Here is a 144179-nt window from a genome sequence, read left to right as displayed (position 1 = left end):
CCTGGGAAGCTGCAACAGCAACTGGAGGGAAGCAAGGCAGAAGAGATGCCCCATCTAGTGTAGGATATCATAGATTGAGCTAGATAGGCATGGTGGGGCAATTGCATCTTGCATGTAAGGTTTCAGGTCACTGTGTTTGCCCTGAGCATCCTGCAGCTTTGAGGTACTGGGGTGGACAGCGTCCTCTGCATGGCTCTTGCCAGGGAGCTTCTGTGGAAGGAGGAGCAGCAAAGCTAAGTTTTGCTGTCTCTTATTCTAGAGTAAAACATAGTAATGAAGAAAAGGGGGGGATTTGCACTTGTAAAACAAAGGCTTGTAGCTGGGATATGGAAACAGAGGGGCTAAGACTCAGAATTGTAATGGGGAGACAGGACAGAGTAGGGAGGAGATACTGCGCATGAAATTACAGTGGCGAAAGAATGGAGATGGAATCCATGGCTGGGACAAGAAGGCAGCTGAGATAAGGAGCTGGAAGGAGGATTTATAGCATCTGATTTGTTCAAAGCACAGTTAGATTAACTCGTGTCTGTGTACTTGGTCTTTCTGGACATCAACCCTCAGGGATCTCAAGTTCCTCATGCAGTAGTTCACTTCCGGGGAGTAGTTTGGTTTAAGTATCCAGTGCCCTTAGGCACTCCTTGGCCGAGGTATGGATGCAGTTTGCTGTTGGACTCACCAGCTCATGATCTCTTGCAGCTCCCAGACTTTTTTCCCTACTATTTTCAGCATGTGAAGCACTGACCTTATATTTGCCGCCTTTGAAGCACATCTCTGCTTTCTTTGTTTTGTTTTCAAGGTGGCTATGAGCTTGCTTTAAAAATAACAGGGTATCACTTTCTTGAGCTGTACCAAAATGCATCATCAGGAGGCTGAGTTCAGACTGTACAGAAAGCAATAATTTTGACATTACGTATAAGTCCTTACCACATGAAAATGTCTGGAAAGTCCTCATGTAGTAAGCAGCAAACACAGTAAGGACTGCTTCCATGCTGTACTTGTTCTCCCCATACATTGTACCCTCAGTTACTAGCATTTTTCATTCTGGGTATAAAGTCTTTCTCCTTATCCTCCTTTTATCTTACTTATCTGCATGTACCTTGAATAAAACAATATTTTAACTGCAAAATCTGTACTTCCTTTTACATTGTGGTGTTGTTTTGGTGATGTGTTGTGAGATGTGAAGCTGATAAGCTGTTGCTGCTGCTGGATCACATGGCAGCACTTTGTGGATGGGGGCACCAGGAGTTGTGTGCCATTGTCCTGTGTTCTGGTCAGATCTGCAAGACTTTTTTGCAGTTTTAGGATTATGACCTCTGTTTGTGCCACATTCCCTGTTTGTGCAATGGGAATAATGTCACTTTCCTCACAGGTACATGATATAACCACATTCAGGAACATTTACTTTATGTCAAGTTCAAGGTACATATAGAAAAAACAGTGACTGGAGTTCTCTGATGTTTCATGAACAAGATGAAATCTTACTCTGTATCGGACTCGTGTTCTGTGGAGCAAGTGAGATTCGTACGTCCTGTCTCGTGTTAAAGGAAAAATTACACGCATATATACCTCTGTAAGTTGATGAAAGAATCAGAGTTTGCTATGGACCCAACCATTCCTTTTTTAAAGTAGCAGCTGGGTTTTTAACCATCCATAGGGTTTTCTTCAAGAGGATCTCCGTTCCTGGGTAGCCACCAGGTGTCTCCACTGCAGCGTGCTCTGGATACTGCAGTTGCATCCCGGAACTTTTCGCCCTTTGCTGGGATGAATTTGAAGCTGAATTAGCATTGCTCAGCACGACAGCACACTCACTCCTCATCGGGCATTAGCGGAAAAGTGAGACTGTGGCACTGCTTGATGAGAAGATGTAAGATGGAGGTTCATCAACATGCTGATGACTCACTGTAAATTGTGAAGGCAAAGCATGAATTTAATAACCCTAAACCTGATTACATGGCAGGTGACAGAAAGTAAAGAAGACTGAAAGTTTGGCATAGATCCTGTTTATTAATAGCAGAAGAAACTTATTCTGCAAGATTAAAAATGCAAAATGGAGAAGTTAGAGAAGGCCTTTAACTGGGAGGTGGGCAGGCTGGATGATGACAGGATGACAAGTGTGACTGGCCTTAGCAGCTTGCTTTTGAACTGACCGAAAAGAGTTAGTATGGTGTAAATATGAAGTAAGTGACAGAGAGGAGTAGTAATCAATATAGGAAGCCATGGAACAGATTTTGATATAGGTGGAAGAGAAAATTGTTAATCTTCATTATATGATCAAATCCATGGGCTAAGGTATGAACATGTCGCTTACTGCCTTCTGTGTCTCAAGTTAGGGAGACGGAGACATCCATGGTGGTGTGCAGCTAAGGGCTGGAGGATGGGAAAGGCTGGTGGAGCATTTGCAGGGAGGGATGGATAGCACAGATAACACATGGATGTCCTCAGCTCCTCATGATAACATGGTGTCAGGAGGGTGCTTCCTTGGCATGGAGCATCTCCTTGGCTCTCTTTACCTGCATCTCTTACTTTTGCAGCAGCCTTGCTTTCTCAGATTTGCCTGAGGAGGGACTCTGCACACTCCCCTGGCCAGCTGTTGTTTTGGCCCAAAATGGCTCATTTTCAGGGGTTTCAGAGCTGGCCCAGTGCAGGCCATATCTTCTGATGCAGGGTACCTGCAGACCCTGGCTGCTCAAACCAGGTCCCATTGGGCCTCCTGCTTCTGAGGCAAGACAGCTTTACACTCCCTATGGTGCAGAAAGAATGGGGATCTCAAGAATTTTGATTTCTGGAGGTTCGTGTTATACATTAAATGATTAAATGCAGAAGGAACTACTCATTTCAGTGGACTGGATCTCACTGGGGAGGTCTTTGTTTGTGTGTCCCTAAACTGACATCAGAAGGAGCTTTGGTGCTCACCAGGAAGTGGTCCTTTTGCTTTATCTTAGTATGTAAGGCGTGCCTTGCTTAATACAGTCTGGTGCACTGGTCCTAGTTCAGATCCTGGACTGGGTTACTGTTCTTGTCTTAACCACTGATTCAACCCACCAGACATCCACTACTGTAACTCCATCCATTCCCAGTCGCACTGACAGGCACTGGGTCCTGAGCAGCAGTTCAGGATTCACATTCCAAAAATGCATCTTCATGTCAGTCATAAATTATGTTTTGCTCCAAGCAAAAGGCTACTTCACAGAGAAGAGCTGGACTCTCTTGTGGATTACCCCTTGACTAAGCCTTTGGACATGGGTTTTTCCCTTCTTTCCTGAGAACTGTATTTTGTTGTTGCAGGCATGGATATGTTGCCCTCTAGGGCAGGGTATTTTAGAGTCATAGAATTACAGAATCAACCAGGTTGGAAAAGACCTTTAAGATTGTCAAGTGCAACCATTACCCCAGGACTGCCAAGACCAGTGGAGGTAGTAGTTGGCACGAGCTGGAGGAAACAAACCCAGAGACAAAAATACCACTCCTCACTGCACTGTGCTGCAAACAGTCTGATTCCTGTTTGTTTATGGGACTGTTGATGTTTAAGTAGATTTCTATCTGTATAGGTATGTATCTAATCACATATGGGCATAGCAAATATATTCATTATTTATATCAAAATGTATTTTTTATATAAACAATCTAGTATTTATATCATAGTTGTTTATTCATTATTCATTCATAATTTGGTAGGTGCTGGTTATGGAGGACTGCTCAGGTTCTGAGGAGCTGCCGTGAGAGAGATGCCAGCGAAAGAGTAACAGAGCATGGTGTGATCTTGTGTGGCTTTTCTGCTGCAGAGGGAATCTCCTGTAAGAAACATTATTGCCCTGGGGGCTAGGAATAGTCCTGTAGAGTTCAGTCACTCATTTTGAGATCTTGTGTTTGGTGACAGTCAATCACATGTATTTCCTCACTTGCACCTGAGTGAGGCTGAAATGGAGTGACCTGCCTTGAAAGCCTCTGATGATACATTTTGAATGTCTGCTGTGTCCCTTACCCTCTGTCAGAGTCCTGGAAAACACTGGAGAATGTCAATGTATTCAGGAGCCTAGATACACAATCTGTAGAGCTGGGAAAGAGGGCATTTTCCTTTCTTTTTACTTGAAATCTCTACTGAGACACTTAAATCATGATCACAGCCTACACTGCATGGGCAAGCGCACTGACCCCCTGGGTTGCCATCTAGAGGTGCCGAGCTCTCCCCACAGACTGGGGCCATAGCAGTAGTAATCCCACTGAACCTAACCCAAGACTAGCAGTGTTTGTGTTGATACAGCTAAATATAAAGAAGGAAAAGGAACAGAGTCCCAGAGAGTGAGAGGCAGGCAAGCTGCCATCGAGGTCTACATGGGTCTGAGCAGCAGCATTGGCGTGATGCATTCTTCTTACTGTGAGTACAGCAGGAAGGGAGCTGTACAATTCACAGTATCCATAAAAGAGTTGGTGGCTGGAGGGGATATCCGGGAGAACAGGAAGGAGGAACTGGTTTCTGCAAGATGTATGGACAGTCAAAGAGGAGAAGGAACAAGGTTTCACAGAATCCCTGGTGGAAGGAAAGGGAGAGAAAAGGACAGAGCAGATGGGAGGAGCAGATGGATCCCAGCTGGGAAGCGGCTTATTGTGTACTACCGAAATCGAAGGTGCTGATGGCAGGAGGAGGCATGAGGAGAGGGTGGCAAAATTCAGTTCTTGTTGCAGGAGGGAAGGACAAAGTGGACAAATGCTTTGCTGAGCATCGTACACAGATTGTGTGTAGGGCCTATGGATGGACAGGGGAGCTCAGCTGCGTAGAGTAGCACGTGGGACAAGCACTGGTTCCTTGGCCTGTGTCACCCATGAAATTCCAGTAATGGAGGTGTATGGTCATGGTCTTGAACTCTTTGAGGAGCTGTGGGAGGAAAGTGATGGATACCACACTGGAAAAACGTGTCCTGTTTGGAGCTGCAGGCCGATTTAGCTTTCATATAGGCTCAGCTTTTTGGCAGTGTTTGCCAAATGCTGGTTACCGTGAAAGCAATGACAAAGTTCTGCATTTGAAGGACACAAAGTATTTTCTTTAGGCAAAATGTACCATTTATCGTGTAATTCTACCCTCTGCTGGCAGATGGTGCTGCAATACATGCAGCAGCTGGGAGCCAGCTTCACCTCAGAGAGGATGTGAGCCAGCAGCATCTACTTTGTGTTTTCATTCTGGTTGGTTCCTATATTTGTTTTACTATGAAATAATTTATTCTCCTCTTTTTTTTTTTTTTTGTTCTGCTTCCAACTTCGACTGTCTAAGCAGGTCAGCCAGTTTTATTTTTGTCTCTTTGGATTAGCACAGAGCTGGCAGGCAGAACTCAATTCCAAACCCAAATCTTTCCTTTGGAAGAAAAGCTATGCATGGCATTATTGCCCTCAATGTAGCATTTTCTTGTGCTCACAAAACCTGCCTTTTGGGCCCATCCTGGTCTTGCAGCCTCCCTTTAATAGTAATATGGAGTTTCTATAAATAGATAAACCAGAGACACAACCTAAACAACGTCTGAGAGTCACTTCTGACCCAGTTTTTAATGTTTCTTCTTATCTCACTTGATATTGTGGACCATTTCTGATTGTTTTTCTTGCAAAGTACAGTGTAATTAAAAGTTTCTCTCAGTAGTTTCTTTCTGGCAAAAAAACCCACCAACACAAGCCATTTTCTATTGAAAAGAAACCCCCAAAAAATATATTTGGAGGAAGGAGTGAAGGTGGGATCAACCTATTTAATCTGCAAATTTAAAGGTCTAAAAAGATGTTGAAAAATCAGTAATAAATCTCATCTGCTTTCTAGAACTGCTGTCCAAGAGGTGCTTAAACTCTTCAGACATCTCCTTGCTTTGCTTGAAGGGACCCTGCACCCTTGTTCTTGTAGAGTAGGTGAAAATGCTATAGCTGAAGACCAGGATCACCAAGCAGAAGAAAGATCCTATTCCAGCAGCCAGCACACATGGAGCCACACAAGGATTTCTGTCACTAGCCTCAGGTTCCTCCAGTAAGGGTAAAAGCGCTGCACACTCCAGGGAGTTGGGTGTGAGACCCCCTTTTTGTCCTCTCCACATGAGCATCAGGATTCTTACTCCAGGCTTGTTGTCAGGCTCTGTGTGAGAAGGGAGGGAGCAGATTCTCCTGCCTTTGGCTCCCATGCAAAGAGAAGTGAGCCCTGGTGCTCCTCTCAAGCTCTTCCCTTTCCATAAGTAAACAGTCCATTAGGAACATGTCCTGAGGTGATGGCCAATGGATGGGTCCTTTTAGAATGCAGGTGTTTAGCATTTCATTGTGGATGCCTCAAACTCAAGAAGAGACAGAGACTAGTTTAGGCAGACAAAATCATCCTCCTGAAATCTCCAGGGGCACTTTTCTGTCTCCTCCAATATCTAAAGAAACATTTGCATTTACATCAGAAGCACCATGGAGAGGCCTCTAATATTTAGGTGTATGTGGGCCTCAGGTAGTAGTTTTCAAACTCAGCACTTAATAACTAACATGAGTAATGTCAGTCCAGTCCTGCATGACCGAGTTCTCCAGGTACATTCATCTTGCTAATTGCAATTCCACCTGAAGTCACAAAGAATCAGGAGCCTCAGTGCAAGTAAGTACCCAAGGGCCAGTGCCCAGTCTCAGTGGTGCTCATGTCCCTTATCTTGGGCTCTCTCCTGTTCAGAGCAAGGCTTAGACATGCAGAGTGGATTTCTATGCCTATACGCTGATACACTGATGTCAGGGAGACTAAGCGCAAGTGCAAGAAGTTGTTCTTCTGGAAATTCATTGCAGGGTAGGACTTGAAACCCGACCCACACCTGGTCTAGTTTTTTACTATCACAGATGTGGAAAAACTGGTGAGCAATCAAATCTTCAGGAGCAATTGAAGCAGTAAATGACATTTGGCAGCTTACATGACAGTGGCCAGGATAACACTATCCATTTCCAAATGTGACAGAGTTTCTGGACCTTGAACAGGCCTCTGTTTCCATGTGAATTAGCAGAAATATGTTTCATATTCTAATCTGATTTTCTAAGCTAGAGAAGAAGTGACTAAATGAGGTGGTAATTCTACCTGGCAGCTGTCAGACGACTTTTTACCATCTAGAAAGAAAATGGAAGAACATAGGTTCTGAACTCCTGGTACTCAAGTTAGAGGATGAAAGAAATAGAAGGGGTTTAAGTTGGAAATGAGATCATGCGTTATGCCCTTTGGACAGCGTGTAATCTGGCTAATGGCATCACAGAGCTATATAAATAACTTCATTAAAGTGAACTTGTTTCAAATGAGCTAAATAAATCAGACTCATTTGTCAAAGAGCTGGGATGAAATAATCAGGTTAATTTAAAGCTACTCACTGGGGGGACAGTCCCTGAATGTGTTCCGCCAGGGAAACTGCCATCAGCAGCTTCAGACACCAATGGAAGTCCTGAGTTCAGCATTTAAATGCAGACTTGGTCTTCCACATCTGCACTTTCAGAAGCCCCTTTCTTGTGTCTGTAGCACAGATTCCAGAATTCCATGGCTGAAGGTATGTGTTCCAGGGCATTTAAAGGATTGTTCAAGACCCACCAGATCTAAATGCTTTGCTGGTGGTTGTGAGCTGTCCACACTCTGGCTCTGAATGAAAGGTGAAATGAATTTCCTGGAAATTTACTTGCTTTTGGTACCTATCCCTGCCTTGGTGGGAGGACTACATGATGCAACAGGTCTATACTCCACACTTAATTCAATGCTCTGCCTAAATTTTCCCTTACTTCATTAAGCCCTTTGCTTTAGCAATTTCTGCAGAAGTCAGTAGGACAAATCCAGTTCTTCCATCTACAGATGTGCTGCTCAGTGGTTCCAACAGCTCTTCCTTCCTAGGGATGAATAATTTCCTGCTGTAAACCCACTCCACTGCACAGTTGAGCTGTGCAGATTGAGACTGCAAACCTCAGTTTTCAGGCTGTGCTCCAATGTAACAAGAACTGCCCGTGTGTCATGATCATGCATTGTACGTCCCGTCTTTACGATATGACCAGTTTTGCTCTTTGTTGTATGTTGGATACTGTTTTTTTCTGTAGTGAAGGGGAAGGATGAGAACATGGATCTCATGGAAAATGAGTTTACAGTCAGCATTTACAGACAGCTACATTTCAAACAAAAGAGTGAGAAACTGATTCTTTGGGTTTGTGTCTTCCAAGATCAGAGTTTGGGGTATGGCACGCTGTGCTTTTACCCAAAGAATCTGTCCTGAAGTGTCCGTAGTTGACAGCTATGGATTTATCAAGCCTTGGGTTTATCAAATGAGAAACTGCACTGTGAATTTAACTTTCAGCAATAAAAAGCCTTTCAGCTGTTTAATAAATCTTAATCCTGCCCTTTGGTTGCACTCCAGCAATGATCCCCCAGCTCAGGTAAAGGCTTGTGCAAATGACTTCAGGCTGCAAGAGAAATTCCTTGTTCCCAGAGCGCTGATTTATCCAGCTTGGTTACTGATAGCAACATGTGGGCTATTCTAGCCATGTAAGATGAAAACAACTTTAGGGAGACCTTAGAGCAGCCTTCCGGTACCTCTGGGGGGCTTACAGGAAAGCTGGAGAGGGACTTTTTACAAGGGCATGTAGTGATAGCCCAAGGGGGTATGGCTTTAAACTGAAAGAGGAGAGATTCAGATTAGATTTTAGGCAGAAGTTCTTCCCTGTGAGGGTGCTGAGGGTGCCCAGAGAAGCTGTGGCTGCCCCATCCCTGGCAGTGTTCAAGGCCAGGTTGGACACAGGGGCTTGGAGCAACCTGCTCTAGTGGAAGGTGTCCCTGCCCGTGGCAGGGGGAATGGAACTGGATGAGCTTTAAACTCCCTTCCAACACAAACCAGTCTGGGATTCTGTGATTCTATGATCTGTTCATCAAAGGCATGAGGGGTACTGCAGTCTCATGCTGTCCTTCTATCTCTATCAGCTGGGTGACACACTGATCGAGAACTGTCCTAATCACAGCTTCTCCTCTAGTTTCCAGCCTGGTCTCTAGCTGTAGATGGGGACATAGCTGTGTTTTCTTATGCTTCCTTCTGGTCCTGTAGGGTTTGGGTTGATGTTTTTTAAACAGTGATGCATGGTTTTAGTATTTGGGAACTTGTGGTTATGATGAAAGCTGTGCAGTCACCACAGACCTCTCAATGGAGTCAGATCAGGAGCAAGTGCTGGGCAGAAGTTAAAATGCCTTCCCAGAGTCTGTGGTACATGGGAGCACTGCAGAAATCCTCAGCTAAGAGCTGCAGGATTCAGCTAACAGACATCTCAAGCTAATAAATCCTAGCCTTTATTATCCAGATTTTTCCATTGGCTGAGATTTCCTTTTCCCCCTCAGGTCCAAGTTACAGGGAAGCTTTCTCCTCTGATAGGCATTAACAAGCATACCAGCTCACTGAGGAACAGCTACAGTGTTCATGCGAATCACATTGATACCATATAGCTACCATATGTGTGAGGCCATAGGTTCTGCTGCTGCGGTACATGTGATGTGATGCAGAATGATGTGCTAATCCGTTAGTAAATGTCAGCATGCTGTCTGCAGTGGAGATCACATCCAAGCAGGAAACGTTGCTTCAAGTATGAGAACGATTTGTGTTGTTAGAGTTTCTTCATTACGATAATTTTGATAGTGACATTTTCTTTCCATTTGACTAAACCACATGATTCTCTTACTTTGATGAGCAGAAAGAAGTGATCCTCTTTGGGGCTTGAATGCATCTGGAAGATCTTGTCATTACGTGGGGGTTCTTTATTTATGCCAGGTGGGTCATATCCTGCTGTAAATCTGGATTTATCCCACCTGGCTGAGATTTGTTAGGTGCTGTCCAATGTTTTATAACAGATTTTCAGTTTAAACTGGTGCAGTTGGCCTGGAGGCTCACTCTTCCTACTGAAGTGAGCAAGATTTATGTTTCAGATATCAGTCTTATTCCTTCACCTCATTTATAGAAGCTTTCTAACCATCTTGAGCCAACCAGAATTAAATCACCAAATATTACACTTGTGAACATATGGCTGCTTTCCTGTCTTGCAGCAGGGACTGCTATAGTGCAGCCTGCATCCTGGTTCCTATTATGATTTTTCATCTGCTCACCTCCATTTAAGAGGAATTTGTTCTCAAATTAAATCAGCACAAATCTTTAGCTGGGGTTGCTGGCAGGGCACCTTTCAGTGCAACTCGTTATCTAGGACACAGGAGAAGGAGGTGCTGGTGAAGGCAGGGGTCACTCAGTGCTGATAAGGAATTTGGAATGGACATTTCAGCTAGAAGCAGAATCTGTGTTTCCTCTCTTACTAAATCCAAAATGTGTCTGAAACTCCAATCCACAACTTCTCAAACACTGATAACAAGGCAAAGTTACTGGCAGAAAATGAGGCATTATATCATAAAACCCCCAGCTTTAGCCATCAATCTGACAAACAGTGAAAGGATAGCTGGCCTGCCTCTAACAGGTGATTATGAGTTATCTGTATAGGAGATGCTTTTTTATCTGTGCAGCTGATGAAGGATGTCACCAGTGATAGAAAAATCAGGGGAAAAAAGGCATCTCTGCTTACAGGGCTGACAGGAAGAAGAAGGAATTCCAAAATCACTTTTCCCTCCCCTCAAATGAATGATATGCCAATTAAAATATCCTTCCATCCGTCAGCTAGTTTGGTTAGAGAGTCTAAAGTCCTCAATGTTAAGATTGTAGTCTTGAGATCCACTTCTCACATGTTGTCCCCTTTTAGACAACGTGAGCATTTGGATGAGCAGGAGGAAATGTGTGTTCAGCATCTGCAGGATCTTCACCTTTATCAGGGTGCCTGCTGGCAAAAATACCAGCCCTCGGGATTCCAAGCATGTAAATACTTAAGTATATCCTTGATTTCAGTCATGACTGGTTCTATGAATTTACATCAGGAACATACATGTTGGGAGCCAGTGCTGTGTAGTGTTTTTAACCATTATTTGGGTATTTAGGTCCTTTTTTCAGCATGGCTGAAATCCAGGGAGTCACAGGGTTTATAAAGCCTGAATTTGAACTCCTTGTGCAAGTATTGCAGATCCCTTTTAGACCTTACTTTGCAAATACCCTGCTGAGAAGCATTGCCAGCTATGGCAAACAGAAACACTTGCATATATGTAATATCAGAAATGGTGACAGCTGTGGCAAACAAACAGCACTAGGATCTGAAACCCTAGCAACTCCTAATTCTTTTTTGGAAAAAAAAACACACCAGTTCTGGTTACATATATGAAAAAATCTTGATAAATAACCTAATAGAATGCATGGTTGAAACAATAGCAGTTGTAACATCAGCCCTGCCAGGTATTTCACAGCATCTCAGCCCTCTTGAAGAGAGCTTTTAATAATTCAGTTATCCCTGTAGTGTGTATTAGGCATCGCATGCAGTTGTGAGGAGTAAATGGAAAAATACAGAAAAAAAGCCCCACAGAGGTACACTTCAATTGACAGCAAATATTGAAGTTTTAAATTCATTAAAAGAACATGTAAATACCACTGATAAATATGCAGTGATGAGGCTGAAACCGGTGATTTAATGTTTGAGGGGGTTTGGTTTTGGGTTTCTTTGCATCTTTGCTTTTCGATGCTGTGTCTTTCATCTCAGCGCTGTTTGCTGCCCCCTGCGGCAGCAGCTGTGCGTCAGGTCAGCTCTCTTTCAGGTCTGATGCAGGATGCTGCACACCGAGTCCTAGCTTTTTCCTTTGTCTTTCCCTTTCTAATGATTTGACCATAGAATCCCTTCTAATTGACACTAGAGAGGATCTAGCCTTTTATATCCTGCTCTCTCAGGCTGCTGGAATTGTCTGTGTCATCTGTTCATTGACACAGTTCATTGCTAAGAGCAAGACTCCAGCATTAAAAAGTAGGTTTCAGTGCAGTTTTCCAGTGTGCTTCAAACTCATCTCTGAATATTTCCTAAATGTGAAGCTGGTTGTACCTGAAGCCAAGGCAGAAGGACAGCAAAGGCCACTTGTAGTGATTATATCTACATCCAGCCTTCTCCCAGTTTTTGTAGCATTCAGATGAAGGGACTTAGATGTGCCCCCCCCCCCGAATTCAGTAGGATAAGGTATTTTCCCTGAGTGCCATGTGAAATTGTGTGAAGTCCCTCTTGCTCTGTGACCTTTGTGGAGTCTGCCTGCCAAGTTCAGTCTCTTCTGTGTAGCTGTCTTTTAACCTCACAGTGTGTGAGGTTACGATGTGCGTTATGTGCATGAAGAGCTGAGATGTGCATATAGCACTGAAGAAGTGACAAAAGCATGGTATACTTTCCCTGAAATTATTTCTGTGCATCTTCATTACATTGGTTAGTCTCAAAAAATTGAAAAGGGAATTAACTTCTCAGTAAATTAACATAAATATCCATTTTGTGCTTTGGCAATAGCAGAAAGATGAACCAAGCTTAGCCCAAAAGGAAAAAAACCCTGAAAGAGCATTTCACCAACAGCCCAGCAGCATATATGAGAGTCAGACATATTAATTTAGGAGTTTCTTTCATTTCTGTTTGCTCATTTCAGGTGATCATTACCTTTTGATTTGAACAGCTCTCTACAAAGTCATTTTATTCTGCATCTGTATATAGGAAATCATGACTACTGCAAATCAATGGAAAGGAGTGTGGTATAGACAAAGAGCCACACACAGAGCAGGGAGCCAGGGGTTCTGTCTCTTCACTTTACTTCTGCATTGATGCTTTAAACCCTAAACAAAAATATCCTTTTGTAGAAAATGTATTAGTGTTTTCCTTTCTCTAAGAAGGAAAAGTCTGAGCTGTCCTTTTAAAATGCATTACCCTCTGGGCCATCATCTGTAACACAGCCTTCCCATGGTGTGACATATCTCAGTTTGGGCTGCTATACAGGTATTCACAGTTCCATAACATGATTATAGCACAGTTTAGTTCCACTCAAAGGTTCAAGACCAGTTTTAAATGCCAGCCCAAGCACTGTCGTATTCTAGTGTGGTTTAGCACCTCTTTCCCTCTCTCTCATCATTGTGAGCCTGACAGGTTTTCCATTTTTGAGATCAGGAGAACATAATTTAATCATTCAAAATGCTATGAAGTCTGATTAACATTAATGCAGTACATAATTAGCAAACATTTTTAACTATTTCTTTCTTGAATTTGAAATTGTCCCCTTAATTTTGCCTTCTAACATGGCCATTTAGATAGCCATTGCCAGTTTAATTTTCAGAACTGCATGATACATACACCTCAGCGCAGCCTTCCATTATCTGAAGGGGGCCTACAAGTATGCTGGAGACTGACTCTTCATCAGGGACTGTAGTGATAGGACAAGGGATAACAGATTTAAACTTAAACAGGGGAATTTCAGTTTAGATATAAGGAAGAATTTCTTTACTGTGATTGTGGTGAGGCACTGGAACGGGTTGCCCAAGGAGGTTGTGAATGCTCCATCCCTAGCAGTGTTCAAGGCCAAGTCGGACAGAGCCTTGGGTGACATGGTCTAGTGTGAGGTGTCCCTGCGCGTGGCAGGGGAGTTGGAACTGGATGATCTTAAGGTCCTTTCCAACCCAAACCATTCTGTGATTCTATGATATGTGGATTACTCTGTGGAGGATGTATGGCTGTTCCACCATTTTGCCATCACGATTTGGGAACCACAATCCTCATTAGAGCATGGGAAGCTGGAGGAGAGCTTTTCTGTACCTGCCTCTGTCTTTGCCTCTGAGTTCCAGAAGTAAAATTTCTCTGTGGCAGAAACAGGACAAAACTGATAGATTAAGGACTCAGTGTGTGACAGCATCAGGCTTGAATCCTGACCCAGACCCCAGCTTCCCTCCTGAATACCTCAGGAACTGCTTCCTGGAGTGGATTTTAGTTTCTCCTGTGAGGTTTTACACTTTGTCTAACCAATTAAATAACCTTTGGGTCAGTCAGAGATTGCTCTACTTGTTTCACAACTGAGCTTGCTCTGTGGTGTAGAAAGGAAGCTGACAATAGACCCCAAATGTCAAATGATGGAAAAAATATTTCCTGGCCATCTGTGTTGAGGTTACAGCATTGGCAAACAAAGAAATAAATAATGGGATAACTTGTTTATAGAGCTATTAGGACAATTATGAGATTTTTCTTGTGATAAGCATGAAATGGGATTATTTTTACTTATCTGAGAGCTAATGCTTCTCATAGGAGCCAAGAGTCTGGATCAGCATTGACATCCATGTGGCTCAGCATCCTGCCCCCTGTGTGTTTGCCTGCACAGCTGCATTCGAAACTTCACATGAGCAGACAGGGGAGAAACCAGCTCCAGCAATGACCTCACCAACCCTGACCTTCTCTGGCCTTTGACCTGCTATGAATGAACATCCTCCCTGTCTGCTGAATCTCTTCCCTAAACATCAGTGCTTGTATACCAGTGTGAGTTCTGTGTGTTTCCAGGAGCTCTGCGCATGTTAGTGATTAAAGGTGAAATATTATTCATTATTGTTACAACTGTGTCCATAGATCCAAAGTGTCACAGCCAAGACCAGAACCCGTTTGTGTGACCCACCACACAAAGAAAGAATAGAAAGATGGTTTTGCTTCTAACAGTTTACAGTCTGTGTACCAGAGGAGAGATGGCACACAGATGCAAATCAACAGTCTGAGGAATGCTATGAAACAGGGAGTTTGGTCAGCAGGATCAGCAGCACTTTTAGTCTACCAGCTGCCTTTTCACTGCTGGTTTGTTTGGGGCACCACTCCTGTACATGCTGGGAATTGAGGGACTGCTGGGGTGAGGAAGACCTGTCTGCATTACTCACAGAATCAAATGTTTTTTTTTTACAAGCTTTCAGTTTTTTTTTGTTGTTTTGAACCAAACTGTGTTGTTAAAAAGCTCCATTTGACCTTTGCTCTCACTTTATTAGCATCCACAGTTCCAGCCCGTTGTTTATGACCCTTACCTGAAATTCATAATTGTTGAGCCAGCTGCTGTTTGTTTTGGCTCTTGTTTGATCTTTTTCTGTTATAACTGCAATGGAGGTTTTAGTGACTTCCCTTTTCCATAATGCTTGGAAAGAGGGTCAGAGAGAAAGAGTTTCTTGACTTACAATATAGATGTAGGCAAATGGTCACTATAGCATACAGTATCCAGTGTGCTGAAAACAACCTTTGCTGGCAGGTTTCTTGTTCTCCCCATCAAACCATTTGTTCCCAAGGGGTGAATACTGTGCTGAGTATCATCTCCTGCTCAATGGAGTTTATGAATCAGATTTTGAAGCCTCATGTGCTTGTTGTTAGCAGTATCATTCTGCATCCACACTGACTTTAAGCAGTGCCACAAAGTCAGGTTTTAGCTACAGGCATCTGTTGTTGCCTCTAACTCGTCTCTTCCACAGCACAAACCTCTGAATCCCACTTAGTAATTTCTGCAAGGAGTGGAAAATTCTGTTTCAGCTGTAGCAGACCCTTCAGAATAATACCTGGCCATGATTTAAAGATTACTGGTAATATACAACCCACACATGTTGTTCCATGATTCATCTTTCCTGTCACCTTGCTATGCCTTATTTTTAATGTGGAATTATTTAGCATCAGCTTCCAGCTGGAGCTGATTCTCATGATGTTTGTTTTCTTTTTGTAGTAATGAACCACCTAGAATCCAAAATATGTTTCTCATAGAGGCTGTGAACAAGGTACCTATGAACAAAGCACCTTTTAACCTTCTTTGAATGAATGGAGGAAAAGGAGTCTCTTTTCCCCCTTTCTGCGAGCCAAGTTTTCCAGACTTAGATTAATTATGTCTGATGATTTTCAGTTGCAGATAGGATTGGGTGTTTTAGGTGTCTTCATTTTTGTTCCACTATTTCACAACCTCAGAAAATACCTGTCTACGGCTGACCTGACAGTCACACCCTATAAATATACTGTGGAAAGGTACAGACCATTACATGTACATCTTCTATAGCCATGAAGAATCAGGGCACCCAGCGCTGCAGCTCCCATGCATTGAATGAAATGTTTATTATCTTGATTAAGGGAGTAATCTCCATGTTGAATGAGAATTAACTTGGAAGAGCTGTGATTTCAGGAGCTGCAGAAAGCCACTCCTTTTTTCATTAGAGCTCTGTTAATTGTATATGGAGAAATCAATTTCAACAAGAATAACCTTTCTGGAATGTAATTGCATGTTTCCATTTTCTTTGACAAATCCAAAGAGACCTGCAGGATCTCTTTTTTGCTCCAAGCAGCCCAAGGTTTGAATTAGGACATGTTAAGTCAATACATTTGTCAAGTGAACAAATAGTTAACAGCTAAATAGTTCAATGTGCTGTCAGTGTAGGCTTTCAGGAAAGTATTAAATAGTCAAGAAGAAAAAAAAAAAAGGGTGAAACAAGCAGCCACAAAGCCTCTTTAGTGCTTTGTCTATACCCTGCTAATTTCTGCCCTGACAATCCTTCATGCACAGTTGCCTCTGTTTGCTTTACCAGTCATAGGCAATCCTGACCCAACCTAGTCCTGCCTGCAGGCTGAAAGACAGGGGTTCAGTTTCCATTTCCAGGGTACATGTCCAGCAAGAGAATTCTATTGAAAATGCTGTCTTTTCCTGTGAATTTGAAGCAAAGATGGTCATGAGCTCATGCAGCCACCTTTGTGGTAATGCATCATCTTCCTTCAACTTTCAAGCTTCTAGGCACTAAAAACCTTTCTCCTAGCCAACAACACCTCTGCGTGCTGATGAGAACTAATGACATGATGCCCCCTTCCCTTCCCTTCCCTTCCCTTCCCTTCCCTTCCCTTCCCTTCCCTTCCCTTCCCTTCCCTTCCCTTCCCTTCCCTTCCCTTCCCTTCCCTTCCCTTCCCTTCCCCCTTCCCTTCCCTTCCCTTCCCTTCCCTTCCCTTCCCTTCCCTTCCCTTCCCCATACAGAAAGCAGCGGTCTACTGGTGCTGCTACAGAACAAGCTAATTTCTCTTTTAGGGAGTTAATTACATATTAACTGCATCTTCAGCCTCTGGGACTGGTACTTACACAAACCAGCTCTGCAGAGACAATAAGAGGCATCATAACAGTATGGAGCTTGGGGAAACTCTCCTGCTCAATTAGTGTTGATGTGACCCAGGCTTAATTTGTGTGAGCTGTGCTGTGGCTGCAGGCTGGGTCAGGCAGGCTATAAGAGCAGCAGAGCTGGGCTCAGAGGTAGAGAAATTGGGTCAGTCCACTGCAGATGTGCAAATCTTTTTGGGAAAATGGCTGCATTGCCACTCTATTGCTGGGGCACAGAATAGCTTCATTCTCTGGCAAGCCCTGAAGTGAATACTCACTTGTAGTTCAGGTGTTTATGTCTTATTTACAGTAGAATCATAGAATCACAGAATTAGCTCAGTTGGAAAAGACCTTTAAGATCAAGTCCAACCATTATTAGCAGCTTGGAAGGAAATAAAGAGAGGAAGGAGGGGGAGGGAAATAAAGGCAAAGAAAAAAAGCAGGTTTATATTTGAACCTGGTCTTTAAGTACGACCCATCTGGGCACTGAAAAAACCCTGACATACCTGAAGGGACAGTACTGGCTAAGTGGAATAAGTCTTGCTCACTACTTGTGTTTAAGTTTCATGGATGTTTTAATGCCATTGGTGTTGTTTTCTGGGGTCCAAACAGTAATAAAATCTCTGTATCTAGCCTCCGGGAAATTGCTGACAGGAAAAAACTCTGTGATACTTAAGCTCTGTAAAAGGAGATCTAATCTTTAAAAATTAGACCCAAATAGAAGTGCATGTGCTTGTTTTACCATTGCATTATCTTTATGAGGAGCTTTCCAATATACTAGATGCAATTACACTTAAGTAAGACTACACAGGAATGGGTGATGGTTCTTTGGGATGGTTGCACCAGAGGGTCATTTTCAGTGTTGTGCATCTCCACTAACTTCAGCAGGACTGCAGCGGAGCTGGCATTGAGGAAACTGTAGAATACCTATGGAGCCAGAATCCCATTGGAGACCTCATCTGCAAAGGACTGAATCACACAACTCACATCGAGTAGAGATAGGCAGAATCACTTTCGGAACAGATGCTCCCTCTACACAAATCAGCTTTCATACTGAAGAGAGATTTCATGTCTGGTGTGCAGCTATTTCAAGCCTGGTGTTCAGCTTTGTACTTTATTCCCAAAGGAGAAAATGGCTCAGGCTTTATTTTGCCAAATGGGAGAACACTTGCACAGCCAGGAGTATCAGGATGACACATGAAAAAGCCAGAGATGAGAATTCAGCTCTGCCTGTTTCCAGACTTCTCTTGCCTGTATTTCGGTGGACATCCAAAAGGAAAGATGAAATGAGGAACTGAAGAGGGAGTTCCCCTATAACCTTTTCTGTCTCTCCTATTGAAGCTTTCACCTCCGTCTTAGCAATATGCTTTGCATACTTGTGTTGCTGTACTTGGCGGTTTCAACAAGTGCCTTAAAGATGTGTGACCATTAAAATGAAAAAGGAACTGGTTATTTCTGTGCAAACTTTGCCAGAAGTTTAGCATCCTGCAAATTGTAATTGCAAACCATCACCATGAATATTCATCTATGAAAAAAACAAGGTGATGTGAATGATTTATTAGATTCTAGGCAGACTTGGAAGTGATTTTGCAGCCAGCACAAATGAAAAGAGTGAGTTTGTCTTCATGAGGCTACAGTCTTTTCCAGACTGCAATAACCTCAGCATTTTCTATTTGTTCCCTGAGGCTGTGTATTGGGAAACCCAAAGGTATATTTCACAGGAATTAAAGATGGCATTCTTAAAAATCTTCTCGTGATTACATCTGATCAGCTTATTTGTCTTAGCAAAGGAAAGAGGCTTTTTCCAGCCTTGGTTCACTGATACTCACATCTCATGCAATTTTTCCTGTATAGACTAGCTGCAAAGTGGGCAATACTGAGAGAATGGCAAATGTACAAACTGAACGGGAAAGACAGAAATAATTGGAATAAACCCAGTCTGGTCTGATCTGCAATAGTTTGGTTTCTGAGTATTAAATGTTGCAGCAGCTGGATGGTTCAGAGAGGGTTTTGGCAAGCTTGTGAGTGTCACATTAACAACTATGACTGAAAATACATGTATTTGGGGTGGAAAATGGTACTGGATATGAGATTTGAAGGTGGGAGCTGGACATCTAGTTTCCATTGTAATCTAAAGGAGTTGCCATTGCATCCTCATCATGCCCATCTGTGATAGGCAAAAGAGTGGGTTTACTAATACCGTCAAAGATTTAAAATGTAGTCACATCCACGTGCTTTTAAAATAACAGCCTGACTAATCTAAAAGTCATCTGGTTTCAATTGTCACTTAATATAGGTTAAAAAATCCCAGGGAAAACCATACGGCATCTGCTTTTCACTGCAACTCATCTGGAAAATTAATTGAATTTAGTTTTTCCTTAGCTGGGTAAGGGAATAAAATGTCTAAACTGCTCTTTTCCTTTAAAGGGTTTGTTTGTCCCAGAGTCGAGTAGGGCACAAATGGTTGATTTTAACCTCTTGTTTTCCAGACAACTGCAGGAAAACATATGAATTTTGAATATTAACATTTTGGGAAGCTGGGATTTTAGTAATTGAGAACGTGTTTTCTGAAGTATTTTTGAATTTCAGAGAATAAAGACTGGTGTAGACAGAATTTGCATAGTTTACTGAAGAAAAAAGCCCTGTTTTCAACAATAATATAGGGGAATTCATTGTTTTTACTGAAAGAGACAGGGACATTGCCAGCTTCTAGTTACACTACAGCTTTGGCTATGTTTATATGTATAATGGGAAACACAGGAACAGATAGAAATCTTTCATTCTTTAATGGGTGTTTTTAAGGGCACATATGTATCTTGCCAGTAGATCTGAGATAAACAGGGTTACGAGGAATGTGTGCCATGACTTGTTCTGGAGCTTTTTGGTATTTTTCAGCTTTGTTAGCTTTTTGGTCCATTGCTCTCTTCTTTTTGGAGTACAGGTAATGGAGTTTGTCACAGTTCTATCATTTCCTCATAAATCCTAGGGAACAGCAAACATTGCTACCTTAATGCAGACCCTGAGTCAAATCCAGCCATCCTATCAGGAAAAATCTAGAGAAATCAACAGTCCCAAATGCAGTGCCCCCTTCAGGATCCAGTGGGGAGTAGCAGTTTTAAACTGGAAGAGGGTGGATTTAGATTAGATAATTAGGAAGAAATTCTTCCCTGTGAGGGTGCTGAGGCACTGGCACAGGGTGCCCAGAGAAGCTGTGGCTGCCCCATCCCTGGCAGTGTTCAAGGCCAGGTTGGACACAGGGGCTTGGAGCAACCTGCTCTAGTGGAAGGTGTCCCTGCCCGTGGCAGGGGGAATGGAACTGGATGAGCTTTAAGGTCCCTTCCAACCCAACCCGGTCTGGGATTCTATATGACTTCCCACACTCTATAGAGACTTCCCATCTGTAGAAGCTGGAACACCTCCGGTAAGGTGTTTCAGTAGGGCAAGGTTGGGCCATAACACCAGCCCAAGGGCAGCAGCATGTGCTGGTGATGCCCAAGGTCTTCAGCCAGAAAAAGGTCCTGCTGAGTCCTTGCCCAAGGACAATGTCTGCTTACGATGGTTCCTCTTCCGTGCCTTTGCCACTGCCACTGGCAGTGTCAACCCTGCCAGTGTGACCTTGCCTTTGTCCCTTGTTGCAGCTTTCTCAGCCTGTTGCTTCCTGAAGCTACTTCATTCCTAATTCAGCTACTTCATGGCATCCTGCCTCTGACTGAGTGCTGTTTCAGCTTTCTGAGTTAATCCTGAGCATGTGTCCTGACCCAGCCTACAGCAGTACCAGTTCTTATTCTCCATTCCCCTGGCCATGTCCTACCATGGTTGAAGAAATCCCTGCAAGGTCACAGTGATGCTTTTGCAGTCAGGCATAGCCATTTACTTTAAAATGCATGAAATTGTGCCTGAGTTTCCTGATCTTTTTGGGGGGGAGTAACGAGGTATCTTAACCCAATCTCTTCATTTTGCAGGCTGTTCATTTTGCAGTCTTACTACATTGGGCTATTAAATTTCCACTTTCAGTCTATAGAAAGAGACTCTTCAATGCTCCTTTAAGTGGGTGATTCAGCGTAAGAGCCATTTCGTTCAGTCTGACCCAAATCTGTACAGTCTGAGTACATGTCAGGGGTTTCTTCTGTGCTTGTAATACTCATCAAATATCTGGGGAAGTCTTTTATATTGTTCTTAGAGAATGAAACATTGGGTTTTCTTTCCTCGCTGAGAAGCAGTTTTGGAGCTGACAACTTTTTGTGAGGCTGATCTGGAATACTAATTCAAACCTCTTCAAGTTGCATTAAACAACTGATCAAGGTGTTTTGGGTTCCATTATCACAGGTTTCTTAAATATAAGCAGATGGTATTTGACTGTGTGAACACACTGAGATTTCCTTCCTTTCAATTTTATAGAGGGGGAGTACTATCCTTATGAATTCTTGTGTAATTCCTAAAAAAACCCTACCCCCCCAAAAAAAAAACCCAAAACCAAAAACAAACCCACCAAACCCCCCCAAAACCCCTGGAAGAAATAAAAAAATAGCTTGATTCACAGAATTCTTGCTAATGAGGTAACTCGTCCATCTCTGCATCACTCTTTATTCCACTTCCGAAATAGAACTTGGAAGCCCCTGATTCCCCCATGCTCCATCGCTGGCAGTGTTCAAGGCCAGGTTGGACAGAGCCTTGGGTGGCATGGTTTAGTGTGAGGTGTGCCTGCCGATGGCAGGGGGGTTGGAACTGGATGATCTTAAGGTCCTTTCCAACCCTCATTATTCTGTGATTCTATGATTAAAATTCTAGCACGTAAACAGGTTTCATGTGATTTAGATCTTTTGGCTCATCCCTGTTCCCCTTGAGCAGGAAATCATGACTGTCCATAAGCATCACTATAGACAGGGCTTAGCTAGGAAGCAAATCCTGGTTAGCATGATCACACTGAAGAATTATAATTTTAATAATAACCTGAAATAATTTTAATAATAATTAATTTTAATCATAACCTGAAATTACATGTAAGCTGAATTGTCCCATAAAAATGATGGTGGGGCTCCAGCCAAATGTAAAGCTCTGCCCATGTAATCAGCTGGGAAGGGGGCCTAAGATCAGTGTTTCTGCATTTTATTCCTGAAAAACACTGTCTTTTATCAAATACACACAAGCAGGACATTGCTCCTTCCCCATAGGCTTTGCTTCCGCTTAGTTATTCTTTGGCCCACAATTAGAACTCAGTAACTTTGAAACTGGGTGGGTTTGCCTCTGTTTTTTGATGAAATATCATTGTTATCCTTCAGGTTTACAGTGAAGACTCAGCAGTTCATGCTATTTTCTGTCCAAAGCTGCTCTCTGAGGCAATCCAAGGCAGCTCTGCATTACTGCAGATCTCAGAGGTGATTCTTATAATGATGTGATTAAAGGCAGAGCTTCTATGGGTGATAAAAGTGGATTCTCAGGGGATGATTTTATGAATTAAGCAGGCAGGGCTGGTTCTGTAAGCCAGGGTTTGTCTGGTCTAAATCAAAATGAAAACTGAATATATATAGATATATTTCTTTGCCATTTGGAATAATAAGGACCTCAGGAGTGTCAGACTATTGCCATGACTGACATAAAATGAATCCTGCTCTCAGCACTCACCATTGCAATGAATTTTGCATAGAGGTTAAGAAAGATAATGATCTTCATAAAAGCAGCTCCCAGGATTGCTGCACGAGGCTGGGCGTTTCAGTGCCTGGAATGTGGATAAAGTATCCAGTGCCCTGGAGATTGCTTCCAGACCTGCATTTCTAAGATGAGCAAAGGCTCTGCTTTCGGTTATCCTGCATAATGGTATCATGTCAATGGGGTGTGTTAGTTTAATATAAATTGCACGTGATAGCTTTGCCTGTCTGCTTAAAAAAATGGACCCTTTTTCTTGGCCAGAAATCAAAGCACTGTTAAAATTTGTAAAGCGTTTGTTTTATTGTGTGGAAAGCTGCAGAGTTTTACAGTTTTCGAGAGGAGGAATTCAGCCCAGAGGCAGAGCTGGACCTCAGCTTCTCCAGCATTACCCTGCTGTGATTTGTGGAGCCTGGCTTGGAAAAATAACCTTAGGTTTGGACACAATCTCAATGAAACCAACAGCCTGTATGTGGGCTAAGACCCTACATAAAAATTGTGGGGTCACATTTAATGCTTATTGTAGCAAGTGGAAATATTCTTAGCAATATCAGTGATTTTTAGTTATTCTCTGAAATCAGCACTAGTTTGGGATGCCCCTGAGAAGTGTGTATCTATGGCACATACACCTGTACCTCGACAAGCCGCTTAGACCATTCTAGCCAGTGGAGAGAAATAGGTATTTGTTGGACATCATTCCTTCTATTTTAGTGCAGATGTCTGAAACAAGCCATGTGAATCGAAATGTGCAGCAGATGGCTCTGAAATGTCTGATATTCTGGCTGCTCCACCTTAAATTCAGAGACAGATTTAGCCTATTTTTAGCAAATCAGTGTAACGGGACAAAATCCTTCGATAGCTCCATACATAACAATCATCCCTCAATCTTTTTCAATCAAAACCCTGCTTGGTACAAAACACTCTTATTTTAGCTCACTTACTGAATATGTGTTATAAACTCAATGCTACAATTGCACAGAGACCCCATGATCTCTTCTTCTCACATCCTTGTTGAATATTACAGCAGCTTTGGTTAACACTTGCTGGTGAGAGTCCCTTCTCCAGGAACTTGGTTGCCAGCTTTGCAGCAGCTCTGCAGTTGCCAGCTTTGGGGATGTTTGGCACAGCGAGCTGACTTTGTTTTAATATTGCCAAGGATTTTTTGAGTCTCTGGAATGATTAAGGAAGCTTTAAGGTATGAGTAAAATGAGCATTACCTAATAAAATGTAAAATAAGAAATCAGCTATTAGATTTAGAGTGGTATATCAAAAGATAAATGATAGTATAACTTATAGTTTCCTCTGCACTGGCAATGAGATGTCTGAAAACTCGATGGTGGACGTATTACAGGCAGAGAAAGTCCTGGTCAGTAGGTCTGATCCAGGTTACAGTCCATTAGCACAAACCCGCAAGTGTATTGGGTGGCAAAAAGTGGAATCAGACTTCACAGAAGCTGGGCTGCTTTTAAACCTTCAGGATTTGGGGGATTCTTGACCTTGTTGTATTTCCACTACCTCTGGATAACTCCATTATGGTTGATACTTTGTGTGTGAAATCCCATTCTTCGTTTGCTGAAGACACCCAGAGGAGCACCCACAGGGAGTAGCCTTTTGGGATCCTGGGTCTTCATGTAGGTGCCCATGTAGAGAGGACAACGGCAACTGGAGCAGGATGAAGTACCTCACTCATAGAATCATGGAGTCATAGAATCAGCTAGGTTGGAAAAGACCTTTAAGATCATCAAGTCCAACCATTATCCCAGCACTGCCAAGGCCACCGCTAACCCATGTCAGTAAGGGCCTCATCTACATGGTTTTTAAACGCTTCCAGGGATGCTGACTCCACCACTTTCCTAGGAAACCTGTTCCAATGCCTTACCACCCTTTTGGTGAAGAAATTTTCCCTAATATCCAGTCTAAACGTCCCCTGGCCCAGCTTGAGGCTGTTTCTTCTTGTCTTGTCACTTTTACTTGGGAGATGAGACCAGCCACCTCCCAGTCTTACACAAATGCCAAGAAAATGTCTGTATTTTGCCTCAGTACCAGGGACACAAGCATATGGTTGGTTATCCTTGCTTTCTTCAAATGGGTGCTGCATGTTTTCCTGTGATTTCCCAGGGAAAGGAAAAGGAAAGTACTTGGCAGTATAAGCCAGCTGCATTGATTTGACAGGGATGTGTGGTATTTGGAAGGAAATTACAGTTTACTCATCTGATATTTCTGATGTAGGACTTTGCAGTTTGGTTTCACAAGTTTTGCCTTGTTTTGTATTTAGCAAATTAAAGGCGTATTGTCATCAGCCTCAGGCATTAATGGATTACCTATGTAACAGCAGCCTGCACATTACAACCCAGCCAGCTCATTGCTGGTGCCCCTATGTGCAGAGGTGATGTCTGTCTCTGTTCAGCTAGTTGTGGCACAGCAGGAGGAGGGCAGAGTCACTTCTGTCATCCCTGCTGCTTAAAGCATCTTTACCTGATAGGTCGTCTGGAGCATCTGGGGATCAGCTGGGCTACCTCTGTTTGGCCACTTCAGTCACCAGAAATATATATATATATATATATATATGTATGTTATCTATTACAGGTATAGATGTTAATTAAATATAAATCTAAAATAAATATATGTGGATTTAATTAACACCTAGGTATATGTATATTTAGTTAACATAAAAGAGATATGCTGGGAAATAATAATCTGCAGGATTAGCCTCTGCATGTGGGAAAGTGATAGATAAGTGAGTTGTCCAGCTGTGGCAAAAACACCTCGTCATTATGATGGGTGAGCTGAGTGCAACCTCTCATCAGCTTTTGAAAAGGCCTGTTGTGTTTTCATTACCTTGATAAATATCAAGGGTCACTTTGAGTCTTAAAACAGAGATTGCTTCCACCAAGCTTTTAACTTCGGGCTGACATTTTAGCTTACCTCCACAGTAAAGCACGTTTTTAGAGATTAATTCAAACACACTGTTCACTTTGCAAGGTTAATTTCGAATTTGCTCAGTCTGATCTCTTGCAGGTCTGTGGGTTTCTAATGACGTTAATGTTTGTAGTTTTCAAAGCCAGAAGTACTAAAGATTCACCTTTCCCTCACCTTCACTACTTCCTGGTAATATGTAGGGATGAATTACTATAAACCCTCACAAGGGGTTTAAAGAAATCTTACCCATGGGTATTGAAATGCAGATAAAACAGAGGCACAGCTCTGCTGTCTCTTTGGTGTGGGGTGGTGATGTGTCGGCTGTTTCTGTCTCATCCTGAGATGTCTGGTCCACCTCATGGTCATGAAGACTTGGGCCCTGTGGAGCTTTAGCTCTCCCATCCTGTATCTCTCCTTGGGCAGGTCTAAGCTGGAATGAGCATCCATGTACCAGGGGCAAGCAGAAAACTGTGCCAGCATGAGCATCTGTGGTTCTATCGAAGCTTGGGTCAAGGAGATTTGCACTTCAGCTTCATTGATAAATACCACACCGTTTGGGACATAGTCAGCTGGCAGACAAACCCCTCCTGTCCTACCTCAAGTCTTCATCCAAATATCTCAAAGGCTGAGTAAGTACTAATTTACAGAGAAAGAAATTGAAATAAAGAAATACAAAGTGGCTTCCCTCAGAGAGCAGAAGTCACAGTTCAGTTTGGGGAGGAAGACCCATGAAAGCATCATTCATCTATCAAGCCTATTGAAACCCCACCTTGAGCCTTTAACAAAGGTGTCAGCTTTGGTCTGATGTTCTGCAAAATAATAACTTTTACCTGGAATGAGTCAGTGGCAGTGATGCAAGTGCAAAACATGTCCCTGGAGTGATCATTTTACCCACCAGTCACAGCTCTCTTTCAGGCACTTGTCCTTGCCGTGCCTCTCTACATCTTCATAACCAGTGGCGCTGGCACATGAGCTGAATCCTTATTCAGAAAGCAAGGTTTAGAATGAACCTAACTTAATTCAAAGTATTTTCTTTCAAGTGAATTAGCAGGGAAAAGGGGCATTGGGAAAGACACTGGGGAAAATGCATCTTTGGGTTAAGGCAGTAAGCTGAGCAGTGGGTTAAAGAGGAGGAAAAGTCAGAAAAGTAGTAAAGAGGAAAACAAATCCATGAGGGAACAATTAATAAAGCATCAAAATTACATTTACAAGTATTCTACTTATCTTAGTGCCACTTGAGCACTAATATGTTAATGCGGAAGGCTATTTATAGTGCAATAGATCACCCCTTAAACCGGAAATTTACCTTTGTGTATTTTGAAGGCTGTGGTGTGTTCCCAAATTTAAAGTTGCTGACAGAGCAATTAATTAGTATTTTGTGGAGCAAATCAAACTGAGCCTTTGTGTCAAAACAACATCATCCTGAGGGAGCTGGAGAAGTAAACATGTTGCAGCTGAAGATACTCCCCATTCAAGTAGTGCCATATTCCCTGTGAAGGAAACAGCTTATGCTCCTAAAGACACTATAATACACTTTATAGGACTCAGAGCATCACCCGAAAACCATATGTGGAGCAACCAAGGCTGACTCTCTGAGGCATCTCCTGAAGGTGGGGACAGGGCTGCTGTGGTACATACACATCTGCTCCCTCTTCCTGGAGTAAACCAGGCAAAGCCCAGCCATCCTCCAGGTCTGTGCATCCTTTCCTCTGAACAAGTGGTCCTCCCTCTTGGAAAGGGGTGAAAACTCCCAAGCTGAAGAACTGCTCCTCTGTAGGGTTTGGCCCCAAACCTTTCCCCAGTGATCAACAGAGAGAGCTGGGTTTAATGAGTTTCAGGAGAGGAAGGCTGGCAACTCAGCAAGACAAAAAAGAGTTCATGCAGTCTGAGCATGGCATCTGCAGAAATTGTTTTAAACGTAACTAAGCCCAGTGTTCTGGGTAGATACTGTGTGACTCACACAGAGCTGAACTACAGGAAACCTGCGCGGAGACTGTCGCAGTGGTAGGACAAAATAACTTCTCAAACAGATGATGCATGTGACAGCTAGATGTGCTCATCTAATTGCAACACCCGACAGAGAAGAGGTCTTTATGAAGGTTTTACATTAGCACACAAGTTTGATGGTATTTATTGCTTCCAGGACTGGTGATGATGGAGGTGAAAGCCTCCCAGGTGCTGAGATTGCTGCTAACAGTGCTGTGCACTTTAAGGTTTCCCTGTCATGGCTGCAAAACCTCTAACACTACATGTTCTGCTTTAACTTATGTACATCCTTACCCACACAATTACACTGTCACAGAATTAGTCATGGCTATAACCTCCTTATAGCTGAAGCCCCATGAGTATAGGCACGACTTTACATTTACTTGTAGGTCAGCTTATCAGGATAAATCCGGCTGCTTGGTCACAGCATCACCCTGGAGACACCTTGAAAAGACCTATTTCAACCATGTGCTCGCATAGGGTCATTGCAATTTCACGCCCCTATACGTGAACTCAGGCAGTCTTCTCACATGATGAATTACATTTCTGCCTTCTACTAAAATGACTTTGTTGCAATCCCTGACATTTAGTTAGTTGGGTGCTCTTTTTTTTGGCAAAACTGGGGTTTAAAAGTTTACAAAGGCTCTCCTGAGCTCAGAAAATCAATACTGTTGTTAATACAGAGTTACAGTCGTTTGCTGCCACTGCGTGTGTCAACACTATCGGCAGTGGCAGCTCACTTAATTCTGCTGCCAGCCGTAGCAACAGTATGGTAATAAAATATGTCATATCTGCAAAAGTTCCTGTTTGTCAACCAGGTGGGACTTTCAAAGCATTTTAATATTGGCTCAATATGGCTCCCACCTATTTCCCTGGGAGAGCCAGGCATTGCTTTCTTCGAAGCTTTTGAAGAGTGAGGAGATGTTGTCATTGATTCCAGGGAAGCAGAAAGAACTTTGAGAAGACCCTTGAAAATGCAGCTTTTTAATTGCAAAAGTCTTCATCAAGCTCAAGCTGGTCAATAGAAAATATGAGCCCATTTTCTTCCCAAGGGGTACCACCATAGAATCCCAGACTGGTTTGGGTTAGAAGGGACCTTAAAGCTCATCCAGTTCCAACCCCTGCCACGGGCAGGGACACCTTCCACTAGAGCAGGTTGCTTCAAGCCCCTGTGTCCAACCTGGCCTTGAGCACTGCCAGGGGTGGGGCAGCCACAGCTTCTCTGGGTACCCTGTGCCAGCGCCTCAGCACCCTCACAGGGAAGAACTTCTTCCTACTATCTAATTTAGATGTGCACTTGCAGAGCCTTGCTAACCTGCAGTGAAGATGATCGGCCTCAGTGTGCCCAGCATCACTGTAGAAATGAAAACAGCATTAGCCCAAATAACCTTTCTTTACTGCAGAAAGCTGTTTATTCAGTGTCATTCATCCTAACCTAGTTCACACAGCGAATCAACACAGACAGAGCGTATAGATCTTAGCTTTCTAATAGCTGCACTTAGCACTCCATAAGTACAGCTACATATCTTTCCAGATTGCTCACCCAAGCCCGGCCTCCACCCCCCCCCCCCCCCTCCCAGATTGTGTGTCCTCTTTGGACATAACCATGTCACAACGGGTCCCTCAGAGCTCAGTTTTGCACACAAAGTCAGGAGAATCCTCATTACTCAAGACACTTTAGCTACCCGATAGCAGATAAATAGGTCTGCTGGGAAAAGGCATCTGCGGATGAATGGCTAGGAAACTCTAATAGCAACAGTAAAAGACTTTGGATGACAATCCTGCTGTCTGTCATCAGCTATCTTGGAAATATTTACCACTGCTTTCCTCTTTACTCAAAACAAACATGTTAACTGGTTTTAATGCAGTGATAACAGCTTTTTATTCTATATGCACTGGGGGGTTGAAAATCAGATGGTCTGTACATCTTAAAGCTGAAAATGGGGATTTTTCCCTTAAAAAGCAACGAAGGAGCTGCCAGATCATGTCAGCTGTCAGATGTGGCTAACTCAAAAGCAGATAGATTCTTCTCTTACAGCTGAATTTCTTGTGATTCAAGCAGGCAGCTTACCTCTCTAACCTCTCTTCTCCAGGTCTGTGGATTAAAATGGTGCAGGAGTGCTTTGCGTCTTTTCTATCCAACTTTTGCAAAGCTAACATTGCATAGTATGTATTCAAGGAGCTCTTCTAGTGCCAGGCCATGAGCAAGATTTACAGGGAAATTCAACTGAAGTCCCAATGAGAGAAAGAATGAACAAAGAAATCACGTCTGGGAGGCTCCCAGAGGTTTAAAGGGGATCCATAAGGTGAAGTTTGCTAGACAACCAGAATACAGGCACTGCAAACATCTCCTGGGAGAAGAAGTGAAAATACAGCTTTGAGGAACAAGGGTATTAAGAAAGAAGGAGAAGGGATAAATGCTGAGTGTTACACATGGGACTGAGAATTGCAGAAAGGAAGCACAAGCTGATCCTGGCTTTTCTTTAAACAGAACGCCTTTCTTCCAGGGTTTTGAGATTTCCAGAGTTTTTTGCATCAGGATGCTACAGCTGCGTGATGAAGCCTGCACAACCATATCAGGCAGCCTGATAAAAAAGGCTACCTGATAAAGAAGATAAAGAAGGGGGGGAGTGAGTGAACGAGTTACCTGACTGGGTTTAAACCACGACACCCATCAACCACTGTTCCAGGTCCTTCTCACTGTGCTGTTCTCTGGTTTGGGTGCAAGTGGAGCTGTAGAGTGTGTTGCAGAGACCAGTCAGACATGTACCACTTAATACACACATAAAGGTGGAGGACATGAACTTTGTTTGAAGAGGATGCCAGGCAGCAGAAAATTACCTAGGGTGGTCTTCATTTGACCATGTGTCCATATCTGAGCTACCTATGCAGTTAATGGAGAGAAAAGACATTCAGCTCCTCCTAAAATAGGCGATTAAAACATGTCTGATGAGTGCTATCATCACTTCCAGCTCTGGACAGTACAGGTACCCTTTAAAAAAGATATCTCACATGTTTATAACTTCTTTTTTAGGTCAGGGTGAAAGCACCCCAAGCTGTGAGTGATAAAGTGAGATGAATCCCAGCATCAGGCTCTTCCATGGGCTACAGGATCCCACAGCAAATATTACCCATTTTTATAGTGGCTGCTTAGCCTCCATCCTGCTGCATCAGCTTTCTCACGATGACTCTTTGACTCTCCTAGGATGGACTCATGATGGTCCTTGAATGACTTGAAAGTAAAATTGATATCTAAGTAGGTCAGAGATGGACCAAAGACACAGGTATGAAACATGCTTTTACTGTATGTATATTGAATTTCCAAAGAGCTTGAAGGGTTTGGGAATCTAAACCTAAGAATGTGGGCATGAGCAAGAGCGTATTAAGGCTATCTTTAACTGCACTTAGCAAAGCACAAGCATGACATGATATCTTTAAAGAGCGTTAATTTTTATCTCAGATGAAGTATACCCCCATGCACAGATGACCAGGTTATATGGGAAAATGTATAGTCCATAGAAAAAGGAGATGCCTTCCAGGATCTGAAGGGGTCCTACAAGGATTCTGGCAAAGGACCCTTCATTAGGGACAGTAGTGATAGGAGAAGGGGTAACAGGTTAAAACTTAAACAGGGGAAGTTCAGTAAGGAAGAAGTTCTTTACTGTAAGGGTGGTGAGGCACTGGCACAGACTGCCCAAGGTAGTAGTGAATGCTCCATCCCTGGCAGTGTTCAAGGCTGGGCTGGACAGAGCCTTGGGTGACATGGTCTAGTGTGAGGTGTCCCTGCCCATTGCAGGGGATTGGAACTGGATGATCTTAAGGACCTTTCCAACCCAAACCATTCTATGATTCTATGATTTTATGCCTGAGGAAAACATACTATGGTAAAGCCCGCAGACAGATGTGTAAGCAAATTAAAGGAACACGTTACCTTCTGTGGGAAAATTAGTTACCCTTGTACATAATGACATCATTTAACCACATGAAGAGTCACCAACATTGGAGAATGAGTTCCAGTGAAGAAACTCCATGAAACTGCTTTATACTGATTATTTTTCCCAAAAGCTGCAGTGAAAGGTGAATGCAGGCAAAAGTCTTTAAGGAGCTGTCATTAGAAGCCGGCAGAGGGAACAAGGGTTAATAGTTTCACTTACCCTGTGATGTATTCCCCCACAAGCCAATGTCAGCCCACAGGCCTGACTAATCCCAAGTGCAGTCACTAATTGCTGTCATCCAAACAGTAGCTGGCAACCATTTAATTTTCCCTTTCACTTGGTGTCATTAACATTAGCAACATATGGCTGCTTTGGTGCCATGGAAAAACCTAGGGCTTGAGCTGTGCAAACATGAATGTCCATCGTTAATTTTCAGCATCTCACTGATGTCAGAAAGAACTGTTTACAGACATGGACCCTAAATGCTTGAGAGCTGTTGTGTTTTTCTGGGCACAGCTTACAACAACAGTACAAAGGTTCACTTTTAAATGCATCTTTAACTTACACCGGACTAATAGAGAGGTGCAATAAAACACAGGCAGTTCTGGAGATGTAGCTTGAAACACATTTCATGGTTGTTACAATATAAATTATCACTTACGACTTAACTTTCTCCTTTCCTTTTCTTTTGTGTTTTAATGGAGTAGAGCAGGGCAATGGTTTGTAACTCGGATTGCATGAGTCTTCTGAATTACTTTTGTATCCTCCAATTTGACTCACAATATTAGGTCCAGATTTCAGGTACAGGCATTGAAAATCCCGGTTTAACTGCCTGCTATCTGCTTTTACTAGATCTTGAAATCCTTTAACTCTGCTGTCTTATATATAGATGTTATGTATAGGTGTTACTTGTTCTTTGGTGTTAAAGTTACATGAGGCTTCCCAAATCCCACACTACTTTCCTCTACCTCATCTGTTCATGTCTATCTAAGGTCATTAACTTTTAAAACAGCATACTTGTTCTTTTTCTGCTGTCCTCATGCTTACTTTGCACTGCAGGATTTTTGCCATGCTGCCTTCAGGTGAGATTTGCAGGATTTAATATCAGAGGCATTTCGGAGCCTGTTCAAACAGAGCAGCACCCGAAGTGGCAGCCTTGCTTTTAAAGCTCAAGAAATTTCTGGACCTTCTGTCATTTGGAAACATAAAGCAAGAAAAAAAAAATGAAGTAATCTCAGATCTTAGTGATTTTTCTTGCTAGGAAGACAGCAAATCCCACAGAGAAGAGTAAATAGCTCCTGGAAACATACAGCGAGCATTGAGGATGAGTATTTACCCTTTTAGTTGTAAACTGGGTTCTTCCTATTCTGAAGTTTAAGTATAATTTAGTGCAACAAAAGGGGGACAGAGCAGCGGAAAAGCACCCACTGGTACCCCCTTTCCTCACCCGTCCCCATGCCATACAGGATACCTGCTTGCTTGAACTGACTCCTGCCATTGTTGTATTAGTGGCTCTGTTGCCTCCTTGGGTCCCTGGGTTGTAGGTTGAGAACAGCCACCCTTGCACTGCAAGCAGTTCTACCAACAGCCCCTGCCAGGTCTGCTTCCCACCCCGAATTCTTATTCAAAGCCAACAACTGCAGCAAGAAGTGCACTTTTCTAGAAGCTGACCTCCATACCTGTTTTCCTTGTATGAAAGACATGCTGAATCCAACCAATAATTGTATTCCATGTATTTTCCGTGTGAGTCTCTTGATGCATGTCTAGGAGTGCCTGCAGCTTTGTGTTCTATTTTAGCAGATGCAAACAGAAGCGCTGCTCCAGTTATAATCAGTGCTCCTCAGATACTGGATTTCATCCCAGTTAAGGTGAGCAGTGAGTCCTTGGGACTGATTTACCTGATCCAGGAGCACAAAACATAGAGCAGTATCATAGTTTATATATCATTTTCTCCACTCTTTCTGGAAATATGACTTTTTTTTTGTGCAATGGTTTTCAGTAGCTGCTTCATTTGGCACCCTGGGGATGGATGGGGACCACTGGTGGAAGAACCGATAACCCATTTTCCTTCCTCCAGCTAGAGCTGAAAGCGGAGCAAGGCTCAGTATGAGGACAAAGGGAGATTTCAGATTAGCCTCTGTTAGCAGTGTCACAGAGCTCCCTTCCTGACTGCTCAAGCAAGGTCTTCAAATGATATAAAATGAGCAAATGAAACCATTTTTGTGTTAGCACACAGCCACAGTGATGACACCAGTCAGGGATAGAGAGAGGGGTTACATGACGCAGGCAAAGAGATGACTCTCCCCTTATAGGGCTCATCTCTTTTCAAGAGGTGAATAAAGGCTGAGTCAAACCTGGATCACGGTGAGCTGGCATTGCAGTAAAACTGCAAAAAGAAAGGTCACTCAATCAATTAGAAGTATAAAATAAAGGGGTGGGTATTGGGGTACGAAAAGGTAGCTCAACAGGGACAGCTACACACTGTGCTGGGTTCTGCTGGTTAGATAAGAAGAGGCAGAAAGGAGGGAAGAGGCAGGAGGGAGCAGGGATGTGAGCCGGTCTGTCAGAGATGGCAGGGAGGCAGAGGCAGTAAAACACCTCATTAGGAATAAGTAGCTGGATGTTGCTGGGGAACGGGAGGTAAAATCCGGGCTGAAAGGCAGCCACGGAGAAGGAAGCCTGCATAATTCTGGGATAATAATAACTTGGATCAGGCCATGAACAAGCTGCTCTCTCATCCCTCAGAGGAGGGTCGCTGTCATGCTCTGGTGAGAAGGTGAGCGATCCTTACATCCCACACCTCACACCTACCATACATCCCAGATGGCAGCATCCTTACAGGGGAGACAGGGGCATCCTTGGCAGGGAGATAGGTCCAAGCACCCCGCATCACCGGGGCTGCCATGCACAAGGATGGGGCACCCCACAGGAGGGCCAGGACTGGGGGACTTATCCCAGTAGAGCCTTTCGGGGCCGGGGAAGAGCTGCGGGATTTCACCCCTCGCTCTCGCTCCTGCCCCACAACCTTTGGGGCTGGGGCCATGCGACCTGGGAGTGCTACCGCGCTCCCCCTTGCCATGCCGGGGCTGGACGAGCCTCGGCAGCATGCGCCTGCGCTACCTTCCTCCTCCTCCCGGCCCCTCCTCCCGGCTTTGGCGGTGCCGGCTGCCGGGAGCGGGCGGCCGCCGGGGCCACTGCCGTCGGTGCCAGCCCCGGGGTTATGCCCGGGTGCAGGCGGGGCACAGGGCCAGGGGCAGCTCGACCCTCCGGCCGCGGCCGGGGCAGGAGCAGGGGACGGTGATACCCGCCCGGGCCGGCCGAGGGTGCGCGCGGACGGTGAGGATGAGGATGAAGATGAAGATAATGAGGATGCGGCGGGCCGGAGCGGAGCGGGGGTACCCGGGCAGCGCCTGGGTGTGCTGCTGCTGGCTGCTGGGCTGGCAAGCGGCCGCCCTGCAGCTGCCGCCCTGCGAAGAGGTGAGATTTGCCTCCTCCTCCGGGGTTTTCCCTTTCCGTAGGGGGTGTGTGTGGGATGCGCTGGCTCGGATGGGGGGTGGCACGTCAGGAAGGGGTTATTGCTGGTTGTTGTTCTCCTCTGCCCCTTTCCGGGCTGTTTGTGGGACGACATTAGGGTGAAGGAACCTCCGCCGTGGTGCTATCGGGGCTCTGAGGGACGGCCGAGACCCTGCATCACGCATTTACTGGCCCCTTTATAGCCGTCGGTGCCGAATTCCTCCCTCCCCCGTTGTCGCTGCTCTCTCCGGTGCGTGGAAACGGCAGAGCCGCCTCCAAACAAGCGGTACTCGGCGAGCCTCGCTGCTTCCCTAAATACCGTGTTAAATCAGTGCGAAGAACAGGGATGGTGGAGGAGGTGAAGCTGTGTCGTCCCACCCCATGTTAGCCCGGAGTGTCCCCGTGTGCGTGACATGGGCAGAGAAACTTTCTGCCTCTCCTCCTGCAAAGACCTGTTACTATAGAGAGCAGGGACCACTTTGCCCAGCGGGACAGGGATGCCCGGCTCCGGGTGGCCCAAAAGGAGCCCTGATGGAGGGGACCAGGGCTGAAGCTGTGCTCCAGGGTTTCCATCCTCACTCCTACATGCAGAGAGAGCCTCTCTGCTACTTTAAACGAGTGAGTGAATCTTTCTTGTGTTTTAAATCTGGGTGTAGAGGTGTGGAAGCTGGGTACCCCCTTTCCAGACAGGTCTTGGTGTTCAGGGTGCTGCTCTAGCAAGCAGAAACCTGTAAGCGGGTTGTCAGCGTTCAACCCTCTTTCTCCCACCACTGTGAGGATGCTCCAGGAGCAGAGCTTCCTCACCTCTCCTACTGCAGTTGCACTGGTTAGCAAGGAATAAGTTGTATATTCTCAGCCTGGGTTAGGGTGGGTGACTGCAGCCAGATTGGCTGGCACAAGGTCCTGATCTATGCTTGTGTGCTATTGCAGTGTGGGACTTCTTCGGCTGGGGGTGCAGGAGCCCATAGTGAAAGAAGATATCCCTGACCCAGGGAATATTCCCTTTTGGCTATTGAATCTACTTTCTGTCTTCCAAGTAGCAGAGCCTCAGTGGGAGAGCTCAGTGCCTGTCTCACATGGGAAATCTTGCAGTGGGGGGAGCATGCAGGATATGTTTGGGCATGTTTCTCCTAAGCATCAGTCATCCTCAGGGGGATTTATGTAGCCACTGCTTTAAATTACATATCTCCCTTTTCAGCCAGTGAAGGAAACAGGCCCTTCACAGCTGATCTCATCCTGAAGGCTTTGCTTAAAAGAAATGAACCTCTTCAGATAATTAAAGGTGATAGAAGAATCTCAGCAGAGGTATTTTGAGCATCATGAATCAGGCTTTAGGTGTGCAAATTCCCTCCTGAGCCCCACTTCTGTGCCCCTTTGGACCCAAGTGCTTTTGCTTTCTGTTCAGAAGGATGGACAATGTTGTTTTGATTTAGTTTCACTTGAATACTCCTTGAGAGAGAACCATCCCTCAGTCACATGGCTAAAAAGCTGTACTGTACTCATGCTGGTGTGTGTGTGCAGCCATGCAACTGTATGTCCCAGGGAATATAATTACAAACGCGGCTGGAGGGAGAAGAGACAAAATGCTTGCAAACCCTCAGTGTATCTCATCAGCTGGTCTGCAAAAGGGAAGAGCAGGAGCCATTAGAACATGGCTAATATCTGGCTATTATGTGTTGGTCTCAAAGACTTTGCCATTTGACCTAATTCAGCTTAATTCGAGTCATCTGGGTGTATTGCCATTAAAATCATGACAGCTCCCACAGTGACTGACTCTGGTTTGGGCAGAATCAGACAGGGATGGACTCACGCAATGAGAAACAACAGCCTGTTAGAGGATACTGCAGTCCTTGGGAGGCTTGTAAAGGTCTTACTGTTTTGTACCCGAAAGGCTTGAGAAGCCCAAGGCTTAATGGACTGGCAGAGAGTTCATTTTGAACCTATAGGGGATCTGTCCTTTAGCTGCACTTCTTTCCCCTCCCTTACTTGACAGCTTGTTTTGCTGTTTCCTCGCTGTTTGGAGAACTACGGATGGCTGCCAGTTTGTGAGCTCTCTGTGCTGGTACAGCAGTTGGAGCAGTGGGATCTCTGGCTATGCCTGAGGCTCCATGGTGCTCTGATTACATACATAGTAAAAATAATAATGTATAGCAAAGTCACTTCCCAGAAACCTTTTTGTCACTGGCTCCTTTCATCAGGGACTGTAGTAGTTCAGCACGTTGGGTTTAGGAAAGCTGGGTTTGTGCCGCAGAACAAATGTACAAGCAGCTTGAATGAATGTTCCTGTGAGGTTTGGAGGAAATTGATATAGCCATAAGCTTCTGGAATAACAGTGTTCCATGCAGGCTGTGATGACCATGCATATCACGAGCTTTCTCTGAGCTCTCTGATGCCAGCAGCCTGTGTGGAGGGGAGTTAAGTACATCCTCAAGAGATGGAGGTTGGATGCCCAGGGTACCTCTGGGGTGCAGAATCTGGGGAGACCCACTGCTGTATCCTATATTTCTGGTGACTTGATAACTCAGATTAGGACAGTGGTAGAATAGTAACTTCTTGGTGAACTCCTTCTGCTTATGCCAATGATGGATGAGATACTAATGCACAAGTTTCATGTGTTGCATAAAATATGACTTGAAGTGGAGTTGACGACACCCATGGTTTTCACTGGCATTAAATACAAATTCAGCTATTATGTTGGAACTGATATTTATTGCCATTCCCCCTGGCACTTTGGGGATGTTACATCTTATTTTCCAGTGTTTGGTGCTTTTTCTTAACTTTCCAACTAAATTCATCTTCTTTGGTTCCCCCTTAGAGACTTGCCCAAATCTGAACAGGTTTTGCTTTTAGGACATTTTAACTGATACCCAGCCTAAATGGATCTTTTCTTCATTTCATCATTCCTTCCCTCTGTTGTTTTTGCAATCATAGAAAAGCCAACAATGCTGAATGACTCGTGACTCTTCTCTTGCTTCCCATTCAGCCAAATTGTCTGCAAAGAGAGATATGGAGTATCTGAGCTGCTGGCAAAAGTGTTTTCTTTCATATATCCTGAGTCTCAGTTACTGTGCAGATTGAGGGCAAACACATATGGTTTTGATACAGATAATAAATGTTTTTCTGCTACGCTGGGTGGTTTACCTGTTGTTTCAGTAGGCAAAGAACCAAATATGGAATTATAGAGTGAATAGGAAAGGTAATGCTAAATGCCTTCTGTAAGGGAAAGTATTTTTGTACTAGTGTGCTGAAATACTTCTGGAAATGATAATGACACTAGGAGAAATTTAGTTGAACAGATCACTTGCAAGACAAAGCCAACAAAGTCTTAAGGAGGAAGGGGAAGCATGAAATTGAAACTAGGTAAGTGTAGTGGACTAAGCGTGTTGAAATAATGTCAGATTTCATGATAAGGAAAGGTTAAAATGGGGTGTATCTAAGTCAAATGTGAAGTATTTTAAGTATATTAGTATCATAATTCAAGATACTAGGTACTAAGCGAAGCAGCCTGGGAAATGAGGTGAAGTTCTGTCATTGCATGTGAAGGATGGAGAGGAGATACGTGTCAGTCTTGGAAGGATGTTATCTAAGTCAGCATTCTTGGCACCAAATGTGCATGGCAGGAGTAGCAGGGATATCTGCTGGAAGGAATCTGAGTATCTAAAACCCTCTTCTGTTGTAAGCGAATTGTACCTGCTAGGGAGAAGGGATTTGGATGGCTCTGTGGAGACAGCTTGTGTGCTCCTGGTGAAATGAGTTGGACAGATAATGAAAAACATCACTAGGATTCAGAAACTGTGAATGTTTAACTGGTTAATTCACTTGCAAGGGTCTCAGGGTGGTGCTGCCTAGGTAAGAAGGGAATAACTTGAGGGAGGAAGAGAAAGAAGAAGGTGCATTAATGCAGGGGGTAGGGAAAATCATTGAGATGCAAATCTTTAGGATAGGGTAGAAAGAAAAAGGCTTTCTGTGCACTTGGCTCAATGTTACTACTTTTAAAAGCTAATACTTTTTTATTTTCATGTAACTGTGACTTCTTGATCTCTGGGATTCATTTGGTCTCTGTTGGCCTTACAATCTCTGAAGGGATTAGCCATTGCTAAACAGGAATTCTCCTGAGTCAGTTCTCTTGCTGTCCCTTGTTGGTATCCTTGTCCTGTTCTTTGAAACATCTGCACTGGCTATTTTGGCAGCAGAGCAGGAGCTATCTACACCAGCTGCTGGGGTGATCCACTGTTGTATTCCCTGGTTCCTAAACACCCTGAAACATCTTAGACTCTTAATTTACGAACAGTTCATAGCAGAAGAGGCACTGAAAAGATTCCTAGATAGCTGTATTATTTTTATCACCTCTTGCTACACGGAGTTGTGCCTTTGAGGCAAAAAGAGAAATTGTACAGCTTCCATTTGTGGTGATGGAAGCTTGTAAAGATAAGGAAAGTGCAGCCAAAACCATGCCATAAAACTACTGACAAGTCAATGGAGTGGAAACAGGTACAGAAAAGGTGAGAAGACAGACGCTGGAGCACAGAAAGCATCGCCACCACAGCACATAATGGGGAAGCACAGGAGAAATCGGTGAGGTGTCAGAACTTGAAACTGGAGAAGGAAGACAGATGCTGGTATAAAAAATGGAAAGTGAGCCATGGTTGTAATGATTAAGGAATAACAAAACTGGGCACGGCAGAAACTGCTGTAACAGACCATAAACTCAAAAGAGTAGTAGACATTAAACCAACGCAGGATTGCATTTCTTCCACCATCAAACACTGCTTGATCACTCGGGATGAGGATCTATCATCTGTAAAGAAGCCCATGATTTTCTCTTCTTTTTTTACCTCTTTGTTCCTCAAAGCTTTAGTAGATTTAGAGAGGTTGAGCAGGGACAGGAGCTCTGCTGGGTTTCCTGATATCCACACATGGTGCCAACAGGGACCATCAGCGAGCTGTGTGTCAGGATGAGTGAATGCAGTGGTTGGGGGGGCTGGCTGAGAAAGCTTCAGCGGTGCTCTGCATTGCTTTATGCCAGCTTGACAGGGACCCCTTGCCCTGTGAGTCTTGTCCTTGTGAAGGCATTGGCAGGGCTCCCACAGACTGGAACAGCCTTGGGGCAGAGCCAGGGGTTATTGGGACTTGCTCTGTGGGCAATGGGGAGATGCCATCAGAGCAGGCTTCCCTTATGCCATATGTGTCTGTTGCTGTCAGTGCCTGCTGAAGGAAGTGGTAAGCACCAGTTAAGTTGGGAAACAATTTAAAAAGTGGAGAACAGATGAAGGCTGGTAATGAGAAAAGCAGCCTTGAACCCCTCATGCTTGAGATAGATGGGAAAGAAGCAGTGTTTGGGAACAGGTCCCACATGTCTCCCAGACTTTGCCAAGATTTATCAGTGGCCTTTGCTGTGAAGGTCTTGTGCTGGTATCTGGCATGTCTATGTCTTTCCTAACACTTACACTTCCTTGGAAAAGAGTGTCCTTCCCCTGTTTTAGTTCATATCTTGGACCTGAAAATCTGTTTAGGTTTTGGTTGCTGGTTTTCAGTCGTTTGAAAGAGAAAATCTCTGGTTTTGAAGAAGAGGAAAATTTAAAGACCCCTTTTTTTTTCAACAGCTGCCTTTTAAAAAACCCAAACAACCCCCTTTCAATTACAAAGCATTAGCTTAATCTAATAATGACCTTGTTTCACCAGCATTGTGATCCTCACCTTGATCAATAGCGCCAGACAGTAATCGCTGCATGCTTGGGATGCGGGCTCACAGCTGATTTGAGATGATCTAAGATGACATGTGCAGCTAAGCTGCTGGCTCCTCTGTTTTGGTCCTGATGATCCTGTTACTGTGCTGAGTCAGAGCAAACACTGATTCATCTGAAAACTAACCTGCCAGGGTTAAAAGGGAAAAGGAACAGAAAGAGGAGAACGGTGAGTGTTCAGCTGGGTGAGTGGCAAAGAACACTCAGTGTTTAGTCTCTGGGGGGCTAGAATTAGTGCAGGAGTCTGGTACCTGTTAGTTTATTCCTAGAACATAACATCTTGATTGGATAGAGCTAGCCTGGATTTACACTGAGATAATAGCAAAGGGCTTGCATTTCCTGATGTAGGGAGAAGGAAAACAGATGTGTGTGCTGAAGGTGTGAAAGAACTGCTGCTCTGTTGTGGAGGTATGTGCTCTGGCTTTAGAGATGCAAGCACTGTCTCCGCACGGAAAGGTGTTTGCTGGTGGTAAGATATCTTTTCAATGGAAAAAATATCATCCCAGATGATGGGCTATTCCCAACTAGAAAATTCCTTTAACAGAGAGTTTTTACAGCTACAAAGAGAGGGCAAATCACTCATTCTGTTTTCCCTTGCTGGTGTGGCATTACCTCTCTTATCTGTTAGTGTTTTATGGTCAAAAAATACAACACATAACACAGATGGTTTGTGGTGATACTTGAAGATTACAGGAAAGTACCTGCAGAAAATGATAGGAGCTGTATTGTTTGGTGGTGAAAATGCTGGGAAGCTTGATTTTCAGTTGTTTAGATTTTGTTCCACCTTAGAGGTTTATATATTTTACAATGATGATCCACAGGAAAGTGGCTGTGGGTGTTTGGTTAAAAGGTTATGCCCATCCTACCGAGTACAGGAGCATCAGGAGAAGAGATTCACCAAAACAGGGTAAGCTGGTCCATGACACTGGGCAGATCCCTAGCCCTCTTCTAGTTACTAGGGAGACACAGCCAAAAGAGCTATTTTCTATGTAATAGTCACCAATGTGTGTTACTAATGCTAATCTTATAATCCAATTTGATGAAAAAGCCCTGCTCTGGGGAAAGGGTGACCTTTCCCTCTGAGGTTAGAACTGACCTGAACGTGCTTAGAGGTATTTCTGATGTGATGAATACGGTCAGGAAATCGAAATGCATCAGATAACCAAGCTAGAGGAAGAAGGGATGGGGAGTGCAAAACCTGAAGAGGCTATTAGCATAATTGCTGCTGTCTTGATAAAGTACAGTGTGCATTTAACAGTAGAGAAATCAGTGTCTAAATTGCAGAAAACTACAATGCACTGAAGTGGAGGTTTCCAACAGCAAACTGAAGAGTAAAGGTGATTCAGACTTCAACTGTTGACTCTTAAAGTGTTAATTTCCCATAGCGTATCTTGTGGCATGTGAAATCCTTCTGGTTTTGTCCTTACTCTCTGAAGTTTCTCAAAGCAAGGTCTCCGCACAGGCCAGCCATGTGTTATACACACGTAGGGGAGGTGCCGTGTCTTGTGGGAGAAGCACGTCAGAAATGGATGGTTCCTGATTTTTTTACAAGGCTTTTATATCCATGGCTCCCTCCTGCTGGCGGGTCAACAGCACTGATCAAATGCTGCTTGTTTCTGCTTAGCTGCTTTTCATCTCCAGCTCTGTGGTTCCTTAAAGCAAACGAAGAAAAGGAAAGATTTCCCAAGGCGGTTCTTTTCTTCTCTCTTTTGTTTGGTCTTATTTCATCCAAAAAATTCAGACTTCTCTTGAAAGGAAGGAAACAGGGCCCCTAACCAGACTCCTAACAGCAAGATTTATGCTTGCATGGAGGGAATGTGAGCTGATGTGCATGTCTGGGATGCTGTGGGGAGGCTGCTCAGTAGAACTGGAGTGGAGAAGCGATTCATCTCTTCACACCACACCTTTCTTGGCAAGCACCTGCCTGAGGAGCAGCCTGTTCTACCTTGCGATGCATGTCAAGTGTCTGGGTTAGTAAAGTAATAACTGTCTTCCCTAGAGCTGCTCAAGTAACCACTGAACCCAGGCCAACTGTCTCCTCTTCTAGAAGACCAGACAGGGTGACTCTGATTAATGCCTGGTTTTGATGCTGAATATAGGACTCAGCAGGGCTCTGAATTCTTCTTCTTTTGGCTGGAAGCCCACGGTGCTCTGTGTTAGTGGGAGGCAGGGGATCCAGAGGCATTGCTCAACCCTGCAGCAAAGCAACACGTCCTGTTAGTGTCACAGCATCCTGTTAGGGGTGCACAGACCAGGTATCACAAATAGCTCAGCACTGAGCTCTGTGCTGCTACCGAAATAGCTGTGATCGATGCTTAGATTCCCATTCACACTACCTAAAAGGAACCATAATGTAAAAAAGAATCAATTCCCCTATCTCTTTGCTTTGCAGTGTTTTTAACTGCACTTAAAGCTAATCCTACTTAAATGTTTGCTGGCTTCTTGGAGGTATCATTGCTTTTTTAGTTCCAGCCTTTAAATAAGAAAAGAAAAAGAAGTTGGTTTGCAGCATTGCCCATTGCAATACTGACCTGCTAATCTCTTGAACTGCTTCGCTAAACAAGGGAAAAGATTTCCTTAAAGCCTCATAGGGTGGTTATGCAGGAATCACAGCTTTCATTGGAAAAGGGATGGGGGAAATATTGCAGAGAAGAGGTGAAAAATGTAAACACCGTAAAGTGAAAATCTGGGAAGTTAAATGAAGTTGCAGAGTGTTTTAAAGTCCTGTGGTACTTAAATAAATCATATGAATTTGATGGGGTAGAAGCAATGATGCCTGACTCAAAGTTTGGGGAGGCTTTTCGTGGCTGTTACTGGAAATACAATTTGATTAACAAACTTTGCTATTCTTCAGGTCTCACATTTACGCTGTAAATAGGCTGATGAGGAGCCCAAGTGGCACCTCGTTGTGCACACACGTTTGGAAATCAAAGTAAATTGTTAGGATGATATCCTGCTGTCATAGGCAGCCTCTAGCCTGATAAACATGACAGGCCCAAGGAGCTGTGGTCCTCAAACTGTCCAAACACCCCAAGGTTTGTTAGTGTGCTCCCTGGCATGGATTTGTCCAGCACAGGATGGGACATTGCAATAGATGTTATGGATGAACTCCCCCAGTAGTCCTGCACCTCCACGATAGAGATGAGTGGAGGCAGCTTTGACATGTGGTGACTATAACTGGACACAGTTACTTGAATACCATGTTAGGAGGGCAGGTAGCACTCTCGTAGCTCTTCAGGACAGTAGAAAACCGGTGTGAACAGAAAACTTGCTCCAGTGATCCACACATAGTCCAAGCATGAGATCCTGGTGTTGTGGAACTAGCTGAGCACTGGACAGAACCAGCATTTCACACCATGAAAAGGGCTTATCTCACTCTTAACTGTACAAACCAGGGATCTAGTCTGACCTAAATGTCTAGTTGTCGAGACAGAGACAATTACCCTAATTTTTTCTCACCCAGAAAGGATGGTGTGATTTTTCTTCCCCTTTTCCATCACTGACTACAGAGGTACCATGGCTTATGTCCTGTAGATGCTCAACTTGTAGTTATCTAAAGTAAAATAGAACTAATCTGGCCCCATCCGTGGAATTAATCTCTGCTGTAACTGAATTACATTAGCTGTTACACAAGCTACCAGGTTGTTTTGCAGCGGTCTGTAAGCTGCAGGGGTGAAGGTGTTTTGATAAGGCTGGGACATTGCAGTGGTGGAGCTAGGGCTCCGCAATGACCCAGTTACACTGGAGAAGGGACCTAAATCTTTGCCTCTGAACTGCTGAATTAAAATGGAAGTGCAGCAGGAGCACAGCCTTGGTCCTTAGTTCTGGAGAGCTATTTGCGAGTAAAGAGTTTTATTGTTTTGCCTTGTAACAGCTTCCTACCAAAGGCGTGTTATCACACAGCAGAGTCCCTTCCTATCCAGGGAGTAATTAACATCAAGTTCATGCCAGTGTATATTTCTGTCTGTGATACATGCAGGATTAAACCTAACATGTAAGCTTGCATATAATGATCAGTTTGTAATTTATGGCAACTGTTTGTCAAATGGGCTAGACCTCGTATTTGGATTTAATTTCCCAGTGCAAGAAGGCGGGTTTTCAATTTATGATTACTTACAATGTGCATGATTACAGGCTGGCTGCATTACCCAAGCAGGAAAACCAGCAAGGAATGCAGTTCTTTCTTCATGTTGTACACTGGATCATATCTCATGGGTGCAACAAATAGCAAGGGACATCTTGGGAGCTGTGCGTGCTTTTCCTTGTCCTGATTTTTCTCCCAGCCTATGGGCTAATGGGTCAGTGCTGATTTGACTGATACAGCCATTGCAATAACGTGTTACCTTGCCCCTTGAAGTGGGTTTAATGGTGCTGCAGCCAAAGCTCTGCCTATTGCTGTCACCCCCCATCTCATACCTCAACCCAGCCTTGGCTCTATGGGAAGCTTGTAGCTCTATCTGGCTGCTAAAAATGGTAACACATTTGGATTTGTATCTGCCTCAAAAGCAGCCTTAGCGCTATGGGTAAATCTGGGCTTCAGGAGTGTGCACTGAGCAGGGTTGGGTTTGACCCTGCTACTGGAGATCATTTTGATTAGAGTTAATAGCGTGAATACATGGAAGAGTCTAGAAGCTGAATGCAGCTGCTGGGTGAGTTAAATCTGAGATGTGTTTTCTCTATCATTTGCTTAGCTCAGGCCGCCTTGGGCTGCTAGCTTGTCCTTGATTTTATTTATGTGTTATTCTTGCAGTTGAAACAGACTCTGTGGGCTTGGAGGCAACCCAAGAGGGCAATATGGGATGAGGCTTCCTCATAAGAATATACAGTTACATATTTTTCTTGTCAGGCTGTGATTTAAGATCTTGCTTCACTCAATGAACAGGGTTATTTCAGACACATAATGCAGTTAAACACTCACAGAGGACATGGTCCTATCCTGGGGCAAGTGAGTGCAAGTCAGGCAGAAGTTCCTGAGCTAAACCTTCTGTACGTGACCTCCCTCTGATGTTACAGGTGTCACCGGTCTCTCTTTTATTTTCCCCTAGAATGGAATATTCATAAAACCATGTGGCATTCCCAAAGTTGAGTATCAATTAAGATTCAGCTAAAAATTGCATATATATAAAAAAAAGGTTATACTTGCTATGGGGTGCTTTTTTTTCCCTGTTTGAAAATATTCAGCCATCTGGTCAGCAAACAAATAAAATGCTTGATATTGGCAGCAAAGCATACACTGAAACCCAGCTAAGGGGGAAAGGAAAGAGTTCACAGTCTTTCTGCAGTCTGGTGGGTTCTGGGTTTGCACTCTGCCTCACACAAGAAAACTCCTGAGTTAAATTTGTGTTTGTTAGGAGCAGAGTCTGGTCATGATCTTCATAAAGTAAATACAGCTTTGGCAAAGCCGAAAGTCAATAAAAACACTCCTATTTTTACCTCCCCCCAAGGATTAATTAGGCTCAGGGAAAGAAACACACCTGCTCTTCATTATGAGAGTCCTTACTTTGTAATCGTATATGTAATGTAACAGTTAATGTTCTGACTATAAAAACATTTACTGTCAATGTGAACACTTTGGTTAAAATCCTGTCTCAAGGAAATTACGTGAGTTCAAGTTTGAGTGCAAATCACTTGTGATACAAGTGGTGGTGATGTGTGATAGGCATGCAGAAGTGACTAATAACTGTAGCACTTAGCCCTCTTTTTTTGGGGACTATATATATTGGTAGAGAAGATTTTGTATTCCCTTCCATGTTGAAGGTTTATTTCACTGTATCTCTCCATGGCTGCACTTAAAACTCAGCCTCCAAAGAAGTCAAAGTCTGAAAGGGAAAAGCTGAGCTCAGACTCATCCATCCCCATAGCTTGAGTGAGGAACACACCAAGAGCACACAGAGCTGGGTCAATCATGATGAGGGAATGAGGGATGGGCTTTTTACATCTGTACCCTGCAAGCCTTTGCAAGCCAAATCACTCAGTAACATCTTCAAAGGAGAAAAGGAAATGTGGAGAAAATGCATTTGGTAGGAAGGTAGAGGAGGTGACAAGCCAGAAAAATGATACAAGATCAGATGAGCCCAGACTTCCCTATAATAACAGTGTTTTCGTGCTGCATGAAAAACTCACACACCTAATGGAAATGATAACCAACAGCATAGGGGCAGGAGCAGGAGCTCTGCAAAACGCTTGTGCATGTACCTGGTTTTAAGCACATGAATAATTCCACTGAAGTTGGAAAACTAATGCCTTATTTAAGATGAAGTTCATGCTTAAATACCTTGCTGGATTAAAGTTAGGGAATTCTGTGAATTGCAGAGTCAATGCTCTGATATAACTGAGATATATTATTGAATTTAAACCTTTTATTTCCAGTAAACTGAAGATTTTCCTTTATGTGAAGTGTTTTAATAAATGCATTGACTGGTGTTCTTTATAAATATTTAAATGTAAAGTCAGGTTGGTGTTCATTTCATGCTGCTTTTTGTGGGTTTTTGTAAAAATGCTTCTTTTGTTCTGTATTCATTCAGCAGACTTTTAAAGATGAACTGATGATGTCCTTTTATATGCCTCTGAAAATGTTATTGGTGTAGCAGATTGGACAGGATGCTGCCGTGGGACTATGCTACTGTAGAGGAAATGCAATGAAATGGGCCATATTGATTCCTCTAATGATTTAATCTGGCATAGTCCTGGTCCTCACTGGATTAAAATGGACAGCTTCTACAACTGTATTACCTTTATACTGCTCCACGTAGAATCGTAGGGTTGGGATGGAAGGGACCTTAAAGCTCCTCCAGTTCCAGCCCCCTGCCACGGGCAGGGACACCTTCCACTAGAGCAGGTTGCTCCAAGCCCCTGTGTCCAACCTGGCCTTGAACACTGCCAGGGATGGGGCAGCCACAGCTTCTCTGGGCACCCTGTGCCAGTGCCTCAGCACCCTCACAGGGAAGAGTTTGTGCCTAATATTTAATCTGTATCTCCCCTCTTTTCATTTAAAGCCATTCCCACTTGTCCTGTCCCTACATGCCCTTGTAAAAAGTCCCTCTCCCTCTTAACTGCAGTCCCACTTTAGCTACTCTAAAGTCTCCCCAGAGCCTTACAGATGAATGCGCTGGGATCCCTGTGAGGATGAGGGCAGTTTGGTGATAATTTGTGAACTGAATCCTTGAAGATGTATTTTCCCTTTGGATACTGTAACTGCAGGAGTTAAACTTGATTCAGAGTGATAGCTCAGTGACTGTAGTGGGCATATGGAAGAAGATGCACAGGCTCTAGGATGTATTTGCAGATTCCCCAAAATGTTTATGTTGCACTAAATGGTTCACTCAGATTGGAGGAGCCTCATAGATAAATGTGCTATAATACTTACCTTAACATTTGCTCCGTCTCATTTTTCTCAAGTACATCGATATGGTTTTTTTCCCACTGAAGTTATCAGCTCAGGTCTTCATCTGAGGTAAATTATTTTACCATACTCTGCTGTTTTATGTCTAATGTAGTTCTACTTTGTTGACTCTACACACCTCAGGAGTACCCAAAGGGAGGTTTTTCCTGTGTCCTGTCCTTTGAGAATATAAAAAGGACCCAAATTTATCATCTTGCCTTGCATCTGATAAAGAGAGGATGTGACAAGAAGTGGGTTCACATGGCTGGTTCTTGAGGAACTACTGAAATTTGGTACAGCTTTGGTGTAGGGCTTCAGAAAGAGGGCAAAGAGCAGAAATAAAGATGGAGAAGTTATCTTAGGGGATGGAAAGCTGAATGCTCACGGAAAGCCTGGGGACAGCTTGTACATCTGTTGAGCAGAGGCCGCCTGGGGCCAAGGTCTGCTCACTTGCCTTGAGGCAGTTGATTCATCTGGTTGTTGTCCATCTGATGTCTGGAACCTCCTGATGGCCTTGATTCCTTCATGAACCAAAGCACAGCAATTTTCCCTGTGGCTTTAAAACTTCTGTTGGGATGCTGCAGGTATGGTAGGTAATTGCCTTCTTGGGATTTGGTTCTGGGCTATTAAATAGTTGCACCCTGACCTCTCTTTGTGCAGATTGCCTTCTGAATAGGCAACGTACTCAAAAAAAAAAAAAAAAAAATAGAAGGTTCTCTTTTCATTTACGAGCCTTAAGTCTTGAATAGCTGGGAATAAAACATCAAGGTTGAAAAAGAGGAGGAATGAATAAAATCCAGCATATTAAAAGTTATAATTAGAACTGTGATAAATTTTGATACTGTTAGGCCTTCTCAACTGTAATGACTGGGTAGCTCTGAATAAAAAGCTTGAGTGTATTTGTAGTGAAGCCTGGGTCTTGCCCTTGGAGAACATTTTGGCTTATTACAGTGCCAGCATGTGTGAATTAGAGTATGCTGTACTGAGATTCCGTGGGTGGCTTCATCTAGTGTCCATATGCACACAAAGTTTGCATAAGATGTATCGTATAGTTGATGTTTGTGAATAATAGGCACTGAAATTTACTATTTCTGAAAACAAAAGCTAGTTTGTGAGTATGGAAGTGACCTTGTGTAGACAATTCTCTGCTGATGTGTCTGGATGCTGCTCTGTTACTGGGGTAGAGAGTAGGTGAGAGCCACCCAGCTAGGTGGAAGTTTGGGTTGGAAGTGACTGTCGAAGGTCACCCTCTCATAGAATCAAAGACTGGTTTGGGTTGGAAAGGACCTTAAGATCATCCAATTCCAGCCCCTCTGCCATGGGCAGGGATGCCTCACTCTAGACCATGTCACCCAAGCCCCATCCAACCTGGCCTTTAACACTGTCAGGGACAGAGCATTTACCACCTCTCTGGGTAACCTGTGCCAGCGCCTCAGCACCCTCACAGTAAAGAACTTCTTCCTTATATCTAACCTGAACTTCCCCTATTCCAACCCCCCTGCTATGAGCAGGAACATATTCTGATGCCACAATGGTACATGGACTGTGCCGAGCATTCGGCATCTTTGAACACTTTGGGAAACATCTTCCATCAGTACCAAAAGCTTTCCTTGTGATAGGGAAGGCAGATGAGAGTCATCATGTGGGTGGTCTTGGAAGACCCTTCAGTAGTCAGCATTGCCATCACCTGCAGCTCTTGGCTAAAGCAGGATTTAGAAACTCCTTCCAAATGTGTCATGTGGAGCCAATTTGCCACTGTTCTCTCTGCAAGGTTGCTTATTTGCTTTGTGCTTTGACTGTTGAATACTGAACAACAGAACATGAGGCTTTAGTGAGTTTTCTCCTTTATAGTTTTGTATGCAGAAATTCAGGACTATAGTCGTAAGTGGGGGTAGGGAAAATACTATCAAATCATAAGTGAGAGGCACTACGCCTCTTTTTACCTTTTTTATTGATATGAAAGAGTGGATAAGGGCTATATTCCCAGTAGTTAACAAAACAAGTACTCAGGCTTTGTGTAGGATACTGAAATATTGATGGTTAAAAAGCTGTAGCCCATTAATTCTACTTTTGATGGGAGTATATGGGATTGTGAATATTGGCATTAAACTGACATTTTTTCCTTAAGCTTGACATCTCTGTTAATGCTTCATATTTCAAGCTATTTGGCTTCAATACTGCAGGTTTAAGCCTTGAGAGCCTGCTTCAGCAAGGCATTTAAGGGATTGGTCTTTTTTGGGTTGAGGTGAAGATGTGCCCAATACCACTGTGATCCTGTTCTCCCCTGCAGTCTTGCACATGCAGTGACCTGAAAACGTCTTGTCACAAAAAAGAACAAGTTAAAGAAGTTATTTTTAAATGCTTTTATTGAATATTGAAATGGAGTTTCCTGCTTTGGAAGGGAGAACCTCAGGAAAAGGCATTATCATTGACAACGGTGAAAACAGTGGCATCTCGTAACTCCTGCAAAAGCTGATTCATGTTGTGCGGAAGTGAAGTGATATGAGGCAGTGGGGTGAATACTGGTAGGGTAGTGTAAAATAATCACAGATGTGCTGTCACAGATAGCGAAAGAAGTTCAGTCACATAGCATGTTGTGTGTGTGTTTATTACACTTAAAATACTATTACATGTGCATTTATTGTAGTGAGTGAGACTCCTAGAGAAAGAAAAAAAGCACAAAAAACAACCCTTCATGGATGACTCTTAAGCTGTAAGATTTTTGTGTCACGAATAGTGAAGAAGAGTTGTCGTGTAGATTGGTAGTAATAAAAGTCATTCTCAGTTTGACAAATTATATTTATTTGGCTGTAAATATGAGGAAAATTATAAAACCTCATAGAAAGCTCATTGCAGTTAATGGAAAAATATTCATTTTATGAAAGTGGATTAAACCTGTCCAGATATTACTGTTGGGCAACTACAAGACTGGATGACTCAGTAACATCAAGACACTGTAGTTAATGCTAATACCAATACCAATACCTTTACAAACATCCTTTACCACCATGTTCTTCAATTTTCTCTTTAATCTGGTGGGGATTTTTCAGAAGATTTAGGAGCTCACTGGAAAACAAGAAAGAAAAGATTTCCTGATAATTCTTGTCTAAAATCTGTTTGAGAAACAGTAGAGATTTGCAGGTGAATTTGTTAGGATTTGAAACTGAAGGGTTAAAAACTCCAAACCCCAGATTTCTGGGTTCATCAGAAATGTCCTTCTGATTGCTGGGAGACCCTGGCAGTTTGGAAGGATGCCTGGGTGAAAGCGGGGTTCTCCATCTTTTTGTTAGGGGCTAAACCCTTTCTGATACTTGCCTAGATTTAAATCTTAATTCCTGTATTACACTTTTAAGTCTCTGCTACAGGGCTGTGTAGGAAACTCAGGTGTCATAGGAGGGACATGCTAAGGAGAAGAGAAGTCTTGAGTCCTCCTTCCAAGCTGCGGAGCCCAACTGGGTGGATGTGCCTCACCGCTCCATAGGCTGGAGCTAGGTGTGAATATGATTCACATATTCATGTGAATGTAATGTCAAGTTCAAACTTGCCCAGTTTCTGGGCTGTGTTTTAACTTGCTGGGGGAATTGTGACGCTTTATACAGCCTTGAGGACAGTCTTTGTTTCATTACGTTTTTTTCAGCAGTCTCGCATACCTCCTGCTCTGTGAGAAAGGGGTGCTATGGCCATGGTGAAGAAAAGGGAGTGATGCAGTAATAGGAATCTTTAGGGGTTTTATTTTGCTTGTGGAGTTAACTTCAGCCTGCATAAACAGCACTAAAGAACTCCCTGAGAAGAAAGACTTGTTGATTGAGATGAAACTACAATGTTAAGGGGTAATTAAGGTGTGAAGCCAGCTTTCGAAGCAGTGTTTAAAAGGGTCAACTACTTCTGCCTGTTCAGAATGTAATGGTCAGGTTAAAGAAAACCCTGGTCTGAATTAAAATGAGCAAACAGGATGGGTTTTTAGAATCTGAGCTGTTGGGCTTCTTTCAGCATGTGAAACGGCATGGAATTCATCTCTCTGAGCCATGCTTCTCTAGTGGCCAACACTGCCATCTCCAACCTGCTTTCTATCATATCCCATACCGAGTCCACCCTCTGCATGTGCTTGTTGACCACACAAGAAGTCCCACCATGTAGATGGCTGAAATTGGATGAGATGGATCCATCCCACTTCTGTTTGTCAGCAATGGTGATAGACAGTGGCAGAGTTAGGGAGCTGGGGAAGTTTTGTCTTGGAAGTGTATGAAGGGTGTGATGTATGAACACTGTGTGAATGCATTCAAGAGCATGTTTAACTACTGGAGAGCCAAACCCAAAACTTGATGAGGTGTAAATGGACGCGAGACTTGCCCTTTGGCTCTCTCCTCTCACTGGGTGGTGAAGTGCCTTCCTGTGTTGAAGGATTTAATGTTTGCTTTCCGAGAGCCCTAGTGCCAGGCACTTCCACTGACACACTCCTCAGAAGAGAATGGAGAAGTGAGAGGGGCTTAGCCACAGTAAATTAATTTTCATGGAGGTTAATTTTAAGGAGGGAAGGCTCTGAACTCTCCTTTGGGCTCTTAATATTTGTAAAGCTTTGTGAGGATGAAAGGCTGTGTAAGTGCTCGGTGTTACAGTTCAGAACAGCAGATTACATGCCACTACCCTACAGTAAGCCAATGTACTGCTGACAAGTCTATTACAAGTAAGGTCTGGCTGCTTATTGCATTCATCATCTTTTTACAAAGGGTAAAGTGTTGTAAAGAATTTTGTGGGAGAGCTGTGACAAAATGATTGCACCAATTTCTTTGTTCTGCACCAAAGACAATGCTCGTGTCAAAGTAGCTGACCTTCTCCTAAGAAGTTGTTGTTTAAGGCCAGAAATGGTAAAATCTGGCCTTATAGTCAAATCCAGTGAGACATTTAGACTGTAAAACCCTTTGAAAAAGGGCCTTTGGTTCAAGAAGAGTAAGACCCCAGGTGGTTTAAGCATTATAACTGGATGAGTGTGTATGAGGAGTGCATAGGGTTGGTGCTGGGAATCCTGAATGGCAAATTGACACATCTCAGGTTAACAAAGGCTAGCAGGAGCTGGAAAGAACAATAATTAAACGTGTGGCAAAACACTTGACAGGGGAGAACTGGGTACATCATGTCCTGGCAGGAGCAGGGACTGTAGAGGAGGAGGAGGTGGGGATGGGTGATGCAGCCCATTGCAGCATTTGAATGGCTCCCTCATCCTGGAGACTGTCTGGCTGGAGGTTGGCTGGGCTGGATTTTGCACCAGAATTATATAAATTGATATTACGAGCTAAGTTATATTATGTAATACTATATCATCTCCTAACTAGGCAGCTTATCTTTTCCTGCTCATAAAGTTTCTCTATAGTAATCCAGCAAATGCTGCTTGGATTTCAAGGCATTAGTTATTGTAGAAAGGGTTGTGACAAACTTGAGGCTTACTGGCTGGAGAGGTCATCTCCATCTCTCTCCCGCCCCCTCCCCAGTCCAAGTTTGAGAATGAGAGTAGGCTAAGTTCTAGTGATGCAGCTGAGGAGGGGTTACATGAGTTGGTCATCCTGTGGGTGGGAGAGGGAAGGAAAGGGGGTGAGCTGGGGTGTGTAGCATGTGTAACCCATTTATCACAGCGGCATCCAAAACACAGTCTATGATCACATTGTGTTTAGGGGCAGCAATTCTTTGTCATTTATGCAAAAGGAGAATCCATATTATTGCTGCTGACTAATATTCATTGAGTTGCAATCAAAATTCATTAAAATAATGAATGAATTTTGGTGCTAGTAGAGAAAAACTTTAAGTGATTCTAGACTATGTGGGAAGTTCTTGACTCTCTGCCATACAGACATGAGGACCCCATCCTGCAATATTCCAATGCCTAACAGTAAGCTGTACGTATTCTCTGCCCTGTAGCAGAGTTGGTATCTTCTAGCCTTATTTTAAAGATAAAAAATAATGGCAGATGTGACTGGTTTATGTGTATCCAATTGCAGTTCAGGGAGGATTGTTCCCATTTGTTTCTGAAAAATGGCCTTTTGATCCCTCTGCATAATGATATTCCCATGTTCCTGGGCTGAGCTGGTGATCCGTGTTACTACAGGGTTCCTGCTCACAGGTGAAGTCCCTGCCCCATGCGATGGAAAGCACTATCAGCTTGGTCCCCTCTTCTGTTTCAGCCTGCGAAGCTACATCTTCCCAGCACATTATCGGGGCACAGTTCAGAGTTTCTTCAGGACCTTTTATTTGGCTTGAATAGGGTGGATTTCTTAATGATAGAAAAAAAATGACATCTTGAGTACTAAAGAGACGAAAGGGGAAAGGGTTTTACAAAGGATTTGATGTTGGTCTGGTTTAGTTTCCATTGAAATGGGTGGAACTTCTGCTACTCATTGAAATGGCAGTGGACTTAGATTGGTCTCTATCACAATCTGTTGTGGTGCATCCTTGAGGTTTCCAAAATTGTAGCGTGGAGGCTTGCACCCAGGTGAAAGCTTGAAAGAGGGCTCTAGAGGTGAGGTTTTCTGGTGGCGATTTGACTGGGCACTGTGTTTTCCAGTGCGTTGGAGCTGCCTGCAGTCAATGCGGAGGTGTGAGAGAAGAGGTACAGGCAAAGATGGTCCATTTTTAGCTTGTAGGTCTAAGCCAAGCATCTTACACTGTCTTGCTCCTATCCTGATCCTGACTGTTTCTAGGACAAATTCTGAATTGTTTCAGATTTCATCTATTTTTAATTTAAATAGATTTTCATTTTTGCCTTCGGAGCGAGGAAAATAACCCTAACTGGAGTTCCTAGGGAAATCCTGAGCAACCAAAGCTTCTTCAAAGCTGTGATTTTGGTTACATTTCCCTGTATAGGTGCTTTTTAGCTTCAGCCATGCAAATTTCTCCATGATTAACATTAACCTCTGTGCTGGGTCCTAATGGATGGGTTGGATGGGAAGATATTTGGGTTATCTACCATAAAATAACCCTAGTATTCCCTGAGCCTGCCAGCTAAGGGAGGAGATACCTTGCACCTCCTCATTAGGGGATTAAGTAGCTGTGCTTCTATAGATACGTTGATAGGCTTGAGGTCTTTGTATAAACCTCACTGTTTTATCTCAAATGTTTCACCTCTAGAACTGGGCAGCATTTTCCCGCTGTGGACCATTTCAGTGTCAAAAGCTGTTATTTTCACTTAGCGTTATGGGCCTGATGTAATTTCTTCCTCTGATTCTACGAAAGAGGAAAATTGACATCTCAGTTTCTCAGCCTCCTACTCAAGGCAGCACAGTATTTGCCTTTTTCTCCTAGAGTAGCAGAGCGAGTTAGCAGTGGTAAAATCTGGTCCTGTTCTCTGTTACAGGGGAAGTAATAAAAATATAATGATGGAGGAAATTGTTTTCTCGTGTTGTTATTTTGCCTTCTGGGTTAAGTAATGTGTGACTGAAACTGGAGACTTGATGATGGCTCATTCTTTCTCTGTTATTGGATGTTGGCTTTTGAATCAATCTCTAGGTCTTTGAGCTAATTGTTTTGAAGAGATAAGATGATGCATAAGTGTTCTCTCCCTTCCTCCTATGAGGAGGGAATGGATTTACACAAAATCCAATATAAATCCTGATCCTGTCTGAGTATGTTAAGGAGCTGGAACTACTGATAGGAGTGTTGGACTCCATAATTTGAACAAGAATGAAAATTCAGGTAAGAAGTGCTTTAGATACTTAGGCGAATCCACAGTGAAATTTTAATTATGCCCTTTTGTGACTAAGCCTAAATTGCTGCCTTAACAACTTTCCAATCAGTAAGGCTGGATGAAATGGTGTTAAATAATGTCAACTTTTTATCACTGATGTTTCTTAGAAGTAAGGCTGTTTGCTGTTAATTTTCCATGAGAAGCACACTGTGCTGCTCTCTGCTTTGCTCCAGCTCCCTCTGATGCCATTGGGAAGGTGCTTGCCCACTGGGGCAGGAGCTGACCTTATCAGTATGTGAGATGCTGTCGTGATCTTGAGAGCAGCAGGGTCGATGCAGACCAATGGGTGTCCAGCGGAACCCAGGGCAATAGGAAAGATTGGGAATAGGAAAGATGCATCTCAATGTACTTATTATAGGTGCATGGCTTAGGTTTTGCAGCTATTTGACTGTAGAGGGTAATGGATGGGGATGAAACCTGCATTAACTTCCTGGAAGTTCAACAGCCTGTAAATAGTTGTGCCTTGGTTCCGAGTTTTCCATGTTTCCAACAGTGAGTCATAACACAATGTGCTGCAGACCTTAACCACTGGCATATTGGGACATTAACAAACCTATGTGTGCACATATATCTTGTAATCCCTGTGTCCCGTGGAAAAGGGCTTTAATGAGTATGCTTTTAAGGTATTAAAGATGCAGAGATTTAAGTGGGAGGCCCAGTGGTTCTCTTAAGCCACACAACAGCTCAGGCTGTTGGCAGAAGGAGGATCAGGAGCTATAAGCCCTATTCCCAGTGCTTGCTCTAAACACTAATGAACATGCCTTTTCCTAATGCAAAGTCAAAGCCTACAGTCTGTGTTGTGAAGTATCCAAGGAAGTAAAATCCATGTTTATATGTTTATAAGCCAGTTATCTTCAACCCTCCCAGACATCTAATAGAGAGTCACAGTCCTGACTCACTCTTCTATACCATTATGAGTAACCAAGCTGGTGAAATGATTGCTTATAGCTGTTTCTTGTGTTCAGAGAACAATATGCAACTTAAGATGACAACCAAAGCTACCTACAGCTCAAAGAGCAACAGCGTTCATTCTTAGATACACTCTTTCATTGTACTTACTCATCACAGGACTGCTCGGGCAGAAAAAGAAAGCCTTAGAGTTGATTTAATGGGATATTGGAGAAGAGTGGGTGGAAAATAAGTGAGTCAGTGACTCTGTAGTTGTTATGGTACCCAGATGTGCATGTTGTGGACGGGTCTAGTAGTTTCATTTTGATACATACTCATGAGTAATTCCCTATTCCCTTCTGCCATGCAGAAAAGAGCATCTGCACTATCATTTATTATTTATCTATGAGTAATGTTTTTCATTTAATTAGAAATGTCAAGGTAAAATGATCTTTTCTGGGAACAGAAATGGCTCTTGTACGTAAAGGGTAATGTGTACTTGGAAAACGTTAATACATTTAATGAGTGAATGCCATATTAAAACTAGTATATACTCTACCAAACTTTGCAGAAATAATCTTTTGGAGCAGATGATAAAATTTGACACAAAACCTCTTTATTTTTGGTTAAAATAAGCTGTTATTTACTGGAAATTATTTTGGTGCATTCTTTTTATGGGGTATAATATCATCCTTGTATGTTGTAGAGCTCTTTGATTGTGGATGCATATGAAGTGTAGTGCTATATCATGCCTAGGCTTTGCAGTTACCTATTTCATATTCGGTCACTTCTCATCTTGGTGCATTCATTGCTCAGCAGCAAGTTCAATTTCTGAATGGGTGTAGGGTTGAATGTGTTCCTCCTGCATTTTCTTGGATGGTATTGCAGAGACGAAAAAGGTAGCATGCAAAAAATGTGAAGTGTGTAGTATATGGAGTCGAGTAGGGAAGTGCAGAGTGTGTAGGGATTAGTCCTGTCAGTCCTACAGACCTTAAGAAAACCACTCCTAAATTAGCGGAAAAGGCATCTGCCTTTTTGGGATATGATCTCCATTCCTTTTTTTTCTAGGCAGCATAGTTCTGGAGGGTGAATGCTGCAGATGCTGAATCTTTAGTTCCATGACAGAAGTATGGGAACAGGGCACTAGCAAAAGGGATGCTATTTTTATTGTTAAATGTCATCTGTGGACTGCATCACTTAAGGAATGATCTGCCCATTCATATTAACCTGGGGATTCTCAGACCCACTTGTGCTATAGACAGACCTTACCACATGGCTTTCCATTCTTTTACATGGCCAAAGAGGAGTCCACAGCCTTTAGGTTGTCAATCTGTGCTAGATAACCCAGTTCTACCCTCAGTAAATCTTTTAACAATTTTTAAAAAGGAGCAGCGTAGTAAGATTAATATGTTTGAAAGCATCAGTTGATGAGAAATTGTGTTTTTCAGCAACTCTGGCTCACATGGGTAATTTCTGTGAAGTCAGTGGGATGACTTGCTTGAGTAGAGGCCATTAGTCATTGTGTCTGCCTCTCTATGTCCTTAATGAAGCATGTGTCGCATAAGGAAGATTGTAGCTTCTGAGAGGAAGGCAGAGATTCAGACTTACTGATGGTGGTGTGAGCAATCAGTGCTGCTTAGAAGATTAATCATTCTAGGAAATGTGACTCAAGAAATTGTTTCCATGAAAAATACCCATTATATTTTCTTTTGGGTTGGGTTAGGTTCTATTGGCTCAGCGGGAAGAGAGTCTCCATTAGCCTAGAAGCTATGTATGCTCCTACCATGAGTAACAACCTCTGCCATATTCGTTTGTCAGACAGTGACCACATCTTTGATGGATTTGATAGCCTAACTCCAATGATTTCAGTAGTCATAATTTCCTCATCAGGTTAAAATAATGCCAAAAGACTGGGATATAGTGGAGCTGCTTATATTTGGGTATCTAAAAGAAAAAACAGGGCTGAGAAAGCCACCCAGTTCAAGTAATATTAACATTTCAAAATTTCCCCAGACAGCTGCATATAGATTTTCTTGAAGTTGCAATGCATTTTTCATGGTGAGGTATAGGATGGGTATGGCTGGAAAAGGGTCTGCAGCCTGCATTGTACTGCTGTTATCATTTAGTGCTTTTTCTCTGGTGATCTAATTCAGTGGACTTTTTGCTATGGCATGTTGCAACATGCAGTTGCTAGCACCAAAAGGATGCTTTCCTATGATCTGTGTATGCACCAAGACTTGGAAATTCTTCTTAAAAAGGTTCTTAATAAATATTTTAATAAATAATTTAAATAAAATTGACCACTGCAAAACTGGACTGCAGAACCCGAGCCACTGATGATCCTGGTCATGATCTTGGTGGTACCTGAGTATGGCTTTACCAGTCCTCTGATGAGCTGGTAACAGCTCTCTGCAGGCTGTGGTGCTGAAAGCAGAGCATCAGGGATTTTTACAGCCTGCCCGTGCTTTTACTGGGACTGGGACTACCAGGGATTAGCTGAAAAAAGCAGTGGCAGTAAAGGACATAGGGTTTATCTTGACATATTATGGACCAGCTAACCAGAGCTCTTCATAAAATGAAATAAAAGCAATGGTATTATCAAAACAGTGGGGATAAAAATATCTGCTCTGAGAAAGGTAAACAACCAGATGAAGATATAAAGAGGCATCTCTGACTAACGTGGGAAAACAACAGACAAAAACGAGGAATTATATGTATTATATAAAATAGGTGATGCTAGCCAAAATACATGAAAGAAATGGAGAGAACTTTTAGGCTCCTAGAGAAGAGAGAATAATGTTTGCACTAACTCCATTACTGATAATGTCTCAAGTATTTTATGATGAAGGTATACTCACCTGTGAAATATCTTTATGGGAAATAATTAGAAAATGATGAAGAGCTTGTACAGTAACTGGAGGGAGGTTTTGAATGTGGAAAACACAAATTCAGTTCATGTATATTTTGGTATAATTATGAGTAATGGAAAATTTTGAGAAATGAAAAAAAATAATGCTGTATTGCTTTTCAAAAAGAAAGAAAAAGGCAGTCTAGGCTATCACTAGCTCATAAACCTGACTAAAACAGTGTAACAAATAATGGAGGAGAGAAAATCGTTTTCTAGCAAATAGCAAAATCACAGATTTCACACGAACAAATGATGTCAGACAAATTTCATTGCTTTTTCTGATAGAGACAAATCAGTAGATGCGGGTGACTATAGCTCATGTTGTCCTGTGATAAAGCACTTGCTATCGTGTTGCATTGAAGCCCACTCATAAAGCAAACTCGGCTTGTGCTTTGAATCCTATCGCATGGATTGATAAGTGGCTGAGGAGCCATAAACAAAGCAGTGACATCTCCAGACAGAGATTCATAGCGGGGTAACTAGTTCACAGAGCAAAAAGCATTTCTATTTAACACTTCCTTTGATAAGGGTAACTTACAGGAAACACTGAGGAAGAAAGAATAATTCATGGCATGTAGATATTTGATTGCTAGAGGTGTAACTCAGTGACAGAGCATCCAATAAACTGTTTTTACACCCCTAGTGTTTTCTTTGTTTTTTGTTTAAGATTTTAGGTTTGCGTGAATTAAAAGGACATGAAACTCATCTTTTTTTCTGCACAAGAGAAAGAGTTGGGCATGTGCAGTGAATCAGCTGGATGTGTCTTAACAGCAGAATTGCATTGCTTTACCCAGAAGGGGACTGAGCCAATGTTGGCCAAATTTGCAGTGAAATCCAATTATTTCTTACATCCCTTTTAAAGGTTGTTCCTGGATACTTAAGCAGCTTTTTATCCACACTTCTCCTGTAAAAGTTCTGATACAATATGTACCAGGGCATGCAACTGTAAGAGAGCAGAGAGAACCTAGACCCTGATCCATCAGCCATTACGGAACATTGAGGTTGGGCTGGATACTAGAGGAATAGTCTATATTTTGGTTTAAATGGAGGATATGGAAATGTCGACATGTGCTGGAGTGCTCCACCATGTAACTGCAAGTGTGAATACTCTGCCAATGACTCGGCTCCTGCACACTGTCTGTTATCTACCACTAATAAAAAAAATGAATTTCTAATGACCTCTAAGGGAAGGAACGATTATATTAACCAGTAAAAGTGACTTCCAGTGAATAATTTAAGTATCTGTAGTAAAAATAATCTAAAAGACATGTCCAGTACAAAGCAGAAACCTGGAAACAAGGACTGTCTAAAAAGATCCACGAATACAGGGTGACAGCATAAGAAGCTAAATTTGTCAAGCAGCCCAGGGAAAAAGATCAGTTTGGTGACAGAAAATGCCAGTCTGTCTTTTGGGGGCTTTTCCTGAAGGAATAATAAGAGATACCACTAATGAAGGGTGTAAATAAATAGCGTAGGAAAAAAAATCCATTCAAATTCAAATTTGATTCAAACTCAATTCAAAAATTCCATTCAAATTTAAATAGATTTCAAGTGGTTGTAATGGAGAGGGAGAATGCGACATCAGTTTTGTTCTGCTGTTTATGCTCCCCGGAGTGGCGAGTTGAACCTGAACTGCCTGAAATACAAAGAGCATGAGATGAGGGCATCTCAGTTCTAATGGGGTGACCAATTTGAGGTGAACAGGGTAACCGGGACTGGTTCCTGGACTCTGGGTTCATCTCTGCATCATGTGGTGGCAATGGTGGAGGCTTTTCAAAAGTCATCTTTCCCCTTTTGTGGCATTAAAATATTTTCCTGGAAAGCTGGGGTGGATTTAGGCTGTTCAAGTCATAGAATCATAGAATGGCTTGGGTTGGAAGGGACCTTAAAGACCATCTAGTCAAATACAAGTGTCCTGAGGGACACTGCTGAGGGAACTGCTCTCTTTCAGAAACCCTTGCAAGTGCAGGTAAGACAGTTACCAAAACAATCTTGACACAACTTTTATCTCTTTTTCATGTTGCTTTATCAAAGCATGTGTATGTGCTGTGGTGGATCCAGAGACAGGGGCAGCCAGTTGTGGCATCCGCGTAAGTGCAGCTCTCATGGCACCCCATGTTGTTAAAGCTGCTCAGGGGCTGAAAGCTTTGTCCCCTCCTGACACAACAGCTCTCGCCTGTGTCTGAAGCCAGGAAGACTTTAATGAGTCTGCCTCTCAGTATAGTGGAGATGAAGGGCCAATTATAGGCAGTGTTTCAGTTTCAGGATCATTAAGTTAATGAGGAAAATGCATCCTCGTTCCCATGAGGATGTTGTGTTTTGCAGCCGAAGCGATTGTTCTACCTGCTGCCTTTGTGTGCTACCCAGAAACACTGAGAAAAACTGAAAAAAACCCCATAATTCCTGTTGGAGGAAGCCCAGCTTAGTGTAAAACTCAGTATTGTAAGATAAGCTGGCCATGAATGTGGTCTGTTCTGTTGGCTTTGTATAACCATGCTGCAATATTACCTGCTTGTGCCTAGTTTACTCTAGTGAATATATAATGGTAGCTAATATAATACATTTCTCCCTAAGATATTCCTTATAGTTAAAACAATTCCTCTACCTTCTCTTTGGCAGCAATGACCTTGCTGTCTGCCTCCATTCTTAGTTCTTATTCTCCCTTCTCCTTATAATCCTTTCATTTATCTCCTTTCTGTACTAGGCTCATGCTTCCTCCCTTTCTATAGCAGCTGGGTTTAGAAATGATTTTATGAACTGAACTTTACAGAGATAAAGAGCCAGCTCCTGCAAGTCATCTGTACATAAAAGACCAATTAACCTTGAGAATCAATCCTGAAGAAAGCTGGGGAAGATTTCTGCTATTCATAAGCCTCTGGGTTCCCCCCTCCCCCCGCCTCTTTTCTTTGTCATGTGCTGTTGGATCAAGCTGTAAGGAAACTCCATTGCCTTCAGTGGTGCAAATGAAATTGCATTTTGATACTGAGTTTGACTCTGTAGTTTCATTTGAAGAATGCATGCTCTAGGAAAAAAGCACTGTGACAAGTTTTAGCTTTGGCGAAGAAGTAGCAGAGTGGCTTTGGATTGAAGAAATTTATTTTAATCAAGAGAGTTGCAGAAATCTTTGTGATTTATCATTTTTCACTGCTTGGTCTTCGGAGCAGAAATTTAGTTGTGTTAAATTGGATGCAAATGCACCAGGGGTCATTTTACAGACCGTTCCTGCAGATAGCAGCTATCAAAATAGAGCAAGTAATTTGTTTAAAGAACAAGAACAGAGGCAACAAAGATAAAGACAAATATTAGCAACCAGATTCTGTTCTGTTGAAGGATAACTTGGTGATGATACCAAAGTGGTTTCTAGCTGTGGGGTGAAACCTTCGTATCTATGCTTAAGCTATGAAGTACATTGGAAGCTCTCATCACTTTCTTAGAACATTGCATTTACCAACCATTTACATTTTTGTTATGTACAAGAGTGCTATATATAGATACCCTTGATTTCAGTAAATAATTGACTCTTGGTTTAGAGAACACTTTCACCAGTCTAAACAAGATCTCGTGTCTGATGTGCAACAAGTTGGGAATTGTACTGAATTTATAACCTTCTCTCTCTTTAAGTTTCACAAGACTTTATTAAAGTGACGCTAAAGGAACAGAGTTATCATTTGCTTATTGAATCATACTGTGGAGTTAAAAGAAAATCACATTAGGGAAATCCAAGGAAGGAAACACTACTAACAGGAAACTGATAACAAACTTCAAGTGAAGCCAAGTTGGGCTAGGAGCCTGGAAATTCATAGATACTTGCAAATTGCAGTGTGGCAGTCCTGAAAAGCATTAAAGCTGTCCTTGACGTCGATAAGAAATGAGAAAGCTGCTCTCCTTAGTTGAACTCTAAGACAGTTTTGAGCTCTGAAGCAAATGTTTTTAGGTTTTATTTTAACAAAGTCTGAAATGCAAATTGTCCTCAAGTTACACTGAAGGAGGATGGGTTCAAAGTGTACTGAAGGCAGGGGAAGCTTTTCCACTGAGTTCAGAGGTTTCTTGAACTGCTCTTCTGTCCTTCCCTCCGTCCATCTCTCACAGCCCCTGCTCTTATTTCTGTGGCTGTGTTGAGCATCCTCATGATGAAAAGGTAGAGCTGCTCTTATTATAGCTGGCTTTGCAACAGTGGCATAAGATGCTGTAAGACTAAAATACATTAAAATTATGAGGATATATGAGTGGTTCCAGCTATAATAAACCTTGTCTTCAGTCTGTTCTTACATGTCTAGTCATGCTGTGTATTCCCAGCTCGACAAAGGAGTGAGGGTGGGTGATAGACCTGAAGTCTTATAGTTTGGGTAGTGTAAAAATATCATGAAATCAGTGAAGATCATGTAGCTATTAAACGTTGTCACCAGGGCATTTCAGGAGTGGCGACGGGGCATGGAGCTTTTCTTCTCTTCAACCCTTTCGGATCAGCTGTGTGATTCCCTATGGAGTTGGTTCCTGCCCCAGAGGGGTTTCTTCTTGTGGAGTGAGATGGGGGAAAATGGGTACCATTGGTCCATTTTCCCTTGATCTCTGGGAGCGTGGACATCCCTGCCCCAGACACTGTAATGATAATCTCCTGGAGTTCATATTCCTCTTGTCCCTTGGTAATGTCACATGTGGATATAAGGGAGAAGTTCTTTACTGTGAGGGTGGTGAGGCACTGCACAGGTTGCCCAAAGAAGTGGTAAATGCTCCATCCCTGGCAGCATTCAAGGCCAGGTTGGACAGAGCCTTGGGCACATGATCTAGTGTGAGGCATCCCTGCCCATGGCAGGGGGTTGGAACTGGATGATCTTAAGGTCCTTTCCAACCCTAACTATTCTATGATTCTGTGTTTCTATTCTATGATTCTATGATCCAGCCCTTTTCCTTTTGCACCAGAAGACTGTTCTATGTGGATGCTAGTGCTGGGGACTTGCTATAAATGTTTGGACAACCTTTCCTATACTTGTCACTTTGCAGCTGATGATTGTAGCAGCTGCATCTTGGTCCCTATAAGTTCCCATAAACTTCAGTTAACGTTAATAGCAGTCTATGCCTCGTAAAGAATGACACCCTCATGGTGTGTGAGTGGGCACAGTAGGTACAAGCCCTTCCGATAGTGGGATGCTGTAACCTTCATCTCCACTCTGGGTTGCTGGGATACAGAGCACCAAAGTGACAGATACAGGCGGCTATTAATCACTGATTTCCCTGTCAGAAGACAACGTCTGCCACTTTTCAGGGCAATCTGCTCTGCTTTCCTTTGGGGCTCCAGCACAGCTGAAATCTGGCGGGGGTGGTTTGTCCATTTCACATCTACTTTAGGAGCATTTTTCCTGTGTGGAGAACTTTTCCTCTAAAACACGTTTTCCCTTCTCATTTAATTTCTCTGTCCACACTAGATTTATAGGTTCACAGAGCGGGGTACGTGCTGTCAGCTTCACTTTGCTCAGTGTGGCTTACTTAGGACTCCAGAAATGTGGCAAACGCAGTCAGACAGAAAATACCAAAGCATGAGCTGTTTCTCCAGCAAAGCAGAGGATTTTTCCAGCCACTTGAGAAATAAATAACACATGTTTTATCAAACACTGGTTTTCTATTCAGGGATCATATTACATTTTTTCTTACTAATTGATAGGAATGCCAAATCCCCACTGGCAGGATGACCTGCGGATCAAATCCCAGGCATTCTGGGGGAGCTTCATCCTTTAAAGGGTACAGCTTTCTAACACTGTGGAAGTGGAGAGTGTTTGGTGTATTGTATGATTTGGTCACAAGTGAGACCTTTCTTTTTTTGGTTGGCCTGCTTGAAATTGGTTGCAAGATAGTTACTGACTTAGTGGATTTGGATGGCGGCCCTTTCCTGAGTCAGTTAAAAGCAGAACTTCTCTGGATCCAGCTGTTTCCCTGCTCAGCAAAAGCATGGGAAGCTCAGAAGCAGCACATTCTGGTTCATTATGGAAGTCAAGCTTCATTTTTTAACTAAAGAGTGAAAAAGAAATCTGGAAAAGGCAAAACTAGATGTTAAGAGTTTCCCTACTTGGAGGTTAAAGTGTTCTGTACTGTAGTGATAGGACAAGGGGTAATGGGTTTAAACTGAAACAAGGGAAGTTTACGTTAGATATAAGACAGAAGTTCTTTACTGTGAGGGTGGTGAGGCACTGGAATGGGTTGACCAAAGAAGCTGTGAATGCTCCATCCCTGGCAGTGTTCAAGGCCATTTTGGACAGGGCTTGGAGCAACCTGGTCTAGTGTGGGGTGTCCCTGCCCATGGCAGGGGGTTGGAACTGGATGGTCTTAAGGTCCTTTCCATCCTTAACCATTCTATGATTCTGTGATTTGAGTCAAAAAGTGGGTAATCACTATATGAAATGACTCACGAGGACATGTGGACAAATACAGATTTTCATAAATGGTTCAGTCTGAAAAGTTTACAAAAATGTGGTCACTTCCCACGAAACATCTCAGGGAGCAGATGCTTTTCCAAACAGCAATTTTCCAGCTAGAAACTCCCAGCCAGCTCCTTACATAGGTAACGACCTTTATAACCCAGAGCTTCTGCGATATTGTAAGGCCAGTTGAGGTCCTCCGGGATGAGGAACTTACCCTGCTGTGCTCTGGAGCATCTTGGCAGGCAGAGCATCTGCCCAAGACCTGCCATCACTGTTTCTCACAGAACAGGAGAGGGGCTGTGTATCCTGGTTGTATTTACGTAGGATGTTCTTCGCAGGGTGGTCACTGTCTCTGGTGCATACTAAGGAGCTCCTCTCCTAACTTTAAACCCAGTTATTATTCCTATAGTTCTCCCCCTGCTCCTATTCCCAGAACAATTTATTTTCTGCCTTTTCACGTGTAGCCTTTTAGCATGAGCTTACAAATGTGCTGTGTTTGCACTGAATGCAATCTATTTAACAGAAAATGATTGCCTGAGGCTACAGATCTCAACGAAGCGTTAGGCAGACCTCATTCAGCCACCATGCCTATTGGCCTGCAAAAGCCAGTTGTCTTTTTTATTTCCCCTTTCCTGTCTGCATAAATCTTCAGAGGATCCTTAGTCACGTGTTAAAGCTTATTTGACCTGAGGAGTTAATCCTTTCTAAGACAAGTCTTTTCTCTCCTCACATGCATGGGTATTCATGAAAGTGTGGCCTAAATCCAGGAGAGTTTTCTTTACAAACTCATGGCATTCTGCTAAGGAAAGTGTATTATTCACCTAAAGAAGAGACCACCAAAGCAGCTGTCTTTAAAATTGTCCTTAATTTAGACCGACCTCTGTCTTTGCTTTGGAAAATCAAATTGTTTAATTGCTGGAAACTGGATTCTCTCTCTAAGACAAGGAGCACAGACTCCCCTGCCTAATCTTCCTGTATCTACCTCCCAACCCGAGCTCTGGTGTTTAAGAGCTATTATGCATTCCCTGACTTTTAGTAGGGTTTGATATGCCAATAAATCTGTGCCTCCCTCTCTTTCCTGCCTAAATTTCTGCTTATGAAGAATAATTCTTTAGCTGTTTGGGCTCACATTCATTTCCATTAATTCACTCTGGTTCATTAGGGCTTCAGGAGGAGGCTGTGACTGAGTGTGCTTATAAAAGAGCACTGTTTTTTTTTTCCTTGGGATGAAAGGATTATGGTTATGTGAACTGCAATATTGAATAATGAGACCATTTGTAGCAGGAAGAATTATATGTAAGATCCTTCTAGGTAAAAGGACAAATTTTGCTTGCATAAAAGTACCAGAAAACCTTTGTACTTTTATGATTATCCAATTACATCAGAAATTTTGTTTTCTGAACCACCCAGTTTGGGTTGTATTAAATCCATGAGCTCCAGACATAAGTAGTTACATGGCAAACACCCCAACTGCGTGAGAAAATGTGTGAGCACACTTATTTTAGAGAGCCTGTATAGGCCTACAGTCCTCTCCCATGACCCCACATATAGCTCTGTGGGCAACTTCTTTCGTTTCAGCTGAGTTTGATGAAAGAAGCCTCATTATTCACCTTCCTCAGCCCCACATATGTCTGCCTCCAAGCCTTCAAGCCATCCTACCCCTTACACCAAGGCATAGCCCACAATATCAGTTATGTCTGGTTTTACCAAGCGTGTTGTTCACTGCTTGCTGCCAAATGACAGCAGGGATTTAGGTGTTCAGCTGCTAATTCACATTCTGCTCTACATGGTGTGTCTTCAGATGGTTTAACCCTGTGGGAGCTCTGTTACTGCCCAAGACACAGGCAGGTGAAGCATCTGTGAGTGGAAATATCCTATATCAGCTGTGCCTTAAAGGCTGCAGGTTTCTCACCACTATCCCAAAGGTGGGACCTTGCTTTACAATGCGTTTCCCATAGGCAAAGACACCAAAAAGCTGCTTTCTGCTTCTGCTTACCATCATCTAACATGATATAGCTTATGATTTGGGTAACGTGGTTGGAGAAGGAAAAAATAGGTAGAATTTGATTACATGCCTGGTAGAATCATTCACAGCATTTTTCCCTCCTTAAGAACCATGCTGAGTCTGTAAATACAATGGCCCTGTACAAACAGCTGTTAGTCAGCTGTATTATTACTACTTCAAAATACAGAGGCTTGCTATCTGTGCAGGATGCATGAATGGTATTAAATGGCACAGGTACACCCACTTCTGTCTACAGAATTGAGGCCCTATATCTTCATGCAGGACTGAGCCACTGACACTTATACATTGCTTGTTGGCAGGGGATTCTGAGGATGGGAATTGTCTGTCTGCTGTGTGCTGGGTCTCTTTCGCAGCTGTAGTGAATGGGGGAGAAGAGGGGTCAGGATATGCCCCACTGTTCTCCAGTGTGCAGTTACCAGCACACTCAGGCAATGAAGAACATTTTCTGTGTGAGTGGGATGAGGACTTCTCCCAGTCTGTTGCAATGGTAAGGTTTGGTGAGGCACCTCCCAAACCCACAAGAAGGGTGTTTTTGTTGCACCTCCATGATGGGCACTGTCAGGACGTGCCTCTTTATTAGGTACGTTCTGTAAAGTGCTTCCCTACTTTAAACCCAAAGATAATCCTGGGATTACACCTTTTTGTTCCACTCTACCAGGGCATCCATCACCCACCATTGCTGTCACATAGCCCCGTGGTCTCCATGAGGAGGATGTGGATGCAACTGGGCTGTTCTTAGGGGATGCTCATGCCTGAACCCACCTGCTTCCCGCAGCAACTGTGTTTCCTGGCCACAGCTTTCACACTGAACCAATAACTGTGTTCCTCTGCATAGGGAAAAGATCTTAACTTCTCCTCTGTTCTCCACTCGCCTGACTTCTGCACACGCCGCTGCTTGCTGATGGCCCTGCTGTTCCTCATATGTGTTTTTAACTGTAAGGGTCAATTAAATCACTAATGCCATCATCTGTCTTCCTGGGATGACTCACAAGCACCTAACATTGTGCTGCGTAATAACATAGAGGCACTTATTTCTTTGAGGCTGCCTCCGTGAATCACTGTAATGTATTTGTACAGCGAAAGGGATTTGGAATTAATGCAGCCCCGATCATGGCTTTTGATTTAGCCCTCCCTTCTGTTTGACACTGTTTATATTTTCTAACGAGGACACATCAGCCACACAGTTAATATTGTGCTGAATCATTGTTCATAAATCACCAGGTCAGGTTGAGGTTTTATTTTAATCTCCATGTCCAGTGGAGTGGGGATGGTGATGCTCGGAGGGCAGCTCAGCCCCAAAGGAATAGGTCACTTCTGGGTTTAATTTTGTCATGATTTACTGCAGCATCGTATAGCAGAAAATGAAAAAGCAAAGCAAACCCCAAGCTTGGGCAGATGGGCTGTGCTGGTAATCTGTCATCCTAATGACTCCCGACAGAGCAGCTGTGGTTCATTGCTAGTCAGGGTTTGCCATCAGGGACAACGTTTTTCCTGGGATATGAAACCTGGCTGTAGCAGTTTGTTTCGTTTGGTCATCTATCGTATGAAAGAACAAGACAGTAGAGGGAATTACTCTTTGGGAAACAGCCTCATTCCCATTGAGATAATCTGCCAGCACATGACTTTTGCTCTCTGCCTTTGCTTATGTATTTAAACAAAAGATGTCTCAGCCTTTAAACTGAGGTGTTAGAAAATCTTCATAGAGGGTGGAGGTGAAAGCCTACAAAAGCAAAACATCTTCACACAGTCACAGATCTCTTTAAGAGACCAATGTGCAGGCAATGGTGAAGTAGGGACTCAGGGGTTGCTAATGGAGGATTTGATTTAGCACTTTATTCCTTCTGTTTGCAAACCCCAGGGATATAAAGCTATTTCTTCTGCAGGCACCTCCCAGGAGCTTTGCTGACTTTGTCATCTCCTCTATTGGATTTTCCAGTCCTGCCTGAGGTGTAAGGCAGGTAGATTTGAGATTTCCTGCGTTCAGTTCTGTGCCTGCGCCTATGTGTGCAAAATAGTGGTTGAGGGCTCATAATTATTTCTCTATCTATGTGCCTAGCAGTGCATGGTTGTATATTGATTTGATTTAGTCGAGATGAGACTAATTACAGCTTTTCATTACAAACACTAAATTATGGCATTAGGGAGACAGTTGTTCAGAGTGTGACAAATTGTGAATTAATAATATGGGACATTGCACAGGGAAAGGCACGTGTGAGGTCGCAGGTTGGAAAGATGGAGCGGCTTTGGCGGGGCTGCCCCATCTGTGGAGTCTCCCTGAGGGCTGCAGGAGACTCTGAAGTCACTTGAGGTTATCTCTGCATTGGTTGTTACGATGAATTAGAATTGATGGTATTTCCATCTGATACAATAAAGCTTTGGCTGGGTTCTCTCTGGCTCATGTGGAAGGGGAACTGCCATAAGGGTTGTGCTGTTGTTGTATTCTGAGTCTTGACAAAATTGTAAGTCTGCAGTACTTTAAATGAGTGAAATGAGAGAAGAATGTCCACTGGGTTGTTTTTGTGTTGTTTGTTTGTTTGGTTTTCTTGAAGATTTGAAGTCTTCCGTATTAAAAGGAATATTTTTTAATGGATTTTGACAAGCATGCTTTTAGCTGCAAAGCAAGCCATCTCCAGTTTGAATTGATATTTCAGAATGAAATGTCCTTTGATTTTTAACTGCGAAAGCCTCACAACTCACACAGTCCTCCCTCCTTCCAGTCTTCAGAGTGAATGACTTTGACATCCTAAGTGATTTAATCTTAAAAGACCCTTAGGTGGCATCGAGTCTTCTGAGATGATGTGGACCATCCTCTAGAGAGCCTGCCTCTCTCCTTGGACAGTGAAGGGAGACATTTAGGCTCAGTTAAATGGGGAAAACAAACTTCCAGACTCCTGACTTGGGGCACCTTTGATACTATTGAAATAGGTGCAGTTTGTGGAGAAAAATGGGAAAACAACCATGCTATGCCCGTGCGTAATTCTGCTTTTCAGAGCCAATTAAGAATTCATTTGGTTGCCCACTGCAATGTACAAATATGTCATGCCTGTGAGATATCTCTTAATTTCCACTTGTCCCTCCTTATTTCTAGAGCTGCTTAAAGCTTCAGTGCTTGCAATATGCAGTGTGGTCAGTGGTGGGAAGGTGCTGTGGAAACCCATGCCAACGTTAGCCTGAGAAATGCAGAGTCAGCAGTATTTGGAGATCGGCTGCTTTATAGGCTCGTTGCCTCTCAGTGTATTATTTTTTACATCTAGACTACACTAACCTTGTGCTGGCTCCACCACACCGGCTAACATAAGATGGATGATGTTGGCGGCCTGCCATAATGGCCTGCATGCCAAGCGCCTTTGGACATCACCCGCTGTCTTCAAAGGGAAGCCTGTTTGCCCAATAAAACCAGATTTAGCAGCACTATCTGTCTGTCTAATTGGCTGGAGAAGCCCATACCCCCGGTTTTACGTGATGAGCTTTCCTTGGCAAGAAAGCAGATGGATTATCAGGAAAGCTGAATGTTTATATTTTGCTGTGTCTTGGAGCTCTGCTGAAGTGCTGCTTGGGATTCCCATAGTAGGGGCTGCTGTAATGAGATTTTCTCCCAAGCACCTCAATTCCACCAGTCCCTCAGGCAAGACAGACTGGCATTCCAGATTTAGGATGCTCTTAAGGAGGAGATCACTCCAGTCCTTAGACCCTCAGGAGACCTGCATTTGATTTTCTTGTGTGTCATTTTGTCACAGCATGTGAGGCATGACTCTAAGCTAGTCAAGGGCTCAGTTGCTGTAGTAATAGATGCCTGGATAGGAGCAAGGCTCTTCAGTACCTTTTGCAAATATGGGCCTAACTACCCTGGGTCTGAGCTCTTGTGCAAAATTAAATTGAAGATAACAACACTCATTTTCCATAGAAAGGTGCTATGAAGATAAAGACACCAGATTGCCCAAGGTGCGCTTTGCTATTGTGTGTCATGAGGAAGTGGATGTAAGCAAAATACTTAACTGTAAGATTTTTCATAGGCTCTCATTTCAGCCCATGCCACCACTGTCAGAATTTCCCTTTGTCTGGTACAAGTGGGAACACGAACCTGTGCAGACAGATCCTGCTTTGGACATGAATTTGAAGCAAGCTGTGTGAATGTCAATGTGTGTCATGGGTTGTTGGTGAAGAGCTTGTGTGCTGAACTCCCAGCGTCATCAGAAAACTGCTGCTTAATGGAGGCTGACTTAAGCATGCTCTGCGGTCTTTCCTTGTACCCGTGCCTCAGGTGATGCTCCAGTTTTAGGGAGAGGCGTCGGTTGCTCTGTTCTTATATTTCAGACTTGCTTTGAATTTGCCTTTGATACTTTTTTGGATTAATTCCTGTACATTTTTGGTGTCAGCTCCTTCCTCAGCTGCATGGCAAAGACACTTAGCATGACTATCTGCTTGTGGGGACCATGGAGCAGCGCAGTGCGCCTGAGCCTTCGGTTCTATAAATCCCTAACAAGGAGTTTTTTTCTGCATTGGCTCAGAATTAAATAATTAATTATCTAATAATAATGAAATAATATTTATTTCCTCATGCAGGGAAAACACCTGATAAGGGAGTTGTATGCAAACTCTGCAGCCCCAGGAACCAATATTGTGACAGAGTAGGCTTGTTTCTATTCTGAGCCTTGACTGGTTGAACTTTTGTTTTGGCTCCGTTGCTCCATGCTACCTAAAGAGGAACTGAGGGAGCTTTCCTGAGCTATTGTTACTGCCTGGGGCAGATCAGAGGAGGTTGCCCATCCCATGTAGGCGTTAGCTGTGATCCTGTAGAGTGGTTGAGGGGACATGGACAAGACGGGGAGTCTGGCATCTGCTCTTTGCTGGAGGGATGAGGCTGGTGTGGCTTGGTGAGGGCACAAGGCTAGGAAAGTTCTCATGGGCATCTGCAATGCTCATGAGAAGGAACAGGTCAACAGGGAGGGAAAAGGGTTGTAAATTGCATTTACAACCACCTCAGGAAGAGGGTTGGAAATTGCATTTGCTGCTCCACTTGCTGAAGCCTATCTCTGTCCCAGTCTTTTGTGATCTCTTCCCGTGGGAGTTTTATGTAGAAATAGGAAATAGAAGTAATGAGAAGGGGAAAAGCGATTCTGTGGAGCTTGTGGGGAAGTATTACTGCAGCTGCTCTAGCTCGAGCTGTAAGTCACAGTCCTTAAAGGAAAGGGAAGGGCCTTTGGTTGCTCCTGGTTTACCACATGGGTCTGTATGCCTTTCTGCTTTGTCCTGAAAGGAACATCTGTATCCCTTGCAGCTCTCCAAAGACCTGCACTGGTCTCAGGCCAGGTTAAGGTGATCTGTTGCCTGAATTCAGAGCAACATGTGCTCACTTGAAGTGTGATTCTTACCTTACCAGTTTGTCTCCATGTAGCTGAGGCAAAGCACACACTGAAGCACTCAGAGTGTTATGAGTGGGCAGTTGCATTGCCCTGGTGATGTGTTTCCCTTTCAGTATTGATGCGAGGAATGTCCATCAGGATATATTCTATCTGGTTCTACAGACAGTAAGAGCTCAGATAATTGATTCCTTGCTATTGGCAATCCCTTGTCAGGCTGATCCGAATCCCTATGTAGAGTTAATTGGAGGCCAATTTGTGTGTCTGCATATCTGTTGGGATGCCACAGAGAGAGAGGCTGCAGGAGAAAACGCAAGGCTGGAGTAGCACAGAGTGAGTAGAATAGATTTGTAATTGACAGAAAGGAACAGATGGCTTTGGTTGTAATGCCTATATTCGTATTTAATGTTAATATTCCTCCCAAAGCATCAGCACTTCAGTGATATGTAACACAACATAGAAGCATTTGGGGAGAGGAGGGATAATGGAAATGGGTTTGTTGAGTCACAGGATGAAATCCAGCCGTGGACTTTGCTGCAGGATTTCAGTGGGTGTTTGCAAGCAGAGAAGGCTCAAGTTAGCTCCAGCCCTTCTTCAGAGCACTGTGGGCATTGCCTGGACATGCACATGCCATAGATCCTGAGGAACTACAGTTGGACCCTGAAAGGGAACAGCATTTGTGCCCAGTGCCTTGATTGCAGTGAGATGTTGCATTGTGAAAGGAGCACTTTCTCAGAGCAGTTTTCTTATTCCAAGGCAGGGAAGGACATCAAGCTCTGGCTCTGTTGTCCTTGCTGCCCATGTCCTGGTTAATCCCATCCCTGTTTCCTTACAGCATCTCTTCTCACTGGTCCGTGGTGGGATTTACTGGTGTGCTTGGAATTGCTTTCTGATTAGTTGCAATTAGTCACCATGGGTATACAGGTGGAAGATTAAAGTTAATCCTGCGGCACCTAGTTAGCTGTCATTGCTGGAAGGGGTTGGAGGCAGAGACATGAAGTTGGAGTTGTGGCTGCACAACAGGGTGTCTCATGGAGAGCAGTGAGATACCCCAAGTTCTACCTGAGACCTGTGTGTTACCTTTAACAACCTTTTGTAGTGCTGTTAACAGACAAACAAGAAGTTTGGCTCTCTGCAGGTATAAATCAGTGTAGCTCTGCTGCAGGCAGGAGCTGTACCTTTCAGCCAAGGAGAGATGGAGCCTGTGGTTTGAATAATGACAGAATCACCCTTGTGTGAGCGTCTTGTGTGTGCGTATGGAAATGCACCCGCAGGTGTGGATGTGCACACACAATAGTTAGAGGTGGCTGCTTCTTTTGTTTGCATTTGGTGCACCTTGGAGGCCCTACCTAGACAACACTCATATATGAAATGTCATCAGATTGTGAACACATCCCCAGTTTGTTAACAAAATAATAATGATTTGTAGTTTAAAAAGCCAATTGAAAGACTCGCTGAGTAATATTCCTTCCAGTCCCCTGACAAGTGCATATATTAGAAATCCACGTGACACAAAGTGCAGGACAGAAATGATCGATAGCAGGTTACACTGCTCCTTATTACAATGAATTAATTGATCTTGTCTAGCAGATTTTCCTCCCAGCGGAAGCTCTGCGTATTGGATGTGTCGCTCTCATTTCTCTTCTATCCTTGATGCTGGAAGCGCGCCAGACAGTTTCATACCATCATTTAAATTTATTGGTGACCTGAGAAAGTTCTGTCACCCGTGAGACAGTTAACTTTTAGCTGAAAAGTTTGGTGACACTGGAGGAGATACAGGGCTGGGTATTATAAGTTCTCTTGATGAGAACATGGAACTCCCTGATGCAGTCCTAAATCAGCGGGTCCCACCTGAGAGCTGTGTTGAAGTGTTTTTCCTGATCCTTGAACCATTCGTATGTGACTGGCATCCTATTCTAAACCAAACATACTCCAAAGGTATTAACCAGTATTGTTCTTTATAGTCCTGGGCAGTGGAGCCCAAAAGCAAATGATTGCAGGGGGCATCCCTTCAGCCTAGAGAGGAGTCATCTTGTATCAGATGATCACAGGGATGTGTTGATAGAGAAATAGAGTGGGAAACTGCAGCTGGTTTCTGTGCCACACTATTAGACAGCTTATGCCCTCTTTGTGGTAGATGTTTGGCAGCTTTCACATGTGGAATGATGTGTCAGAGAGACAGCAATGGGTTATTAACCTGCGCTATCCTGACAGAAGCATCCTCTTCGAGGCTGCAGTAAATGGCCTATTACAGAGTCTTAAATGTAACGAAAACAAGTGCTCCAAGCCTTTCATTCTTCTTGGAACAAATTCAGACAATGGGAAAAATGCTGTGGAATTACATTAGTTCATTTAGATATGTTTCATGGTTTTGCCCTTTGCTTGTAGGGTAAAAAGGATTATCTCTTTAAGGACTAATTTCTGGGTTCCACTCCTGACTTGCCTCCTAATTTGATGTTAGGTAAGACACTTAAAAAAGGGCTGGCTCCCAAAATAATATGTAGAGAAGTGTCTCATCTTGAGTGTGCAAAAGGAGATTATACTTGTAGGGCGGGTGAGTGAAGACTTCTTCAAGATTCCACAGCAAGCCAGCAGTTGACCAAGGAGGAGGACATGTGTCTCTGGTCCATATTAATCTTCCTATGCTTTATGAAAGAGCCCTAATTGTCCTGCTTGCTAAAGGATTTGTGATCTCCTGCCATTTTAAAAAGGTGCCATTTATTACTTCTATTTAATTTATCTGAGAAGTGTCTCAGCACTCACTCCCACATCTCCAAATTACTCAAATCACGCTATGGGGACAGTGGAGCAGGCTGGGAGGGTTTAATTCTACTTTCTCCTTTAAGAAAACAGTATTTTAGGGCTGAAGATACTATGCAAACATGTATCATCATGTCTGGATTTCTTGCTGATGGCTTCCCTGAGAATTGCTTTATGTAAAGCCGGGTAAGTATTAAACCAAGAGTCAGCGCTTCACCACAGATGCAGTTAAAACACCAAGTTTATTCTTTAACTCTCTATTTCTTTATGGCCTGATTGGCATTAAAAAGTCTCTCTTTGATGTAGATTTGTAAAGGCTTTGTTGCTATGAACCAGAATATGCATTTGGAAATTCTGTTGGCTGGCTGTGGAGATGTGTATCCCTAGAGACTGTTCTCATTTCCATATTCATTAAACTCTTCTGTGGTGCCTAAGAGAGGCCCAAACCCTTGAATAATGCAGCTGTGAAAGCTGGGAGAGGAGACATCAGGATCAAGGTGTATTTTCATCATCAGTTTAACCCAATCTAAGTCTCTATGGCCATTGGATCAGTCCTTTTCCCCGCTTTTCTTCCCCTCTACATCTTCGCACCTTGGTCACCCATTGCTACTTTCTCCTCTGTGAGCACAGCATGTGAGAAACAGGCTTCAAACCAGTGAAAAAAAGACTTTATGATGGATCAAATTCTTCTAATCTGTAGTGCTGACATGAGGGAAGAGGAAAAACGTGGGTTGGGGCATGCAAACTGCCCAGTATCCCTCATTAATTTACTAAGCCGTCACTTAAGCTATCACTTCCTCCACACAACAGTTTGTCTGGCTGAAAATAATCTTTTTAGGGCCATTTTGCACCATCCAGTAGAATTCTGTATTTGGTATCTCCAAACATGAAATTTGATGGGATGATCTTAAAAGATAGAAAGGTCTTTGCTTTTGTTTTACTTGCAAGGATGGCCATGCCCATTGCCTGTTATTTAATACTTACGGTGATCCAACCCTAACCATTCTATGATTCTATGAGAACGTGATCTGGTTGACTGTGGCTCATCTGGTCCTTTGAAGTCAATGTATAGCTTTTATTGACTTAGCTGTGCAACAGATGAGGCCCTGGCTGAACGAATCACTGCTTGTCTCTGTAGGTTGCAAACGTAAATAATCCCAGACTCTTTCAAAGATGGCTGCACATAGCTTGTTTGTGAAGTTGTATTTGAAAGAAAAGAGAATTCCTCACAGTGGGAGGGCTGCTGGCTGACCTGACCTTTTCAGACTGAAAGTGGTCACTGAAAGGATAATAAGATAATGATAATAAAAGCTCTCCTGGTCCTTACCGGGCTGTTGCTGAAAGGGATTTGGCAAAGGCTGAAGAAATGTCACTGTGTGAAAGCTCTGCTAAAAAATGATTGTGTCTGATCCCACCCGGTGCCCAATGAGGCTGGTGAAATCTCCACAGATTTCAGCCAGAGTGAGGGGGGCTGAAGGCCAAGAGAAGTCACTGCTGAGAGCCCAGCCCTGAAGTTTCATGCAGGTGATGTTGTGTTACATGGGAATGCACTGTCCTTAACAAACCGTAAAGTAAATATATATTGGGGGTTGGAACTAGATGGTCTTAAGGTCCTTTCCAACCCTAACCATTCTATGATTTTATAAATGTACATTATAATAAATAGTTTCTTGGAAGGACACAGCCAACCTTGGGTGCCAGCTGTGCTCTGAATCTGTCTATATGTTGAAATGGTATCTTTTAGGCTGTGCTTTTCAACAAATAAACCCTTCCCTCACATGTATTTCTCCTAGCTCTCATGCTCAGCTTCCTGGATGATGATAACTGCTTCATTAGCTGCTTGATGAATGGTCTGTGCACATTAGCATCATTTTATCTGGCTGGTAACTAGGAGCCTTACCCTGTGGAGCTGTGTATTATCTGTCATTGGGGGGGGGGGTCTAAGAAGTTAGGCAAACTTCTGTCGAAAATGGTTTCAGTTTGGGGGCAGTAAGATGGACTAAATGGCTTCTGAAGTGTCCATCTGGCTCTGCTATCTCTCACTTTAAAACTCTGCCATAGTGATAGCATATTATTTATACCACAGGCATCTCTGGGAGGCTCAGTTGGACTAGGAGGCTGCACCAATGCATTTGAAATCGAAAGGGCAGGCCAGCATGTCACAGCTGGGTGAAGAAATACAAAGGAAAATACTTGTCCCACCTAACCTCAGATGCCTGCGTGGAAACATACATGTGCAAGCAAGACCAGCTAGCTCCTCCAGCTCTGGGGGTAGAAATAAATAGAGTTCATGTGCCCTACTTGACATCTGAAATGTGCTGGAAGAACTTCCTGTCTCTGCTGACCTTCATCCCATGCTGCAGGGTGTTGACCAAGGGAAAAGGAAGTCCTTTGACCTGTCTGTGTGAGAGCTCAGTACCTTTTCATTTCCACTGGTACACAGTGTTCATCCACTTTTCTATCAGCTGCTTATTTCTGAACATTGATAAGTGTTGTCTCTATCCTCCTCCTGCTGATGGAGCTGCTCACAGCTCTCTGAACATACCCCATCATTCTGCAGAGATCTGTCTAATGCAGGTCACTCCCCTCACTGGCCTGGGAATAGACATTAATTTTAAAACATTTGGATTAGAATTCTGGGAATAATGTTTAAACATGTTATATAAAAACCTACCTAAAATGTTGTTTATTCTGATTCCTCACAAATATTGATGCTATATTTTTGCTTAATTTTGGCCTTCATTCAGTAAACCACTTCAGTTCATCTTTAATTTGCAGATGGCTTTGGCAGTGTTTCAACCTCATCTTCTGGTGGATGAAACCTGGTGCTTGAATTAGGCTGAAGATGCAAATAACCTGATTTTCAGAAAATCTGAATATATGCAGCTGCCTGGTGGGGTTCTGTGTAATGCAGTTAGGGCTGGGTTTCTCACTGCCAAAAAAGCCACAAATGAATTAGGAGTCCAGAAAGAGAAATGTGACAGAATACACATAAATGTCTTTAGGAATTTGGGGGTTTAGGAATGCGGATGGAAGTAATTAAAAGCCTACCTCAGGTTTGTAGCTGAAAAGCACCAATATGAGTAATTTCAAAGATTAAAGAGAATGTGTTCATGATCAAGAGACATGTAGAACTGGGCATTAAGTCTGAATGAGTGATGTGACAGAGCCCTGCTGGTGGCCATGTTGGCTGCTCCCTCATGGGCTGGGGATGAGAGGAGCACATGGAAGTAGGACTCATGTCAGAGGATATAATTAGAAAGAATGAGTGCAGTAAAAAAGGACGATGGGATAGAAACTAGTCTGAAACGGGAACTTGCGGAGCCTGAATTAGGAGAAGTGACTGATAGGCAGCCCTTGAAAGCACTATAGTAATCTCAGCATGTTGAAAGTGTAGGAAGTGTGCCAGTGCTGCAGAGGCCAGACACAGGGAAACACATCCACACAGAAAGTCTGCTGTGTTTCTGCGTTTGCCATCTTGTGGGATATTGTGTCTTGGGGTACCAGGGAAGTGAAAATGATGTCTCCTTTTCAGTGTGTTTAGTCTGGGGGGGGATCACAAGAGTGCTCAGTGAGGTTGGACCCCCTTCTTATCTCCTATTTTCATTCTTTCCTTAAAAAGGCTTTTACTTGTATATGAGTGTGAGTCTTTATTTATTTATTAAATAAATACAGAGCTAATCCCTGTTGCACATGTAAATATGGATAGCACATGGGTCTGTAAAGATTATGGATGCCCTTTTCGGCAAGCAATATCTTTTAATAGCATTGTGTGCAGTTAATCGTGTTAAGCAAATGGATCAGTAGAACAAGCAGTGCAGGTACAGGGAAAGAATAAGTGCCAGGTGTCTTGGCAGTTGTTGTTTAGTAGTATTGTGCCAGGTTAGGGAGTAGCTTTTTTGCCTTTCTTTTTGGCTCACTGATGTCTGTGGTTGGGAAACAGCAAGGGCAGAACAAGCCATTAAATTGCAAGAGACTCTTGCTATTACATTTCATAGCAGATATGGTAAATGTCTAGTGCTCCTGGGCTTCTCCCACTGATTTCTGCCCAGAAGAAACGTTCAGAGCATTGGGAACTAGTTGTAAGTGGTTGTGCGCTCTTCCATCTCCCATCCAGGTGAAAGGAAGGAGTGAAAAGACTGATGCAGAAAAATAGGAAAGGTATTGAAGTGGGTGTTGCTCTCTGTCATGGAGAAAGCTCAGCTCTGCAGGGATTCATCTGGGAGAAAGATTTCCAGCCGTTGGAGAGGAAACTGATATGCTACAGTTTCCAAAATGCCCTGAAATAAGCATTTGCTTTAAGATGAGAGGAGCTGTGCCATGAAAATGCCTGTGTCTGTCAACAGTTGTGAAGGACCATGAGATGAGCAGCTCAGATGTAGAGATCTGGAGACGTCTAGCACTGCATGCACTGGGTCTGGGGACCTGGTCAAGGAAGAGCACTCCATGCCACTTAAAATCAGGCCAAGGATTGCATGAGAAGTGGGACAGTGGAATTGAAGGACACTCTGGGTGGGATATACCTCGCTGAACTGTTGCTCAGCCAGCTCATGGAGGGCTAGGAACCAGTGGAGGTCTGCTGGGGCTCTGCACAGGATGCGTGTGGTGGTGCCAGGCCCACAGCATTGATCCCATATGGATGCTTTTTAGGATGCTGGGCAAATTCTGTCATTTGTTTCTCCCCCTGGCAGAGCTGTGACCAGTGCATCATCTCTGACATCATGTGCATGCTTTTGTACGCTGTGTCCTTCAGAGAGCGTACATACATCAGAGAGTTTCTTATAACAGCTTTGCCTGGTAGCGCAGATGTGATTTCACTAATTCTCCAAGAACAAGAAAGCAAACTTCAGCCCAAGGTAAACCAAACACACTTGCCTGTTTTTTGTCAGCATTTTTCAGGTTACTATTAACCTTTCATTTGAGATTTAGGTTTGGAATTTGAGCTGAAGAGACTACATGTTGATTCTGTCGTTTTTTTTTCTTGGAAAAATATCAATTTCCCTTTAGAAAATGGATCAATTTTAAGCTTAACTCTATAGGGGGTGTTGTTGATTTTCTTTCCATAGAGACACTTTCCTATGGAAACTGACTCTTTGGGACTGAAATTCAAACCAGTTTTGCCAAAGCCTAAGAATTATGAGCAATAAAATAGTAAATGTTACAGGAAATAACAGCTGAACTGGGGGAGGGACATGTTTAGAACATTAAGGCCAAGCCCAGAAAAGTAATAAAACAGAGTCAGAATTACAGTTAAAATTAAAACAGGCCCATGGCCAAATTTAAAGATACTATATATCTGGATGGCGGTGGGGAAAATACCTTGAAAGCAAACACAGCGCAATAGATGGCAAAGGAAAACATCTGGCAATGGATTTGCCATGAAATGAATTACAGAGAACTGGTGGGTGAAGAACTTTCTCCATCAGGGAGGAGAAAGAATCCCAGCATAATGCAACGGCAATTTGCAGCAAGAGGCTGAGGTGTTGTAAGTGTCCCATGATGCTGAGGAGGATCTTCTGTCAGCCTGCTTTATCTGGAAGTTCAGATTGCTGACACGGATGGAAGCACTGCGCCCCCTAAGCCAGCATTAACTGGCAATTTCCAGTGCCTGCATACATCATGTGTGCTCTGAAAGTGGTGCTGCCAGAGCTCTGTTGCAGTTACATTCACCCACTGTAAGTAGCCAGGCTGGTTAATTTAAAGGTTGCTGATGGTGCAGCTGAAGCTGTGAGCTGCTGTCATGTCTGTGATAAAGCACAGATATATTCTGGTTGTAAAAGAGGGATACAGCTGGGCCCTCAGTGGCTGTTTCTAGGTAAAACTATACTGCAGGGGAAAAGAAGGACAGGACAGGTCAGGATAGGATACGATAGGATGGGATAGGATAGGGCAGGATAGGAGAGGGTAGGATAGGATAGAACAGGGTAGGATAGGAGAGGGTAGGATAGATAGGGCAGGACAGGACAGGGCAGGGCAGGCAGGATAGGACAGGGCAGGATAGGATAGGACAGGGTAAGACAGGACAGGACAGGTCAGAGTAGGAGAGGGTAGGATAGAACAGGGTAGGATAGGAGAGGGTAGGATAGATAGGGCAGGACAGGACAGGACAGGGCAGGCAGGATAGGACAGGGCAGGATAGGATAGGACAGGGTAAGACAGGACAGGACAGGTCAGAGTAGGATAGGGCAGGATAGGATAGGGCAGGATAGGAGATGGCAGGATAGGATAGGATAGGATAGGATAGGATAGGATAGGATAGGATAGGATAGGATAGGATAGGATAGGGCAGGGTAGGACAGGGTAGGATAGGACAGGGTAGGACAGGACAGGGTAGGATAGGACAGGATAGGACAGGGCAGGATAAGACAGGGCAGGACAAGTCAGATAGGATAGGGTAGGGCAGGATAGGGTAGAACAGGGCAGGATAGGATAGGATAGGGCAGGATTGAATAGGATAGGATAGGATAGGATAGGATAGGATAGGATAGGATAGGATAGGATAGGATAGGATAGGGCAGGGTAGGACAGGATAAGACAGGGCAGGACAGGTCAGATAGGATAAGGTAGGGCAGGACAGGATAGGATAGGGTAGGGCAGGATAGAACAAGACAGGATAGGAGAGGGCAGGACTGGATAGGATAGGATAGGATAGGATAGGATAGGATAGGATAGGATAGGATAGGGCAGGGCAGGATAGGAGAGGGCAGGATAGGATAGGATAGGATAGGATAGGATAGGATAGGATAGGATAGGATAGGATAGGATAGGATAGGATAGGAGAGGGCAGGATAGGACAGGGTAGGACAGGATAGGGCAGGATAGGATAGAATAGGACAGGATAGGATAGGATAGGATAGGATAGGGCAGGATAGGACAGGGGAGGACAGCCAAGGCATGACTATAATGATTCTGTGATTCTAAGGTGGTAGCATTGGTAGCTGGCAGAGATTTTTTGGAGCTGTTTGTGTTTAACCAAGGGCCAAAATGAATTTGCACATTAATTTTCAGGTTGTCTTATAGGCAGATTTCATACCAAGATGATTAAGGACCGTTTTTTCCTGTTGTGATTCTATAATGAGATGAAAGGGGACAAATGCATGGTTTAGTTTAGTATTTTTGTGGAGTTGAGAGGAGTGTGGTGTATTGTATTTCATGTGTGGCTCGGGGTTTGGTTGTATCCTTTTATGCCTTGATTTAATTTTGGGTCAAATAGTTTTCATTTCCCTTGTGCTGTTAGTTAGGTTTCTAATCCATAGGTTGACCCGCAAAGACATTTATTAAACCATGAAAATACTAATTCCAGAGAAATCAGAATATTATTTGCACTTGAATGCAAAATAGCATAGGCTTTAATGATGTTTAGGTAGAACTTTATTAACACTTGAGTATCTCTGGAGAGCTATGGTATCAGTAGGAGAAGTATTAAACTCAGTAGTGCTTGTTTTTCCATAAGTAAATGAGGAGAATTGCAAGCCTTCTTGTGAGTCAGCTGCATATTTGCAAGGATTAACTACTGTATGACATAGCCACCACAGACCAGCCCTTATCCACTTGATTCCCCTTCTGCTCTGTCATGTGGGGGGGTGGCACTGCAAGGGGTTATAGAAGGAGCAGGAAAAGATTGTCTCTAAAATAATCCTTGTGTGCGAAGTACCTTCTCCTAGGGTAGCATAGCTTAGGGGCTGATGTTGCAGTCATGGTGGCACAGGTCTTTAGAAAGGCAGGTTTATGATGCCTCAGGTGGGTTTCTTCCGAGTGAGAGGGAGGTTCTGCCAGCTAAGGAGCACTTTTGCTTGTGCCTTGGGCTGCAGGCATGAACACTGTCTTCCCCCTCCTTGGTTCATGGCCAGCTAAATGGAAAGGAACCAGCCAGACTTCATGGATCCATCACACCAGTCTGCCCTAAAGTTGCATAAATCTTGAGCCTGTGGCTAAAGCTCTGATCCCATTTTCCTCAGTCCCATGATTTTGTGTGTTGTTTTAATGAGCCACACAGGGCCGTGCAGACTTGTAGATGGTGTTCCCCTGAGTAAATGGAGAAATACCATCCAAACCAGGGATCTGGTGTTCCTCTGCAGCCAGTGGAGGGAAAGAAGCATCTCTAGGACATGTCTTATCTCCTTGTGCCCTCTGCAGCAGGTGTCTAAAATAGGCATGTTGTCAGTGTTTTCCCTTTTACTGACTGCAAAGGGAACTGGAAGCTGTCTTGGCTAGGTGGGGATATCTCCTGGACCTTGCCAGTATGTGCCTGTTCCCTCTGAAGAAAGTTATGCACCGATTATGCCAAATTCACTCAAACTCTCTCTTGATACCACGCTGGTTCCAGGATGAGATGTTACTGAGGTTTATTTTAATAGCTGGAAACAAAGCTGTAAAGACAAACCTAAAAATGTAATTAGATGTGGGTCTAGGTTGTATGTGGCATCTGAATCAATGTTATGGATAAGAGAAATCTTAGAACTCTTTTCTACCAAATGATAGGAAGTTGCTTCCTGCTTTTCACTTAGACTACTCAGGGGTTATCTCAGTCACAGAGACCATGTGGCTTATCTCCCCTGACACCATCACTCTGCCTTGAGGTGCTCCTCAGAGCTGACCCTGGACAGCATTTTCAGAGGTATTCCAACACTGGGTTCATCTCCCCTAATTTGTCCGGGCTTCCTCTGAAAGCAATGAAGAGGGAAAGGCACTTGCAGAAGGTGGTTCATCCCTTCCACCTTAGACACCCAACATAACATGGCATGACTTGTGCTCTGTGTATGGCTTGCTCTGTTGATCAAAGAGGAAGGTTGGTTGGTTGCTATAGATCAGATTCCATGACAGCCAGAAATTTGGAATCAGTCCTGCTGTAAGATACTAGGAAAAAAAATCTAGTGGAATCTATCCCTTTTCTCAGTGCTTTTGTAAATCCCACCCTCTGCCTTAGCATTTGTGCTGCACAGCAGCCAATGTGCTTTGTGATTGCTCTTTGATGATACATGATGATCATCAAAGCAGTGAGAGTGTTGCACAGTATGTTCCACGCCAGCTACTTCCTCTCTGGTTTAATTATAACTGAGTTGGCTAATCCCAGTCTTGATTAATGAGCTTAATATGCAAATGTTATGATGAAACTGAAGCTCTTTGTAATTGCTTGCAGACAGATTACCACTTTGAGTACACGGAATGCGACAGCAGTGGCTCCAGATGGAGGGTAGCTGTCCCGAATCCATCGGTGGAGTGCTCTGGACTACCTGACCCGGTGAAAGGGAAGGAATGCAGTATGTTGGCACTTTTCATTTTACACACCATTACTACCTGCCTGTGCTATTTACCCTTGTATAGCTTCTTACCTCTGTCGCTCGTGGCCTGAGTGTCCCCAGGTCTGTCCTTCCCCTCCTATCCTTATTGGAGCTGTGGAGCAGGGATTGTCTATGCGGTGTAGTTCTATAGCTTAATGTCCACTACAGGTACCATTGTATGCTAAATCACATACAGGGCATGTCTATTACAACACACTTGAAGAGATGTGGTTGCTTGTCTTGGGCTTCCATACTCTTCAGTGCTGCAGGTCTCCATTTGTAGCTGTATTGGCCAAATTGGCGACCAGGAAGTCAAATTATATGTGCATAGTGCCCACATGCTCATTACCTGCATTATTTAGCTAAGTATTAAGCTGAATGCATAAGTAATGTGTAAATGTCTTATTTGCCTAAGTCATTTCCATGGTGAAGCTTTTGCATTTTATTTATTTATGTGTTTTTTTCTTAACAACTTGGAGTGTGGGGTTCTTTTTAATGTTAAAACACTTCTTTGCATCTGGGGACATACACAAACTGCTTCTCTGCAAACACATTTGAACTGTTCCCTCACAGTTTTGTAGCTGCCCAGGCTCTTTCCCACCACAGCTCCTTGCTCCAGCAATTCTCTCCACAAAAGATCCTAGCAGTGCTTTGCTTTCTCAGTAATTCGTACCAGGGGGTATAAATTATTCTGTCTGACAAACAGGATGAACCATAGCAACATCCTTCCAGTTCTGCTATAGGAGAGACACTTCTGCTATAGGAGAGACACTTCTGACTCTCCTCCCGTAAAGGTTTATTGTTGCTTTCTTTATGACATATGTCCCAGTGTGAGGCACATCATAAATGATTTCCGCAGTAGTGCTGACCATTGAAGGATTTCTAACTGCCTGCAAGCATCATTTGAGAAGTTGCCATGTCATTCCTGGTGTTTAGGTTTAGTTTCTGAGGTTTTAAATGTGGAATCCCTGTATATCCTTAGGATATATTTTTTCAATTACAGCAATATAGAGCTGGGGAGCACCTCAGGTGATCCCATAATTTATCTCCTAGCCCAAATAGCTATAGTAGCAATTACATTGTCATTCATGGCTGATATGTGGTTGGACTTTTTTCAGGGACCTTCTGTGGTGAAGAGCCCACAAGCTCTCCAGATATTTGCTCATCTATTTTGTTCCTTTCATTTTCCCCCATTACAGCTTTTCCTGCTGTTGAATCTCAAATCTTCAAACCTGTTACTTTTTGCTGTCTACGCAATAAAGGAGCAGATAGTGTTATCCCTCCTGCTGCACAACTGCTTTTGGTGTGCTCTGGAGTACATAGGCATAACTCATTGTTTTTTGGTATACTATTTCTTCTCAAATCTTCTGATAAATGGTTGAAGGTCCAGCACCATTACGTTCTTCTTGACTTGCTGCTGCTGCAGATTTCAACAAATGGTGCACTTCCTTCTTCATTTCCTTATTTATGTGTCTTTCTGCTCCTAAATCAGTTCAAGTGAAAATTCAACTGTTTTATAAGAGTAGATGAAATCTCTGGGTTTTCCATATCTGGCCCTCTGCTAGACAAGGGGAAAACTTTGCCCAGTAGATTGGCTGTAGTGTTGTACACCAAAGTACAGGATTCTGTTGACTACACTGGAAAACTCATTTCACTAGATTTCTCTCCCCCTTGTAGTATTGCTGTTAAGACCTGTGGCAATTCAACTGGTTTGAGAAGCAATTAGATATTTGACTTATTTTTACTGAACACTTCAGATCTCATCTCTTTGGGCTTTAGGGAGTGCAGCGGTGTTAATGTAGTTTTGTCTTTTTGTGCGTGTTTGCGGTAGATTATCCGTCTTAAGGAGACGTCTGGCTATATTCTGATGACAAAAGTAATTTTGGGTTTCTCATCTCTCAGTCTTTCACCTTTTGATCTAACAGCCAATCTCTCAGGCTGAAAACGTGAATCTGTGAACAGCAGTCAGTCACTGGAGGAATGTGTAGAGAACACCCTTCCCATTTGGCAGTCCGTTCTTCAATAAGTGGAATTTACTGGGAGAGGCAGCTTTTGTAAACTGTGTGTCGTCCAGCTCTTTAGAGGTAGCACATGGGGATCTGTTGCTGATGAGTTGTATTGAAAATGCTGATGGATAGACACCTCTTCACTGGCTTGTCATATTCTCTGAGCTAGTGGCTTCTATCTCATCTGACAGCATGGCTCCTGGACCAAGGATGTCTTATACTAAAAGCACAGATTGCTCTAGCCTGAGAAAAATGAGAGGTTTTGTATCTGAGGCTGCTGCAACTCACATTCTCAGTGGATTGTGTACACAGGGAGATATGTGCCATAGACTTGGCCAGGGGTTGCATACACATCTAAGTAATTAATTGCTCCTGGAGATATCTTCTTTTTCTCATAGGTCTAATGTTATTTTATCCCAAGGCCAAGAAATACCATATCTATGCCATATCCTTTGAGATGTGTCCTTTTGGGCATTCTACAGATCTGGTCAGATTCTCCTGCATCTTGTAGATTGTACCCTATACCAGAGCACACTGACACTGGGGTTCATCATTGATACCTGGACTCCCCTAGGTATCTCGTTCAGCTCTTCAGCCTGTGGAACCAGGGTTCACAGTACAATTACTCTCAGTAAAACAATTTCCAGCTTTGGAGATCTGCTATTTCCAGAAATTTTGGTTGGTATCTACTAGTCCTGAGATGTATTGAAGCCAAGTATGTCTCTGCTCTTAAAAAAGGGTTCCAGTTGTATAACAACATGACCCCTTAGGCCTTTTTTGTCTCCTTCAGTGGTCCTTGGTGTCAGTTAGGACACAACTGGTTTGGAAGAATCTGAGTGAGAAAGTGTTTGTTTGTAGGAACTCATCAGCCACTGCCACTGACTTTATGATGTACCGTTTGCAGTTGTTTCCATCTATTCAGAAGAGCCTGCCACCTGAGAGTATCTGCTATTGATCTCTTCTGCTTCCTGAAAACAGAAGTGACTTCCAGGCTGTCATTAATTTTGGATCCTGAGAATACTGTGCCAACCTCTCCCACTTCCAAATGCTCAGCAGTCGTTCTCCTTAAACTGCGCCTGAACTAGGAATCCAGAAGATGGTATAACAATATGCTAAATGTCTCCAGTCATCTCTCTAAATACGTCTAGACTGTGGCCTCCAGTGGAGTGGAGAGACACTTGAGATTGCTAAAAACATATTAGCTCAGGTGCCTCACGAATGTGGAGCAATCTAAGTGTGGCTCTGGAGCTTGGTTGGTGTCTCGAGATGTGCTCATTTTCAGGATGTGGTTTTACTGCTCTTCATTCGAACAAACCCATTTAAATTAGGTTGGGTACCTCGGTGCTCTGCTGCATTTTGAAGTGCACATGGGAAAGCACAGCTCACTGTGACCTGCTGAGAGTAACTGCCAGCATTCCCGAAATGGCTGTAGTCTCTGAAACAGGATTCAGCCCTTTTTTTGAGTCTTCAAAAACTTAACCTGCAGTGTTTGCCAGTGGAGAAGACAAGGTCCTCTAAGAAAAAGTCATGGGATTCAGAATAAAAAGGGCTGTCCTGTCGTGACTGGTTTATGTCCTGGTTATTAGAATAAGAGGGTTTTTGCCTTTATCTTGCTGTTGTCCTGCATTCAGCAGTAGCAATCATGTTTAAATGTCGTGGTTTAAACCCAGTCAGGTAACTTGTTCACTCACTCCCAGTGAGTGGTGCCGAGCTGACAACAATCGAGGTCCATTCTCCCCCACTCCCGGAGGAACGGGGAGGAGGATCGAAAAAGTGCAACTCCCATGGGTTGAGACAAGAACAGTCCAGCAACCAATGTACAACACAAATCACCACCGCTACCACCAACTACAACAATGATAAGGGAAAATAACAAGGGAAGAGAATATGATACCACCGGCCAAGAAAACGAGTTCCACCCGGAAGCCCGTGTCCTTCCGGGTAACTCCCAGTCACCCCCCACCCCGGCCATGACGTGCTGTGGTATGGAATACCTCCCTGGCTAGCCCGGGTCAGGCGCCCCGTCTCTGCTTCCTCCCGGCTTCCCATCCTCCCTGGCAGAGCATGAGCCTCACAGAGTCCTTGGTCAGGGTAAACATCACTTAGCAACAACCGAAAACATCGGCTTCACCAACACTGTTCTCAGGCTGGAAGTCAAAACACAGCACTGCACCAGTTAACACAAAGGAAAAAACATGACTGCTACTGCTGAACCCAGGACAGCTGTGAGCACAGAGCAGCGTGATGACCTTCCCCTCCTGCTACCCTCCCCTCCACATCTCTCCCATCCAAGTGGGAGATGGGAAGAAAGAAGGAACCTCACATGAAAGATACTCATGCTACTGCAGGAGGTCTTGCTATACAGCGGCCCCAGATATGGGACAGAAGGTGCAGCACAGTAGCTCACTTGCAATGCACTAGGACAACATGACTCTTTCCATATTCACTCCCCTCTTTCTTTCTGGTCTTCTTGCCTTGTGGTGCTGCATCCATCACCATTTTCAGACCCCACATCAGGATGTCAGCCTGCATTTTGCCATTCACTGTGGTGTGGTGTTGTACCTCAGTGCTTGTCCCATTGGCCATGGCACCGCCACACCAGACTGCTCGGCTACCCCTCTCAGGCTTGTGTTTGTTCAGAGATGACTCATAGTCTTGATGCCCCCACATCACGGTTGCAAAGGATTGTGCAAAGGGACTCATTAAAAGTGCAGCAAAGACCTTGGCTAGGAAAAAGGAAATATTTGTTACACCTACAGCTATTCCGTGTGGCCCTCCTCTGCTTCCCGTATAAGATGTCCCCTCCAGGCATCTTTTAGGTACTGTTTTGGATACATATATGAAAGCAAGGAACATTTTGCTGTGGTGTGACAGACAGCCTCCCTTAGCGAAATCCAGACCTCTGAATCGCTCCATTACTTCTTGTCAGGAATGTGCTTAAGTAATTTGGTCTCGTTCGTTTTTAATTACCACAGATCTCACTCTGATCTCCTCATGAGTCTGATAGCAGGAAGGGAATTTAGCTGATAAGGATCACTGCCATCAGGGCAGCTGCTTGGCTTTTTAAATGGAAAATATTTATGGCAGTCAATGGGAGCAGTTTTCTCTCAAGTCTGAGCCCTTATGCACCTTATACCTGCACCCCTTATGGCTGGTATCCCTGGAAACCCTTAGTGTGGGGCTATACACAGTGTCTAATGGGGACCTCTTGGGGCCTGGCAGTGGGAGCAGGACTTGGCATTGTACTCCCACTGACACTACACTGCAGTCTGTTTTGGTGGCCACAGCCAGGCTGTTCTGCCAGCCTGTCCATATGCTGCCTGTTTTACACCCAAATTAAAATCTGAATTTGGAGCCTTCCTTCCTTCCATGTCTCCTTCCCTTCCTCTCTTTTCACTTCTCTTCTTCCAAATACAACCCAAATACCTGGTTCAGAGTATGCCCTTGCTGTGCCCTGGTATGCTGATATGCTCTTCTCAGCAGAGTTAATGACCAAAAAAAGGGTTTAAAAGATTGACATTTTGACCTAAAATTCTTTCTTAATATTAAATTTCTTACTCCACAGAATATGAGTTATTTTTTGCCATGAGAATAGGTTGTACCTTATCTCATAAATATCTGTTCATTTTAGTGGTGCTATGTGCATAATGAGCTAGAGTGAGAAAAATAGAGCTATTTAAAAAGGAGTTGAATTTGCCATATTCAGTGGGAAGAATTGCTGGTAGGGTCATTCTTATAGTCAGCATTCAAATGTGTTATAACCAGCAAGATTTCTTTAGAAAGAAGACACAATAAGTACTGATAATATGGAAGAACTTGATCAAGTACAGTGCCGTGAAGTTATTAAAGGCCCTGTTTAGCAAACCCCACCTTTACCTGGTGCCACTAAGGCGAGAGCAACTTCTTTGAAGCCAGAAATGTGCTTCAGTTTTGAGGTGAGGCGTGTGAGCGTGTGCCAAGTGTTAAAGAGTGCGAAAAGCTCCACTGACTTCAGAAAATAGACTGTCCTTAATTACAATGGACTTTGCTGGGGCCTGAGAGCAAAATTTGTCCTGATTTGTTGCTACCGGGCTGTGTTTGTTGAGTTTATTCTGACCCCTGTAATCTGCTCCTAGGGTATCACAGGAGGAGATATAGATCTTCCTGCTAACTGCAGTGCACTATAGACATGATTAGGGTAAATGACCTTTTTAAGGCTTGTAGGTTTCATAACACTTAAAGGCAATTTAAGTGATCTGCAGGAGTTTTCACATTCTGCTTTCATAACAGGAATATTGAAGGTTTTGAGTTTGATGTTCTCTTTGTCTGTGGTAAGATTGAGTATCCCAAGTGGGTACAAAGTGGGTCTGCTCCTAACCCTCTTGAACTCAGTGGATATCTGCAAATGTTATGACATATGGTGTATGCACATATATATGTGTGCAGATGGGTAATATAAAATGAATGTTATATGTCTGGGAAAACCCATGCACTGATGTTACAACCTTCTGACATAAAGATGCATCTGCTCATTGTCAATTAGATTTGTATTTAGACAAATTCTGTGTAGTCTTTGTGCTAAAGAATTGGTTCTGCTGGAGTTTTACTTAGATGAAGACTTGAAAATACGGGGATAGGTGTTAGTAGTTCTTTCATGTTTACATTATTGCACTTGTGGATGTGAATGTACATACAAATACTCTCATGAGAATGGTGCTATTTATTACACAGTTACATTTATTTATGTTATCTCAAAATAGTTTGTTATGTACTCCAAATATTTTATCATCACTACAGTGTCATTGTCTTCATCAATGTCATGGATGCATGTCAGAACTATTTTTCATAGGGTTTAAATAAGTCAAGACTTACAGCCTCTTGAAGCAAACATGTGAATCCTGACAACTCATCAGAGAAGGTTTTTTTTTTCCTTTTTTATTTGACATTCTCTGAGGATTATTTTCTGGTCTTATTAATGGGCTTTTAAATGATTGGGATTTTGTTGTTTCAACTGAAGAGGGATAGTATGGTGACATTAGTGTAGCTCCTAGGACTAGGCATTTATCCATTCTCATTTTTTCTTATGGCTTGAAAGCAATGGATCTTGTCTTCATCGACCTTGATGCACTAATATCTTTTTTTCATTTTAGGTGACATTTAGATGTTGCTTCTTTGGGTGTTCAGCTTGAAAGAAACAATGAGGTCAAGCTATTAATGGCTGCTGGTGTTTAACCATGTCATTTAGATCTAGCATATGCACATAGATATACTTACGTAGGGTGACAGATGTGCTGTAGGAAAGTACTATTTTGAGGCAATGTTCAAAAATGTATTCAGAAGATCTCTTCTTTCATTCCTCCATCCTTGACAATTGCAACCTTGAATTGTTCATACTGATCTGCTCCTTCATTCTGATTAACACTTTGCATTCTCTCCCCTTTTTTGGATGTTTGTATGGTTCCCATGAAACTGCTCAACATACAAGAGTCACATGTGGAAGGTTGTTCTCTCAAACCTAAGTACCAAAATGTGGATTCTTAGTTGTCAAGTTATCAGCATTATTCTCAAAGCCAAAACACAGCACTGCACCAGCTACTAGGAAGAAAAATAACTGTCCCACCTGAAACCAGGACATTAGTGGGCATGAAATCCAGCGAATCTAAGAATATGCTGTAGATTTGGCCCTTGGCCTGTCATGATGTGTTACCTAGGAATTAATGATGTCTGACAGAGGAAAGCGTAATATGACTGCCTCAGGAGCCACCTCTGACAAGAACAGTGAGATGTGCAAGAAGTAGATTTCAAAGTAATGATCTTCATATGGTCACTTTTGCATGTATGGCTTGCAGGACTGGGCAACTCAGTTTTACCTGAGTCTCTTTTGTATCCCTAGGCAAGATTTTATGTCTTTTCTGAACGGAAAAGGAAAGGTTTTCCTGCTAGAGTGCACTGGGGAGAGGACTGCTCTGAGGAACACCATGAAGCTGAGGAATTAATGCAAGGCTGTCATGTAACAAAGACGTTTAGCCAGCAGTGGTGTGCGTGGCACAGTTTGAGGCTTGCTACTAAAAGGCTGTGATTTAGCAAACCACTCAAGCAGATGTTAATTCCTAGCCCTCATAGAGCATCCTGCTAATGCATGTTCCTAACTCAGGGAGGTGAGTCCTATTGATGGCGTTAAGTTTCTTGCCTGGATTGAGGCTTGAGGGTATATATTGCCATGGCATTTCTACCTGGAGGTTTTCCTGATGTGTATTGTTACCCTGAGAGAAACCCCAATTTCACTAATAATTTTTCTGTCTTTGCAGAAAAAGTCACACTGTTGGCTTTTTGAAGCACAGATTCTTTTAGGTAAATAGTTAAAAAAGCAGAAGAGTTTGCATTGAACCCACAGAGTTTAATTCCTGGAGAAGAGTTACCAGAAACTGCATATTGATGTGTGTAATGAGACTTCCAAGAGAGAGGTCGGCCTTTGTGTCTTTTGATGATTTCTTCACCCTACTGGTGTACATGATGTAATTAAATCAGTTAAACACAACTTCCTCTGAGTCACTGATTTCTCTTTCAACAGGAAAGCAGGTGGTAAGACCTTGAGATTTGCTATGGCTTGGTAGAGAGATGAGAGGGAAGCACTGTGTGTGTGCGTGCTGCACATGCAGAGGACATCTCAAATGGCATGAGAAGCCATTTACACTGACCTCTATGGTTTGCACCAACCTCTTTGATTGATTAGCAGTCAAAATAAGCCTGATAGAGTCAGTGAGGCCTTGAGAGCTACTCACTCATACCTTGAGGTATGTTTCCCAGTGCTGAGTCATAAAGATGGTTGGTGTAACACTGGCAGCAAATGTGCTTGCTAACCGCTTGGTGATCACTGCCTTCCTCCCCTCTGCACCACACTTTCATGAATGTATCGAGTATTCCCATTCCGCATCTCTCAGTGTCCAAATGGTGAAGTAAAAGTGATTGTAAAACTATCCTATGTGCTGGGCCAGCTGAGGAAAATGGCACTGGCCTGTCAGAGAGGTGCAATGGAAAAAGCGTTGCTCTATCTTGTAATTTCTTGGATAAAAGGAAAATAATTTACTTTTATGAAAAGGAAGGGGTCTCTTCTCCAGGTCGCAGCAGCTTTCAGTGTGATTACATTTTAAGCCTAAACAGCCTTGACAGACTTTTTTCTTAAATTAAGATTCAGTCTGGTTCCTGGTAACATGTTGGGATATAATGACTGAAGAAAACGAACATCAATTATTCACAGTCTATTGGAGAAGCCTTGTATAAATTATTCACAGAAGACATTCTGAAGCTGGCTGAGATTATAGGAAGCATTAATAATGAAGCAGTGATTTCCTCTTATCCCTTGGCTTTCTTTTTTTTTTTCCTCTCATCCCTTATTTTGGTTGGTCCTTGGTTCCATGTTGTGGGGACCCCGATGTCTCAGGGTATCTCTGAACAGATGCCTCTATGTGTTTGTCCTTGGCCACATCTTCCCCTCCAGGTTTATGGCATTTGTCTATTGAATCCAGCAGCTGTTCAAAGGAACAACTGTGTGATGCTGCCAACCTCATAATTCCTTTCTCAGCTATAGTTTTCACCTTTGCCCATGAGAAGCTGAGATAATTCAGCCCAGAGTCTTCCTGCAGGAGGTGGCAGTACCTCACCTGAATGCCAAGCAGTGGGGTTTTGAATGAACAACGTAGGAATGAAGTGGGAAAAGATGGAAAGCCAGTGTTTGAGATTATTTTTTGCTGTGTGTTTTCTCTGATTTGTAGAAGAATTGATCAATTTCTACCACCTTCTAATGGCAAAATCCAGTCCTGTGTCTTTCTTTAAATTATAATGTATTGAGAAGCAGGGAGACACAGAAGGATACACATGAACATGCACATGCTCAGTGGCAATAGAAGAGCTGAAATAGTTTTAGGTTATCATAAGTAAGAAATGTCTGGAGAAGAATGTCTGCTGAGAAGAGTGAATAGAAGTACTGGGTCCAAGTGGCATGGGATGGGAAGCTAGCTGAGGGAAGGTGTAAGACTGAGCAGCCAGTGCTGCATAAAGGAGGAAAGCAGTTGAATATATTATAGACTTGGTGTTGAAGGATGCAGGACATTGAGGGAGCTTTGGTTCTTCTTCTGGTGAAATAACAAATATTTTGATCCCTCTTACAGCATGGTAATATCTGGAAGAAATGATTCTATATGATTCTATGATATTCAACAGGAAGAAACACTCCAGAAGAAGGTTTTAGACCTTAGAGGGTCAAGTAGTCATATACATGTGAAGATCACAGCTGTTAGTCCAGCTGTGTTCGTGATAAGCCTGTCCTGACCCCCAGCGTCAGAAAGTTAAGCAATGTGAGACTGTGAGGGTGGGCTACTAGAAGAGAAATGTGCCAACTAACATTAACCCTAGTCCACCAAGATCACTAGAAGGCCACAGCTGTAAAAGTCAGAACAAGACCGTGGAACCTTCCAGTCAAAGGGCAAATGAGGCAAGCTTGTTTATGGTCTGTTTTGCCCTCTGGGGAGCTGTTTCCATGTCTGTAAAGTGACTGTAAAGTGCTATCAGATCTGTTATGTATTGCAAGCACTCCTTGGAAGTGGTTATGCAGTGAGCAGGGCTCCTGGTTTTAGGGTGCCTCATGTGTGTCCCAGGAGGGAGGTAAGATACCATCGCTCTCAACTCAGAGTTTTAAGAGCGGAGGGATTAATTAGATTCTCTAGTTTGAGCTTGCAGGCCATCAAAATGCATCCAGTTAGGCTGATATTGAGGCTGATAATTTGTATTTGGCATGAGCTTTCCTTCCATATGGTGTCCAGTTATAGCACAAATTACTTGAGAGAAAAGGGTCCATCGCATGCCATGACAGATTGTTCAGGCAATCAGTCATTCTTCCTCTTAAAAATGTGTGCATTATTTCCAGTGTGAATTTGTCTGGGTTCAGCTTCCAGAAGGTGGCAGTTCTCATGCAGTTCTCAGCTTGCTTAAAGAGTCCAGTGGGATCCTTTCTTTTCTCCCGCTGGAGGTGGTTACATATTACTCAAGTTGACTCTCACTCTTCTTTTGATAAACTAAACTAAGCATTAACTAAACTAAGCATTAAACTAAGATCTCTCCCTGCAAGACATTCTCCCTGATTTTAAAAGCATTTAACTCTTAAAAATGCCAAATCACAACTATATTAAGTATTAGAGGAATCTTCTTGCCTGCAATACGCGTGTTCCATCCTACACATCTCTACCTTCACCTGTAAACATATCCACAGATCTCATTAGTACCTTTTTGCACATGTTGACAGTAGAAGCTCCTGATGAATGGTGGGTTCACTCCGACCCTCAGGCTTGCTGCTCTCCAGGATACATCAGCCTTCTGCAGGCAGGGCCACACTCTGCCTTCAGTGGCTTGTCTTTAACTGGTTCTGTTAAAACACTCTGACTTTGAGTGAGCTCAGCCTTGACAGTAGCCTCTTTTCCACCAATTTTAATACTGCTTTTCTATTTGCTTGTAGGTTGTTGATAGAAATGTGGACAGCCGCCAAACTCAGTCCTGGGACAGGCAGAACTTCCCCTTTCCTCCCTGCTCAGGGATGGTTTCCCATCAACAGCCCGGTCTGAGATTTGTTACTCAGGCAGTTCTTAATCCATTTAAGATGTGCCTCACTAGTATTGTGCAGTACTACCTTCTTCATCAAAATGACAATACTTCTAATACGAAGTTAACCGTATTAGAAACCCTAAATCTATTACATCCACTCAGTCACCTTTATCAAGTGACTTGTAATCCTTTTAAAGAATGAAATGAGGTCTGTTTGACAAGGCTTATACAATGGTTTCCGTGGGTATTACTGTAGCTGTTGTTAATTTTTTATGAAGTAAATCCTTCTCTTTTGCATGCATATACGGATGTGTGTGACTGCCTTTGGCAGTATCTAACAGTATTTACAACATCTTTTGTGAGTAGACTGGTTGTCTGTACAAACCATACCATGTTTTATTTTAATTCTGTATTTACTTTAAGAAAGCTACAGCTTTAAATCACCAATGATTGCGTTGGCTTCAGTGGAGCTACTGAAGGCATTGGTGTACCCAGCACTGCTGTATCTTGTGCTGTTCCTAACTGCCTCTGAATGTGTTCTTCCAGTTTTAAAAATGCTCATGGTGGGGCAAGTCATGAAACCTTTTAATGTGTCTCACAGAAAGAAGATCAAATTCAGTCTTCACAGTGTGCCTTGCTCTGTGTAAGCTGGTGTGTAGCACCCAAACTGGTATTTGGAACGTGTAATAGGGAAGTTTGAAGTCAGGGAGGGACTGGGAATAGCAATGTCCAAACAGGATAAATAGTGTTGATACTGGAAAAGATTTTCAGGATTGCATATGTGATTTAGCAGCTTTAGTTCTGTTTTCTGAAACTGGGTATCTTAATAGAGATGTTTTCTCTGAAAATTAAGCATCAAAGGCTTAGACAAATGGGTTCTGGGACTGGGGTCAAATGGTGTTCACAAAGGCTACCTCTAAACCAGGAGACTAATTGTTCCTCTGGAATCTGAAGCAAGAGGGAGAGTTTAGTGGAAAACAAATCAGAGCACACACCTAAAATGCATGATTTAGATTCCTGAAACTTCACATTCCACCTTAACCTCCTATGAGTGGTGATGCTGCCCTTCCTTTGAGAGCATCCTGCATGACAACCTCACAAGCACTGTGGTGCTGCTGTAATCTCAATCATTTCTGTGGACAGATAGTCGCTTTGGATCTGTGCTCAGCTATGTCTTAATGAGGTGGAGCAGCCATTATCAAGTTGAAGCTCCAGTGCCCTGGGATGGATCATCTGTCTGTGCCCTGTCCCCTGCAAGTGCCCCTGGCCCATTGCAGGAGACATCTGCTCTGTAGCATCCCTCTGGGCACAGCCACAATCTGCCCATCTCTGGCTAGGATAGACTCCTGAATTGATGCTGTTTAGATTAAAGAGTGTTTGTCCTGGTCTTTGGTCAGCCCTGTTGCTGGAAGAGCAAGCTGCATGGCACTAGAAGAGGAGACCATCTCCGTGCTCATCACACACCTTGTTTCCCTTCATCCCCTTCCAGCCACTGCTGACCACATGGAATGAGACGAGACGATGCATCTGTTCCAATGTTGAAAGTAGTTCGTGTTGCCATTAGGCATGTTTAGCCCCAAATTGAACTTGGCAAGCAGCTGGCATACTCAGGGCTAGTTTGCTTGCAGATGCGTGTGTTTTGATGGGAAATGCTGCTGCTTTTGAAATACAGTTGTTAGGAAAGGGAAAGGAGGTAATTTCCCATCTAAATAAGACTCATCTCTGACCTGGAAGATGAGCCATGGATGGCGGTGTCCTGCATGGTATCCTGCCTGATCTGTTCAACTCTTTTTATTCTCTGAAATGATCAGGCTGCAAGGAGTTAAAAGGTATCAGTTCAGTTAAAACAATAATCTGTGCTCAAGCTCACTGCATTTGAGGAGGAAGCTCTACTGCCTTCTGCATCTTCATTACGGCAGCAAATCACTCGCAGTTACTGAATCTTTATTACAAATTCACTAATCTGGAACGTGTGGTTAGGCATCACTCTCCCATTTTTTGCTATTTAGCTTTCTTAAAAAAGGATGTTGAAACTGTTAAAGAATTCAAATATGTTATGGAGAGCTTGCTTTTTTACTTCCCTTCCTCATGGCTTCTTCTTTCCCTTCAAAAGAGAAAAAGAAAGCAGGATAATATATATTTTTATATATATATATATATATATATATGTAAAATAATGCTGCAGCAGTGCGTCAGGACACCTTCATGCATTTAGGAAAGAAGTTGTACAATGTGTGGTCTCAGTTCAGATGCACGGGGAAGTGCTTCTATTTCTCTCCAGGTCTCTGAAGAAAGCTTCCTTACCAACTCCAGCTGCCAATACAGCCTATGGCTTGAGCTGGGTCACAAAGGGACCCCAGTAGGATGTTAGCTGCGTTGTGTATCATGTGCTACTGCCTACAAAGCACCATTTGCCCCATCTGAGGGTGGATTTTTTGCCTGTCTGTCAGTCTTTTACAGATATCCATTGCAGTAGGATTTCTGTGTGCATTCCTGCCGCAGCACTCATCCCCATCCTGCCCTCTTTCCTTCTTGGTCCATCACCAGTGAGCCAAAAGGTTAGAAAACCAGATTTGTTGGCTTGAAGTCCACTGGTTCAAATTCAAAGTATGGTGATATGACCGAGAGAGGAAAATGACCCTTGGCAGATCTTTCCAGCAAAATGGGCCATTATCTACATTCCAGTGCTGCCCATCAAGGGCAATTACACAAAGAAGTGCTGTGGGCACTGGCACAGAAATGGGAACCTGAACTACAGCTAGATTCAGATGGAAATTGGTGTTAAGAAGCCATGACTTTACTATAAAGTCCTTACAATGAAGTACTTTCTGCAGTTAGGTAAACATCAGCACATCTATGGAACCTGTATGCTGGGACTTCAGTGGGTGTCAGTTCTTTTGGACCAGTTTCATCACTTTGCCTAGCAGTCTCTCCTACAGTTTCTCAGCCCAGTGACTTCACACCTCCCAAAGGGAGTGTATGAAATACCTGTTACCACATAATGTGGCATGTCTGGAACAGTAAAAAATCCCACTGTTTCATGGGATGCGATTTGTGTGCATTGCTCTGGATCCTGCTTTGGCTAGACCGTCAAAGTTAAGTTAAAAAGCAATATAGGAAATACTGTGTGCTGAAGAAAGCTCTCATTTGCCTTCTATCGGGGATGTTCAGCCTTAAAGGGGGCTAAAATCTTGTTTTGCCAGCAGAGACAAGCTGCAAATCAGGAGCCATCATTTGGGATTTGGGATCATGCACTGGTGAGCATCTCAATTTTGCAGGCAGTGTTGTTGTGTTCCTGGGATTGGGGCATTCCTATTTGGTTCCCTTAAGTGTCGGTTCACTCTCAAATAATTGAGCAGCAAAAGATTAATGGAAATTAATAGGGATTAATTTGTCCATTCACATGTTGCCAACGATTGTATCCCCAGCTTTCTCCTGTGCCTCTGGTGAGTACCTGGAGTTGAAGAACCAGGCATGCAGCAAATGTGCAGAGGGGACCTACTCGCTGGGCAGTGGGATCAAGTTTGATGAGTGGGATGAGCTGCCAACAGGATTCTCCAATGTGGCGACATTCATGGACACGGCGGTTGGCTCAGCAGAGAATAAAGCTGACAGCTGCAACAAGTAAGAAGTGCCGTTAGCATCTGGGTGAGGCAGCCGTGGGTAAACCTGAGGCAGCTCAGCAGCACAAAGCCAACTTAATGACATATCTAAGGTCTCCAGAGGGTAACAAGCTCTACTGATGGCAAACAAGAGTGGCTAGGAAGTGAAATCTGTAGCCATCTCTTTGCTGTCATCGTGGTCTCCTTGGGCTCATCAGCAGCTACTGAGTCTAAGACCAGCCTGAGGCAGCTCTCATTTGTAGCTGGAGAGCACCAGGGTCATAGTATAGTAAATGTGGCTAAAAGGCAATTTCACAGCCTATTTAGAGACTCATGGTGGTTGCTGAAGGCTGTTTCTGAGTGTAATTGAAAGTATATTGAACCTGTGGATAATAAACCTTTCATATGTTGGTTGGGTCCTACATTTCTAGTACTATATTTTCCATGCTTAGTTTTAATGAAAAGTATTATATTTATATGAAAAACAAATGGGACTCCAGTAATAAAGTTATAAATTCACTGCCATTAGCTGTAGGATTTTGGCTTCTTTATTGAATAATAGAAAAAAGTATATTAAGTATATATAAAATATACAAAGTATATCTATATAAGTAGATTAAGTATAAGAAAAGTCTCCTAAGGGTCTGTGATCTCAGCTGAGGCTCATTTTGTTTATGTTCATCAGCTCTTCATGGACACCTCGAGGGAACTACATAGAGTCGAACAGGGATGATTGTACAGTTTCTCTCATCTACGCTGTGCACCTGAAGAAATCGGGTTCTGTCTTCTTCGAATACCAGTATATTGACAACAACATCTTCTTTGAGTTTTTTGTAAGACCCTTTATATGGTGAATCCAACCTATCTACCATGTGCTGGGATTTTTCCATTAGGGGTCATGACTGTCCCTGTTAGTCCAGCCTTTTACAGGGCAGCTGTTGATGATAGAAGCATCAGTTTGAGACTGTTTGACTTGAGATGCCTTTGAAGGGCCTTGACATTCAAAAAGACTTCTTCCAAGGTAGACATACAGAACCTGAGGTGCTCCAAGACATGAGTCTTTAGCTTTAGTTTTAGGTCAATTTGGGTCACAGCAATTAAGATGAAAAGAAAAGCAGGAGAAGAGACAAAAGTGTGATCCTTAAAAACAATCAAAACAACAATTCTCCAAAGAGATTTAGGAGTAAAAATTCAGAGGATTTTCAGTAGGAATTAGGCTCTAAGGATGTGTCTATGCTGTGAAATGGAGGGGCTGGGCATCGTTACTTCTGAAATGGGAGCAGCCTGGCTGGGCTTACACCATGCTCTACCCAAGTTACTAAACCAGTCTGATCAGCAGTGACTGGAATGGGAAAGGCAACCTCGCTCTGCCCAGGTGGGTGGTCTGGCTGGGATCCAGGGCGCTGGAGCGTCCCCACCACCAGGCTCTGCATCGTGTGTAGATGCCCCATGTTAGGAGATGCTTTGGAAGGTTCTGCCAACACCTGCATTGCTTTCCTTGGCATGTTGTTGTTCCTGTGGCATGTCCCATATCTACTATTTGGGACAGAAAAAAAACTAACAGGGATTCAACTCAGAGCAGGAGATGACTGTGAATTTTCAGTCTGCTCTGTTACTGCCTCTGTATCTGTCTGGTGAGCTCTGGTTTTCATCTGGAAAGCATAGCTTATGGTACCTCACAGGAGTGAGAAGCCTTAGCTGATGTTGGTTAATATTTCTTGAAGCCTGGTGATAGTGCAAATTATCCTTATCCTTAGTAGAGATGGGAAAGGAAGACAAAAATAACCTGCTGGAGGCACCTTCTTACTGCTACATCAGTGCAATAGTCTGTTGTTGCACTATGATAAAGACAGTGCAGGCAATATTATTTAGCCATTTCAGGTTAGACTATCCTGTCTTCTTCATGGGGAGAAGGCGGCAAATATATTTTCTGCTGTCAGATGAATGTACCGGGATTCTGAATCCTAGCTCTGGTTGCTTGACTGACTGATCTGCTCCTGCAGTGAGCAAATATTGTTTCTCTGAGCACTAGCTTTGAAATTGGCTTTTTAATTATTATTTTTATCCATATCCCACTCATCCACCTCCTTAAATTTATCATTCCTTGTTCAAGAAGCAGTGAGTGGTGCAGTCCTTATAGAAATGCCCATGCAAATAATTCCTAGTCAGCCAGAGTATTTCGGGGAGTTTCCTGAAAATATTGAGGTTTATTTTATGGTTAAATAAACCATATTTTACACTCCTCTAAAAGTCCATTTTTTTTTTTCTCCAGCATGTCTTTGTGCTTAAATATATTTAACAGCAACTCTAGCTCTGGATAGTAGCATTTCCATGGCAGCGGCTTGCTGGGAAATGACAAAGTCTTTGGGCTTTTGAGGCGCAAGTGGCTGCACTGCTGATGTGAGGTTAGAGAGGAGATGTCCTCAAACTGGGAAGCAAGTGTGGATGCTTCTTATTAGATACTCACTGCATCTGCAGCCTGCCCTTCCCAGGCTCTTTTTACATACTGAAGCCCTTTACACTTTATAAGAAGAGATTATATATTCTTATCTTGTTTCTGCAGATGGGAACTGCAGCACAAAGATGCTGGAGCTCAGACTGTGCAAGATAATTAGGTATCTACCTTGTACTTAGGTGCTTCTTCTCACCTCTTTTCCTCAGTGCTGTTGATATAGGTGGGAATTAAGAGCACAGATGCTTTGGAGGATGTGGGGTTATGTGACTTGTTTCAGACTTAACATGGAACAACTTTGAGGAGAATGCTTGAGCCCAGGTCTTCTGAAAGGGCTGAACTGGCCTTTCTCCCTGGTTGGAATAAAGCTGAGTAATTGAACTTGTCCTCAAAGGGACTTGATACTGCTTATTCAGAGATGACAGTTTCAAGATGAAAGAATTTGACCACTGTGAAGGTATTCACCAAATCCTACTGAGCTGTGCTGGACCTGGGCAAGGGTCAGTCAGCCTCACATTTCTGCCAGGGCAGACTCCCCATGGCATATTGACTCCCCCTTGATCAGGTCACTCTCATCCCTAGTGAGGTCGGGTGGTAGGGAACCAAAGACATAGCAGATATTTGCTGCAGAGAAAGCAGTTTGTCTTCCAGCTTTGGTCCATCCACTTCTACCTCCCTGTAACTTAGAAGCCCATGGCCTCCAGATTTTGCAGAACTGGGTCTTGGTGGGCTCAGGGGAAGAAGGCAGCCAAAACAAGGTACTCAGCATCCAAGTCTGACCTCAAACCGAGAAGATAAGGCTGAGATCTTATCCTCCTGCTCTTCTTTCCATCTGCATCAGAAGTGGTCACAGTGGAGACATTGTTAAGCTGCTATCAGGTTTTGAAATTTGGGGTGGGGTTTTTGTATTTCCACAAGTAAGGCAGCTCTGTCCTATATAAGTAGACAAGAGGAACAAAGCTAAATCTTATCATTCCCAGCCAGCAGTCATTACACTGATAGGGGTATGTGCCTGATTGTGGTCATTGATCTTGTGTTTTTATTAACAGATACAAAATGATCAGTGCAAAGAGATGGAGTCCACAGCAGACAAGTGGGTGAAGCTAACAGACAACGGGGAATGGGGCTCTCATTCTGTAAGTGAGCAAAAAGTTCCTTCATGAAGCCTTTTTCCAGTACTAAATGTCTTCGATCTCTTCTGAGCAGATAGCAAACCAGGACCAGACACTGTGAATGCATTTGAAGGAGAACAGCTTTCTTAGTACTGAGGGCAAAGCCACCGAGATCTCTAAGGGGCTGCTCCCAAAGCAAATGATACAGATGCAAGACTTTATATTGATTTCCCAGGGCTTTAAATCAAGTGCTTTATGAGGTTAAATAGATTTATGGAAATCTGCATGCCAGAGTCACTCTGCATGATTGTAATTGAAATCTTCTACAACAGTTGTTTGCTCATGAGAACACAAATTACTCTCTGTTGCTCAGCAGAGCGGTGTGTGTATGTGAAGGCAGATAAGATGGGCATTTTACTCCCAAGTGTGTGTAGAATAGTTGGACTGCACCCAGCTTGTGCTCCGTGGTGGATTACTGGGCTGGAAAGCAAGCTGACAGCACCAGGGTGGCTGCTGCAGCTCTGATATGAGCATGTCCACATTGGGAGCAGCAGCACTTTGGCTGGCTTGTGACCCAGCTAGCTGAGTTTGCTTGGTGCACACCAACTCATTAGCTCATGGTGATGCTTGGCTTCCACTGCACTATCATACCCTAATTCCCAAAGCCAGCCATAGGTGACATTGTGCCAGAAGAAAAATGCTCCTTGCGGGCATAGACAGCAGCCTGGTCTCTGTTTGCCATGGTCTGCTTAGCCTCCTGGAGAAGAAACCATATTCCAGTGCCAGCTCTGGTTGTCAGTGCCTGTTGGCTCAGGTGCAAACCCATGAGAGTCACATCAGGAAGCAGGAGAGCTGGGTGAGGAGAGGTGAGTGACACAGGTTGAGAGGTAGATCCAAGGCCAGGGCATCAACTTCGGTGAACTGAGAGGTGTAACACTGTCTGCATGGGCGATGATGCCATCTGGTATCATCATCTGGGATGTTCTATTGGCTATGAGGGTTGCTTGGATGCCTGGATGAAATGTAGACGCATGACCCAGGTGAGATGCATGTTCTGTCTCTCCTCAAGGCTTTTTTCTGCACTGCAAGTCATGTCACGGTGACTTCTCTGAGCCCAGTTTTCCAGCTACTTCAGCCCTTGCTTTCAGCATCTTGGTCCTGATCACCAGAGCTGATATTGGGTATCTCTACACCACATAATGAGATGTTTGGTTCAATACGGTCCCAGTTCTGCTGTTACCTGTGGTAACCCAGCCCCCATGGATAGTAGCTGTTTAGGGAGTGGAAGTTGCAACATGCTATATTTCCACTTTGCTGATTTTTTTGGACTGTATTATGAGTGAACAAAACCTGTGGTCCTGCCAGGCCTGATGTAAATCTCATTATCCTGAACCCTTATGCTAGAACAGTTTATCCCTCTCCTTGTATGAAAACACAGGACCTTCAGGCCAGTATCACTGTGTTGGCAGTAGGCATCTTGTACTGGACTAGTAGATATGGCACAGCTTTGCAGGCCAGGCAGGATCTTGGTGAACCTGCTTCTTACAGTGAATAGAGTGATACTGAGGTTACAGAAGCCAATGGGCAGCAGCAGTGCTGCTGGAAGAAGTGGTCCTACCTTCTTCCTGATCCTTATCCCAGCCATAGTGCCACCAATCCACTACCCTTCCTGTGCAGCCCAGGAATCATGCAGCCACTTGCTGAATCACGCTGTCAAGACAAGTAGGTCAAGGCAGTTGGAAACTGGGTTGTTCTCTGCATCTTATATGCTGTTCAGGGTCAGAAGTGAGCAGGAAGGATGGGACTGCTGCTGGGGGGATTTGTGGTTTGTGCCTGGCTGACTGATCATGATGCTGTGGTGTTAGATGCAGGCAGACCTTTATAAAGCTTATAAACTGGAATTTTGAACTTTGGGTCGAGTTGGGTTTCTTTATAAAAGTGTATCTCAAGGCTTTAAAAACAAACTGATTTGCTGTATCTGAACATAAAGCTAAAGATTAAAGCTCCTGAGTGCCAGGGGTAGCTGGATAAAAGCAGGAACAGCTTTTTCCCAGTTCTGCTCACAGCAAGGTCAGAAACAGCTCTTGGTGTTTTTCCACAAAACTGGGGTGTTGAGAAGCTCCTTTATAAAGCACACTTTCACACTCCTCAATGTCTCTGCAGCATCTGCCTAGCTGTCTTCCCATTACTTCTTGACTCACTAAGCAGCTTAGGAAAAGCCAGGATTGCTGCTAGGATGCAAGAAATCTGAGTAATGGAAGTAAGAAATAAAACAGCTTCTTGGTGAGGGGATGTCTGCTAACTGCTGTGGGTGTTGTTGCAGGTATCTCTGAAATCGGGTAGCAATATATTATACTGGAGAACAACAGGGATTCTCATGGGGTCCAAAGTAGTAAAACCAGTTCTGGTGAAAAACATCACAATTGAAGGTAAGTGATATTTGCCTTTAAGGTCTTATCTTGTTCTTTCATCACAGTGTTTGCTAAATACTATTTCTACTGGAGTGCCTACAGTACCAGAGTGTCTTTTTTTAAGCCCCTTGTCCTCTGTCTTGTCCTCTAAAGTGTAGAAAAAAGAACAGCAAAACTTCAGTTTCAGGCATAAGGCTAGAAGATAATTTAACTGGTAAATGGTGCCTTCTACTGGAGAAGACTGGCTTAGCAAATAAATAGAGGAAAAAGAATGCACCAGTTTTCTTTAGTATAGAAAAACCATGCTTATTGGTAAGCCTCTCAACAGTGATATATGGATATATAAAAATATGTCATAAAAGTGACTGTTAAATTACTATTTAAAGAATTTAATTAATCTGGGATTGCTGTTTTGGTCCTGTGTGTAATCAAAGTTGGGAATGTCATATAAGGTTCTTACATGGGTCAGGCTTGCATTGAGGAGCAAAGACCTACATTATGAGTCAGCAAAGCCAAAGTGTCTAAAGGGAGTCGTGAAAGTCTGTGATTTTGAAGCTGTGCTATGCAGCTGGCTTGCTTTCCTCCATAAACAGGTGGGCAGTAGTTACAGAGCATACTCCTATTTCAGTGCTTTACCTGTAATTTATCTTACAGGAGTTGCATATACATCTGAATGCTTCGCATGCAAGCCTGGTACCTTCAGTGACAAACCAGGTTCATCTGGCTGCCAGGTGTGTCCGAGAAACACTTATTCTGAGAAAGGAGCTAAAGAATGCACCAAATGTAAAGAAGAAATGTATTATGCAGGTACATAAATCAGATGGGTTAAGCAAAACCAGGAGAGCATCTTAAGGTCCTTTCCAGCCTTAACTATCCTATGATTTTATGATTCTACATGCTGTTTCTATGTGCAGAGTGAGAATGCTTTTATCCAACAATCAGATTTAGTCTCCAGTTGGCAAAGGGCACCAGTAGAGGGCACAAATATATATAATGGGCCATAGCCTATCTTGGCTCAGCTAATCTCTAGTAACGTGAAGGGATGGAGAGCTCTATGACCTTGAATGGAACAGGTCTTCTGCAGGATAATAATAGTCATGCTGTGCCCTCTCGTGGTAATCTGTGTTATCCGTTGGCAATGACCTGAATTGGCTTCATCGCTGCTTTCACACTTGTCATGTTTCAAGGGATCTCCTTTCCAGATCCTTTCCTGGCTTGTCCCTGCCTCCTGAGTGGTTGGAAGATGTGGCAATCTAGTTGAAAATTCTAGTCCCCAAAGTCCTCTCCATTCCCAGCTGTGGTTAGCTGGTGATCACCAAATAACATGGACATAATCCATTTTTCATGGTCAAAATGTCTTTAGTTTTTTTCCTTGTAGTTGTTTCATGAGAAAGGCTCTGAAGAATCAGCTACTGACTCAGATTATGGCAAATGCTTGGGGACCTGTGCCTGTGCTCAACATGGAAATGCTGCAAAAATAGCCAGGGCAAGGAAAAATTGGGCCAGTGTTGTAAGGAAGTTTCTAATAGGTTAAAGTGGTTTTGTTCCTTATCAAGTGAGAACATACTCCCATGCTTGGCAAACAACACAAATTACTGGTAGAAGGTGAAGGGGTGGAGTGAGGATTTGGGTGAGTCCCTGATTGTACCAAATCAATGAATTTCAGTGTGACAGCACAAGCATAGCTGGTATGTTCCCTGCTTTCCCACTGCAGTTCAGTGGAAGGTTCATGTGGACTCCATTAAGTAACATCCCTTTCCTCATCCTTTCCTTTTAGATGAGGGATCCAGTGCATGTATAGAACGTCCCCCATGCACAAACAAAGACTTTTTCCAGATCCATACTCCGTGTGATAAGGAAGGAAAAGTAAGTAGAAGGCATGATCCTACTTTTAAGCTCATTGAGCTGTGATCTCTTGATTTGAAAGCAAGGCAGGGTTTCTAGGAAACTCACAACTGCTTTCTCAGTTTTGCTTCCAGCATTGAATCTCTCTGAGGCTTTGGGCTTGTCCTTTAGCTGCCTTCTCTGCATTATTTATTCGTCTGTAAGAATCTGCCTGTCATGGGTCTGCTTAAGGGATCCGCTGTTGTGAAGTGCTAAGCTCCTTGCATTTGTGATTAATCTAAGTGGGTCACTGGTGCTACCTCCACACCAAAAAAAGCCAGGGTTAGAGCACAGGGTGAAGCACTGTCCCAGAATAAGCCCTATAGTTTAGTGGTTTCCTGGTGTATGTGTCACAGGCTTGTGACAACTTGCCCTGTGCCAGCAATGGCCAGGCATGTTTCAGGTGCTACCGTGGCACAGGAGCATTGGACATGATTATTACCTGTTTTAGGTGGAAGAGTGTTTGGCTGCAGAGTTATGATGAGTATCATGTCCCTTAATTTTAGCATCAAAGAAATAATGGTATATACATAGCCTGGGAGTATTTGTGTGCAGCAGCAGCGCTTGCTGCTAATAGCATGCTTGCCTCATGGGGTGCCTTGAAACATCTGGACTTTCAGTAGATTGTTTCATCCAGAGATCTTGGATCCACTGGGACTCTCATAGAGGAGCCTGCTAGTGGAGCAGCCTGGCTTTGGAGCTATCTGCCCTTTGTGCCAGCAGGCAAATGGGAATTTTGGTGTGATTTGAATGAAGGATCTACTTATTGGGATGTGGAGCCCACAGAGGTGTGGACACCTACTCGGGCCTCTTTTCTTCCATTTCTGATCTCTCTTAGATCTAGATGGGGTGGCAAGTAGTCAGAAACCATAGCCCGTGTAGGTTGCTTGCCTATATTTGCTGGCAAGATGAAGTATTTTGGAGTTTCCTGGTCAGGCAGTTCATGTGCTTTAATAACGAAGCATCAGTGAGTTTAGCCCCAGAGCTGGCAGCCTGTACATCTTGGTCTTGACTCACTGATTCTTGCTCTGTTAATTGCCTGTAATTAGCAGCAATGTTCAATGCTACACCCCCAGGTAATGCTTTAATTGCAGCCTCCTGTGGATTTCCCTGTCACTGCTCTGTGCAATTCAAAGCTTCCTGGCATTGAATAGGTTCCTACTGTTGACCCTCTTCTTTCCTCCTCTGTGGCCTTTCCCTTAGAGATGGGCATCATCAGAATACAAAGTGTGTCTTTCTGCAGACACCCTTTATATTCCAGTCGCAACAACATACGCTATAAACACATAGATACTAGTTGGGGTTTCAGGACTGCTTTCACCATTTAGTGCTCTGCGCCTCTGGAGAGTGGTCCAGGTTTGCTGTACTCCCCAGCCATCTCTCCACATGATGCAGCTCAATGAGAAGCCCTGACTCTGCAGCTCATCTTCAGGGGAATAGTGGCCACAAAGCTCCAACCTAAAGGCCTATTGATCCATGGCTCACTAAAATTAGCCACGTTTTTTACTGGAGTTAAGATTGCTGTCTCCTTCCTGCTGCCCCACTCCATGTATAGAAGGGGCCTCAGGAGATTCAGGCTCTGGACTCCTGTTGGCTTTATTTGACCTACTGCACTGAAAATACTAGTCTTAGAAACCCTCACTTGTGTGGCTATGGACACTCTCTGACCCTTTCCTCTCTGCTCAGATGCAGTAGGATTGCTTTAACATGTATAGCGTGTCTGGGCTCTGGGCAGCCACACAGGTACTTTGTCAGCTCTTGGGCCTTTTTACTTGAAGTGATGTGCCCCCTTATGCTGCTGTAGCATTTCTGGAGCAATACTCCAGAAAATCCTCTAAGTGTCCAGGAGCAGCAAGGGTCCATAAAGGGCAGATGCCACTCTGACAGCAGGAGCAGTCCCACAGTACCTGATCAAAGCAGACCTACATTCAGCCAAGGTTGCCCTCAGACAAGTCCATAGTAATGAAGCTTGACCCATGTCAAGCTGGGACATCAAGCCCATGGGTCAGTTAGGATGTGGGTCAACCAAGGTACATGACCTGGTTGCAACACAGTGCAAGCAGGGACAAAGGGTGAGAGCCTCTGCTTAGTTGCAGCTCTCGGGAGCTGAGGGCAGAGCCTGCACTGAGGCTCCTTTCAGCTTTTCTTCAAGCAGTTTCAAAGACGATCAATACCTCCTGAACAGCTCTGTGTTATCACAGGGCTAACCTTGGGCGCAAGCACTTCATGCCCAGCATGGCAGGTTCATGTGCTCAGGGCCCTGTATCAGATTCATAAGGTCAAATCTCCTCTCCAAGTTCTGTACCTTTGCCTCTGGCCTCAAGGGTCCCTGACTGTGCTGCTGAGACCAAAGGGTAGAAGATTCCAGAGCAGGAGTTCTACCAGGTTAAAGTCCAGCCAGTTGGGTTTCTTGGCTCTTGAACTCGTCTTATTTTTACCTTGAGTTATTAAAAGCTTTCAGTGATAAACCCAAAATCAGATGAAATTTTAAACTCAACTTTACAGGTGATACCTCTCACCTAAGACAGAAAACTTGGCTCCTGAGACAAAGGTAATGACAGAGAGGTGACAGTGTTGTGTGTAGTAATGCTGAGGACTGACTCATGTAAGTGTTCTTAAACTCCTTATGTGCTGTGGAGGTACTAGAACAGGGTTGAGAGAGCTCCTGTGTGGTTTTGGCCTTTTCTCAGTAGTGAAAATGGCTGGAGAGAAATTGAGAACTTGTCAAAGAACATGCCAGTATGGAGAAAAAAATGCAAAACTTGTGGTGTTCTGTGCTAAAAGGTTCATTCCCAATAAAGGGATTTTAGAATGCAGTTATGTTTTGGGTTCCTATGGATAAAACGCAGAGATTTCTTATGCAGATGTTAGAATTATTTATCTGACATTCCTCAGAAATATTTTCATGGGAAAATCCAAAAGATAAATAAGAATGAAGAGTAGTAATTGTTTAAAGCTTCACATTTTTGCTTTGCTTTTAAGGTCTGATATCTTGAGTGTACCCTGGATGTACAAAGTCTGGTTTTGGCCTAAAACACTGGGAATACCCTAATTTTATTTACAATGGGGACCTTGATTGGTGCATCAAGTCCTCAAGCTTCATAGCACACTGTCTGAGCTCAGTGTCTTCTCCTTCCAGACTCAGATCATGTACAAATGGATTGAACCCAAGATCTGCAGAGAGGATCTCCCTGATGCACTGACCCTCCCTCCTTCCGGAGAGAGGAAGGATTGTCCACCCTGCAATCCTGGCTTTTACAGCAATGCCTCCTCTTCCTGCACTCCTTGCCCACCAGGCACATTTTCAGATGGGACACAGGGTAGGAGCCCCAAAAAAAACCCTTCTTGTGTCCCCAGGATCAGTTGTTTGCTTACTTGTGACTTAGCTTAATGACACAGCATCATAAGCCAGAGTTCATTTTGTGTAAAATATTAAATAACATTGAAGAGAGGGAGCTGGATATCTGTTTTCTCTCTGAAGTCCATTCTTATCAGGGGTTGCTGCTCTAAGATGACCTGCTGTGCTTTGAATGCATTTCTTGGCTGATAAAAACATCCTGAGGGTTATTTTAAGGGATTCTGAGAAGGGAATCAGAACTTTTACAGTCAGTAATTCTTCCTCACCCATTCTCCTGTCCATGCCAAGTTCTTCTCTGTAAAACCTCATTTTAAGCACTGTCACATGAGTACGCTGGCAGCATTCTCTAGCCTAAAACCTGGCTTGTTGATTCTGAGATGTGTTTGCCCAGTGGCCACCTACAGCATTTTGTGTGAACACTCGTTTACCAGTATGATCAAACCTGCAGCTGAAGCTGTTAAAAGGGAAGTGTTGCTTAGGGCATCAGTTGCAGATTACTTACCACAAAGATACGATGCACAGTTTATAAAATGCTGGTCTTGTTTCCACTCCTCTGCTGCTAATAAGTCTTTGTTTAATTATAAAGGAATTTATTATTTTTTTTTGCTTACTACTTGCACCAGAGGGTAAAGAAGTGATATCTGTGTTCTTTAAACATACTTTGAGATGTGCTTTGGCTGTGTGACTTTCTGTTTCTGACCCTTCGTCCTGTAGAGTGCAAAGCCTGCCCTGCTGGAACCGAACCAGCTCTTGGGTTTGAGTACAAGTGGTGGAACATCCTGCCAGGCAACATGAAGACATCTTGCTTTAATGTTGGCAACTCAAAGTGCGATGGGATGAATGGTGAGCCAAACGCCCTGTGTTGTTATGTGCCTTTCTCCTGCGCTGATTGTGTTGCAGTGGAGCACCCATCAAAATGAGTGTGCTTTTTGCTGTGCAAGTCACAGAACACAGTTGCCCCCCATTTCTCTAATTGCACCAAGCTTAAAACTTCCCTTAGGAAGCAATGTCCCATTATCACAAAGAAACAAAAAAATCTCTTGAATACCAGAAGAGGGCAGAAGCTGCAGCATATATGAAGTCCCCTCAGCTAAGGACCTACCCTACTATAGACTTTGATACATCTAAATATCCCCATTGTAAAAGCCTCACAGATATATGACTTCTCTCTAGTTTATCTCCTTTTATGCTTTTTGATAACTGTGCCCATTGAAGTCATACATGATTCTTTTGGAAAACTTGATTAAAGTCCGTGGTTATTTTGTTCAGCTCTCAAAGCTTTCTCTCTGCATATGTGCTAAAATAGCAGCAGAGAGCAGTCACTGCTCACTGGTGAGAAGAATCCCATTCAGGACTTCTCTGAAGGATTTTCCTTAGGCTGATCCGCCTTCTCAGTCTGTTGTAGCTCAAGCTTTCCATTATGCATGTTGAGTAGAGGAGCACTGCAGTATATGCTTAATGTTTAACACATAGATTCATTGATTCATCTGTTTTAAGGCTGGAAGAGATCAGATGGATCATCCCCTTTGAGCTGCACAGCATGGGTCAGGGAATTTCAATTGCTTTGCTGATTTCAAGGTGATAGTTGCCTATAAAATCAGCAATTCATACAATTGCTAAAACTTTTCATTCAAAAGCATTATTATATTGCATTATAGTTTATACCAGGCATCTTTAAAATGTACTAAAGTACTGAATTGCTTAAAAAAGTATGGTAACAGAGAATTTTTTTTTCCATATGAGCCAGAAACCTTCCATTTCTTGATTATTTTTTCTTTTCTTATGTCCTGTGAAGGTTGGGAGGTGGCTGGTGATCACATCCAGAGTGGGGCAGGAGGCTCTGACAATGACTATCTTATCTTGAACCTGCACATCCCAGGATTTAAGTAAGGAACAGGATTTTTGGTTTTCATCCATTTCTCATTTATCTCTGTCTCTTGAACCTATTTCACATTACCCCTGGAATGTACCGAGTTTTCCATTCTGGAGTGCAATGATGTCCTGAGTGAGAAGCAAGAGGAAACTTGGATTTTATTCCTGTGTCCCTTGGTTTTAGCAGTGTTTGCTTCAGTCTGAGATGCCAGCCGGCTGGCTATCTGGAAACTAAGAAAAGATATTCCTATCCCTCTATTTCTACATTATCCCAAAGTAATCACGTAAACTTGGCATGAGGTGTACAATGGTGCCTGCCATGAAGGTATTCTACATAAACCCAAGTTGCCCTGCACTGTGGCTCTGGGCAGCCTGCACAGTTTGTGCTCCCCTTGGAGCCACTGAAGAGATGCAAGAAAACAGGACATCCCACCTCTCCTGCACCCTCAGGCAGGATGAACCAGCTGCTTGAGATGTTTGTGTGTCTTTGTCAAGAGTGAACTTAGACTCCTAGCTCAGACCAGGTGCCAAATGTTAAGACAGGTAAAGTATGGCAAAATGAACCTCACCCTTCCTTTGCCGAATCTCAGCTGAGGGGGGTTGTGACTTCTTACACTTAATGAGTAAACGCTGCTTTTTATGTTACAGTATAAACAAACTGCAGTTAAAATAAAAGAGAATTAAGAAACATATCTGCAGAGAAGCTCAGCATGTCTCAGTTTAGGTTTACTGTTTAGTGCTTTCAGGGGACCACCCTGAATACTTCTGGTTTGCATGAAACTCCTGGAAGTGTCTCCCACCAATGGAGAGCGGACAAGGGGGAATGGCTTTAAACTGACAGAAGGGAGATTCAGATGAAATATAGGGCAGAAGCTCTTCCCTGTGAGGGTGCTGAGGCACTGGCACAGGGTGCCCAGAGAAGCTGTGGCTGCCCCATCCGTGGCAGTGCTCAAGGCCAGGTTGGATGGGGCTTGGAGCAACCTGCTCTAGTGGAAGGTGTCCCTGCCCATGGCAGAGAGTTGGAACTGGATGAGCTTTAAGGTCCCTTCCAACCCAAACCGTTCTATGATTCCATGTTTCTATGAATTAAATGATGTAAATCCCTTAAACCATGTAATGCACTTAAGCAATAAGACCTTCTCCCAGTATGGTCAAATTTGGGTTTGGTTACATAGAGGGAACTGTACCATTAGGAATTCAGATACTTAAAAAATAACCCAGTGCAGAGTCACTGTGCAAAACTGCCCTCCGCAGTTCTGCAAGAGCAGGTTTTATGCGACAAGACTTTGATGGTTTCCTCACTGTATGAAAAGCAATTTGAAGGATTGACTGCAGCCTGTCTAGAGAGCACCTTGTAAATGCTTTGTTCCTTCTCTGTTAAACAGACCTCCAACATCAGTGACAGGAGCAACAGGGTCAGAACTAGGACGGATTACTTTCATTTTTGAGACCATCTGCTCAGCAGATTGTGTGCTGTACTTTATGGCGGTAAGTGAGAGCTCTCTCCATGACTGAGGACTGAGCCTGGTATTCCATGTCACTTTAATACCTCTACATAGGCGTGATTAGTTGTACTCAATTTATTATGATTAAGATAAAGCATGACATTAATTTAACATCTGTAGTGCCCTTGCAGGAAGGATTTAATGAGTGATCCAGTAAATTCCTCCACCATGTGAATTGTGAACCATTCCTGGTTATCTGTTTATCTTAAAAGAAATAATTGGACACCAAAGAGCCAAATTTTCCTCTTTTAAACCAACTGAAAGAATTCTCAGTGTCTCTTGTGCAGTCAAAATAGCTCTGGTAATAGAGTTGCAAGTCAAGATAAGGGGCAGAGGGATGCAAAACAGATAATTTGGATATTTAAACTTGATCCTGGGAATGACTTCAGGTATCAGACAGGCAAAGTGCCATTGTTTTTACTTTCCTCATCTGCTAATTGAAAGTCCAACAGCTGAGGATGGTAACTGGATCAGCAGTGGCTCTCCTGCCCCTTCCATTGCAAAAAGAAGCTGGTCCTTTTTTGTATGGAGTGGTACTTCAAAGGAATCTGTTATTAACTTAAAGAGAATTGAGGAAATGAGGTAGCCTTTACTGCTAAAGTAAAGGAATCTCTTTTAAAGGAAAAACATCTTTCACTGGAACATTTACCGCTGATGAAGAAATACAAACATAGATTGAACAGGTTTCTCTTGTGTAAATTTTGACACTGTCTTACTGCCTTCAGTTTTGTTTGCCGGGAGATACCAACAAAGTGCGTATCAGAAGACAGCAGAAACTACATTTTTTCTTTGAATTTTGGCCTTCCCTGTCTGTGCTCTGGTACCCACAACTTTTATACAGAAATAGAATTTCAAATCTGAAAGAACCACTGTGCTGAATCTGTCCTCTTAGCATTTATAACCTGCTATAGGATTTTGAACTTGACTGTAGTGTGAAGTGCAGCATCTTTTGGAAAAGACAACCATTCTCAATTGAAAAATCAGCAGTGGTGGAAAACAGAATAAACATGTTTTCTCTCCTTTATTAAATGTTAAATGTAATTGTAAAGTCCTTTAGATATATATTAATCTCTATGTTATAAACCACTGGTGTTTATTGTTGTATGACCACACTTTTTTTTTGGTTTAAATGTATGTCCATTTTATAGGATATTAATCGAAAAAATACCAATGTGGTGGAATCATGGGAAAGAAGTAAAGAGAAACAATCCTACACTCACATCATCTCCAAAAATGCTTCCTTCACGTTCACCTGGGCCTTTCAGAGAATAAACGAGGGCCAAGATGTAAGTGCTTCTTTATGTACAGGGCTTTTACAGCACAGCTTTCCTTGGACATTCACTGCCAGAGCTTTTGCCCTCCATTGAAGCTCACAGGCTTCTTGTAAGGGACAAGTGGCTGCCCTTGGGAGGCAGCTATGGATACACCATCCATGTTGAAAGACAGATGTATGCTTAGGTCAATCCCCGAATTGATGTGCTGGTGCGCAGAGCTGTGGCTAGCGTCCAAATGCAATGGCATGATGACACCAGTCTGGTCTCCTTGGCTCTTGTTCCAGAGCAGACAGTTCATCAATGACATGGCAAAGATCTACTCCATCACAGTGACCAATGCAGTGGATGGAGTCGCCTCCTCTTGCCGGGCCTGTGCGCTGGGCTCTGAGCAGTCTGGTTCATCCTGTGTGCCCTGCCCGCCGGGACACTACATCGAGAAGGAGACCAGCCAGTGCAAGGAGTGTCCGGCCAACACCTTCCTGTCCATCCACCAGGTCTACGGCAGGGAGGCCTGCATCCCATGTGGGCCTGGCAGCAAGAGCACCAAGGTATGGAAACCAGGTGTCTCTGAGTGATGGACAGGCAGGGTTTATTGGGATATAACACCCAAAGAGCCAGTTTTAGTGCTTTGCTGCAGGTATGTGCCTTGCGAGCATTGGAGTATAATTATAAGCAATGATCCCACTCTTCCAAATATGTCTTTAGTCTAATTTCTGCTTCTAAATATGCAATAAGAAGATAAAATGACTACATCGCCTCAAAACCTCTCATTTTAAGAAGCTGTACTGGGGACAGTGTAAGAACAGGGCAAACATACATTACTTCCACCCAAAACTGTCCCAGATTCCCGCTGTTTTAAACTAAAGGAACTTCCTCAGCTGGATGATTTTTCTATGCCTTTAGAAACCTTTAACATGTTCTTCATATATGAAATTGCCTTTAAGTCTAGGTAAACATTTATTGTGAGCAGCATCCTTTGGCAAGAAGCTGCACAGAGACTTGAATAACTGCTTCAATTTGTTTGTATTCTGCCTATCTTCAGCTAGGTTCATATTCTGTCCCTGTTTCTTGATCTATTTCTTGTGTTTTCTTTTCAAGATGCAAGTGTAACTGAGGCTGTGTCCTGTTCTATCTACAGGGCTTTAAGCTGGGACATTTGGAGTCTAAAAGTGTGCACAACAAGAAAAAGCAAGAAACTCTGCATTTTCTTGGTTAAGGCAGTGGAAAGCAGAAAGAACAGGCTTAGTCCTGAGATATCATTGCAAGGGACTGAAACAGGAATGGGAATTCTCTCAAGGGAAAGGGGAATTACAGGAACAGGATGAAGTTCCCCTCCATCCTTAACAAGGAAAGCAGTCCTGTCTGCCCCTGCTTGCTTTAACTCGCAAGTGAATGCTTTGCTGCTGGTCCATAACTGCTTTTTAATGAATGCTTCTCCTTTTCTGAAGGACCACTCTGCCTGCTTCAGCGACTGCCTAGTGTCATACATCAAGGATAATCAGAGCCTGAATTACAACTTCAGCAACCTCAGCCAGGTGGGCTCGTTGATGAGCGGACCCAGCTTCACCTCCCGAGGGACCAAGTTCTTCCACTTCTTTAACATCAGCCTGTGTGGGAATGAGGTGAGCTAAGCTGGTGTTGAGGGTTAACCAGTTTGCTGCCTATGCTGATGCTCTGTTGGATCACATTGCGACAGGACAAGAACTCCCCTATGGCTGAGCTGTCACCAACACTGTGCAGACACTTCCCTCTGGATCTTGCTTGGCAGGGCAAGAGGACTTTTGTGCAGCCAAGTGATTTTCCAGAACAGAAAGAAAAACCCTGTCACATCCCTACCTTTTCTTAGTTCTTGTGCTATTAAGTCACTTGGGTCACAACCCTGAGCTTTTTGTACTACCACCAACAACTCAAGTGAAGAGTCTGAATCTCTCAGTTTCCAACTTCTTTCCATATGTTTCCCTTGTGACTTGGCTGAAGATGCTTCTGTTAGAGGAGCCCCTGGTCACCACTGTTCTCTTCCAGTGGCCGAGATGCCCATTGCTGACTTTGATTACAGTCTTGCAAAATGCTGGAAAAATGTGTTTAGTCCATGAGCGCAAACAGTTTCTGCCCCAGAGTCAAGATTTTTCTGTCTGGGGCTTGGACTGTACCAGAGCACATTGTCACAAACATAAATTGAGGTTTCGAAGCAGTACAGTTGTATGTGTTGTCCCATGGAGGCCAGTGCATGTAGTTTACATTAATGTTCAGCCCTGTAAAGTTCTGAAGTCTCTTTCCCATGTACCAAAAGACTTGCCTGAGTTGAGGCAAATGAGTAGTCACATTTCTTTACAGTGTTCTGAATGCTTTTAGTCTTAAATGTGTGTTTAAGTGCTACCTGGGTTAGAGATGCTGACAACTAGATCCACGAAAGTACAGATATGCTTACTACTCTGTGGATCTGGTCTTCATTTTCCCAAACTGCTACGATGGTTCTACAGTACTACCGATGATATGAGGCCGTGAGTCCTTTGCATTTTGTCAGGAGAACTTAATCTAGTGATTTGTCTTTCATTGCTCTTGCTTCAAGATTGTGGCACTGGTCTTGACATGTGACAATAATGCAGCCTTGAAGGCTATATATCTGCTTAGGGATTTCACACATTTGTGCTTTGAAACTATTTCATCTGGATTAAAACCCAAATAAAGAGGTGTTCTACAGTGTGTTATTTAAAGGCAAGGGAAATATGGTTTTCCTTTGCAAGCCATTTTATTATGCTCTGCAAATAAACACCATGCTGTCAAGATAAACAAAGAGTGCTTCATAGCAGAGGTTTCTGATAAGACACATACCTGAGGTGACACCGTGTTTCTGAGTCTGTACAAGGCATTAATCAGAGCTTTCACAATGGCACAATTTATTATTGCAATTTTTCCCTCTCATGTTAGAAACATCAAGTTGTTCCTAAGGTGCAGGAATGAAGCTCATACAGTTTGCAGTCAGGAAGTTTGCAGTCTCTCCCAAACTTTTTCATGTCTTACCAACAACCAACAGCTCCCCCATTTTTTCCGCAGGGGAAGAAGACAGCTATTTGCACTGACAATATCACAGACGTTACTCTGAAGGACATGGTTGCAGAATCAGAAGACTTTTCCAATTTTGTGGGAGCTTTTGTCTGTCAGTCCACCATCATCCCATCGGACAGCAAGGGTTTCCGAACAGCCCTGGCTCTGCAGTCCAACAGCCTTGCTGACCAGTTCTTAGGTACATGGTTTATGTTCTACTCATTGTTAATCATGGATGTGCATGCATGTATTTAGGGCTGCAGTGTAAATCCTTCTCGGCTCAGTAGTGCTGCATTACCTTAGGGGAAAAGTGAAGGGGCAGCCCAGGATTCAGTCCCACTTTGCTCCTCAATTGGATCTGAACTTTTGGATTGCATTTTGCTGCTGCTTCAGTTCAGCTGGTGGCTGAAGGAGAGGAGTAAGGGCTGCCCCATTCTTTGTTTTCCATGCCTGTATTACTCACTCTTCCCTGTGTTTGGTCTGGTGGGTCCCACAGTGCATAGAATACCAGAACAAAAATCTGGAGAATGTAATTAAAAGGTACTGGTTTTCTTTCATGTTTCCTACCCACCTCATGCAGGGCAGGATCAATCACAGTGGTAACCACATAAGACCAAGCATTTCTGCCTGTGCCAAGACCCCACTCAGGCAATTCCAGAAGAAGCTGGTGCTGGAACATAATTAGCAAAGAGGGAGGGGGCTTAGGGCAGCATGGGGCCATGCACATCATTAAGTCTTGCATTGCTCCAGCTCACAAGTTCCCAGAGTCTGAGGCCAGATTAGACAATTAAGTCATTTAGTCTGCTCACCTATCCATTACAGGCACTGAGTGTTTGTACTTTCTCCCTGGCACTGATCCCAGAAACTCATGTTTGACAAAAGCACGTCTTTGGAAGAGCATTTTAAGTCTGCCAGATAGCAAAGCTTTGCCACAGTCATTGGTATTCTTTTCCACTTGTCAAACACCATCTCTGTATTTTGTTTTACAGTGGACTTGTTTCTTGTTTGAATTTGCCTGGCTTCAGTTTTCATCTCTTCCTTCTTGTTATTCTTTCTCCATTTCACACCCACATTTTCCTACTTAGGGAAAAATTTTGTGTACTAGAATCATCACACCCTCCCCAGTCTGCTCTTCTGATAAACTAAGTAGACCAAGTTCTTCTATGTCTCTTGCTATCATGTATTCCTCTCAAGCATCTGAGTAATTTTGGGGGCTCTTTCTGGAGCTTCTGTAACTTGCTGTTATATTTTAATGAAGCATGAGCATAAAATAGAATAGTATTCCAGTCTTTAATTCACTATAATGGTAGTAAAAATCACTTCTATATTTGTATTTACATGCAGGGGTAGCATCTCCAGAGTCATGGGATTTCATGGTGGCTTCTTGGCTCTGGTGTCTACTCTAGATCTTTCTTCAGTTACAGTTTCCAAGGGAAAATCTGTCTTCCTTAGGACTGGCCTTCATCCGTTGCTGTCCTGAAATACGTTTGGTTGGATTAGGATCATCTTATCAAGTGAACCAAGTTGCTTTGTATTTTGTTCCTGTTCTCCTTATTCTTTGTCTCATCTACACACTTTACCAACTGCGATTATATAGTTACTTGCAGATCCGTGATGATAATCTTACATTTTGAGACTCCAGTATCAATGCCTAGAGAAGCCTGGAGACACACTGTGTTTGATGACAATTTCCTATGGCCAGATAATTTTATAATTAGTTAAATAACCAAGTGTGCTTTTAATTGACATTACACTGCTAACTTTTTAATTAGAAACTCATGTGGTAATTAGTGAAATACTTGATAAATTTACATAGTTTTCTTTAGCAGCCAAATTCATCAGCACCCAAGGAATGCAATCAGATTTGCCCAAGAGCTGTTCTTCATAAATTCATGCTGACTGTCACCCATTATGTATCTATCATTAACTGAAGCCCACTTACCGTTACCATTAATTTGCCTCATCATGTTAGCCACATTGTAATTTGGCTCACCATATCCCCTCTCCATCTGTCTTCTGACATTTCACTATCATTAAAAGCTCTATCAAAGGTCATTTTTTAGGTATGGGTTTGGTGGTTCGTAAGCATACATACCAAGTAGATGCCATATCCTCTCCTGCTGCTGAGGGAATAAGATGTTCAGTCATTGTCTTGGAAAGCAAGGAGATAGTCCTATTTTTTTCCTAATACAGAGAAAAGCTGCCTTTTCTTTATCACAGTTGCTGCAGTTTAAAAAGGTTGAAATTTGCCTTTTCTATCCATCAGATGTACTTTTATTTCTAGTATTTGTAAAAAAGCTCCAAACTTATAATTTTTCTAATGCTGCCAAGCACAGGCTTTTCCCCAAAGTCTTTAGCATCCATTATCATTTTTCTGTCACTCATAACTTTAGATTTTATTTGATTCTCTATTCCCCCTCCATTAAGCTTGTGCCAGTGTTTTTATTTGAATTGCTCTTCTACCGCTGTTCTGATTCAAGGTGGACTCTCAGTCAAAGCTATCGTCATTCTTGAGAGAGTCATTGTGGCTTCTTACCTATATCATTAATATCCTCTGAAGAATGACATTTTTTTTTCCCCCACACTTGATTTTGCTTCTAGTGTTCTTATTTTTGAGAAGCTGCACTTTGAAACGCCATTTCTACATTACTGTATATTGGATGGGAATATACTCTCATTGCTTTTGTTGAATATAATAAGGTCCCTGGGAGCTATCATCTTTCAGTCTAGTGAGTAACTAATCTCTGTCTATTGTCTTGCAATCCAAATTTAAGTTTGATGTAATGCCTTTGATGGGAGGAAATCATAATCCTTGCTGACATCAGTGTATGTTTTCAGAGCAGAGGTCTCTCCACAATAACCTGAAATCTTTCTGCACATGCTCCTGATGGTTGCTGCAATACAGGTCATTTTGTTCTGTCTGTTGATGTGATGCCCTATAGGCTTTTCTCACCTACAAGCCCTCCTTATCACAATCTATGTGCTTTCAAAATCCCTGACTTGTCCTACTGCAGGTACTACTGTCTACTGCAAAGTGTCACCTTTGTTATATATATACTATGTTCACCTAAAAGGTTTATAACCAGACATAGATTTTCCAGATGTGTGAATTGTCCTTTCAAATTAATGCCAAAGTCAAGTTGAAGTCCTAAGAATTCAACTAGGCTCTCTGAAATGTTGCAAGATCAAGCAGAAAACTTCTTTGCTTCAGTTTTTTCCCTCTTCTGACTACTTTTTGGTTGCTACCTCTTATTCTTGTCATTCTAGGAATTTTTCACCTCACTAGAAGGGTGCATCCTGTCCCATTTATACAGTTCCCTCTTCTGAAATGTTGCAGTACACCTCCAGTATTTTCTGTCTTCTTTGGTTCATGGAGTTGGAGGGATCTCTAAGAACTTTTGTTACTTGAATTTTCCTCTTTTTCAGCTCTTCTCCAAAATCCATGCAGATCTGTGTAACATGTGCTGTCCCACACACCAGCCTGTTCATTCCAAAAAGTGCCACCAGGGCTTGGCTATGACTCCATCATCTTTCTGAACCTTGTCATTGCATCATTCAGTTTTTCTCCCATAATACTGCAGATTGCTCAGGGTGTTACATCCTTTCCCAACATAAATTACTTTGATTCTGTAATATTCCATAATAAGTTTAAACTCATACAAAAGAATAAAACTTTTTTTACACCAGTATAGTTTTATTCTTCTTTTATTATGTCTATATAAGGAAATCAGAATGTATGAGACAAACTGCAAAGTTTAATTCAAATAGAGAAAGCATAGAACATCATTAATGCTATTGAGACCCAAACCTTTTAGACTGAGAAAATATTCTATGTGAAACCCACAGGAATCTATTCTTAGGTTGTTCTTTTTGTTTTGGTTTGGTTTTCCCCTTCTCAAACTTCAGGAGCTACTGTTGAAACAACGCTGGAAAATATCAGCATCAAGACAGATATATTTCCTCCCTCTCCAAGCAAAATACCTGATGTGCATTTCTTTTACAAGTAGGTAAAAAATGCTGTTTATATCTTTCAAATATCTTCAGTTGTTTAAAGGAAACTGAGGGGAGATCTTTAATCCACCTTTAATCTTTATCACTTTAATCAGTATCGGGCTGATACCGATTGGCATGTTGAAGAACATCTTATGAAATCAGGAAACGCTCTTTACTCAAATCTAAATTACACTTAAATCTGTAGTGTTACGAGAGCTTTGGTTGATCCGGGTGCCACTTCCAGTGTCATGTTCCTTTCTGTAACTTATCATATGTGGCTTTGATAGGTTCACTTCGTGTTGCATATTTTCTTTCACATTCTTTTGTATTTACTTTGATATTACAAAAATGAGCTAAACAAGGTTTAAAACCTGCACAGTTACTAGTGTGCTTTTCCTATTCTTCATAAAAAGAATACCTCAGCTTGGGTAAGAAATGAAAGATTACTTCAGTTAAGATGTCTACATGCTGGTGTCTTCATGTGAAATGTATTTCGAAACTTGGATTCTGGAGCCCATGGGGCTATTCAGGTTATCTTGAGGCATATACCTATATTTGTTCTACTGATTCTCCCTCTAGATTTAGTTGGCTTTAGTGGTAGATATTAATTGGCTATAGTACTTTGGATAGAAACACTTCATACATATGTATATACATATAAATACACATATACAGATACTTAAATTATGTGCCTGATTCTGCAAACTAAACCACACACCAGTAACCCTACTTTGTGTATATTATGAACTTAGCTTACAATGTCTATCATGTTGGAATAAGGTCTTTTTTTTGAATCCCGTTTGCCTTGTGCTGTTTCAGGACAGAGTGGTTTTCAGATCACTGGTAAGGAAAGAGCCATCATGAGCTCTCCAGCAGAATAACACACCAACTATTGCACTTGTGATTCTCCTTTTTAATCATTGTACTCTGTTTTGTGGGCAGATTTGTTCCTTGGCTCAGCAGAATTCAAACTAGCTATTGGAACAGAGCTGTTCCCTGAGTACTGAGAGCACTCTGAGATTTAAATGAGTTGGTGAAACCTATCCTGCTCCTTTGTTATTCCTTTTTTTAACTTCTAGCTGACAAAGGCAAAAGTACTGTGCTAAACAGTATTTCTTTAGTTTCGGTTATATGAATGGACAGAGACCTATGAAAGAGGTATTTACTATAGTGGAAATGCATTACTGTCGTGGTTTAAACCCAGTCAGGTAACTCATTCACTCACTCCCCCCCTTCTTTCCCTCCCCCTACTCCCGGAGGGATGGAGAGGAGAATCGAAAAGAATGCAACTCCCATGGGTTGAGATGAGAACAGTTTAGTAACTAAGGTATAACACAAATCACTACTGCTACCACCAATGATAATAATGATAAAGGAAATAACAAGGGAAGAGAATACAACACCTCACCACCAGCTGACCGATAACTTGCCCCCCTCAGCCCGACCGATACCTCCTCCAACCCTGCAGTCTCTCAGCCCTTCCGGCTAACTCCCAGTTACCTCCTGGGCATGATGTGCTGTGGTATGGAATACCTCTTTGGTCAGTTTGGGTCAGGTGTCCTGTCTCTGCTTCCTCCCGGCTTCCCCTCCTCCCTGGCAGAGCATGAGGCTCACAAAGTCCTTGGCCAAACCAAAACATCGCTATCAGTTCTGTTCCCAGGCCGAAAGTCAAAACACTGCACTGCACCAGCTACCAAGAAGGAGAAACATGACTGCTACTGCTGAACCCAGGACATTATCCACCCCTTATTCCATACCATTCACGTCATGCTCAGATCCCACATTTTCAATATACCATCACTCTTATCTAAGTGCATGGACCAGTAGCTGTAAAGCTGCTGCGTCCATCTGGTCCATGATGCCAGGCTCCATCTCTTGTAACAGTCTTCCAGAGCAGGAGAGACTGTGTGCAGTGTTCACACTCATGAATAACCTGGGCAATAGTGTCCATTGCTAAGTCCACCCCTCGATCATGAGTCCATCTCTGTGTTGCATCTCTGCTCTGATGGCCTGAAGTGCCATGGGCCCACCAGGCTCAAAATAATTCACTGTCCCCTTTAGCAGTTTCTGCAGCTTGCTGCTGGGGACTCCATACAGCTGCCTTCCATCTCCAATGCTTCCAAAGCACTGGAAGGGCCCAGTGGACTAGATACTTGCCCATACTGTCCCACACACCCTGCCACTCATGACTGTCCAGCCTTGGAGAAAAACTCTTGGTCCCCCTACATTGTCGCCTAACCCCAGACAAGACCCAAACCTGACTCTGCTTAACTTTTGAGATCAGACAAAATGGTTGTGGGTAGAACACAGTCTGTGTGTGTGCCAACATGCTGATCCCCATCACAATCAGCAGGCAGGTCCCAAGGATACACAAAGGTCATTCAAAACCTTCAGAACTCTCAGTTGATGCTGCTGTGCTTGTCACTGGGGCTGGTGTAGCTGCTGTGCTTGCCGGCTCTCCCACCGCCAGCTTCTCTTTTCCTGAGTCCAGCTCTTCCTCCTCTGCCTTGCTGGGAAACGCTGCGTGGTCTCCTGCACCCTCCTGGGGCTCGGCAGGCGGCTTCCGGGGGATGCTCTCGGCCGTCGCGGGGCTCGGCTCTTCCGCGGGGCTGGGCTCCTCCGCCGCCTTCTACCCCTGCTCGGCAGCCGCCTCCTTCCTCTCCTCGACCGCCCCGACCTCCTCCACCGGCAGCCGTCCCCTCGCGGCCTCCGGCCCCGCTCCCGCCGCCGCTTGGTCCCCGGGGCCGCTCTCCCAGGCCACTTCGGCTGCCGCCGGCTCCCGGGGCCGCTCCCCCTCGGCTCCCCGCAGCCTCACGAAGATGGAGGCGAGGGCGAGGGCCAGGACGGTGAAGAGCAGCCGGACGGCCAGGTACAAGTCCACGGCCACGTCCGTCCCGCCCTGCTGCTGGAGCCCACCCGTATTACAAGCCATTGCCATAAAGCACAGTGAGACAAGAACCTTAGCCCAGGCCCCACACTTGATAAACACTAACACAGCAATACCGGCTCTAAGTAAGTTAAAACTGTCTGAAGCTGTGAGATCAAGAAGAACAACTCTAAGAGCCAATAAATCAGCATTGTGACGAATGACTATTAATCCGGTCAGATCTGTTGTTATCTCAACCCTTCGTGCCCCACGTTGGGCGCCAAAAAGAACTGTCGTGGTTTAAACCCAGTCAGGTAACTCGTTCACTCACTCCCCCCCTTCTTTCCCTCCCCCTACTCCCGGAGGGATGGAGAGGAGACTCGAAAAGAATGCAACTCCCATGGGTTGAGATAAGAACAGTTTAGTAACTAAGGTATAACACAAATCACTACTGCTACCACCAGTGATAATAATGATAAAGGAAATAACAAGGGAAGAGAATACAACACCTCACCACCAGCTGACCGATAACTTGCCCCCCCTCAGCCCGACCGATACCTCCTCCAACCCTGCAGTCTCTCAGCCCTTCCGGCTAACTCCCAGTTACATCCTGGGCATGACGTGCTGTGGTATGGAATACCTCTTTGGTCAGTTTGGGTCAGGTGTCCTGTCTCTGCTTCCTCCCAGCTTCCCCTCCTCCCTGGCAGAGCATGAGGCTCACAAAGTCCTTGGCCAAACCAAAACATCGCTATCAGTTCTGTTCCCAGGCCGAAAGTCAAAACACTGCACTGCACCAGCTGCCAAGGAGAAACATGACTGCTACTGCTGAACCCAGGACAATTACATTTCTCCTCTTGTTTGACATTAGGTCTTCAACAGTGACAACCTCATGTGAAAATGGCCGTGCAACTGTTGTGACAATGAGATGCAACCTCAACAAACCAGACCAAGGGGAGCTTTCTGTGCCCAGGTATTTAAGTATTTTTATATGAGCAGTGCCAAAAAGCCTTTTCTCCTCAGATAATCTTCAAAACTCATGAGTAACTTTATACTTCATAGGAATGAGTAGCACTATGTCCCTCATCAGCCATGCAGGAGGTCTCACTCATTTATGCTAGGTGAAAGACATGTGTCCATCACCTCCCAGCAGACCAAATGCTTTGCATTGAGGCTGTGTGGTGAGAGAGGTTAGAGCTTAGGCAGGTTGTTCCAAGCTTAAAGCCAAAAGAAAATGTAGTGATGTTTTCTTGTCTTCCCTTCTCCTTTATTTCAGTTCCTGATTTTGAGCTTTGGTCTGCTGATTAGAGCTGCCTAGCTGCAGCTTTGAGAGGTGTTCTGCTTTCATCTACAGCAGTGGCTGTGGACAAAGTGATTTTCTTTTTAACCTGTCATAGGAACTATGAAATCTGCTGTTGCAAGACCTAACTCTGTCTATTTCAAGTTCCATATGTCTTGTCTTTCCAGTTTGTGTCCTGGACTCCTTGTACCAGTTGTGTTTAAGTTGCCTGACCTTTTTTTCCCCTTCACTTTGATAAAAGGGGCTACAAAAATCTTCTGCAAACCTGAAAAGTTGAGAGAAAAAACAGTAAAAGAAGTAATTCTGTTTCTCTTTAGCAATATTGTGATTCTTCAGAAGCTCCCCTCAGCTCTGCTCACCCTCCTCTTTGACAGTCAGGGTGCATTTTGGTCTGTCTGGATGTTACTATAAATCTGCTGATAGCACTCTTGCTCATTCCCCTTTCCAAATGTTAAGTCTTATTCCCAAAAGCTAAAAGTGTGAGAAGTGTGGGATCCTCTTTGATCCCTGTCTTGAGACAGGTGAACCATGCTCACCTGAATGAAGGCGAAGAGTCACCTACTTGTGATGGATGAGTGATTTAAGTTCCAACACCTTTGGAGATGCTTACTTCAGTTTCTTAGGGACCTGAGACACTACACTACAAATTATGCTGGACAACAAGCCACTGTCTATCAGCTGCCATGTGAAAATCCTCCAGGTGTCCTTCTAGTGTTATAGGTGAAACACAGTATGAGCTGTGATAACGCAATGGTACTGAGGAAGATTAACCTACCTTGCTTTTACAAGTGTAGTCATGGGCAGAAGCGGCACACAGATGACATGATGTACTTTATCGCAGTTCTTATTGACTTCTCCCTTCCTAGCCCCCTTTGATTAGCTCAGCAGTCAGACAGCTACTTTCAAACAGTGAGGTATGTGATACATGTCAAATAGTACTGCCTGTAAATCCTTGATCCTCCAGACATAGTGTTTAGTATCACATGAAGTTATACTATAAGATGAAAGTAGTTGAGGGGAAGCGCCTGTCAGTGCTTTTATTGTGTACATTGAAAGACTGTTCCATAATCCAGAGAGGACAGTTGCCAGTTATTCAAATCAGGATAAGACAGAATGAGCTTTTAGGGCTGTGGATTTTTCAGTCATAGAATCCCAGACTGCTTTGGGTTGGAAAGGACCTTAAAGCTCATCCAGTTCCAACCCCTGCCATGGGCAGTGACACCTTCCACTAGAGCAGGTTGCTCCAAGCCCCATCCAACCTGGCCTTGAACACTGCCAGGGATGGGGCAGCCACAGCTTCTCTGGGCACCCTGTGCCAGTGCCTCAGCACCCTCACAGGGAAGAACTTCTTCCTAATATCTCATCTAAATCTCCCCTCTTTCAGTTTGAAGCCATTCCTCAGTCCTTCCAATCAGGATAACAGATTTCCAGATGATATAGAAAAATCCATTTTTCTGTATGAATATGTTCCACATTTACATGACCTAGATTCTTGCATGGGCTTCTGGGCAATGCTGCTGCTAGACTGATGAAATTGTCAGTAACAAAAACTGCATGAATGTCCTGCCATTGCCAGTTCAACTTCCTTCTGCAGGCTGAATACAAAATAGGGTCATTAGTCTTCTTTAGACTGGAGAAGCTGTTATCTCTTCATTAACTGGTGAACATCCTTCCAGTAATTAACCATGACAGGACAAGTCCATTCCATATGGATGAAATCACCCAGACATCATTAGAACAACAACAGGAACCAGGCAGCAGCATTCGTATTGAACAGTCACCCAGTGCAGGAGAACAACAACAGAGGCATGTGCCAGGCTAGCCTGTGCTGGTAGAATGCTGGAATACTTCTGCTGATCTCCAAGGCTTGTTTCTTTCTCTTCTCTTCATCGCAGGTGTGTGAGTAGCACTTGCTGCCAGGAACTGAGCTGTTATTTTAGACCTTTGACAGCTGAACATCTGTTTTCACTTGAGAAAGCATTTTATAAACTGGGAAAAATAATTTCCCCATTTTTTTCTATCTGCTGACTTGATAGATGTTTACCCATTTGTTGTATTTAGTATTAACAGCCTTCAGCAGTAGAATGTGGAGTGAGGATGCAAGCCCCAGAGTGTTTCGTAAGTGTTAACTAAGCTTTGCTCTCCTCCTAGCTCATGCCCTGCGGGCACCTGTGATGGATGCACTTTCTACTTCATATGGGAAAGTGCAGAAGCTTGCCCTCTCTGCACGGAGCAAGACTACCATGAGATTGAGGGAGCCTGCAAGAAAGGACTTCAGGTACAGGGCCCATGTCTCTTAAGTCAGATGGGTTCCTTTGGGTATAACTTGGACTCTTGAAGTTTGATATGCAAATCTATATGAAAGTGCAGGTAGAGTTGGGAAACTTCAGTGCAGGCTCTGAGCTGGCTGGGTGCAAGTCTTATTGCTGTGTTGAGACTCAGGGATATTTGTGCCAATGGCATTGTGTTTTCTGCAGCAGAGCTGACTTGTGCTGACCAGCTATGTGGGCAGGAATGTGGACTCTATATGCATGCAGGCAAGTTATTTGTGAAGGATGGAGTACCCAAAGGACTTCAGTCCTCTTCTCTAGACAAAGTTCTTTCACAGGTTCAGAACTGTCCTGTTGATCAACAGCTCCAGTGTGGGCACAAGGGCACAACACATTCACAGTCGCTGTCTAACCCATATGGTGCCAGGTGAAGAGCGATATGGAAGAGAAAATCCTTTGGCTATGCCTGAACCTGCAGGCACAAGCAAGGGGACAATTGAGTACACAATATGACTCCCCTTAGAGTCTGAAAATCTGAAGTAGTTGTTGAAAAGATGTCTAACCTTTCTACTTCAAAACAGCTTGTTTTCTTCAGCTCTAAACAGTTCTGCCTTTTTCTACAAGTAGCTCACGTTTTGGTGTTTTCTGTTTGAAAGGAAACCTTGTATGTATGGAATGAGCCAAAGCACTGCATTAAAGGAGTTCCCTTGCCAGAAAAAAGGACAAGCACTTGTGAAACAGTGGATTTTTGGCTGAAAGTTGGAGCCGGTGTTGGTGCTTTCACAGCTGTTCTGCTCATAGCCTTGACCTGCTATTTTTGGAAGAAGAACCAAAAGTACGTGCTGCAAATTATGTTCCATACAAAAGTAAATTAAAAGCTTGATGTAGTGAACATCAAGAAATGAAGACATTTCATGAGTTTGACCTTATAACAATGTTGGTGAGAAATGCCAATATTTGGTGTGTTTATCCAACAGTGGCTATCAGAAACACTGGTCAGGAAAATATTAGGAAGTCCACAGTAATTTGTTAGGGCATTTCTGTCTTTTTGACCCCTATTGCTTATAGGTCCCGAAGCAACACAGCTTTCTCAAAATCTGAAGACCAAAAGGGTATCTCTTCAGTTTAATTAGTTCCTTTTCAGCTGGGTTAAAATAAGGTTCTTGAATGTATATTGCTTAGGTCTGTTTTGGCAGGGTGCATCTGGTACACACCCAAAAGATTCCTGCTTCTCAGACTGAATGTACTCCTCATCCCCATTGTCCTCTGCTTCCCATATCTCATGTCATAAGCTACTAAAATGTGATTCCACCACCATCAGATTTCATTGCCCCTTAACACCACCAGCTTCACCAAACCCAGACTCCAGTATCATAGCCCCAACACCTTGCTGCTTCCTGCCACACTGTTACACATCTCTCCTCTCCCATATAGCCTTCTTGGAAAGGAGTGTGATGTAGATTCTGAAGTCAGACCTGCTATTGCCTCAAAAAGAAGTCAGGTCACATTTCTTCATGCAGGAAAACCTTTAGACCTACTTGTGGTCTCTTGGGAAAACATGGCTTTTTCATAAGGATATAGGACTAATGTGGAGAGCAGGAGCTTGATGTATGGTTAATACTATTTTGGTTACATGTTTGTAATGATTGAAAAGTAACTAATTTCCCATAAATACATCTGAAGTAACTATGTGGAAGGACTGCAGATAATCTAAATTATGAAATCATTGTACATGGGACATTTGTAAAAAAATCTGTGCCTGTCTGGCTTTATGTCTTCAGGCTGGAGTATAAATATTCAAAATTAGTGATGACAGCGAACTCAAAAGAGTGTGAGCTGCCAGCTGCTGACAGCTGTGCTATAATGGAAGGAGAAGATAATGAAGAAGAAATAGTATATTCAAATAAGCAGTCACTGCTGGGGAAGCTCAAGTCCCTGGCAACAAAGGTGAGTAGTAATTATTACCATTAATACTAAAAATAATTATTACCTTTATTTATGACTGGATGCAATGAGGCTGTGATGCTAATTTGCACACTGCTTTGTGCAGACTCCTACACCCAGTCCATACTCAATCTGCTGAAATCCACTGTATATTGCAGGGTATTGAGTAAATGCTCCCTCTTCTGCAGAGAGATTTTTGTAGCATTCCTTCTTCTTTGGGTGATGCCTAAAAAGAGCAGTTAATGGTGGTGTGGACCTCTCTGCCTATATTTGTACCAGCCACCTCCATTGCTGAGGCAAACACAGCTATTATAGAAAAGTAACACTGGGAACTTAGCCACCAGCCAGCTTCTTGCAGCTCACCTGGGCTGGCTTCATGGCTAACTTGAGAACCATAATCCAGAATACTATAGGATTCTACTGTTCGGAATACTATAGGATGAAGAGGAGGCATTGGCCACAGCCTGTTACCCAGTACAGCCAACTTCCCATTGCTGTACTGTAAACTTCCCATTTCACTGGGGAGCAACAGCAAAAAGCATTTTGTCCTGCAGCACATGAGATGTGGGTTGTTGCATGTCTGAATTCATAGCACAAAGGTCTTTGGTGTCCTTTGAGAACATTTTGGAGAGGAACAACAAAGGACCATTGTGATACATCCCATAAGCACTTTGGAATTTATTCCAAATGCCTTGCGGTATGGGAAAGGTAGTGTTATCTTTAATAGTGCAGCAGGGGGATCTGTTATGATCAGGATAAAGTTGGATAACGTTTTTCCTTTCAGTTTTGCTGAAATGAGTTGTTTCATAACGGAAGGTTTCTTAAAAGATTATGATAAAGGTTTATTTTAAAAAGTCACTCTCTTGTTTCTTCTCCAAATAATATTTCAGAATGTTAAATTTTGAGATTTTTTTCTTCTATTCAGTTTTTTTTTACCTTTCTGTGATTGAGTGCAACATAATTAAGCCCTTTGTGCCTCCCTTTTTTTTCTTTTCCCCCTGTTTTTTCTCTTCTCTTTGGAGAAGTTGCCATTACACAGCTAATATGTGGAACTTTCCCTTGACCCCAGCCTGACTTATTTGTCATGCAAAAATCAATATTGTTCCCTTTGGAAAGGGGAAGAAATTGAATATTCATTCCTAATTCAATACTGAGAATATAAAAAATGTAAATAAAAACAAATCACATCAGATTTTGTGGTGGTGTTGCAAAAAGTGGAGGTTGATTCCATTTGGAATCCTACAGGGACTGACTTTGAAACACTGATGATGTGTTTTTGACTGTGAAATGGCTTGGCTGGCTGTGGCTGAGTGTAATGACCAGCGCTGCTAGAGAAGGTCATGTTTTGCTGTACACCTGATAAGTGTAAAACCTTTGCTGACTCCATGTGCATGACCAACCGTGGGCTCCTTCCTGATTATAAGTATAGAGATGAAAGCATAGGAGAGTGTTGGAGTGAGCCCAGAGGAGGATACGAAGACGCTCTGAGGGCTGCAGCACCTCTGCTCTGGAGCCCGGCTAAGAGAACTGGGTTGGTTCAGCCTGGAGAAGAGAAGGCTCCTTAAAGGGAGACCTTAGAGCAGCTCCAGTGCCTAAAGGGGCTACAAGAAAGCTGGACAGGGGCTTTGGAGAAGGGTATGTAGCAACAGGCCAAGGGGAATGGCTTTAACCTGCCAGAGGGGAGATTGAGATGAGCTCTTAGGCAGAAGTCCTTCCCTGTGATGGTTCTTATTCTCTGGCACAGGGTGCCCAGAGAAGCTGTGGCTGCCCCATCCCTGGCAGTGTTCAAGGCCAGGTTGGACACAGGGGCTTGGAACAACCTGCTCTAGTGGAAGGTGTCCCTGCCCATGGCAGAGGGTGGAACTGGATGAGCTTTAAGGTCCCTTCCAATTGAAAGCAGTGATTCTCTAAGTGGGTTTTGATTGTTTGTTTGTTTGTTTTGGTGTGTGTGTATAGTTTTATTGTTTTGTTTTGGTTTCCCTCTTTAAGCTTTAGTGCTTTAGCTTTCAGACCACTTGAATGCCTATTTGGACTCAAAAAGAGCATTTTAACATTCCTATATCCATTTTTCAGGCTCCCTGAGTATTCTCCCCTGTTTAAACAAGCCTGTCAGATGTTTCTAAGATGGCTCCTTTTTTCCTGCTAGACAATCATAGCTGGCAAACTCAGCTTCCAGTACCTCATTAGCTTACTGAGCTCTGTGTCCTGTATCCCTCCAGATAACTCTAATGTTATATATATTTCTCCAAAACAAATGCTGTAAGCATCACTTTTAATTTATGCAAAAAAAAGAGGACATTCATCTCTTGCTGCATGTGCATGTAAAATAAGGAAAAAATATACAGAGGAAAACAAGGGAGAAAAAGAAGAGAAACATAAACTGAGAGATAAAGAAAAGTTTGAAGTATTCTAGCTATATGTTCAAGCTTCAGGCAATGGCATTTCTCTGAAGCAAAATGTCTCATGAAGCTATTAGTGGGTTTGGGTACCCTGGGAATTTAGGGCTTGGGCTGTAATATGGAAAGCAATTACTCTTTTTTTTAATGAGAATGTAGAAGTTAAAGAATTATGAAACTGCTTCAGATTGAGGTTGTTCTGGTTCCATCTGTTGTCTGCAGCATAACAATACCAGGTCCTTTGGAACAAAAAAATCCTACTTTTCTGCAGGATAGCATTAGGACATTTTTCTTCCCTGCTCTTTCTCATGTCTGTGCTAGGCTATCCTGATCTAAGTGAGATGGCTTTAAACAAGAGATCATGAGATTAGTTTAACATAGTTTCCAAACTGTTTGTGTAAATCAACAGGTATGAAAGGTACACGAAGCAAGAACCAGCATTTTCTAGTGAGTGGTTTTATTAGGGCTCCTTAATTTTTTGCTTTTACATAGACCATTGGGTTATTCACATGCAGTAACCTGTACGTCCACACTTCTCACCCTGAGGCCTGGTGGCAAGATGTCCTAGGCTGTCACCCTGCAGATGAAAAGAAAAACAGATGAAAGAAAACTCAACCCTCCAGCCCTGACTTTTAAGGAGTCAGAGGATTTGTAGAGTCTTTTTGTCCTGTGGATTTCCCAGAGAAGTTGTGATGGTGTCGTGGTTTAAGACCAGTCAGCAACAAGAACCACTCAGCCGCTCGCTCACCCCCCCCCTCCCCACTTCCTCGCCCCGCTCCCAGAGGGATGGGGAGGAGAATAGAAAGAATCTAACTCCCACGGGTTGAGATAAGAACAGTCCAGTAACTAAGTTGTAACAGAAGCCACTGCTGCTACCACCAGTAGTAATAATGATAAGGGAAATAACAAGGGAAGAGAATACAACATCTCATCACCAGCTGACCGATACCCAGCCCGACTGATCAGTGATCTAGCCCTTCCGGGTCACTGCCCCCAGTTTATATACTGGGCATGACGTGCTGCGGCATGGAATACCTCTTTGGCTAGTTTGGGTCAGGTGTCCTGTCTGTGCTTCATCACAGCTTCCCCTCCTCCCTGGCAGTGAATGAGACTCACAAAGTCCTTGGTCAGAGTAAACATTACTGAACAGCAACTAAAAACATCAGTGTTATCAGCACTGTTCCCAGTCTGAAAGTCAAGAACACAGCACTGCACCAGCTACTAAGAAGGAGAAAAATGACTGCTACTGCTGAACCCAGGACAGATGGGAATCCAGGAGTGAGGCAGTGGTGATCACATTCGCCGACTTTCCCTCAAATATTATATTTATTATAGGAAACACTTTAACACCTTAAATGATAACCATAGATATGATTACCTTGCAATTGCCTACCTCTTACTACCTGTCTTATACTAAGAGTATGAAATGCAAACTTGCCCTGTACTCTCTCAAGTAAGTACTATGAACAATATATATGGCACGTTTTAATTACTTCTGCAAATTCTTACAGAATTAATAGTGTTATTAAATAACAAAGAATCAAACTGTTAACTTAATGACCAGGGCAGAAATAAACCAAAGTGTTTGGCAAAGGCTGCTCTGGAGATATTAAGAGAAGGAATGACTACAGTAACTGTTGGATGTGATTGGATGTGAATTTGAGGAATCCCACTTGATGAGAAATGTCTTTTCCATTGCAGGAGAAGGAAGATCATTTTGAATCCGTTCAGCTGAAATCTTCAAGGTCCCAGAATATATGAAGAATTAATGCTGCCTTCAAAGAAACAAACCTAATATCTATTTTTACAGGACCATATTTTAAACATATTCTGGCACACATTGTAGTGGTGATCTTGGTGAGAAATGCTTGGCCATTTAGGTGGAAAGAAGACAGGAAGCAAACCAGAAAATTGGATTGCCTTACCATGTGATCAAGTACCTTGCCAAAAAAGAAAGCAGACGCTTGGATTCCATACTGGGAATGAAATTCAACTCAGGAAGAGATATACATACTGCAAATAACATGCGTTTTTTGCATTCACCTGGGCATTGCTCAGACATGCCATATGATTTGTAGGTACCTTCCATTTCCTATCACTCCTTCTACACATATTCATAAGACACGATTTTCAGAGAGGCCTGAAACCTCTTGCAGAGGTAATGTATTGTCCTTTAGTAACATAACTGTGAGTCTCTCTTAAAATCAGAATTGTGAATGATACTCAGAACGAGCATCAGGTGAGTTTTGAACTTTGGAAAGTACTTTTGATTTTAGCACTTTGGAGAGCTGGATGGTCTATATTGGCCTCAAATACAAGAGACATGGTGTTGCACGTGCAAGTTGAACCCGTTCTGATGCCTAAGTCATGGCCATCAGGGTTAGGGTAAAACCTGGTGCTGTTAGATTTAAATGTACTAATTGTTATAGTATGAATTGTAGTTCTGGTCCCATGAGTTTATAGGCAGAAGCAGGCTCAAACTCTATAAAGAAGTAAAGCGATACCTACAGTGCAAATTGCACTTGCTCCTCTCTATGGAAGCTTGTCCTTTCAAGAGAGGTCATTGGCAGTTTCAGTACTCTCCCTTGGGCTGCCAATATATCACCTTTCCCTGTGTTGCAAACCAATGAAGCCTGAACTCTGGAGTTAAGACAGGAATCTCTAATTCTGGAAATCAGGGATTAGCTTTGTCAGATGGGAGGCTTACTAGAAACACTCAGCCACCTTTGTTCCTGGACTGATGAGGACAGATGCCCAGCAGAGCTGAGCGTGGGTTAGGTAATTGCGCAGGTCAGCATCTAAATGCTTTCTGCTGTTGAAGCAAGTACCTACTTTGGAAGAAGGGCACAAAATGGTGCCTAGAAAAGCTGAAGCTAGGTAGATGTTTTCATAAAATCAGCCACATTGTAAGCATGAGATCTTCATAATATCCACTGTAATAATTTCCTGAAATTCCCATTGAGGTTGAACTCAAAGGAATCTGAAACTTAGGCAAAAAATACTTGAGTAAAATTATGCAAGACTTGTATACAGCCAGGAGAAAATGTGCAACGGGTCTTGTATTGACCTCTGGTCAGACTCACATTTCCATTATAGCAAAATGATGTGAATTATGGAATGCATCAAAACCAGAAAAGACACATAGGCAGAAGTGGTCTTTTTACTCTAAGGAATATAGATTTTTGATTTTATATGACTGAGCTAGTTCTATCAATAAAAGAGGGCCCGCTTTTAAATAAAATTTAAATTAAACTGATTTTTCTGCACTCTAAATATAATACTGTAGATGTGGACAAAAAAATTATGAAGTTTAGATTTTTTTTTTCTTTTTTCCTTAGGTAAAATTCAGCTCAATTATTTTGTATCTCCACTCAAAGAGCACAGGTTTTACTCTTTTGATGGGAGATACTTCAGGCATCTTAATTGAAGTGGTGTACATTTTTTGTTGTTCTTGAAAAGGCACTTCACTTTCCCAAGAAAAATTTTTATGGGGTATTGTTGAATGTATATTAAATACACATTCCTTTTTGTATATTTTGTACCATTGCACACTTATTATTGTACATTGTATTTGTTGTCATGATGTCATTTATATATGGTTGTCAAAGATGATATGCTCACAGAGTTAATGGTTGTGGCTTTGGGATGTCACATCTTGGATCTTTTATGAAGAGGGGTTTTATGTTGTTGATTTTTATTCAACTAGTGTGCTGTAGCATCAAAGATATATATCTGATGGGCATTCATAAAATAAAGTGGGAATATATTTGAAGCTGTGGACTTGAGCTGTTTGGTGGAACTGCAACATTTCCTTAAATATTGCAGCATTTCACTCCCATCAAATTATGCTTTATTTTTTTCCTTCTCTCTCTGTACTTTTTCCAAGCCATGGTTACAGTTGATTCTCCAAAACATCATTTCTTCTCTCATCACGGAGCCCATATCTCTGTAATGTCAAAATGCCTTAATGTTTATGAACTCCTCTATTTAATTTGACTTAATACCACATAGGGTTTGTTTGGTTCCCTTCTCTTTCCCTCTTATTTTCCAAATAAAGTAGAGAGTGGAAGTTTTTTGTCAGCTCTGACACTTTGCTCTATAACCCTTCTCAGCTCTGCTTCCAAATGGTTTGTTGTGTTACTGTTGACAATTCTTCCATGCAATCTAATAGCGTCTGTGGTGCAGTGCTAACATTGTGGATACAAACCAGTATGTAGACATTATTTAGCTCAAAATAAGAAAATTGCATTTTCCAGCAATTAAGCAATTTTAAACTGGCATATTTTAGCTGAAATCTGCTATTATTTTCTTTCTGTTAAAGATATAGCAGAGAGAGGAAGTTTCCATTTTCCCATAAGAGGCAAATTTTGGAAGCCTTTAACACTTCATTTAGAAATCAGCTGTCTGTGACCTCCAGTACTCTGCTAAAATATACTTACAGCAACCTCCCCCTTTTCTCCAACACAGAATCACATCAGAAACTGTTATTTGATGCCATAAAACAATGTGAATCAGTCTGTTATGTGTTCACTTGATTAAACAGAATGCATTTTATTGCTGCATTTGCATGCTTTTCTTTGAAATCTGGAGTCAAGCAACTGAATCTCTTGGAGGATTAAGCACATTTTAGTAGTGTGTCTGTATAAATTAGCTGCAAATTAGCAGACTATTATTGTCTCATCTTTGACAGTGCTTTCTGGGGGGAATGTGCAAAGGATGTATTCTATCTTCACAGTATCACAGTGTGCCAGAGATTGGAAGGGACCTCAAAAGATCATCTAGTCCAATCCCCCTGCCAGAGCAGGAACACCTAGATAATGTTACACAGGAATGTGTCCAGGCGGGTTTTGAATGTCTCCAGGGAAGGAGACTCCACAACCTCCCTGGGCAGCCTGTTCCAGTGTTCCGTCACCCTCACTGAGAAGAAGTTTCTTCTCAAGTTTAAGTGGAACCTCTTGTGTTCCAGTTTGTACCCGTTACCCCTTGTCCTATCATTGTTTGCCACTGAGTAGAGCCAGGCTCCATCCTCGTGACACTCCCCCTTTATATATTTATAGACACTAATAAGGTCACCCCTCAGTCTCCTCCAAACTATAGAGACCCAGCTCCCTCAGTCTTTCCTCATAAGGGAGATGCTCCACTCCCTTAATCGTCTTAGTTACCCTGCGCTGGACTCTCTCCAGCAGGTCCCTGTCCTTGAACTGAGGGGCCCAGAACTGGACACAATATTCCAGATGCAGTCTCACCAGGGCAGAGTAGAGGGGAAGGAGGACCTCTCTCGACCTACTAACCACGGCCCTTCTAATACACCCCAGGATGCCATTGGCCTTCTTAGCCACAAGGGCACAGTGTTGGCTCATGGTCATCCTGTCGTCCACTAGGACCCCCAGGTCCCTCTCCCCTACACTGCTCTCTAACAGGTCATTCCCCAACCTGTACTGGAACCTGGGGTTGTTTCCTGCCCAGATGCAGGACTCTACACTTTCCCTTGTTATATTTCATCAAGTTATTCCCTGCCTGACAATCCAGCCTGTCCAGGTCTCGCTGGATGGCAGCACAGCCTTCTGGCGTGTCAGCCACTCCTCCCAGCTTAGTGTCATCAGCAAACTGGCTGATAGTACACTCAATTCCCTCATCTAAATCGTTGATGAATATATTAAATAATACCGATCCCAGTACCGACCCTTGAGGCACTCCACTAGTTACAGGCCTCCAATTAGACTCCGCCCCATAGACTACAACTCTCTGGCTTCTCTCCTTCAGCCAGTTCACAGTCCACCTCACTACCTGATCATCCAGACCACACTTCCTCAATTTAGCTGTGAGGATGCTGTGGGAGACTGTGTCAAATGCTTTGCTGAAGTCAAGGTAGACCACATCCACCGCTCTGCCATCATCCATCCACTGTGTTATTTCCTCATAAAAGGCTATGAGATTGGTCAAGCATGATTTCCCCTTGGTGAAGCCATGTTGACTGCCCCTCATAACCCTCTTATCCTTGATAGGCCTTAAGATGGCACCAAGGATAAGGTGTTCCATCACTTTCCCAGGGATGGAGGTGAGGCTGACCGGTCTATAGTTACCCGGGTCCTCCTTCTTGCCCTTTTTGAAGACTGGAGTGACATTTGCTTTCCTCCAGTCCTCAGGCACCTCTCCCGTTTCCCAAGACTTGGTAAAGATGATGGAGAGTGGTCTAGCAATGACTTCCGCCAGTTCCCTCAGCACCCGCGGGTGCATCCCATCTGGACCCATGGATTTATGGATGTCCAGATTGCTCAACTGGTCTCTAACCCATTCCTCATTGACTAAGGCAAACCGCTCCGTTGACCTGACTTCATCTGAGGTCTCGGGTACAGGGCTCTTCAGGACCGCCTGCAACAGAGTAGACAGAGACAAAGAAGGCGTTCAGTAACTCTGCCATCTCTGTATCTTCTGTCACCAGGGCACCCATCCCGTTCATCAGTGGGCCTACATTGCCTCTGGTGTTAGTTTTATCTGCCATGTATTTGAAAAAGCTCTTTCTGCAGTCCTTGACCCTTCTTGCCAGGTTTAATTCTAAGGAGGCCTTAGTCATCCTAGCTGCCTTCCTACATCCTCTAGCAGGAGCCTTATATTCCTCCCAAGTGGCCAGCCCCTCCTTCCATGACCTGTAAACTCTCCTCTTCCACTTGAGCATACCCAGCAATTCCCTATTTAGCCACTCAGGTCTCCCAGCCCTCTTCCTTGACTTCCTATGTGTCAGGATGCTCCGATCTTGAGCTCGGAAAAAGCAACCCTTGAATGCCAACCAACTATCTTGGGCCCCTTTACCTTCAAGCAGCCATGCCCATGGGATTTCCCCTAGCAATTGCTTGAAAAGGCCAAAGTTTGCCCTGCTAAAGTCCAGGGTTGCAATTCTACTTGCTATTCTACTGGTCCTACCACACAAGATCCTGAATTCCACCATCTCGTGGTCGCTGCAACCAAGGCAGCCCTCAACCCTTACTGCTTCGACCAGATCCTCCTTGTTAGTGAGGATGAGATCCAGCAGCGCTCCTCTCCTGGTTGGCTCATCCACCATTTGCAGGAGGAAGTTATCATCCATACACTGGAGGAACCTCCTGGACTGTGGCTGGGTTGCTGAGTGGTCCTTCCAGCAAACATCAGGGAAGTTAAAATCCCCCACGATGACCACGGCCTGTGACTGTGAGGCCGCTCTCAGCTGCCTGTAGAAGGCCTCGTCAACTTCCTCACCCTGATCTGGTGGTCTGTAACAGACACCCACAACAGCATCGCCCCTGCCAGCCTGCCCCTTAATTCTCACCCACAGACTCTCAACTCGCTCGTCATCTGTCCCTGGACAGAACTCAGTGCATTGTAGTTGCTCCCGCACATAAAGAGCAACCCCACCACCCCTCCTGGCTGGCCTGTCTTTCCTGAAAAGGACATAGCCCTCCATGACTATATTCCAGTCATGTGAGCTGTCCCACCACGTCTCTGTAATTGCCACCAGGTCATAGTCTCCTGACTTAACACAGGTTTCCAACTCCTCCTGCTTATTTCCCATGCTGTGCGCGTTGGTGTACAGGCATTTCAGGGAGCGAGCTGAGCACACCAATTTCACCCTAGGATTATAGGAGGCCTCCCAGTCTTCATCAATTCTGGAGTGCTGGTTATGTTGTTTGATATTCTTAGTACATACAAGGATTGATTAGGAGTCTAGGTTTTGAGGAAAATTAAGTGTCTTAGAGCCACAATGGGAAGTTACTGAGTAGCTTCAAGGATCTGCCATCTTTGCTCAAAGAAAGGATTTGACTATTTGCTCTTGAAAAAGGGGGCTCTGGGACTCCTTTTCAGTAAAGGGGAAAGTTTTCAGGTTTTGGTTTATCTGTCCTGCCAGAGCCAGTAGTACCCATAAAATCGAGACACTTAATTATAATTACACAAGGTAGCAGCAGATGTTGCCATTTAGGAGCCAGTGGCTGTTGATTCATCTCCAGCAGTGACTGGCCATCACAAATGCTTCAGTGTAAGTGTAAAAGCAGTTACAATGGGTGCTGGCATGCCAGTGGGGATGACATTTCTTCCTAAACAAGGAATGCTGCCTGTCGGACCTCATCATGAAGCATAGAGGCCTTAAATAGCTATTATAGGTAATGTAACAGGAAATGACAACCTCAAGAAAAATCTTGGGAAGTTCTGCTTATCTTTGGTGGTGTTCTCTGTTAGTCTTTCTCCTTGTATAAATTTTTTAACTGAATGCCCTTGGTTTTATCTCTTGCTGCTTTTGAATGGTTATGAACTGCACTTCTTTGTGTGTGGGGAGATAGGAATGGACATAAATGAGGTCAGGCTCATCCTAAAAACTTTGTATGTGCCACAAAGTGTGTTGACATTCCCAGTCACTCTGTTGCATGCACCGGCACTGAATACATGCAGCAGGAATGAGGGAGACCTCAGAATTGAGTTGATCATAAGCTGCCACTGTGTTTTGGTTCTTTCTGTGGATGTATAGAGTTGGACCTCTAAGAGTACTCTATGGAAGCGTACTCTAAGGTCCCACATACTGTAAGGCTGGTGCTCTAAAAACACCTAAAAAGTAAAGTGAAGTTGTGTGAATGTGTGTTTGCCTGAATAAAAACACAAGCGTCACCTCTGAGAGCTTTGGTGTTATACACAGCCTATTCCCATCCTTGCCTCCTTCTATACTTTAGATTACAACATACTAGTATTCATTCTCTTTATGGGTAATATGCTCTGTTTTCCAGCTAGTGGAGGGCAGTGCAGTTATCTGGCTTGCCACTGCTGGCTCTAAAGGAGAGGTTGGTGTGTGTAGGGAAATAGCACTGCTGGGACGAGAGAAACCCCTTCCCGACCCTGTCATTTCCTTAAAGGTAAACAAGGGAAGATTGGTGCTCCAGGTCTCCCCTCAGCCTTTGCTTCCTACCCATCCCCTTCCTATCACAAAAACAGCCCAGCTTGGCCTTGGCCTCTCCTTCTTGTAGTGACAAATCTCAGCTTTGTCTGTGTTGCTGAGGATGTTTGAGGTGACTCTGGATAAATAGCTTCTGCCTTCATCTTGCAGACTGTAAGCATTAATGAGTAGGCAGTGACATCATGGACATCGGACTGTGGTGATGAGTTAAGGGTTTGGTTTTGGTCTCCCTTAGTCTAAGTGTACAAACTGGGTGAAGGATTGCGGTGGAAACCTCTTTCACCAGAGCTGAGCTTATCTGAGCCAAGGCATTTTGGACATTTTATGATGATTTGGGGGATTTGTTTTGTTCAGGTAGAGCATATTTTTTTTCTTTAATAGGTTTTGATAATTTTTCAATTTGAAAAGAAAATTCCTTTTTAAATTTTTTTGGGCTGTGACTGGAACCAGTTGTGTTCAATTAATTCAGGAAAAACAATGGCTTGAAAACAAAATAAAATGTTTTCTTTTACCACAGTAGATTTTGGTTTGCATTTCAAATTTCACTCTAGACTTAGAAATACATCTCCTACAAAGAGAAAAGAAGCAAATCAAGAACAAAGACAAAAAAAACCCAAAGCTTGTTTACTGCAGATTGACCTGCAGTTGTTTCTTTGCGTCTTATTTTTCTGCTCAGCCACTATGGTTTGTGTCAGAGAGCTGAGGTACTCTGTATGGCTTCTGAATGAAAAACTGAAGTGAGGCACTGCAGAAGCTGGATTACACCTTGCTCTCATCCCAGCGTTTCCCTCTGGCTCACTGCATGCAGGGCTCAGAGCAGTGTGATAACTCTGCTTCGTCCTTACAGACAAGGTACTTAGGGCTCCCCTCCACCATGCAAGGAGCAGTGACAGGACTCATTGTGCTTTGAGGTGAGT

General features: G+C 43.3%; 1 protein-coding gene across 1 annotated transcript; it reads left to right on the top strand.

The window, feature by feature from the left end:
• Positions 1 to 34611: 34611 nt before the first annotated feature.
• ELAPOR2 (endosome-lysosome associated apoptosis and autophagy regulator family member 2) lies at positions 34612 to 138120 on the top strand. Its single transcript, XM_057422458.1, has 22 exons — positions 34612 to 34959; positions 85347 to 85467; positions 100496 to 100691; positions 101355 to 101502; positions 104171 to 104257; positions 106557 to 106662; positions 107299 to 107451; positions 108422 to 108510; positions 111668 to 111848; positions 112601 to 112729; positions 113682 to 113772; positions 115144 to 115246; positions 116412 to 116549; positions 116822 to 117085; positions 117986 to 118159; positions 119592 to 119781; positions 123489 to 123585; positions 127310 to 127411; positions 129890 to 130016; positions 130665 to 130843; positions 131790 to 131955; positions 136050 to 138120. Exons 1-22 carry the CDS (start codon positions 34825 to 34827, stop codon positions 136107 to 136109), a joined length of 3036 nt encoding a protein of 1011 aa, XP_057278441.1. The 5' UTR covers positions 34612 to 34824; the 3' UTR covers positions 136110 to 138120.
• Positions 138121 to 144179: the final 6059 nt, after the last annotated feature.

Source organism: Pezoporus wallicus, unplaced genomic scaffold (assembly GCF_028554395.1).
Source record: "Pezoporus wallicus isolate ANWC-B61680 ecotype Strahan unplaced genomic scaffold, APGP_CSIRO_Pwel_v1 contig_3058, whole genome shotgun sequence".
In the NCBI taxonomy this organism is placed as follows: domain Eukaryota; kingdom Metazoa; phylum Chordata; class Aves; order Psittaciformes; family Psittacidae; genus Pezoporus; species Pezoporus wallicus.
Note: the sequence above shows the minus strand (reverse complement) of the source record. Positions and strands in the feature narration are given on the sequence as shown.

Coding starts and splice junctions, on each gene's coding strand:
- ELAPOR2 (XM_057422458.1), top strand. CDS start 34,825: ATGAGGATGAAGATGAAGATAATGAGGATGCGGCGGGCCGGAGCGGAG. Junction 106,663..107,298: donor GAAAAACATCACAATTGAAG/GTAAGTGATATT, acceptor TTTATCTTACAG/GAGTTGCATATACATCTGAA. Junction 113,773..115,143: donor CTGCACATCCCAGGATTTAA/GTAAGGAACAGG, acceptor TCTGTTAAACAG/ACCTCCAACATCAGTGACAG.